Source organism: Zonotrichia leucophrys, chromosome 6, assembly GCF_028769735.1.
Source record: "Zonotrichia leucophrys gambelii isolate GWCS_2022_RI chromosome 6, RI_Zleu_2.0, whole genome shotgun sequence".
In the NCBI taxonomy this organism is placed as follows: Eukaryota; Metazoa; Chordata; class Aves; order Passeriformes; family Passerellidae; genus Zonotrichia; species Zonotrichia leucophrys.
The window spans coordinates 6,535,552-6,679,730 of NC_088176.1; the positions used below are offsets into that span (position 1 = coordinate 6,535,552).

The 144,179-nt window shown below is 41.0% G+C and overlaps 3 protein-coding genes across 4 annotated transcripts; 1 reads left to right on the forward strand and 2 right to left on the reverse strand.

Moving 5' to 3' along the window:
- Positions 1-14,534: 14,534 nt before the first annotated feature.
- On the forward strand, positions 14,535-68,513 carry PDZD8 (PDZ domain containing 8). The gene is made up of 5 exons (XM_064716788.1): positions 14,535-15,546; positions 32,497-32,619; positions 36,596-36,698; positions 62,721-62,883; positions 63,929-68,513. Exons 1-5 carry the CDS (start codon positions 14,636-14,638, stop codon positions 66,121-66,123), a joined length of 3,495 nt encoding a protein of 1,164 aa, XP_064572858.1. The 5' UTR covers positions 14,535-14,635; the 3' UTR covers positions 66,124-68,513.
- Positions 68,514-70,659: 2,146 nt separating this feature from the next.
- Positions 70,660-97,804, reverse strand: SLC18A2 (solute carrier family 18 member A2). Its single transcript, XM_064716936.1, has 15 exons — positions 97,539-97,804; positions 95,454-95,805; positions 88,384-88,442; positions 86,251-86,334; positions 83,603-83,695; positions 83,106-83,195; positions 82,957-83,000; positions 82,822-82,882; positions 79,211-79,306; positions 76,153-76,231; positions 75,852-75,903; positions 75,381-75,444; positions 74,116-74,235; positions 72,929-73,062; positions 70,660-71,115 (listed from the first exon to the last, which is right to left on the reverse strand). The coding sequence occupies exons 1-15, from the start codon at positions 97,657-97,659 to the stop codon at positions 71,005-71,007; spliced, it is 1,560 nt and encodes a 519-aa protein (XP_064573006.1). The 5' UTR covers positions 97,660-97,804; the 3' UTR covers positions 70,660-71,004.
- A 26,955-nt stretch (positions 97,805-124,759) lies between these two features.
- Positions 124,760-138,918, reverse strand: KCNK18 (potassium two pore domain channel subfamily K member 18). Of its 2 annotated transcripts, none has more exons than XM_064716693.1 (4): positions 138,783-138,918; positions 130,445-130,521; positions 129,274-129,429; positions 124,760-126,967 (listed from the first exon to the last, which is right to left on the reverse strand). In XM_064716693.1, exons 2-4 carry the CDS (start codon positions 130,467-130,469, stop codon positions 126,162-126,164), a joined length of 987 nt encoding a protein of 328 aa, XP_064572763.1. In that variant the 5' UTR covers positions 130,470-130,521; positions 138,783-138,918; the 3' UTR covers positions 124,760-126,161. The 2 variants fall into 2 exon arrangements, with proteins under 2 accessions (XP_064572763.1, XP_064572764.1); XM_064716694.1 differs by lacking the exon at positions 138,783-138,918 and adding an exon at positions 136,600-138,057.
- Between the last annotated feature and the right edge of the window lie 5,261 nt (positions 138,919-144,179).

The window sequence follows — 144,179 nt, forward strand, 5'->3', positions numbered from 1 at the left end:
AGACATAAGAGAAATACAGAGAAAGATACCAAAATCTTTATTAAATTATGCTAAAAAAATATTGTGCATGTGTCCAGAAAAGTCTCAGTATTGAGACAGCCAGGAAGTCAATCACTTCTGTGGTGGTGATGGCGCCACAAAACAGGGGATCCCCCAAGGGGAGTGGATTCAATGACTGGATTCAAGTCTGGTTTTAAGTGGACCTCCCTCAGGATCTGGATGCACATGATTGTGATGTTTGCTGGCTGTCTTTTATTTTTTCTCAACTGTTTTCTTTGAACATCTCTACTAGATTGTGGATTATCTATAGCTGAGGTACCACAACTGCATGATGAGAAATCCAGTCATGGTCTTCAAGATTTGTTAAGAAATGAGGGTTGTTCTCCCTGGTGAAGGCAGCAGTTTTATCATCAGCCAGAGATCAAAAAAAGCCATCAATGCTGCAAATTTTTATGAGTGAGTTCAGGCCTCTTTGTGCTGATTCTACCTCAATGGGGGCTTGGTCTGGGGGCAAAAAAGGGAAGAAATTGAAAATCTTCTCCATTGCAATGATTACTTGAGTATGTCTACACAACTGCAAATCTCTTCTCTTAACATCACTAAGTAGAACTGACAAGATATAATGGCACATTACTGCCTGCAGAGGAAGGCTCTGCACTTAGCTTTTCCAGGACTCCTCTGCTGCTGGATTTAGTATCCTGTTACAGGAAGCCTGACTAGACAAACCTTGGCAAGATCTAGTGGCCTCATACTCTTTGCTGCTCTGTTTTACACACTGCTCTGCAGATGCTGATCTGTTTTGGAGAAAGCATAGGCTGGCTCTGCATCTTTTGCTATTCATAAAGAACAAAGTTTCAGAGACCCCTGTCCCAGAAGATCTATGAGGATGAAGCTTTGGACCATATTTTATCTCTTCAAGCCAAGAGTATCTTCAGGAGGAAGTGTTCAAAGGATAATATATTTGTATTGTGCTGGCCAGGCTTTTAATGCCACAGGAAATCTGAGGGTGCAGCTATGAGTCTCCATGTGGTTAACTCCTGAGGTATTTAATTAATTGAAATATTATATTTCACCCTTAGTGAAAAAAAAAAACCAACTAAATTAACAAACAAACCAAAAAACTTTAAAAAGAAAATCACAAACCTCTAGTATCTGTAATATACAATAGAGGATCCCTTCCTTTCTTTCCTACATGAAAATCTACTTCATTTTATTATGACCATTCTCTATTTGCTTTTCCTTCCACACAGCTGTGCTAGTCTACAGCACCTATTTAGCAATAGCCTGTTTGGGTCTGTATGTTCAGCAAAATCTTGCAAGTTACTCCTTGGCATCTTAATTGCATTTCCAAATAACTTGTTTTTCAAGTTCTCCACCTGCTACTTCATCACAGCACACAGAAATACACACACTGTTTGCCAGACCCATGCAGGACCTGATTTCCTTGGATGAGTTAAATCAGGAAACAAGTGTAGCTAAGGCAGAATGGACCAAGGCAAACTCAGAAAAGGCACTGGGAGTTTTCTTCCCAGGTGAAAATAAGGAAAAGGAAATGCATGTGATTTACTGAGCATGAAATCTTCAGATGAAGAGGATCAGACATTGCAAATTCTCACAATTCATCATGAATAGAGAAGCACTGAGTACAGCAGGGGTATTGCTCAAACTACGAGCAGCTGGCTCTTGTGTAAGCAATGGGCTGTGGAAAGGAGGTGTGTTTGCATCAAGACAAGCACTCCTCAGAAAAGCTGTGAGCCAGAACTCTTCACAACCACCAAGAATCATTCCTATGCTGTTTACCCAAACCCAGCTCTCCTAAATGCTTCTGTGCTAGAAAAGGACACTTTGTGTTGTTGGTAGATGGCAAAATGAGGAAGTGTGAAAGATGAGTCACCAAACCACAGAGAGAAAATGCAGTGAGAGCAACCACAGCACCCTCACTGCCCCTTGTTCCTCTCACAGCACCTAAAGCAGTTTCCAGCAGCCCTGGCCTCCAACAAGAGCTAAATTAGCTAAATTAGCTCACTAGTGTAGATAATGGTGAGGGATATTTATTCCAGCTGCCCCAGATGTGTCTATGTGTCCAACTGATCTAACCAGCCTGTAATTTTAGTAAACACATTTATCCTGACCTCACACATGTGACTTCATGGCTTGAAGACCTAAGCTTCAGGTGACTAAATACCTTCTGAAGATAATGAAGCAACTTGGCTGGTGTCTGTGGTGAGAATTCAGGCAGGAATCCTGGCATTGCTGCCTCACAGGGCTGTTCTCTCCAGGTCTGGTATCCAAATCATTAAAATACCCTCCTTAAATGTTGGGATGGGGCAGATTCAAAGTAAAATCACCTTGAGAGCTGAGCACAGGCACAGGATAACACAGAAACAAAATATTGAGCCAGAATTGTGGGCAAGGAGGGAAGACAGGACTGTGCTGATGAATTGTAACTAAAACTATTTCTGTAGGTAACACTTGTGTCAAGAAAAACCCTCAAAACAACAATGAAATTAAATACAAAATGCAAAACAATCACAGATTGTTACTGCTAACTCTACTAAATGTAAAAATGTGTGGAAAGCAAAAGGGAAAAATCAATGGTGTTAGAAGGACAGAAATAACTTGCTTCTAAATCTTCACTGCATCTGTGTGACCTCCTCTTCACCTAAATTTGAACCTGTGCTGGCTCTTAATGGCACCTATCTTGTGTCAAGTGAAAAAATTCCCCCAGTAAATGCACATGAAGAGAAGACATGAAAAAGAAGTTACTGTGGGAAGATTCATGCTGATGAGAGTAACTGTAGGAATCAAATAACGACTTGGCCTTGAGGAAAAGCAATATTTTTATTGTTCTGGGAGGGTTTCACAAATAACTTGGCATACACTTTGAAAACGTCCTTGATGGTGCCCTTCTGACAGCAAGTGAGCTCACGTTACAGCATCAGATATGCAGAGCAACTGGTGTGGAGGAAGCACTGATGCCACAAATCTCCTGTGTAAAATCAAACACAGACAATTAGCTCGCTGATGAGCCATGGTGGTGTAACAGGCTTCAGCCAGCAGCCTGTCCAGCTGCTCCTTGGCACAGATCCTGAACAGACCTTGCAGTTGGTCCTGAATCTTCAGCTCCTCCCCAGCCAGGAGCTGACTGCACTAAGCATGGACAGAGCTGCTGATGGCTGCTCTTTTCTTAGAGACATGGGCAGCTCAGCCAAATTGCCATCAGCAAAGCCTCTCCCAGGCTTTCCCAGCAAAACAGCATGAGTAGAGGGGGATATGGTCCTGAAGAAGGAGAACTTCCCAGGTAATTGCCATTAGGAGCAGAGCTGAATTAGCTGAAGAAATCTGTGCTCCTGTGCTAATAGAAGAGAGAGGAACACTAAAATGAACCAGCTCTGCCCAGCCCAGGCAATTCTGTTGCACAAATGCATAACTGTGAATGCCTGTTAAAGACCTCTGGTGTCCCTTGAAGAGATTCAGAATGGGACAGAATTCAGTTTTACCTTTTACCTACCCTTCTGCACACCCTGTTCTTGACAAGAGCTGCTGTTAAACCCCCACTCATTTTTTTTCCTTCTCAACACACAATTTTTACATGTTTACCCTTCCCCTGCCTTTGACATCCTTTGTGTCCAAGCTGCTCCAGAGATGGACCAGAGCCCTGTGTACAAAATAGAGGGAATAATGGATGACTACACTCTGATGCTCCCTGGTTTGTGCTCCCTTCAAAGCAGATCATTTCTGCATGGTACAAACAGTATTGCCAGACTGTGCTTTAAGAATTTAAGCTGATGAAGCAAAGATTAGCCTCTCAAAAGTCTATTAACAAACTTAGGAGGGTTGTTTTTTTACCCAGTATGTGTATTTATATATAATTAATGAACTCTAAGGCATGCAGTACATGCCTCTATCCCTCCTGTATAAATTATTGCTATTATTGGTCCTCGCTGGTTGTCTCTTAAGAAGCTAACAGTGGAAAGGAAGATCTTTCTGTTCCTTTCAGAAATGAAGCCCCAGTATCAATCAGCACAGGGCTGAGCTCAGCCTTTTTCTACCTGCTTTACCTGCCTGAAATCTACATTTCCCTCTCGAACTGTTGGGTTGAGAAAATCAGGGGAAACCAGTAAGATTACTCTGAGATAGCAAAGAAAAATACTGGGTGCAAGGAGGTTTGAAAATCCATGCTTGCCTTAACTCAGTCTTTATGCTGGAATCAGTAGGGGGTGAATCTTTGAGGACACTGGTGCAAAGGAGCAAGAAAATGCAAGAAAAACTCACACACTGCTTCATTTCTCAGAAAAATATTAGCATTCTTCCTGCTCCTCCTCCAGAAACAGCCATTTGGGATCCCTGAGACAAACCCAACTGTTTCTGTTGTTCTTGCTCTCTTAATCAAGCTCTGCTCCCACAGCAGCTCCCCCGCTGCAGCACCTGACAGAGCTCACAGGGCTGTGAGGAGCTTTCCAGCTTCTTCTTCTTCTTCTTCTTCTTCTTCTTCTTCTTCTTCTTCTTCTTCTTCTTCTTCTTCTTCTTCTTCTTCTTCTTCTTCTTCTTCTTCTTCCTCTTCCTCTTCCTCTTCCTCCTCACCCTCCTACCTTCTAACTCTGCTTCCCCCAGCCCCACTCCCAGGCAAGATGAGCCTCCCCAAACTCTTGTTTTCTACCATTCTGGCATACTGTCTGCCATAACCTGCTCCGATTTTCCTTTTTAAATTCTTTTCTATTCACACAGTTCTTCTGACTCCTCTCAGAGGAGAGAAAGCTCTGACAGGTTGATTTTTCAGACCAGCTGCCTGTTGATAAATAATGATGCAATATTTAGTGGAAATTAACTGATTGCAGGGGAAAAGCAAGCCTGTGGTGATCTGCAGAAAAACAAGGCAGGGATCATCCTTTGAAGCCTCAGCAAAGGAGTTTTGTTGGATGATTAGCTCACAGCAACATCTGCATTGGAAGCAGTTAATAGCTGTATTTTTTAAAAACCATGAGCATAAGACTAAGAGCATTTAAAAATATCTGTTCTTGATGTTGCTACGGAGACCTTTATTGTAGCCGCTGTACGTGATGTGCATTGATTATATTCCTCAAAGGTAACATTTGTCTCTCAGACTACTAGGAACTGACAATACTCCCACTTGTAGGAGGTGGTGGGAGTGAGTACACAGGCTGTGGAACCAAACAGCACTTGAGAGCAGCTTTACTCAGCTTCTCAACCCTTAAAAATCTGCAGATGTACAATTTCAGCACTCTGTTAACAGCTTCTTGCCTTTGCAGATATCTCTTGTTTAACTCATTTTGCCTTTTTTTAAAGCAGAAGGGCTTAGGATCAGTGCTTAGGATCATTGTAATTGGGGTGATAAATGCAGCAATCCTATTATAAAAATAAGGGTTATCATTCACATGGCTGGCAGTGCATGCATTTGGAGCTCCCTCTGTAAAATGTGAGTAGTTTCAACACATGGCATTCACATAAAAACTGCATGGACTGCATTAAAGATTTTATTTGTCTTTAAGCTGAGCTGATCAGGTCAGTACCAATGGCAGAAAATGCATTGCTGGTACTCATGTAGTTACCTGGGCTGCTTTTTTCAAAAGATTTGAGAAAATGCTGCTGATCAAAAGCAGTTAAGTCAAAATCTTGGCAAAAACCTCCAAGTTTTTATTACCATATTCTAAGCTTTACTCATTCCAATAAAAATAACATTATTTGGAAATACAGCCCTCATAGAACTTCAGTTTCACTTTTTAGATGACAGTTTTCATCTTCCTATATTTTTTTAAAATTTAAAGTTGATTTGGATTAAATAACCTTGTGGGGATGACAAATTTTAGCAGAAATTATTCAGGAACCCAAGCTTCTTTAAGGCTTATTTCAGAGAAGTTTTAAATTTCATATTGAAAATATTTGCTTCACTTTTTCCATTTGTTAGATGCAGAGCTCAATAAGTAAATTCAAATAGAAGTCTATAGGCTGCATTTCAGGCAGCTGTGGTTTTAGAGACATGCTTCTTAAATTAGGGAAATAACTGAAAAGTTGTAGGCTGGTAGTGGGAGGAAATGCCAATCTGCTGTGATGCTGAGGACAACAAACAGGTTCCTCACTTGTTTGAGCCTGCAGACTGGAATTTCACCTTCTCAGCATCAACTCAGCATCCTCAGCATCACTGAGTGCCCAGGAAAAGAGAGAGGAAATCGAACAGATCCAAAACTGTGCAAACACCCATGAGCTTTGCCTTCTGGCCTAATGATGCTACAGGAGTACAATTTGTCCAAAAAAAAAGGGGAAATTGTTCTTCAGTTAAGAGGGATTTGGAATTTTTGCCTTGTCAGAAGTTTGGAAGTGTACATGAAGATCCTTGTTTTAGATTGCAATTCTGCCAGAGATTTCCATCTATTTTTACTGATAGTCCAAATTTTAGAGCAGCCTCCCCAATCTGCTGATTTTCCTTACTCTTTTTCTTACTTATTGTTGTCACTTCCTTTGTGTAGGCAGCTCACTCAGCCCATTCCTCTACAATGTCTTATGCACAAAAAAAAAATTAGTGTTAAAAAAAGTGTTAAAAACTGATGGCATAGACTCTGTGTCAAAGGATAAGGCCAGATTTCACTGTTACTACAGAGGTAATACAGTTTTCCAGCTTGCAAAATGTTTGTGGCTTTACAAATTGCTTCAGTCCTCTGAATGTATCACTTTCTGAGTGTTAAACGTGAGGTTTTGCTTCTGGGTGAATTTAAATTTGGCCAATGTTTGTCTTGCTCTGAACAGTAGCAGCACAGACTGAGTAGTATGAAACCAGACTATTAAATAAAGTCTAAAGGGAGAATGCAGGAATTGTAATGTTATGCTTTCTCAGCTGAAATGTGTTATTAATGGTATTTACAGAGATTTCAAAAATATAGCTATTTGTCTTACTTAGTTAAAAAAAGTAACTCATGTTATTACAAATATGTAGCCCAAATTGATATGTGTATGTATTAAAATACAAACATATGTACATATATTAGAATTATAGCTCAGATATGGTTGCAATGATCATAATTCGTCATTAAACATGGCCTTTGGGACAGTTTCTGAGAAAATCTACTTGAGTTTGTGCAGAAATATGCTGTGAAGGGAATGAAATTACGTGTGTATAGATTAGCCCTGGGAACCCACATGCCTATTTTCATTCTCTGAATACAGAAGCATCAATACAGGCAGGGAAAAACTGTTGTAAAATCCTGTTAGTAGGATGAAATAGAAGTAAGAATATGTAGATAAATGTTTCCATTTACCTTTCCTGAGCTTCTTACCAGTACAAAAGGTATTTTTTCCCCCCAGATTTATTTACTGATCTACTTTTGAGTGCTTGGAACAAGTTATATTCATTTTAGTTGAAATTGCTGGGTTGAGGAGAGGAAGGGAGATGCAAGGATCTGTTCAGCTCCTCACACACATTTACAGATGCTGAGATGGACAGCTTTATGTACAGCCCTGTGAAGGTGCCTCAGAAGTCCCAGGAATGCCAGGGTGACAGGATACAGTCATGCCTGCCCACTGCACTTACACCTAACACACCTTTGCCACAAAGTACATGAGCTGATCAGTAATTTCAGTAATTTCCTTTTTTTTTTAGCTTTTTTGTTTTAATACCTTGAGACTTTGTATGAAACTTAGCAGAGATGCTAAGGTGAATAAAGAAATCCCAGAATCTTCCTTTTCTGAGAAAACTTCAACATGAGCTAAAATTTCTGAGATACTCCCTCCAGCTTGAAGAGCTGGAGCAGGTTCCCCCAAATCTCCTGTTCCTCTACTTCATTTCTCTTACTGAGCCAGCATCAGGATCCATGGGGGCTGTGAGCAGCTACAGGAATCCAGGACCTGCCACAGCTTGTCACCAATCCCAGGGCTGGAGCTGCTGCAATTGGATTAACGAGCATTTGCACAATTAATCGCTCTCCCCAGGACATGAACTCGGGCTGAGATTGTGGCAGTGCCAGGTGGTTCATTCCCACTGCCCCCAGTGCAGCCCTTTGCCCTCCCTGCTGCAGGACACAGAGGCTGAAAAAGGGTCAGATACAGAGGCTGATAAAGGGATAAAGGGTCAGATATAGAGGGTGATAAAGGGTCAGATACAGAAGCTGATAAAGGGTCAGACACAGAGGCTGATAAAGGGATAAAGGGTCAGATACAGAGGTGATAAAGGGTCAGATACAGAGACTGATAAAGGTCAGACACAGAGGCTGATGAAGAGATGGACAAAGAGGCTGATGAAGGGATAAAGGGTCAGATATAGAGGCTGATGAAGAGTTGGACATAAAGGCTAATAAAGGGTCAGACACAGAGGCTGACAAAGAGATAAAGAGTCAGATATAGATATATATCATATATATATGATGAAGGGTTGAACACACAGGCTGATGAAGAGATGGACATCCAGGCTGATGAAAGATCAGACACAAGGGCTGATGAAGAGATGGACATCCAGGCTGATGAAGGGTCGGACATCCAGACAGATGAAGAGTCCCTCTCTGAGCCACAGGACTGCAGCCCAGCCACGTGTGCAGCCCTGAGCTTTCCACAGGGGTGATCACCTCCTGCAGCAGGGAGGCAAGGAGGGAGGGAAGGGGGGAGGGAAGGAGCTCCCTGCCATGGCCTGATTTGGCTGAGCTGATCTGGAGGCCAACAAGACACAGCAGATGCTCCGTGACCAGCGGCTGCCAGACATGACCAACTACCTGTGGACTGATGCAGGGAATTACACTTTTAATGAAGGGCAAGTGAGGCACAAAGCCTCCCAGGGACCCTCATCTCAAACTCCACATTCATCCCTGAAGTGTGTATTAACCCTTTAGCCAGTGAATCCCTGTGCAAACCAAAATTGCTTTTTAATGCAGTTTCCTGAAGCCTCTCCATCAGCCAGAGGCTGCTTTGGACTAATCCAGGAAATGAGCCAAGCATTAAAAAAAAATAATGTGAGGTTATGGAACATCAAAAACATATTGACCATAGTGTAATTATACTTGAAATGGATTAGGGGAAGTAGCTAAAACAATCTCCATTCTGAATAAGATAATTTGGGAGCTTGCAAGAGGGCCTTGGGGAGGGTGCCTGCAATTCTGAGTAGGGATGTGAATGTGCTTCAGAGTATGTAAGGCAAAGGTACCAGAGTGAGCACTAAATGACAAATGTGATCATCACTGTCCCAAACATATCACTTTGCAGAGCTTAAGCAAGCTGGCATTTACATGAATACCACAAGTCAGCAAAGGAAATGCAGGAAAAAGCGAAATACGTGTGACAAGTCTCACCCGCATCTGTGAATTAAGTAACAGTTTCTGGACTTAAGATGTAACAGCAGACAGGGAATAAAGGAAATCTTCAGTTTGCCTTGCATTCTGGTAATTCTAAAAACCTGAATTTGTTATATTTACAATTAAAATAGCTGGTTTAATTTTTTTTTTTTTTAATCTTGGAAAAGTTATCTGAGAGCTACAGTTCCTAAGTGGAGTATCTTCCTTCATGATATAATAAAAACCAGAGTCTGTGTAAGATAGTAACAGAATCCCTAATTAAGAACCCAGATACTTTAAGCTTGAGTATGATGAGCCTCTTGAAGTATCCAAAGCATCTTTACATCCAAAATGTTAAGCTCTTGATTAAACAAGCAGAACATACTTTAAAAGATAATTAAAGATGAGCTTCAGTGAAAATACTGGGTTTGTATTTGGGCCAAACTAAATCTTGGATGCAAACCCTCACTGTCTTTTTTTGTTTTAACATGTTCAGATCCAAAGTGGTTGGGCTCTAAGTCACTGTTGCCAAATAACTCAAGTGTTGTACTTGTTGCAGGTAAGACTGATAAATGACAGCATCCCTGTTGTGAGACAGATTATACCAGATCTGCAAATTTGGACCCAGAGTTTTTCTTTTTCAGAAGTGTCAATTTGGGGCATTCTCATCTTTACTCAGCCAATGGAGTTCTTTTGCTTTTTTCCTATGGCTGCAGGCAATATTCACAATTTCAAAGTAAATTCTGTAGTTTCTCTTTATCTCTGAAAACTGAGGGTTGGATATGTCAGGTAGGATCCACTAAAAAGCAATATCTAATATGCACTTCCATCTTGAAAAAAATAAGTCTTCCAGTGAGACATTTCTAAGATAGGAATAAAATCTTCCAAAATTCTCAGTTGCCATCCTTAAAAATAACTAGAAGTTGGGGGATGCATGTGTCATATTTTTTAGTAGGATAAATGGATGCATTAATGCAAGAGAGCCAATGATTTTTTCCAGCTGACTAAATGCTGGTGGTTCACTGCAGCATTAACACAGCCTAAATATGATTGAGTCACCCAAACTGGAATTTTTTCCCACAAAATTCTGAGTGGGGGAATTTAGATTATAATAGTGAAATGTACTTGAGAGATTTGGAAATTAATATGCAGCCCCAAGCAATGGATTCTCCTCTGGACAAGGAATGGGGTCACAGGGGACAAATTTGAACAAATCTCCCCAGGGCCCAGATAGAAACAGGGTGAGCTCTTTCTGCCAGCTCTGGAAGCAGACTCACAGTGCAACCTGCCCCTAAAAAAGCAGAATTAAAACAAAAGTGGGAATTTAGATGGCATCAAAGAAAATCTCACCTGAAGCCCCAGTGTTTTTAGAGAGGTTTATACCTATAAAACACAGAATTGCCTGATATTAAGGTAACACTGTTCTTGGCAGAGTTCAGAACCAGAATTGGAAGCAGTACCAATCACTGTGTTTCCTTTTTTTTTTTGGGTTTTAGCACATCTTCAGCATTGGAGCAGAGCAGCTGTTCCCTGTGCTGAATTTGTAGATGCCTGAGGACAGTCAAAGGGAAAAGACACCCGCCAGCTGTCTGTCACAGTGCAACTTGCAGCAATCTTTGTGTTTAATAGCCTTCAATGGATTGTTTTTTCCTCATGAATTTACCTAATCACTTTCTAAATCCTGTTTCATGCAGCACCATGAGAATGATAATCTAATTTTGGTCTCTAAGAGATGTAATACAAAAACAATAGGAGGCCTAGGAAAGAATGAAATCATTTTGCCAACAGATATTACAGAAGAAGGCAACAATTCCACTCCAGTGAAGAAGAAAATTACTAAAACCACTCATTACAAAACATCCTGCTTTGAAAAACAATCTATTTAGACTACTTTGCAGTTCTGAAAAAAATAAAACCCACCCATCTGTAACTGCCTTTCCAAGATTGCGATGTGGATGTTTCTTTCCTTGGTTCCACAACATGAACTTTAAAGTGTGCAGCTTTGCCTGCTCCTGCTGCCTGGGGTTACAGAAAATGCTCCTAAAGCCCAGTGATCCTTGGATCAGGCAGGAGGGAGATGGATTGAGACAAATGTTCCCAAGGCACCCCCACTCCTTGCTTAGAATGGGACAATTGCCTCAAACATATCCCTTCTGTGAATTTATGCTACTTGCTCTGTATTACCAATTATGGAACTCTACACATTTTGCAATCTTTGTGCACTATCATTGTTGAAATCTCCCACAAAGTGTTGAAATTAATTTTGAAGCTCCACACTTAGCGATTTGCTGCTGTCATGTACTAAATTGATTTACAAATGAAAAGAGTATTTTCCTTGTTTAAATACAGGTAAAATACCCCTTTAATAAACTATAGGCCTTTTTATTTTGCATGTCTTGAGCCCCATTTAATAATTTCCAGCTATTCAAAGAGTAAACAATTGAGTACATTCTACACAGTTTTACAAAGCTCTGTGTAACCCGGGTGAAATTGGTGAGACTACATAAACCTTTCTATTCATCTAGACTTCCAGAAAGTGCAAAAAAGACTTTCCAAATGGAAGCCAAAGTAAAATATGTTCCTAAAGGCCCTTTTTCGATAGTATTAAAATGAATCTTCATTTTCTCCTCTACCTGACAAATTTAAATATCTTTCCCTTTTATTTCAGTCCCATGTTATATAACATTTTTGCACAATGGTTTTGTATTCACGTTAACACATTTGCTATTTCCCTCCATTCTCCCACTCTCATTGAAAACTCTAAAACACGCCCGACTCTTGCTTCAGAACGTGGCTTTTAAGATAACACAGCTCCTGTTGAAAATGTTCCCGGGGAAGGAGAAAAGCCATTACTGAGCTGAACATTTCAGAGGCTCTTAAGCTGCCATCAGGTGCACAGAATGTGCCAAATTCCCTATTCTGCTTGTCTAATAGGAGAAAATACTCAATTGAGACATCTGCAACATGACTTTTTTTTTTTTTTTTCTCCTCAAGCTGTTCCTCCTGACCCAAAAGCAAGGCTGCTATTGCCTTTTTGAATAGATTAGTCCTTATCTGAAAAGCCATTTAGTTGCAAATCCCAAACCTTTCCATTATTACCACGTTTGGCTGTGTTAGCCACGGTGAAGGCCCGTAACAGAGCAGCTCAAATGTTGGACTAATGACCTCTCTGGCATTTCTAAAGGAGAGCTCTGTTAAACACCCAGGCATTTCAACTTTCAGTCACAAGACCTATAAAAAATTCATACTCTGAATCTCTAGTTTCAAACCACAGCACTACATCATTAAGAGCTTTTCAATCCTCCCACCCCACACACTTTACGAAGGGGGATGGGGAAGAGAGCTTTTATCTTCTTGGCAATAAAATTTCACATTTTCTTCTCCTCTTGTTTGCATTTTTAAGCAGTTGTGGAGGTTGGGGAAAAAAACAACCAACAATGTGAGCATGAGTTTTATTCTATTACAGTATAACATTATCAAAGGACTTTTAGCTAGGTATTTAGTGTAAAACAGTGCAAAAAAACAAGCTTAATCATTAAAGTAACTTTTGTCTCAGTTATTGCTGTCTTTCAGAAATCATAAAACTTCTATTCCAAGACTGAAAGAAAAGCCTACCCCTGACAAAGGGAAGCACCTGGAAAAACAGTGTACAGCTGTACATTCTCTAGCAGTATATACATCTTCGATCTGGCCTTTAAATGAGTTTGCTGGACTACAATAACAGGAGTGTCTTTTGGATATATGTTTATATTTTCCAGTAAAAATATGGGTATTTCCTATGACAATTCTGTCAGCCGAATTTGAACGGCTCTTCCAAGGTAACCTCTCAGAATGTTCAAAATTACTCTGAAGGGTCCCTGCATGCTGTAGCCCTGCCTTATGTCACGTTTCTTCTTTCTCTCCTTGCTCACTGGTTTTGAAGCCGTGCTGTAATGTCCATCCTCCCTGTAATGTCCAATGTCCCCAGTTGGATGGGCTGTCACTGGCTGTGCCTCCTGCACAGCCCACATCGGTCACCTCCCTGCAAGGTTCTGAGCAGCCTGGGCAGTGAGATCCCTCCTCTGCTTTCCTCTGCGAGCTCATCGAAGCCAGTTTGTCCTAAAACAAACCTCTGTCCTTGGTTGTCCTACCCACAGGACAGCAGCGGCCTCGCACACATCAGAGGATGAAATATCATGCAAAGCTCTCAGCTTTCTTTTCTTCATGCGCCTTTTCTCCACAGGCTTGGTAGGGCTTTTTTACCTCATGCACTCAATGACGACTTTTAAGCACAAGTAGATAGCTGAAGGAGACGGAAACAGATTTATATCTCATCACCAATAATAGCAGAGCTGGATAAAATGTCATCTAGGCAAGGTTTTGGGTTTTTTTAATGTGCTAAAAGTATCTCTCATCAGCAGGAAACACGGAGGTTTCTAGGAAGTCACACAACGCCCACGAAAACAGACTTTATGTCATCGCCCCTCTCCGGAGCATTTCACCGAAGCAATCCCCACCCACCCGCCGATTTTTGAAGATGCCCAATGTCCTTTTTCTGTAACCGCCTCTCGGTGCTCCTCAGGCGACCAAGTGCCACCGACACCGGTCACCTTCCCAGGGGTGGCGCGTCCCCCTGCCCGCACCGCCACAAGGGGCACGGTCACACACCGGGCACGGCCACACACCGGGAGCGCGCCCGGAGCGGGTGTAGGGACTGTGCTCGCGGAGCAAATCAGGGGAGCGCGCACCGGGGGCGGTCTCGGGAGCGCGCCCGGGCACAGGGTCTTGGGACGGTGCGCCGGGAGCGGGTACGAGGAGCGCGCCCCGGGAGAGGCTTCCCCGGGAGCGCGTCCTGAGAACGGGGCTCGGGAGAGAGTTTGGGGAGCGCGCCCTGGGAGAGGAGTCCCTGGAAGTGTTCCCAGGGAGGGCGCCCTGAGCACGGGTCTCGGGAGCGAGCTTGGGGAGCACGCCCTGAGAACGGGTCTCGGGAGCGAGCTTGGGCAGCGCGCCCCGGGCCGGCTCTCGGGAGCGCGCGCCGCCCCTCACGGCCGCGGGTGACCCCTCCGCGCGCGCCCGCCCCGCTCCGCCCACGCAGCTCCCCCTCCCCTCGCGCACGCGCCCGCCGCGCCGTGACGCCACGGCGGCGCCCGGCGACATGACGTAACCCTCTGGGCCCGCCAATCGGAGCGCGAGGAGGGCGAGGCCGGCGCCGCTGGTTGGCTGCCGCCGCCGCCCCGCCCCGCCCCGCGGCCAGCGGCGGGGGGGACCCGGATGAGGCGGCCCCTGGCGGCCGCGGCCGTTAAACGCCGGCGGGGCGCGGGCGCGACCCCCGCGATGGCGGCGGCGTGGTGAGGGCGGCGCGCCCGGGGCAGCACGGAGGCCCGAGGATGCCGCTGCTCTATGTGATCCTGCTCTCGGCGCTGGCCGGCTGCTGCCTCACGCTCCTGGTTCAGCTCCTGCTCCTCTACAGGAGGAAGCCGGAGCCCCCCGGGGGGGACGGAACCTACTGCGGCATCGTCTACGCCCGCGTGGCGGCCGAGTACGGCCTCAGGGAATACCTGCAGGGCGCGGAGCTGGCCGGCGGCCCGGCAGCCGCGGAGCCAGCCCCCAGCCCGGCCCCGGCCTCCGCGCCCGCCGCCGCCCCGGGCCCCGATCCCGGCCCCAAGCAGCAGCACCAGCACCAGCAGCCACCGCAGCAGCAGCAGCAGCCGGAGCCCCCTCCAGCCCCCTCCTCCCGAGAGGAGACGTGCCACTTCCTCAATGCCATCTTTCTCTTCCTCTTCAGGGAGCTCAGGGACACTTCCCTGGTCAGGGACTGGGTCATCAAGAAGATCAAGGTGGAGTTCGAGGAGCTGCTCCAGGCCAAGATGACAGGGAAGGTGCTGGAGGGGCTCAGCCTCAGGGAGGTCTCTCTCGGCGATGTCCTGCCTGTCTTCAAGTCCGTGAAGCTGATCCGGCCGGTGGCCTGCAATGAGGAGGGCTGTCCCGAGGAGCTGGCCTTTGAGGTAGACCTGGAATACAATGGTGGCTTCCACCTGGCCATCGATGCCGACCTGGTGTTCGGCAAGTCGGCCTACCTGTTCGTGAAGATCTCCCGGGTGATGGGGAGGCTGAAGCTGGTCTTCACACGCCTGCCCTTCACTCACTGGTCCTTCTCTTTTATGGACGACCCCGTGATTGTCTTTGAGGTGAAGTCTCAGTTTGAAGGGAGGCCCATGCCTCAGCTCACTTCCATCATAGTGAACCAGTTCAAGAAAGTGATTAAGCGCAAGCACACCTTACCCAATTATAAAATCAGGTGAGTTGGCCTGCGTCCTCAGCGTTATTTGGGTGCTGTGCAGCTGAGTTGCTGTTTTGCTCTTAATGGGTGCTTGGCACGGTACATTGCTTGTCTGCTGGCAGGAGCTTTCCTGAAAGGAAGGATTATTTTCCATTTATGACAGGTGAAGAAGCCTTGCACAGTGGAGTTGTTCCATGCCCTCATCTGGGTGTAACTAAGTGGCAGAATCAATACATATGGAAAGCTTGGGGATCTTGTCAGGTGTGTGATGATAGGACCACGATGTGCCTCTTTGGAGGATGGCTCCATGGAGAGTGTGTGCACTTGGGGTGTCCTCCCTTGGTGTGAGCCACTTGTGGCTGCTGCTCACCTCTAGAGATGAGGTGATTCTTGCTTAATACAAGAAGGGGTAGAGTTCTCTGTGTAAGGAATATTTTTGAGATCCCATGGTAAAGGCAGTCTGCTTCTTTTCTGGTCTGCTTAATTCCCTCAGTAAATTTTGGGGGAAGTCTGAAAGTTGATAAGAGAACTATCACCACTGCTGTGGTAACTAAACCTTCTGGGTTTTTGCTTTTTTATTTTTTGGTATTGTAGTAGTTTTCCTTTACAAATGCACTATATAGTGAATATAATGAAATGTGCCCTGATACTTCTGTAGCAGAAGTGGCAACAGACATGTTCACTTTGTTTCTATCCCCTGATTCTGATATTGAATGTCTTATCACTGCTCAGGTACTGTGTTTCCTTTCTGTTGTGCCTTACCACTCTTAGGGTACCACGTTTCCTTTCTCTTTTGTTCTTTTGAGCTTTTGTTATGTGTTAAGTAAGGATTTTAGGTTTGTTTACAGCATTCTTCTGCAATAAGCCTTTTCCCTGAAATTCATGAGAGATGAGTAACTGAAAATGCCTGTTTGAGTTTTGAAGTGTAATTAGCTTTGTAGTGGTGTAATTTCTGAAGACTTTTCAGCTGCTTCCCCTGCAATTGAATGTGTAAGTGCTCTCATGAAAGTGGATTTTTAAAATATCCAAGATTTGGATAGCCCTGACAGAGCAATAAGTTTTTTTGAGTAATGTAGTGGTTCTTTCAAGTTTTGAGGTGCTGAACTGTCCAGAGGAGAGCAATCCCTGGCCAGCAGGGAAGCTGTCACGGCAGGTTTGCTTCCATTCTGTTGCTGTTTTGGAAAGGGTGAAAAGTGGAGAGGAGCCCGAAGGAGAGGTTGGGACAGCACAGTCGTGGTGCAGAGTCAGCACTCCCAGCACACCCAGACAGAACAAATGAACTTTGCACTCCAGACAAGTTTTTAGGGTTCCTGTGCAACCTGTGATGGGTGATGTGCTCCCCCCCTCCAGCAGATGAGGACAGACATCTTCACTTTGCCTCAGATATGCAGAGGACATTGAGGTGTTCTCACCATTTAGTTGGAGACAGTCAGTTTTCCACGTGTTTCTCAAACTTTCTGCCACCATAAAGAGTGAATGAGGCATGTGTGATGAGGGACTGGAGGGGCAAATAAAGAAAGAAGCGGAGTGCAGAGCCTGAAACAGGAATGAGAAGCATGATGATAAAAGGTAACTGACACTCAGAATGATATATGAAGCATAAATAATTCTAAAACTAAGAAGAATTAACAGTTAACTTAAAATGTTCTTTGTGGTTGAAGGAGTTGGGAGTCTCTGAATGCTTCAGAGGAAGAAGCAATATCACAGCTGATTTTCCCACGGGGTAGTGGGCTGGTGGCCTGCTGTGCTCAGTGCAAGTGTCCAAGCCTGCTCTGGTGCTTTTCACCTTTACATTTTATGCCATGCACTGAAGGTATCCTTCCCACCCCCGTGTTGTGCAGGGGACACCAGGGCTCAATGCACGTGAATGGAATTGTCCTCAGGAGGGAGGGTTGGCTCCTTGGTGTCCCAGCTGTCCATACCATGGCATTTACAGCTTCAGGTGGGAGCCTTGAGCTGTCCACAGGGGCCCAAGGTTTTGTGGAACTCAGACTAAAACTACAAATTCTTCCCCAGCGTGTCCAGGCTGGGTTTAGGCAGGTGAATCCCCACTCTTGTAACAGCTGAGCAGTCACAGTGCACTCTTATGGGTGGCACAGCTGAGAGTTCAGGTGTCACTGAAAGCTGGCTTGGAAAATCAAACCCCTTGCTGATAAGATGCAAAAGTGGGGCTTTAAATTGTAAGATTACATTGGATTTGGGATTATGGTATGCTAATATATTGCTTAGCAAAGAATATCTAGGAGAAAGTCAGGAGTTTCACAGCTGCTTAATAACCTCTTACCTTACCTAAAGCTGAAAAGTTTCTCATCTACATGAAATGTGATTATTCTCTCCCAGTTTTTTCCCTATTGCCCACATGTTCTTAAGTACATAGTATTTGCTTCCATGTGTAGTTCAGAACCTTTTTGATGTCTCCCTGCTGTTGCTGAAGTAACTTTGTAAATAAAACTTTGGATAACAGCGATTGCAACTTTGTAAACAAAGGTGCTTGGAGTGTGAGGAGTTCTCTCTTTATGGGGCCAAAAGGGGCGCTTTGCTACTCTGTTGGCTTCCACATTGAAGACCACAAAAGAGTTTTTTTCTTGCTTCAAGGTGTTAATTAGTATATAAAAATATGCCATTTTCCTTGTCTTTTGTATTGGGCAACTTCTAGAGGTTATTACTGGGTGCTGAACGGCACACAAAGAGAACTTTTGCCAGTAGTTGATTTTGAACATGTTATAACAGTTTGTGTCACAGATCCTGGCCTCCTCTGTTATTCAGTTACAAAATACTTATATTTAAAAAATATATATTCATATGTGCACTGTCTGTTACTACAGCCAAATTACTACTCAAGTACTTTGTATTCTTTCCAGGTAGGTACAAAATTCTTGCAGCACAGCAGTGATGAGTATTTTGTATCATCCATTTCTACAGGCTTTGTGTGATCTGCATAACTGTACCTTGAAAGCAAGAAAAGGCATCTTGCATTCCTGCTGCACTCCTCAGAGTCTAGGGAGAGACAGTGAAGTCTAGTTTTAGTGCATTTAAAGTTTGTCTAGCATTTTATACACATTTTTCTCCATAAAAGCAATTGTCTACTAATTGAAAAAGAAGGGTTGTGCTTTATGTCTAAACTAATAAGTAGTAATTTGTGTTTTACTCTAATAGCATGTAATCACTTTTCTCTGTCTCTTTAATAAATGTATTTGTGTCTGGCAAAACCCCCTGTTCTGTAGCTGCTCTGCTGTTGAATGGTATTTGCTATCTTGTGTAGTAGAAGTTGAGGAAATCCCTGGATGTAAGGCTGTTGGTAAAATTCAGTGACTGTAGGCTAGGTTTGGTTTTTTTTGGGTTTTTTGTTCTTTTGGTCGTAATTGATAAAGGACTTATGCAATTCTGTTGATAATAGCAATAGTTAAATGTTTGTATTTAATGTTAATGTATTTGCTGCTTTATTATAGAAATGCAAACAGCTTTTTCTGCAAACATTTTGGTATGTCAGAGCAGTGTCTTGTTCAGATGTGGGGAAAACCTAATACAACCTTGTTTTCATGTAGATTTCTTTTGATAGACCAGGGCAGTGAATGCTATCAGCACAAAGTGGAGTTTATCTTGTAACCTGAGTCCAGCTTTTGGTTTGTCATTGTGTGCACTCCAACAGTTCTTTAATGCTGTGGACGCTGTTCATGTGGGTTTTAACTTTATCATGTCCCTTTAACAGTGCTGTTAAAGTGGTTAATGGCATTTAGAGGCACAGAGTAGGGGCTGTTTCAGGTGTCTGGCTCCTTGCTTGATGGCTGCTGCAGTACTCGTGGGTTCATCTGTGTTAGCTCTCTAATGAGCTCTACCTTGCTCATTAACCTTTTATTAAGTTGCTTATGGTGACAGCCTTGCTGTGCCCTCTCTCACCTCTGGCTTATCAGTACACTGATTATGCTGTGGCCAGCATGTTCTTAATACTTGGGTGTATTCTTGCTCTTTTGCACAGCTCTTGATCTTGCTTTTAGATTTTGGAGAGGTTTGGGTGTCAGGTTGTTTCTAGGCAATGAAAATACACTTTGCCATAACAAAGATCCAAAGCCTGTTGTGTATATGTAAATATGCCAGAATTTAACTTCCTGCTGTTTCTTAAGCAATGATGTAAAAAACCCTGTCAGGTGCCTTTTTGTTTTCTTGAATTAAACATCTCACAAGTTCATCCATTCAGATTCTAGGCAGACCAGGTGTTGGTTAAGCAATAGGTCAGTTCTGTGTATTTTAGGAATGTTAGGATCATATTCCCATATAGGAACACTTTGTTTCTTGGTTTATTACATTAAAAAACCCAACTATTTTGTATTGATACTAGTCTGCTTTGAGAAAATCTGTTTGCTTTGTTTTAATGCATGCTACTACTGAGGGGAATAACTTTCTTTTCTCATAAAGCATTGCTTCTACCATTTCTGTATGGAGTGTTTAGAGGACCTCCTCTGGCCACTGTCAACATGAATTGTCCTTTGAACTGATCATTTGCAATATATTTAGTCATGTTAAATAGTTTTATGCTTTATTTGGAGGCTGAGGCTATATTGAATTTCTCTGGGAAGAACAATTAAACAAGCCTATTTTTATTTACCATTATAGAATCCAATTTGAGAGTTACATAGTAGTTTCTTATTTTTGGCAAAACTTAAGCCTAGAAGTAATTTAAATAGATATTGATTTGAAATATGTTTTACAATAGAAATTACTTCATAATGAGGAAATTGAGGTATTGGAAAAAGCATAAAATAAAAAAAAGCATGTATTATTCATATGATGAGGCAGGAGTACCAGAAATAAATAATCAGGTTTTGGGACTGTGATCATGTATTTGCTTCAGAGACCTTTCTGTGTAGCTGCTGCAAAGGGAGGGTTTTTCTTTTTGAGTGGATTTCTACAGCAGTTAATAGGAATCTCTCACTAGTTAAATCTGTAAGACACCCCTGTTTGAAGTTCTCATTCCTACTGCTGCTGATGGCAAAGAAGGCTGGTTTGTTTGTGGTTCTATTTATTGGGGTTTTTAATGCCATGCCTGTTTTAGGTACAAAAATAATCTACTGTACAGAAGCATTAAAAACCCTGCAGGACCTGAGTCCTTTTCTGCTCTGCAAAAATTGCTGGTGAAGCAGCACTGTGATTTTCAGGTGTCCCAGAGACACTGCCCTGAATGATGGCAGCACAGACTGTTCTGCTCATGGCAAAGGGGAGATAATTTCACTCATGGATCTGTCTCTGGTCAGTAGTTCCATGCTTGGAAGATCATCTTAATAATGGACAGGCAGCTTTGCTTTGTCTTACAGGAATTGGATAAATGGGCCTGTAGGCAACCTGACACACAATGAACACAACCAAACCTCAGAACAGCAAATAATTATTTCCTTTTTTTTTTTTTTTTTCTTTTCAAGGGTGCTGCATGTAGAAGGAAGATTTTGGTAGTGCAGAGCTTTTTACTGTTTTGTTTTTTTTTTTTTGGGAGGGCTTCATCTCAGGCTTACAGAGTTTCTAGAGGGTCACAAAGTGCAAGTTTCTTCAGATTGTATGAAATTATATGGTACAATGGCTGTATGTAAATCTTATGTAGCTAGCAAGTTCAAATCCTTTGGTTCTAAGGGAACATGTTTAGTCATCTTCCCCAGCTCCAGCACTTTGTGAGTTTTCACACTGGAAAGATTGAATTCTGACAGAATGCCAGTTTGAAACTTGTTCATGGTAAAGTCAGAGGTAATGAGTGCCCAGCTACATACCAGGCATTTCCCAGCACACAGCTGGCATTCTTTGCAGCTTAAGAGTGAGCCTTTTTCTGTGGTTAGTCAACAAATGTTATATTTCCTATTCTTACCTGCAAGGGTGAGGAACTAACACATCACTGACTTGAGATGGATTAGTGAAAAAACTGCGAGACAGAGGTGTGGGGCAAAGAGAAAATCTCAGTTGGAGGGAGTGATGGATGAAGGTACAGGATAAAGGAACACATTTTGGTCATTAGCATCTGCCTTTGCTGCAGATGGAAATCCAATAAGATAATTGGTCTGACATGAAAACAGGACCTCCTTCAGCTTTTCTTCCTTATTTTCATGTACAGTATATAAACCACTGTACAATAATAATGTAAAGAAAATTACTCATTTAATCCTTGGCTGGTTTGTGTTAGAAGTCACTTGATCTTAGTCCTGCAGTGAACTTTCATGTGGATAGTGAATAAAGACTCTGAAAAATCTGCTGAGATTTATTTAGTACTTGATGGTGTTTTGCATGCACCAGCATTGAGACCACATTTCTGTTCATCTGGACTCTGCCCTTGAACTGACCATGCTGCTCAGTGAGCACAAATATGGATCTTTTTATTCAGTTGTCCTCATTTGTGTTGCTTTCAATACATTTAAATAAATATTAAATAAGCAGTAGTAGTTTATTTTTTTAAGGGTAACCTATTTCAAAATATAGATCATATAGGAGTTAATCACTTCACTGAACTGTAGGCACCTAAGAAATGTGTGGGTGCTAAGAAATGTGAGGATGGTAAGAAATGTGTGGATGCTAAAAAATGTGTGGGCAGGTTCTGAGCCTGTCTGCTGGAGCAGGGAGGGGTGTTCAGGCTCTGGAATTGGGCTGTTCTCAGCCACCTTCTACAGGCTGTATTATGATTTTTAGAGTCTGTGATATATAGTATGATTAATGTCCCCCACTTGTCACATGGAACTGAGCACTGGGTTTTCCTGAAGGAGCTCAATTCAAGGAAAAGGACACAAATTTTACCTGTGAAGATCTGTAGCTAATACAGCTCTCAGTAGTTCATTGGGTGTAAAAATGTAGGAGGCTTTTTTGTCAAACCTATTTCTATATATTAAATGCATGAAACAGTTAATCTTTTACTGGCCAATGGCCCTTGATGAGAAAGCTCTTTAAAGCAGCCTGGGTGAGGACAGTGGGTTTTAGTGGGGTAGAACAGTTCAGTGCTGGTGAAGCTCAGCCCCAAGCTGCTGGTTTCACTATTGCAGCTGATCCTTCCATGCTGTGGCTTTCTGTGGGAAACTGCTGATTCTGCATTCCTGCAGGGATGGCCTAAAGTCACCCAGTGTGCTCCTGTGTTTGCACTTCATGTTCACACTTGTTTGATTTGAAACTGTTGCAACATTTGGATATTCTTGATATTATTTTTTCTTTAGAGTATAGTAAAACACTTTAAATAGAACACTTCTAGGATTAATAAGCTTTATTTTCTAAGCTGAGTATGGAGAGAAATTAGCAACCCACATAGGTAGGTTGCATTAATAGATAATTTGTGTCACCCCAGTCTGTTAAAATCCCTGGATTGTGGAACTACAGAAAACTTTGTGTGGTGATCTCAAACCATCCTTTCACCAGAAATCAAGCAATGATCCAATGTGGTGATGAAGATTCCTACACCTGCCCAAAGCCATTCGGGTCCATCTGATTCCCAAAGCACACCCTACCCTTATGGAGCCCTGCCTGAGTTCAGTCCCCTCAGGACTTGCCTGTAGGACCCAGCTGGAGCCTGGCAGGGTTTTGGACCTGTCTGTGGCCAAACACAGCTCTGCAAACTGCCAGGAGATGCTGGGTGTAGCACAGAATAAAAGAAAGAGAGGGAAAACCTGAAGTTTTATGAGGTAAAAAACCCACAGAAATTCAACCCTGACCTGGGCTCTGGAGAGCTGCTTGGTTTGATTTTTTTTTTAATTTTTTTCCCTACTAGCTGCTCTAATTCATTTTAAACTTAAAGCTGCTGGGTACAACTTCCCTTCATAACATCTAAATTCTGCTGTTTGGTGCTGCTGGAGCTCAGCAGAACGGGCTGTGAGCAGCAGTGTCCCCTCCATTAAAGCTGTTCCATGAGGAATTCTACTACACTGTTGTAGTGTGTTGTTAAGTTTCTTGTGTTATTCCCCCAATTTATGTATTGTTCTCCCCTATTATGTGTAAAATGGTTTTGTTCCCCCAGTTTTTCCCGCCACTGCTACCCTGTCAGATAAGTTGCTATGGTAACTTTGCTATTCATAGTTGCCGATATGTAATTGCTCCTCCCCTGGTTTCCCTTATCAGTGAAAGTTGTCTCCTCCCTGGGCCCAGTCAATCACCCCCTTCTCCTCCCAGGTTTCGAGAACCTTCTCCTCTCTGGAGGTGGTGGCTGGCTGGGGTCCCAGGACACCTCCTTTACCTTTTGATTATTGGTCTCCATGGAGTGTCAGTTCTGTGAAGTTCATCCCCTCACCTTTCCCGATTGGTTCCGCCTGTACCCACCCCCCTCCTTTATAATCCTGTTTCACCCCCTATAAAAAAAACTTTTCCGGGTTGATTTGGCCGCGTTTAGATCCTGCAATACCTTCAATAAACCGACGTTTAACCCCTGGTGAAATGGTCAGCTCCGTTCCTCCCCAATACCAGCGGTGTGAGCCAGTCCGCAGCCAGCACAGCCCGAGGCCCTCAGACGCCGAAGGGAGCTGGCCAGGAATTGCAGAGGGGCGTCGGCCTTTGGCCCTCAGCTAGCCGGACTCTAAACTTCGGGCCACGTACGCCCCCCTCTGCACTACACCACTACACTTCACCCATTTTTGAAGGCTTCCCAGATGCCATAAAGCTCTGTCTGAAATAGAGTGTATTACAACGATCAGCCACTGATAATTAATCAGACTGTTACACACACTCAAAGGCAGTAATTAATTGCCAGATATGATGAGCATAAAATTAAATTAGGATAATCACTTGGGAATTAATTTTTTGGCAGTTTTTTTGTTGCTCTGACTGAAAAACTTACAGGGACACTTTGAGATGTAAATGCAAACTCATTATTTCTTACTTTCTGTCTTTTAGAAATTATCTGATGATATCTAATGGAAATCAACACTCACATACTTTGTTCCTGACTAATGCTAAGCAGGATATTTTCCTGCATCAATGTCAATGGCAACATTGCTATGAAAAATGCTCACTCAGAAGGAAATGTGTACAAATATTAAAATTCACTTTTGTAATGGCATTAAGTACAAGATTGTGGTGTTTGCCAGTGAAATGAAGAAATACTGGTAGTAACTACTACCACATATGTAAAATGCTTTAAATTATACTTAAACCTGTGAAAAATATCCTGTCACATAAGTTTTATGTGTAGTATCTTAAGGGTAACCCATTGAGTAGTAAAAATTAAAATGGACTTTTTAATGAATGTCACTTCTGTAATAAATGGTTTAAACCATTATTAAACCATTATTGTTTGCCTGAACTGAAAAAGGAGGAGTAAAAATGGAAGATCCCAGTCTGGTGGTGTTTGGATCACCTCTGAATGATCTGGCTTGGTGAATAGCTCCTAAGTAATTAACCAGAGGGAATTACTCCAAAAACTTTAACAGTTGTGTGGGTTTTGTTGGTTTGGTGTTTTTTGAAAGAATAACCATATACTTGCTAACAAAACTTGATGCAATGTGTTAGAAGAAACAAAACAAGCCTGATGTTTCCAAGCAAAGAGCCCAGTGAATTAGGAAGGGAGGTGGGGTGGGAACAGCAGTGTCAGGCAGTGTGGTATTGTTCTAAAACAATTCTGCAAAAACTCAGATGGTTTTTTCTATTCCTCTGTTCCTCTGAATGAAGGACAAATTAGAGAAAGTGTCCAAATTCATCATTTGTAATCACAAGTTGTAATGTGTCACGAGTGCTGCAGGATTTGGGAAGTGCAGGAATCCTTCCTGTTAATGAACCTCCCAAAGCCTTCAGTGGTGCCACAGGTCATGTCCAGACTGAGCTCCTGTGCTACTTGATCCTGTTTACCCTGTGGCTCTATAAATAAACTGCTGTGACTTGCCTGGGCTGTTGGCTTTGCTTGGGGCCAGCTGGCAAGTGCACGGCCATGGTGTGTCCCTGGGTCCCTTTGTGCCCTGCCAGCCCTGCAGCCCCTGAGCTCTGCCAGGCAGCTTCAGGCTGAGCTGGGAGTCAGCTCAGCTTTGGAAATGCTCAGGCTGGGAATGGGAGCATCTTCTGTCTTGTCAGATGTGACTTGGTAAATGTAGATTGAGGAGAAGCTTCTGCAGTTTGAGCATTTTTAAAACTAACTGGAGGAGTGAGGATAAACCTTGGGAAGCTCTTGCCTAGGGTTTACAGCAGATACAAATATTTTTTCACTTTGGTTTGCAGCTGTCAGGGGCTGCTTTCAGCAGTGAGACATTGTTTTCTGTTTCAGCAGCCTGAGAGATTTTATGTCACTTTATTTCACATGGGTATAGGCTAGGGTTTGGAGCAGAGGATTAAAACTCTTCAGCTCAATGAGTGAGTGATGTCCAGAGCTCAGACTTCTCAAAGAACATCCAAATCTTTTTGCTGTAACCAGGATTGCAGACAGGTGATGTTTGTAGACTCGAGACTTCCTTATGGGAGAAAACATTCTGCTGAAGTGAGCAAAAGCAAATGTTTGCCTTAGTCACTGGGACCAACCTCTAAACCAGCTGGCTGAAGGCAGACTTTTGGGGTGGCTTGGGTTTTATTTGCTTTTTTTATGTGTGTGCTTTTTATTTTTTGTTATGTTTTTTTCCTGCTGCTATTTCCCTTGAATGCCTAAAAGCTGGTTACTAAACCACACCTACTTCTCTTTCAGCTCTATGTGAACATAAGCACATTCTGTATTTTCTGTCCCATTTGGAGCAATGCCACAACAATTCAGGCTTTTTGGTTAGACAGGGAAAATTTGTCTTCACCCTGTCAGAATTACAGCAGGATTTTCATTCCTTAATTTGAATCAACAGAACCTGGAAACTTTGGGATCAAGCAGACATTGACTACATTGAGTTAATAAAGCTGTTTCAGTATTTTTTGGAATTTAGAATTTGGGAAATGTTCCTGAAATACAAAAGAATATGCACATGGTCAAGTTGATCTGGTTTGTGGTGATTAGAAAGAAATTTTGGTTAGATTTTTTACCTGTGGCTATTCTAATGCAAGCAGTAAAATCATATCATTAAGACTGTCCATGTTGTATTTGCCATTTCTGTGATATAAGCAAGAAAATAATCTGTGATCTTTTTTTAAGAAGCTACTAGGCTGTTTGCATTTCTTCTTTCTTTCTTGTGCAAGTCAAGAACAAATTGAAGCTTGGGAAGTGTCTTGTCTCAAATGTATGACTCAATATATACCTCAGAATTACTGAGAAGAAAGAAAACTATTTTAAGAATCTGGAAATGTGTGAAACTTCTTTGAAGGAAAAAAAAGACTAGTAAAATCTTTTTTTTTTTTTTTCTTTTAAGATCTTTGCTTAAAAAAAGGATTGTTCATCTATTGGGACCTTGTGTGTATGAGCCTCCTACATGTGTGTGGCAGAATATCCTGTAAGACAGTGGGTGGATTACTAGATCTGATTTGTGCTTTACCATAAAACTTCCTAGAAAATGAGCACCATCTTATTGCAGTGGTTTTCTCCAGGCTGCTTGTAAGCCAGATTTTCATGGCTGTGAGTAAAGCTGAAATCTTATTTGTTATAGAAATCTACCTTAAATTGAATTGTTCAATCCCTGAGTGTAAATACTGATAGAGTTCAGCAGCAGCATTATTTCTTGAGAAATTAATGGAAGCTGGAGAATTGCTTTTGTAAAATCTATAACAAAATCTATAGAGAAACCATTACTGCTACTATTTTTTGTTCAAAATAAAGATAAACCTCATTTTTATATCTTCAGTGTGAAGAATGATATAAGCTGTTCACATTATAATACCTGACAAGTGTAAAAGTTAGCTGATAAGCACTTTTAAAATCTTATTAAGGTGATCATGTAATTTTAGGAGTGGATTGTAATATTTTAGAATTTTTGTAGAAGTAAAACTTCATCTTAAATTACATGCAGTGTAAGAATAGAGGACTTCTTTATGTTTTAAAATATCTGCTCTCAATCCCTCTTTGAAGTTTACATGCTTTACTAGTGCCTGACTTGTGTTTCTGTGACTCAGGTGAAAAACACAATCTAAAGATGACTCAATTCTTAGAGTCATTTTTAGATTGTATTTTGTTGCATAATTCTGTTGCATAATTAGTTGAACATTTTGGTTAATCCCCAAACTGAAAATAAATCCAGCAGTTATTCTTTCCGCAGTATTTTAGATAAAAGAAGCTTCACGTACAGTAGCACTTGCAAAATTGAAATCTCCTAAACACCGTCTCTCTTTAGATTGTGATAGAAATTTGCTTAACATTCAAGATGAAAATAAAGACGTGCAATGCATTGGAAGTAGCTTTGTGCTGAAGATGCTTGCATTTTTGGTTGATTGATTCTTCTAAGGTTTAAAATCTTTTTTGCTCTTTATTAAAATTCAGATGTTCAGTTAGTGTAACTTCAGAATTCCCAAACCTGAAATGTTTTCTCTTTATGTCAATAGAGTAGTGCTGGGATTCATATAATTCAAGTGTTTAATGTGGTCTGAAACTGATAGTCAGTAATTTTAAATACTGTTTTAGATACCAAGCTTCCTTTATAAACCAGAGAATAAGTTAAAACTTTTCCTATAATTTATTCTAGAAAAATATTCTCACTTCTTAGCAAAAGCTCTACAAAATCCCACCTCCTCCTGCCCTTAGCAATGAAACCATGAGACTTTCTACTTCTCCAAGTAGGAGATGGAATACTGACAGCTTTTGAATTTTGTTTCTGGCTCTGTTTAGCTCTGAACAATTGTTGGTTTTTTTACTGTGATTCTGGATATTCTTAACTGAAGCAATGAGCAGACACAGAAGCATATGGTTATCATACCAGATAAATCAATTTTTTTTTATTTCTCAATAGATTTCCTCAAAAAATATCGTTAAATAGGTACTGAGGCGAGCAGTTCATTTGGGGATTAAGTTAATTAAACTAAGGTATAAAAGACTTCTGTCCTGTTTTCTGTTAAAAGTTGGCTAAAGGACACAAAACAACCATCACAGAATGGTGAATTTAAATTAAAGGGAATGTAGGTCAGACATCTTTATAATGAAATCCCCAGATCCAGACTTGTTCCAAGCAGATGAGTTCTGAGCTGCCAGCTGGAAGGGAGAATTCTGCCATTCCGGGGCTGAAAGCACTCGAAGGGAAGGGAAGGAGCTTGGTGTGCTTGGGGTTTTTCTGGATACACTTCTGATGCAGACTTGCAGGGAGGTGCTGCCGAGAGGGAGTGAGTCACTGAGGGGGAATGAGCCGCTGCAGTGACTCTGAGGTCTGGCATGGAGGGAGTGCAGAAGCCCTTCACGCCAAGGAGACGCTGCCTGCAGTGCCTGGAAACGTTTTTGCTGTGCTTTGTGTATGGAAGAGCTTAGTGTTGTGCTATTTTAGTGTCTACCTTTAATCCTATCTATTAATTCACTAACTTTATCGTCATTACCTTCAGTATCTGACTAATTCCTCCTGTGAAGTAGCAATTTTTGCTGTTTGTATCTTGCAATATTTGTTAAGAAACACTCACTGTGCTACAGCTTCTTTTCAATATTATTTCTGTAGAGTTGGAATTTTTTCATTTGCTTAAATGTCACATGATTGATGAATATTCCTCTTCATATTAATGCTAAGTTTTAGCTAGCTTTTTCTTAAGACTGTGCTGTCTGAATTTCAGACCTTTGGACAAATGAGTTTGTGGAGGGACTCTGATAATTTAAAAAGTTGCAAAGGCACGATAAGCATTTGAAATGAAGCACTTTTAAAGCCTTTCTGCAGAGGGAGCATCCATTGCTGGCCTGCTGCAGTCCTGCATCACCAGGAGAGGGATGATGGCTTGGTGGGAAGGTGGGGAAGTTCCCAGGCTTTTCCTGCCACGGGGAGAAGATGGGAGAGCTGTGGTGCCTGGCCTGTTGGGAGCAGGGATTTCCTGTGGGTGGTTTCACAACACCAGGGAATGGGCCCCATCTGGGTCTGTGTTAGCTCACCAACTCCCAGTGGGAAAGTCTTTCCCAATAAATAGTGTTGTTTTCTGCTTAAATATTCTGACAACTGTTCAATTCTCTAGTTTGTAATTGAAATCTACAGGAAGTAGTAATTTGTCAAATGTTTCATTTTGGAAATGCACAAACTGTCTGTAAATTAAATAGATAAGTGCTATGATATAAATTTGGAATGCTCCAGAGCAGCACTAAAACATTAAAGATGCATTTAATGTGAGATATTCAGCTCTTTGTACGTTGCTAGTGCCAATGGAAATAGGTGATGTGTTCCTTTTTTTTGTTAATGATTTTGCAAATTAGTTGTGATAAGAATGTGAACATAAGTGCTTCTTGGAAGTTAAACATGATGTTGAGACTGCCTTTTAATCCTGGATTTGTAGAAAATTTCAGTAGTACTGCACCAAGTCCCCCAAGCACTAAGTGTTTTATATATTCATGTATATAACTATATTGGTATTTTAGAATTAATTCCTCTTTAATTCATTGTTGTATAAATTTTTAAAAGGATTTTGAGAATAGAAATCAAAATTACAATAAACATTGTCTTAATCTAGCAAGGAAAATAGCTTTTTCTGGGGATTGTTTCATTATTCTGTGCTGCAGCAAAGGCTTGCAGTGAGTGTTGTACCAACCCTTTGTTCTGAAGTCACTTGAGGATGATGTTTTTAGTTTGAATGTGTAGGTGGATATGTCTGCATCCTTACTGGAATGTTTCAGTGTTATTTTGCTTTCCTGTTCTTACTTTTAGGATATAAAATAGGTTTGTCCAAGTTTGTGTTCTTGTAGATGTCCTGCAGGATGTGTGAATCCATCAGCAAAAGACCTTCAAAATGCCAACACTTTTAGGCATGGTGTTTGCAGAAATTGGGAGAGCTAATGGTAACCTAATGAATCTTCTTCCTTTGCCTTTTTTCCCTGCCAGAAATCTTGTTTCTGTAAGTCACTGAAGCTCAGAATGGTTGTTGTTAGCTTGATGCTCCCATGGAAAACTATCTTTATAATAGATTTGGGAGAAGGCAGTTGCTGGTACTAACTGAAAAGCAGTTTATTAGTGCTTAAAAATCCTCAAACCTGCAAGTACCTATTCACTCAAAACTTAGTATTGTTTTCCAGTGGGCTTGCCTAACTCATCCTTTTCTGCCTGACAAAATCTGAGCTAAGTCTGTCTTTTGAGGGGATAAAATCATTCCTAATAGGAGCAGGGCACCTCTGCTTGTACTTGAAGTGAGAAAGGTGGGGAGGTGATCAGGCCCTGAACTGGGATGGAGTTTTGCAGAATTGAAACAGTGGGGTCACCTTGGTGGTTTTTTCCCTACCATTATGATGTTTGCTATTACTTTAGTGATTCAAGACCTATAAGGGAGAATTATTCATAAACTACCAGATCAGTCAGTACTTGAACAAGGCATATTTTGAGTTAGTTATTTTTGTTATACTCATAAACCTAAACCATGGCCAGAGTGATTTAATAGCCTCATATTTTTCATGCACAAGACCTTTAAAAAAAAAAGTATTTAAAAGTGAGTATTTGTATGTGACATATTTCAAAATAGTTTTCTTTATGAAGGAGTTAATGAGGGAGAAACTTGGAACCAAATTAAAGTTAGAAGTTGAATTGGATTTCAGGAGAATAGCTGGAGTGTTGAGTTGTGTTTATTCACAAAGAGAACAAAAGAAATTACTTTCTCATGGCTCTGTACGAGGCTGTTGCTCGTACAGAACCGAAGTGTCTGGAATCAGAGCATGGAGCTCCCTCCCAAAGTGTGTGCTGACAGTTAAAGGATGCTTAATTATTTATTGGAGTTTCTGAAACTCTTCAGTTCAGCTCCGTGTGACTGTTTCCTGAACATATTGTGATCTCCGAATGTGACAAGCAGATGCCTCTGATGGTTGAGCAAACCGTGCTTGTGAAAGAGTTCTTTCTCATGGAATGGCAGAGCCGTCCTGCAGCCTCTGCTGCTCCTTTCCTGCTGTTTGTGCCTCTCCACACAAATCCTTGCTGGGGGGCTGCAGCAGTGACAGAGGATGGAAAGCAAGGCACAAGGCAGTGCTGGGAAATGAGAGCAATAAATAAAGACAGAAAGAAGGAATGCCCTCTAAGAGCTTTTTTGGGTTTTTTTTTTCAAACACTTCAGCACAGATGCTGTGATATCATTCTTTGTGCAGGGTTGTGGCCCTTGCTGTTGGGATTTTCTGTGTGTGTCAGCCATGTGATGGGGCTGCAGCTGTGCAGCCTCTCCCCCTCCTTCCCTCCCTCAGATCAGGGCTGTGTCCGACACCAGAGCACTATCACTTAAAAACCAGATTGGTATTTATAACTCAGCATTTTCTAATCAAAGAGACAGAACTATGTGGTGAGATAGCTGCTGTTTTGCACAGTTATCTTGAACATGAACTGCTTTTCCTGTGAATCACACGCTGCAGTGAGGGAAATAAAGCTCAAGGGCAAATGTTTAGAATATCTGTATCTTTATTTTTATTCAAGAGGACTGGCTAAGAAGAGCCACTTAAAGTTTTTTACAAAGTGAGAGAAGAATCAATCTGTGTAACTAAAGTGAACTGTTCATTAGGATGCACCAGCATAGGTGGTACAGTGAGCCTGTGTTCACTGTACATTAGGGTGTACTGTCATAAAAAGTTTAAGCTTTAGGGTCATAGCACATTTTCATCTTTCTATGCTGTGATGTTTATGCAGATAAACATAAAGACCTGCTAAGATATTTACTGTAGTAGGACTCTTGTGTTAAATCATGTTTGCAATTGTAAAAATACAATGTGATCTTTACAAACTTCCCACTTCTTAAAAATTATCTGTGCTGGAAAATGTTACTCAATTTATTCTTGTGAAGCATTTTCTGTTTGTGTTGTCCAGTCTGCTGCATTCAAAAAACTTCAGTAACTCCTACTCATTCATTTTGACCAATGAATACATAGGAATGGCAGTATTTCTCTTTTTAAAGAGTGTTAAAGATTCATTATTGTCCTGTTACCTTTTTTATATTTTTGTGTGTTCATGCTGTGTAATGTGAATTAAGAGAAGTTTCTTCTGTATTTTTCAGGTTCAAGCCATTTTTTCCATGTCAGCTATTGCCAACTGATGAATATGAAGATCGAGACCTCTGTATACAGGATTTTCTGTTGACAGAAGGTCGCCTGAGGGTCACATTAATTGAATGTACAAGGTATATTTTTGTATATTTTTGTGCACTTTTGCTTATTCTTGACTAGCAAGGACCTGTGTTTCCTCAGTTTGCAGTAATTATTGTTGTAGGGCAGTTCTGATTTGCAAAGTGGCAGCTTTGGTGTCCTGATTGCACTCTAACCACAAGCTGTACTTTGCTTGAAGTAAAAATGAGCAAATGAAAGTTGCAGTTACTTTCTTGAGGCACTTTGGGTTTGTGTGGGGGCAAGCCTTTGCCTTTCTGAATTTTGCCTGGTTACAAGCTAATCTGTGCCTCCTCTTATTTGCTTGGTTTGCTTTTCTGCCACACCAAATTATGGGTCTCTTTCCAGGACAATATAAATGTTGTAATTATATTACTGTGTTATGTAACCAAAGGGAAATAATGGTTTCACTCATTCTTACTTAGATAAATCCAAATCACTTTTATAAGGCATTATTTACTGTTTTGGTCTTGAGTAAACAATGGAAAGAAATAAAATCTATTTCCTCCATTCATTGAAGAGAATATTATTCTCTTCAAAGCTGGAGAAAAGGTGTGTGGGCTCTTGGTTTATGTTAGATCTTATCCAAGTAGTGCTAAGGCTTTGATCTAGTCATGTGCAGTTCTGCTCTTTATGAACTAAACTGCTCTGCAGAAAGACTCTTTTAACCTGTTCTTTTCACTGCTTGTATTCCCATATCATCTCCTCTTTGCACTTCTTTTTCTGTAGCACTGAACAACAATGTACAACATTTGAGCTGTATTTGCTGTACTAATGTGATTTATCAGTGGTCAGGATTTCCTGAAGATATTCTTCTGCTTCTAAGGGTTCTGTGGTGGCAGCAGGGGTCATGTTTTTTGTGATAAAATTCCTGCTTACCTGTCTCCCTGTCTTTGTGGTGGTTTCTGTGGATGATCCAAGGATACTGAATAACTCTGCATTCCTTGGCCACCAGGAGCACTTCCCCTTTGTACTGAGCAAGGGAACTCTGATCTCTCTTCACAGCAATTCTCCAATTTCAGCCCAGTGATGCATTTGTTTTTATCAAGAGGGCCAAAACGACCACCTTGCACTGTGTACAGTGTTCTTGGTTTGGGAAGTAATCTTTAAAAGTTGTCTTTCCTGAATCTGAAACACTGAGCAGCACCAACTCTTGAGTTTCTTTGCACTGAGAGCTCAGATTGCTCAGTCTGACATCACGGTGAGCTCTGTGATTTCAGCTGCCACAGATGCTCATCAGATGGCTGGGAGAGGATGCAGTTGCTGATTTGTCAGGTCTGACATAATCCAAGTGTTTTATGCAGCTTGGAATTTCTCAACACACACTTGGAAATTGTCTCAGCAGACACTTCTCAGGCAAGATGCCTGACTGCTGGACCCACAGTAATTCCTCAGATCTTCCAGTTTCCTATGCTTTTTTTGAGCTAAACAGCTCCAACTGCTGTCCATGGAGTCCCTCAGTGAGTAAATACTCTTGTTTCATTTACATCTGAAGATATTGATGAGGTACAAAGAGAAACAGAGAATTTTGGTAGTGAAAGAAGAAACACACACTATATACACAAAAGCAACAGTGATCAAATTTCCCTTTTTCCTCAGCCCTCTGTGGGTGGTGTGAGCTTGGCTGGGCCAATTCCCAGTGCAGCACTGGGTGCTGACATCCAGGCCTTTCCACTTATATCTGCCATAGGAACCTAAACATTTTTCATCCTCTCATTCCAGAATGAAGGATCACTTTCATTTCTGTGTGGTTTTCAGTTTTGCTCAGTGCCCCAGAAGGTTCTGTATTTTCTCAGTAGATGATCTCTGACTTCTCTACAGAATTTGGAAGTAGAGTTCTTCCATCTAGTCAAGTAACTGTGTTCTGCTGCTTCTCCCATTTAAATTTGGACATCAGTGGTGAAACCATAGCGGTAAAATGTTTAGCAAACTTTTTCTGTGTTATAAATGGCTTGTTTAATTAAATTACACTCTTCACATGACCAAATACTTGCAATTTTCACACTTCTTTTCTAATTGCAGGCTTGACCATAGCAATTTTGTGCTGTCGTGCTGTTGAAAGAAAAATTAAATTTGTTAAAAATTAATGAAAGGTTGGGAACTTTGGTGTAAAGAAATAATAAGGAATATATCATGCCAATATTTATCTGACCTGTACAAAAAACTCAAGTTTCCAAAAAGTGCAATGCCCTCAAAGAACTGAATTGTTGCAAAAATGCTGTTATCTGTCATTATCTTAAAACTTTGAAGAAAAAGGGAAAAACAAAGCAACACTGGTAAATTTTGGCTTTATTTCTTTTTAATCAGGAAACACTCTGAAAAAAGTAACAAAGGTAATAAACTCTGATTTTATTAGGCAAGAATGCACTTCCAGAAGTGTGCCATAAAATGGGCACTTCTCAATCTGTAGGATATAGATTTAATATTTAGTAATATATAATAATGTCAGTCTCTATGTGCAGCTGTCTTACAGGATAAAGCTTCTTTGTTTGCATATTAATGGAGATACTGTTCAAACAAAGATTTTCTTAGTGTAGCAGAAGTTACAATTTTGCCTTTGTCTTTCTGAAATTGGAAATTGAGCTCCAAACTCCAGCACAATTTGAGCTCCTAAGAGCTCTTTAAAATTTAACTGTATAGTTTGGCTGCCTTGTGGTGTGTTTGTTCACCTGACACCAGGTTTGCAGGTGCTGTTAACCTGCTGTAAGGTGAAATCTCAACATGCCTCTTGGTTTTGCTTGTGGCTTGGCTAAAAATTGTTCTATTCCTCTTTTGAGCTGTCTCATGTGCTTGTTTTTCTATCCAGTACAGCAAAGTGGCTCCTGGGCTGATATTTTAGAGGAGGGCAATAAGTGCCCCTGAAAAATCCCCTAAGAGTGTGTCTGTGTGAGCAAAAAGGAAGCTTGAGAGCTGCCACAGTCAGAGAGGTGTTTACCCTTGGGTTGTCTCAATTTTACCAGTTCTGATCATTGGTAAAAAGTTTTCTTCAATAACTTTACTTAATTTCCAAAGGATGTTTACTACCAATCTCCACATCTGAAAGATGAGACTTTTTGATTATAGATATTTAACCTAGAAACATTATTTAACAATGTCAAGATAAACTGAGGAAATTGATGTTTTTCTGACATGTTGTGTCTGCATCATCTAAAGAGTTGTATAACACACCACAATCACAAATAAGATACTTGGGATGAAAGCTTAGAAACTGTTCTTGTCAAATGTGTATAGAAAGTTTAGGGGGGAATTAAAATCTAACAGCTCTTTTGAATGAGTAAGGTTTGTTTGAATTTTGATATTCCAAAATATTTATCTGCTTCCAGCTACTGTGAGATAAGCTATGAACAACTTGATTGCTGTTCTATAGCCTAAAGTTTATAGTCTGGTTTGTTTTGTTTTTCTCAAGTACTAATATCTCTCTGAAAAGCTTTATTGCCTTCTGGAATAGGGTATCATGCATGAAGAACTACTCTGTTATAAATGTTACAAAAATCATAGATAAGAGGATCCCAGTTTAGTGAAATACAAATATAAGCAGTAGTAAACTGACTTTAATCTCCAGTAGAACTCTGTTAAACCAACAAGAGCTTCACATTGTGATGTTTAGGATTAAAGTGGAAGACTGGTTGCTCTTCCTAAAATAAAACAAAAGCCCTTTATGGGAAAATGCTAATTGAACACTTTCTTTAAAAACAAACCAACCACTCCCATCCCAAAAAAAAAAAAAAAGAACAACACTGTAGGAAAAAAGTCAACTCAAAAAAACCCCTTAGCAAAAAATTCTGTTACATTTTATATTTGGAGTTCTTCCACTAGAGGGTGGCAGTGTCTTTCCTTTAGTGTAAGGCTGTGCCTGTGCAATCTGTTCTCTCTGGACTTCTGTGTATACACATTGGTAATAATCATGTATAGATGAAGAATAGGGAATTTAATGTGATATCTGGCATATATGTAATGGTATTACAATTCTTACCATAGGCTTCTCTATTTCAGGTTACTGGTGTTTGGATCCTATGAAAGAGAAACAAATGTTCATTGCACAATGGAGCTGAGCAGTAATGTTTGGGAAGAAAAATCAAGAAGTTCTATTAAAACGGTAAAAAAAAGGGTGTCATGTTTCCATATTGCACTTTGTCTTCTGCACTTGATACATTGTCTAGAAAGTGTCTTTAGGTAATCAAATGGGTGACAGAACAGAAAAAACAGACCCAAACAATAGCAGACCAGTTATTTACTTTTTAGTCCACTGACAAACTACCACATATGGATAACATCGTGCTCAGTTCTCATAATTGTGCTTGAAACTGTACCTGGTTTGACTGTTCTGCCAGCTGTCCAGCTGCATTAAAACAAACAGTGGAAAATACTCATTTTATAGTCCTGTTATATTTGGGTGGGGCAGTGTTTAGAATGCAGTGAGTAAGATTCACCTGTCTTTGCCTGGCCAGTGTTGTAAAGTTGTGTTTCACTAATTATTGCACTTGATAACAGGAATTTAGCAGCACACAGCCTGCAGATTGCCTGCCTTTTTTTTTTTTTTTGTGAGGGTGAGAATGACCTTTTTCTATTTCTTCAAAGAAGAGGTGTGATGTATGAAACAGCTTTTCAGTTTTACATTAGAGGGGTATTGTGTTAGTAATCAAATTGAATTGGGCTTGTGCTGAGCATTAAGTAGTGTGCTTATTGAAGAAAACCCCCCAAAGCTTTAACAAGACTGTGTGTTAACAGTTGGTTTCATGTAAAGAAATCACTGGAACAAAAATCCTTGCCCTGAATTTTACCCTCTGCTGAGTGCCACTAACTTAATCCTTTGCCTTTGTTACATCTGACTGGAGTTGTGTTTGGAGACCAGCATCATTTTCCACTGGAGCAGCAAGAATCCAGAATTCCAACATCTCATTCAGTTTTCCGCCATTAAATTCCACTTTGCATTGGGTCTAAAATCCTTGTAACAAATGCTGTGATCTTTGTTTTCAGCTTAGTATATTATGTTTTGCCAAAAGGGGAGTATGGCTGAGCAGCAGCTGTGTCTGAAAACATGCACAGATCTGCAGGGTTGGTGCTCTGGCATTGAAGGTGGCAATGCATTGATTTACCAGTGCACTCCTCTAGACAAATAAACATGTGATTATTTTTAGAGGTTGAGTAGCAGTGTTAGAACACATTGTTTTTCACAGAGGGAAGGAAAAACGCTGTGCAGACACTGTGGCACTGATGTGTTTGTGACAGCAGATGGCAGTAGGAGTAAAGGAGTGACGGTGGAATGGCTTCTTTTAAAACTATGCAAAAGTACTCGTGGGGAGGCTCTCAAAAACTCATCTATTGTGTCAGTATCTAAAGTGAAATGGCAGGTTTTTAAATGAAATGGAAGCTTTTAAAAATGTCCTAAGTTTTTGGAAATCTGGCCCTCAATGTAGGGAGGGTTTTCTGTGGGTTCAAACACTGCCAGAGCAGAGACTCCTCAGTTTGGGTTGCTGCATCTCGAGCTCAGCTGGCACTGGAGAATTCACTGTGCCCAACCACCTTGAACTTGGGGCCTCTGGAATGGTGGCCTGGTTTAAAACTCCTGCTTTTGAAATCTCAGTATGGGACAATATGGAAACTGAAAATTAGCAACTTGCAGAACTATTTTTTATTCAACAGATGTAGCGAAATCATGGAAATCTCTTTTCCTTAAGGAATCCAGTTAAATTTGCAAGATAAGTTACAAAATGTTAGGACATCTCACTGAGTGGTAAGAGTATTTTCAAAGATCCTCAACAAAATAGGAAGTGTTGCTTACACATTTAGCACTGGAACTTAGTTATTTTCAGAAATGTTAACTGTTTGAGTAGTTAAATAGTAAGTTATAATGAAAAAATTGTGTTATTTTTCCAAACAAAAAGTTTGCTTCTAGCCTTAATTGTGATTATTAGCACTATTGCAATATTAACTATGAAGCAGCTGATGGCAATACTTTAAATCTTTTTAATATTAAATCCTTATTGTAATGATCAAATTTGCAATACTTACTCGAGATGAAGTTAGAATGAATAACAATTTCAGAAACTACAGAAGAGAAATAGCAGAAAAGTTAAAGGTACATTCTGGTTTAACAGGGTCTAATTTATACAAGCCTCACAAAGGCATGACAATACATCCCCTGATTCAGACTATGTTCTACAATATTCCTGAGGAAAATTCTCATAACTTTCTATACTTCTTGACCTTTTCATTCTTTTTATTGTGTTAGTAGTAGTGATAAAAGATTAGACAGGTTTAATAATTTGTAATGAATTTTGGCAAGACTTTAATCTGATCCCAGAATTTATGGAACGTTAGTAGATGTCACAATTGATTTTGAAAAAAGGTGCTGTGTTATTGAATATATCTGGAGCATTATTGAAGTGTCTGTTACAATACAAAGGTGTCTCAGGCTTATGTTTGTCAAATCTGAAACAGGAGTGAGACTTCAGAGAGTGATTTGGTACATTCCCATGTGAAACATGTAAACATCCTTAAATACCTTAATTAGTAGCACATGCTGCTGGAATTGAGGTTAATGAGTGCCTTGCTATGTAAAAGTGATGTATGGTGAGGATGCAGTAATTGGCATTAGCAGCATTGGACTGGCAGACAGGTGATCTGTGGTTAAATAATGAGAGATCTCTAAATAATGAAATACAGGATTGTAGATATGAAGTGGAGGCTGTGTCATAAATGTGGACGGGTGTGTCCACTGGACTGCAAGTCAGCAATACCAGGTTGATTTCTACAAACAAAAAGAATTGTTCTATTTTTCTTGGAGCACATCTGTTCAGAGTGAACCCTGTGCCCTTTCTACCCTTGGTGAGACTCTTTACAGTACCAGCACTTGCTGTGTAGTGTTGTGAAAGAACAACATGATTTTTCAGCAAAAATCAAAATTTCTTTATTTATAAAAGGAAAATAGTCTGCTTTCTGTACAACTGGTAGAAGGATGGACATGGAGATGAACTTGAAATATGAGTAGCAGAAACCAGAGTTGGCTTTGTAAGTCCCCTGTGCATTGACTGCTCTGTATTTGCTGGTGCTTTTCTCTGGATCCACCTCTGTGGAGAAGAATGACTCAAGAGTGCAGTTGTATTGAAGTGAGAATCTTGTCTCTTATGAACTGCTCTGCAAATCTTTGTAGTCATGTTTCTTTTATCTACATACTGATTTTTCTGGTAAAGGTTAAGTAGTTTTCTAGAAATTGTAGAAACTATTGCAAGGAGTTTGGTATCTTCTGATAATCTTACACATATGTAAACTGTAAATGGTTTGTGCTTTTTATTGGTTGTAAGAATCCAAAGTAATGTGGAGAGGTTCTCCACTGCACACCAAAAATATCTGTTCCAAATTTTCCCTTAAAGTCTTTTTTTTACAGAAATTCAGGAGCACAAGAGAATCATTATTGATCATGAAATTAATTACATAACCCAAGAAAAATTTGAGGGAGCACCTTTAAACTCTGGTGTCAACTATGTTGTCTGAGGTGGTACTGTAAGAATAGGCATGGGTTCATATTTCTCCACAATTTCTTATTTCTGCAGGCAGTAAGTCTTGGGGCTTCTTTATTGTTGGTAGGGTTTTTCATTAAAATTTTTTTGAAATTCCTTCTATAAATATTCACTTTAGCAATACTGAAACTGGATTTCATATTCTGCAAAGTAAAAATTTCCATCTAAAATGCCACATCTGGTAGCCCAGAGGATTCACTCTGGCAGCAGTTGTCTCAGAAGCACAAAAATATCTCCTGAAGTAATCTAATAATAGAAAGAATTAAAGAATTAAGATTGGCATCCCAGTGCTTTTTTATGAATACTGCTTGGTGTTTTCTCCAGTTCATTCTGAACATTGTGATCTGCACTGGAGTAACTCAAGGGGGGGGACCTATAACACCATCTTTCAATATTGCACTATAAAAAAAAAAAGCAGTATTTCTCAGCTTTTCATAAAACTGAATTTCCTTTATCAGGGATTAAGGGAAACTTCAAGGTATTCCGGTACCATAACATATGAATCTAAAATGAAAAATAATGTAAATCAAATCCAACACCTTCTGAAATGAGTTGCCTGAAGGTACTAAACTATAATGTCAAAATTTAAAGCAACTGTGAAATGTTAATTTGTGAATACATGGAGTTAAATGCCTCACAGTTGGCATTTCACTGTGCTTATTTAACAGCCTGCCATTTCAGTATTTAATCCTATCAAAAGAAAGAAGGAGGATTAAAGCAAGAAAAGCTTTTTGAAAATGTCACTTTTTATGAAAATTCATGATCTTGTAAAACTTGGTAATATTTGTAAATACAATGGGGAATAGTTCTGAGATTTGTGCCTTACATAATATGCTGTAATCTGTCTTTCAAATAAACTTGAAGGCCATCAGGATTTTTTCAGTCTCATCCTAAACATTTAAGTCTTTTGACTTGGAGCTTCAGAAAGCTTTACTGTGATTTAATGAACAACCTTCTGTGAAAATGCACTGTAGTTCTTTATTACTTAGTAACTGTTCAATATGAACATTTAAAAAACCCCACTGCCAGAGGGGTTTATTTCAGTGTATATTCAGATCATTCCTTAGAGCCCAATGCCATTATTTCAGTCACAGGCTGACCTGGAAGTTGTTCCCTGCTCATCAGCAGCTGTGCTGTGCTGCATCCTGGCCATGGGCACCCTTGCTGGGGCAGGCACAAAGCAGAGCTTGCTCCTCTCTGGCATTTGGCAGCAGGCAGTCCAAATGCAGCATGTGCATCCAAGGCTGGGGCTTCCCTTCCCTGCTCCTTTCTCTCCCTGTGTCCAGAGCTAATCCTGAGTAAGCCTGAAGCTTCATGCAGCTTTTGTCCATCAACAGTCATAGAGAAAGTCTCACTAAGTGTCCGGTTTATCTCGGCTGTTTGAGGGGCCTGGAAAGGCCCGGAGTGGCCTTGGGGCAGCCCGCGTATCGAAGGACGAGAAGAGGCTTCAGTTCTTCTTTCGGTTTTTATGTTTATTAATTGTTTATCTAAAAGATGTTCTTTCAGCCACCAGAGATCTGCTCAGCAGTCAGCCATGGGCACACTGTCTGCCCTCCCGGGCAGCCACGTATCTTTATACCCATTGTTACGTGTACAATATTTATCATTTTTCCCCAATACCATCTATTCTTATAACTCGGTGCACTCTCAGTAATAACCAATCCAAAGGTGCCACCGTGGCCAAAGAAGATGGAGGAGAAGAGGAAGAAGAAGAAGGACAGGACACACCCCAATTCCTCCATCTTACTCCTCTAAACCCCCCTGTACATAAATCCTAAACCTTGTGTCTCACCCTCTAATTAGCTAATCCCTTCACCATTCATCCTGTGAAGCCCTCATCCTTGTCGTCTCCTGTGTAGGGTTAAAGTCCAGCTACCAGACACTTCTGGCAACATTCCAGGACTCCCGAGCCCCCAAGGTGGTCTCGGTGGCTCAGCATCTTAGGACTGAGATCTTGAGATCCGACAACTAAGGACAATTCACCCAACATACCCAACTAAAAGGCTGGAGCCTCTTCCATGACTCTGATAAATCAGGAGGTCACTGCCACATTTTCAGAGGTCAACACCTTGAAAATATCAGCTTGGAAAACCTCAGCTGGATAGATAACATCACCAATGGCATCTGCAACACAACTTGGCTACAGAATCTAATGGAGATTTCAACTGGAATTAGGTGGCTTCAAATCAAACTTATTTCACTATACAAGATGAGTAGCTGGTTGCAGAACTCCTAAATCCAAGGAGCATGGATCAGCCTTGCTGACAACTCAGAGTAAGAGCTGGGCATGGGGAAGTGCAAGAACACAGAGAGCACTAAGCACTGCTCAGCACAGCTTCTTCTCACTCAAGTTATTTTATCCATTAATCTTTTCATCTACTATTTTCAATTTGAGACTCAACAAGTCAGATTTGTTGCAAGCAGTCAATGTCTGTTAGTGCTCTCTGTGTTCTTGCACTTCCCCATGCCCAGCTCTTACTCTGAGTTGTCAGCAAGGCTGATCCATGCTCCTTGGATTTAGGAGTTCTGCAACCAGCTACTCGTCTTGTATAGTGAAATAAGTTTGATTTGAAGCCACCTAATTCCAGTTGAAATCTCCATTAGATTCTGTAGCCAAGTTGTGTTGCAGATGCCATTGGTGATGTTATCTATCCAGCTGAGGTTTTCCAAGCTGATATTTTCAAGGTGTTGACCTCTGAAAATGTGGCAGTGACCTCCTGATTTATCAGAGTCATGGAAGAGGCTCCAGCCTTTTAGTTGGGTATGTTGGGTGAATTGTCCTTAGTGAGACTTTCTCTATGACTGTTGATGGACAAAAGCTGCATGAAGCTTCAGGCTTACTCAGGATTAGTCCTGTTCTCTTTTTTACAGAGCTGATCTGAAAAGAAACCCATTTTTGCTGTGCTTTTACTCATGGAATAGCCAACCTGTAGTACAGATTCTGAGTTACCTTTCAGTTGACTATTTTATGTATCATCCTTGATACACAGGTACCCAGTTTGACTGTCAGTTGTAAGCTTTTATTGTCATACTTTAATGTACTGGTTCATTTTTAAAGATATGTAGCTATTTACAGTAAATTATACCTTTTCCTTAGAAATGCTAGTAAAAGCGATGACTGTTTCAGAGTGTCACCAGATGTGGTGCTGGTGACTCTATTTTTTTCCCTTATTCTTGTTGCCTGTTCTGTAACAGGTCCAACTACTGAATGCAGCAGAGAGTTTTAAGTAGGTTTTACAGCAGCTGTCTTTCTCATTCGCAAAGAAATTGATTTACAGTGATAGCTGATCTTGCTAAATAAATAGATGGCTGATGCATGAAAGCTAACTTTGTTTGTATAAACAGCATGGCTTATTGTAAGAGAGATAACAGTGTTTTATTGACCAGAGTACACAAAGTGGTTCCTGGCTAATTCAGTATTTCTGGAATGGCTTTTTCAATTATTTTGTTACATCCTATTGCAAAATTGCATGGCCAGATGAGCTGGCAGCTTGGAGGCTGCCTCACATGACTGAAGTGGAAGGGGAGGGACTTAACTTAAACACAGATATCTACAGCCAGCTTTGGAAAAATAAGCTGGTTCTATTCTCATTGGTTTGTAGTTTTTTGTCTTCAGCCCTTTAGTTTGCTTTAAAAATATATATTCTCTGATAACTTTATAATAATTAGCCTTTTCCTAATGTAGATTTTCTTTTCAGATTAAGAGGCTGGGATCTGTTCTTACTAAGGAGGTAATAACTGGATTGGAGCTAATTTACTCATATGTATGGATTTTAGTGATATTGCAACATTTCCTAGCAAATCAAGACCTCTTTAAGTTGAGCAGGCTGTTTTCCTTCCATTGGTGAACAGTTGTGTCTCCAATAATGAGGAAGGGGAGTCTGTGCTTGAATGTGTAATTACTGAACAGAAACATTTTCCAGAGAGAAAGCCTGAGAGTGGGTAAAAAGTTGTGAAAAAGGGGCCCGTGGCTGTGAGTAAAAATCTTGTTGAGAAATAGCAAGGTATTGATACTTGGTGCTCACAAACCCTCCTAAAACCAGTTACCTCCCAACATCCGTGTGAGATGTGTGCAGGTCTGACATGACAGAGTTGCAGAGTTGTTCTTTCCTGACTGCAGTTGCTCAGTAAGAACCTGTCTGAGCGTTACTGCCACAAGCAGTTCATCATCTGCAAGTTCATCTTGCAGTTAAGGAAGAGAAAATGACATTGGAGTTTCTGCAGGTTGTCAAAGGATAGGCAAGGCCTTGTGGTTGTCACAGAGCAGCTGATGTTTAACTTCTGCCCTTCAGGAATCTGATATTGTCCTTGCTCTGAGTATAAATATCTCACCTGTTTATAAACTTGGAGTGCATTAGTAACTGCTGGGAAGACCATACAAGAAATCTCAGCTGCTTGGTTCTGTTCTTATTGTTTGGTTTACACTGGCTGAATTAAAAATTACATTAGCTTAAACAAAAGCATCATCAGGTTGCATACCAGGAAGAAATTCAGAATGGAGATTTTTAAAAGTATCCTTAATTAATAACTATAAAATAATTATTTATATTAATTATTTAACTAATAAACCTACCATTTTTAATGTAGGTATCTGGTGCCCCTCAATGGGATAGAAATGAATTTCCATACACCACAAATAGTTGATGTCTAGTCAATTTAAATTTTATGATTCAAGTGTCAAAATACAGGCATAAAATGTACTGAGTGACTGCAAAGAAAGCCTTTAATTTTGTGGGAGGAATTCCTTATTCTGAGTACAGTCTAATGTATTATAACTATTTTTATGAAGTCAAATGCTTTAAGTAGTTCATATTCTTGAACTCAAGGTAATACAGTGTTGTTACATGTGTCACATCTTGCCTTCCTGGAATGTAATTCTTTAACTAAACGTTATCTCAAATTAACTGTTTATCTTTTCTTCTTTCTTTCTCCTTCTTCAATCACAAGCTGAACCAGAAATTACATGCTTGTCTCAGTCTTACAAGTCTCTTCTAGGTCTGGTGGAGCTTTGGAGGCCACACAGAGTGAATGAGAGCAGTGGTATATTTATATTGTTATAATTTTCAATGGTTACTGCATTACCAGTTACTATGGCTATTCTATCTGTAGAATAGCAGGAGTGGAATCTCACTTTGTAGGCAAAAGTGAATATTAAGATAATTATCAGTGCAAGATAAGTGATTCTTATTGGTGACCAAGCATCTTAAAAGTGGTTTCCATAATTTAAAAAAAAAAAAAATTATAAGCAAAAATTTCCCCAGAGAAGTGCAGTGCATGTTCTCCCAGAGCTCTGTAATGATGGCAGAGAGCAATAAGAGAATAATGTGAGTGGGCAGTGCAGCAATTGTCCTGGAAAAGCCTTGGGGATCAAACCTGGAATTGCCAATTCCCGTCATACAAATGAAATGAATAAAAGGTCACCTGGTGTATTAAGGTTAGAGGGAGCAGAGTGAGGTTCTGCAAAGGCCACCTGCAGATCAGGAGTGATCAGGAGTAAATAATCATTAGAAAATTGAGCATTTCCCTTAATGCAATCTGGTAAAAGGCTGTCTCTGTCAGAGTTTGGGTGAGATAAACAGAATTTAGGAAATATGAGTGTCTTCACAGATACTTTAACCAAAAGTCAGTATATTCAAATCTATACTTCTGTCATCTCTTTCCATTTTTAGATGCTTAGTTTGGAACAAATATCATGTCTGTGCACCCTCAGATCCATTTGATATTAATCGAAGCTTTAGATTTTCCTTGGCTGAAGGAAAAAAGAAGCCTAATTCCTTAGAAAACTGAGGCAGATATGCAGAAATATTTTTTGTGTGTTTTGTTTGTTGGCTTTTTTTAAATTATAAAACCCATCTAAAAGCATATATATTATAAAAATGCATATGCACTTTTTAAGTATAAGTTGTCCATATAAGTACATGCACTTATAAATATGTATAATGAAAAACATCTGTTGCTCTACTTCAGTTGAATAGATATGGAAGTCTCATGGATAACAAGTTGACCATGCATTAAACAAAATGTTGATACTTGTAAATACAATAAATGACCCTTGAGAAACTGGAATTGACTCACCTGAAGTTCATCAGCAGAGTCAAGAAATAACAAAGTTGATGTTTAGAGAGCAATTGCAGAAATCAGTTTCTAGGTTCCACAGTAGGTAAATCACACATCTGTGGGAATAGATCAGGAATAGCCTGTACAGCAGCTTGTAAACTAAAAACAATCACTTTACATAATAATGTAATCTACATGTGAAGGGAGCATAGGACTACAGTGTCCAGAACTTCTAGTGCAAGCAAACATGTGGCTCATCTCCACTGTAAATCTCCCCCTTTCAAAGCAGTGAATTCCACTGGTTTCAATCAGATGCACATTTACACATTTCATTGGACTAGTTAAGTGTACAACAAGTAACTTAAGTCACAAATTGCTGTTCAGTCACATGGTATTTCTGTGAAATGTGGAGTCCAGTTCTGTTTGAGCTGTACAGTCTGTTCTTGGGGACTATGAACCACACCAATATGACAGTCTATTTCTGGATTTAAGACTTGTGTGTAGACTGTAGATCGACTTCTCTCTATGGACATGTACACAAAAATAAATGAAAGAAATTTGCAATATTTAGCTAGTGTGGAATCTTTAAAGTGCCTGATTAATGTATGTTATTTACAGGTTTGAGAAACTCCCAGGAAATATGTGGTTGTATCACCAGAAACACTCAGCAGAAAAATTGGCTTGATTCCAAGCATTTCTTTATAATTATACATAGTCCAAAAGAAGATGAAAAATGGTATCTGGACAAGGTATCTGTTTGAGTGGAGTTAGTAATTTAGAATGGAAAGGACCTCTGGAAGTAATCTGGTCCCAGCTCCAGCAAGGTCAGTGCCAAGCTGGCTCAGACCTTCTTCCTTCTCATTGATAAAAGAGTCTTTTTTCTTCAAATTATATTTTCACTTTTGGTAAATAGTACATGACAGACTATGCTGTTACACAGGGAGGGGAGGGCAGCAGAGCTATCTCGTTTCAATGAGTTAAATAAAAATAATTCAAAAAATACTAGTTTAGTCTTCAGACTAGACTAAGAATATATCTGTAGGGATGACTTCAGATGGAATAAACTTGCTTTGCATAGCAGACAGTCCAGGCTGGAGGCGGTTTTAGCCTAAAAACTCTTAATTAAATCGCGTCAAGATTACATCTGAGGTACAGACCTGCTGGAGAGAGAAAGTAATATTAAATGTCCTCATTCTGGCTACAATGGATGTAGCCAAAACATGGGAACATTTATGATGAATTTTTACTCCTTGCAAAACAATATTTGAGAAAATAATTCATTCTTTTAAACAATTTTTTTGCCAATCTCGATAAACATTTTTATTTCCGCTGGAGTTGTTGAAGCTTTCGCTATTGGAAGAGAATGTGAAATAGGGAGTATTCTAAAAATGTTTGTAATAACTCAGAACAAACTCTTGGCTGCTGTTGTGAGCAGAGGCATTCAGATTCTTGCCAACTGATTTGTAGAAGTGGATGAGGAACCAAAAGTCTTGGTTGCATATGATTGAGGTAACCAAGAGTTGTAATTAATTCCCAAGCTTTAAAAATAGCTGCTAGGAGGAACAGATTTTATGAGAGGTCATTAAAGCAATATTCCCTCATATCTAGTAATTGTAATGAAAATAAAAGAGATTTTCCAGAAAATTAAGAACCTGATTCTCACTAAGAAGAAAAAAAAATACTTCTGCAGAGATTAGTTTTGTTTCTGAATTTGTTTTAACAGATGGAAGTAGTAACTTATAAAGACACTGGAAATGTGTCCTGGACACAGCACACACTTTTCTGCACATTCAGAAATAATTTAGAGGAGCAAAGGGTCCTTTTTTGATTTTGCCAAATCCTCAACCTGGTGTATAACTCTTCAAATGCTGAGGTAGATGTTTTAAATCTGCAATAGAAAAGACTCAAGGAATGCTGCTGTGGCTGCAGGAAGAACAATGTAGGGGAAGATGCTGTGTGGGTCTTGACAGATTTTGTCCTGAGACTCCTTTTCAGCAAAGCAGTTGTAGAATGGGAGAGGTACAAGCAAATTCCTTTCTCTTTCTTCTCTTCTGTCCATATCAGAAATAAATCTCTGACATTGAATTTTGCACTCTTTCTTATTTTTTATTTTTGCATTTTACTGGGAAGTAGCTTTACCAACCAGCTTCTGAAAGAGATTCTTCTTCCTTATGAAAGCTAGATTATTTTTTTCTTGCAATGTGCTCTCCTGATGATTGGTGTCTAGCAGTTCTACAGATTTACTGGGTAAGTTTCAAGTGTTCTGTATTGACAAATGCAAACTGCAAGAGTATAAATTTCTACTGTCAATGGAACAGATTGAAATTTTTTTAAAGTGGAATTTCTCTTGAGACAGTAGCATAAACCCAGAATAGCAGAGCAGTGGTTAATTTGTCGTTACTGAAAAGTTAAAATTTTGCAAATAAGTCATGAACTTGAAGTGTACAGTCATCTCTTTATGAATCTATAGGTATCATGCATTTCTACATAGCATTTCTTAAGGAAGGAATAGCACTTGAGAGTGCTGCATGAGCAGGCAGCCAGTAACTAACCATTGGTCAGAAATACTTTAAAGCAACACCTTCTGTAAGACAGAGAGTGTGACTGATATGAAAACGTGCACTGTAGATGCAGACAAGCTTTTTTTTGAGTTTCTATCACTTCACCTCTTCCCCAGCATATCTTTAGTTCCATTTTTTGAGTATTGCTCCCATGTGTCTTGAATACTCTGTAATGTGAATGTTGGCAAGGAAATCTAGGGAATCTATACACTAGAATCTATCTAGTGTATAGATTTTTAAAAATTGTTTATCGTTAGTAGTCTAATTTTTATCTCTTTTCATGCTTTAGTGTTAGAGAGGTCTAAAATTGGTTTCTGAAGAAGACATAGTTACATTAATTGTTTTCTTGTCATTCAGCTAGCTGACTATAGGGAAAGGAAATCCTACTTTTTATTAGGCCCTTATGGTCATGTTGTTATTTGGTAATTTCCAAAAATCATTTTTTAGCCACGCTGCTTTAAGGCTGGTAAGTCAACTGAGTGTCACTGAAATCTGCAGGCATAACTTTGATATCCATTTCAAAGTGTCTCATTACTCACTGGAAAAATCTCATCTTTGTATTAATTTAGCTATGTCTCCTTTTTTGATGTTTCTGAGTGTCTGTATACCTGTAGAATTATTTTTTAAGAAGGCACAGTTATTTGTAAAATAGAGTTTGAACTTTGTTGGAAAAAAGTTGTTTACCCAGGCAGAGACTTAAACCAAGAAGGTGGCCTAGCTTGGCTCTAGTCCTTGTTAGTGTTGTTGGCCCTGTGTCCTCAGAGCTTTGCTACTTGTATGAGTTTTTTTAAATTGTATTTATTTCTCATGCATTGTATGGTGTTGACAAATTCTTTGTTCAATTTTCAATTAAATGAGTGAGTTTTGAATTCTTTGGGGAAGGTGATTGGCCGCAGTCCCAAGCCAGCTGGGTTTGTGGTGGTGGAGGAGAGAAGAGGGAAAGAGAAATAAAAAGATGTTGGGTTCTGAAACTGGGTGAGTGCTTTGCAGAGAGCTGCAGCAAGCCCAGGTGGAAAGCTCAGTGTTTCTGTGGGCTGGGTTGGCTCTCAGGTCCCCCCACTCATTGGCACCTCCCCAGCAGGGCAGCCTGGCTGCCAGGAGGGTCCTGCTGCCAGGGCATCCAGGGTGCTGCTGTGGGACCACCCTGTCCCTCTCCACTCACCTTTGGGCGTGGCTGATGCTGCCACCATTGCCACTTGTCCCCATCTGGGCAGGCATTGCCCCTGTGACCACAGCTCTGGCAGCTGCTGTGGAAGAGAGCCTGCAAAAAACCCAGATATTCTCCATGGTAGCAAGCACTTCACTGTCTGTGTAATAAAACCATAGCTCTTTCAAAAATTATTAATTCAATAATTTCAATAATTATTAACAGCTCACTGGTCGATGTTATCATTATATTCAAATTATGATCCTTGCATACCATTTTTAACCTTGGTCTGCTTTCTATGCAAAATACTTTTTTAACTTAGAAATGTGTCCTTGTATGAAAATGGCAAAGAATCAATGATGTTTCTGCTGAAAGCATCTAAACTACAGTTAATTTTGATGTTTGTCTGACTTAACAGGATAGATTTACCTGAGGCTGAATTACTTTGCAATGTTCTTGATCAAATGGTATGAAAGAATCTAAGTCACAGGCTGGATTTTTGGACCTCAGGAGTTCATGAAGAAGGGCAAGCTGTGCATGATGAATATATATTCATCATTATTTTCTTATTCATTATTATTTTCTATTCTTTTCTTTTGGTAGAACTCCTAAGTAAAAAAATAAAGCATTGATAGTTTTGCTTTCTTAGCTCCCAGGTTGTCTTTTTTTCCCCTTTTTCATGAGAAAAAGGCAATTCCCTTCTTAATATATTGTAATATATGCATGGATGTCTGTACTGAAATGTAACACTGTACACAAATAATTGAAAATTATCAATTTTAAGTTAAATCCTTTGGTTTCTTATAGTTAATGTGAATTAATTAAGTTTTAGTAATAAGAGGCCATGGGAATGGGAAAATTATAAGTGTATTGCTGTCATAGTGCAACCATGGATTTACAAACTGCAACTTAATTCCCTGTCCAGATTTGACTTTTTTTTTCCGTCTTCAATCTCCTTTCCCTTCCCATCTCTATATCACCCAATCTTTTTGCCCTTTTTTTTTCCCCCCTATACCCTGACTAAATATCATTTTCTGGTAGGTTTTTTTTAGTATGTCATAGAGGTTATAAAAAATATTGAACTCTAGTGGGAGGAAAGTGGCTGTATAACGTTGAGAGCAAGCTGATGATTAAATTTGTAATTTTGTATCCTGAAACTTTGCTATGGGGAATTTTGTAGGATTTTCTCTTCTTTTTACTGTGAAGTATTTCATCATTCATCACATTGCACATTGGTTTTTTTCTATGGAGTCGTAATGTCTTAAGCCTGTAGGTTTTAAATGAAATATTTTTACAAGTACCACTTGAAAAGAGAAACCTCAGACTTTGGAATACTTAGTGTTGAATGTGCCGCTTATGAACGATGCCTTTTTTGGGCTGTTTCCCCAGTGCCCTTACTGTGGTGATCAAACAAGTATAGTACCATGGTCTGAACCAAGTATTCAAATAACTTCACAAGTTTTCATCAACTTCTTGGATGCAATTTTCTTTTTTTTATTATACGGGTCATTGAAGTTATTAAGTAAGCTGAATTATTCCTATCTTCTTCAATATGAGGTTTTTTTTAAAGTTAGATTTATTTCTCAAGCCTTGTATGGTATTGACTAATCCTTTGTTCAATTTTCAATTTAATGAGTCAGTTCTGAATTCTGTGGAAGAGGTAATTGGTCACAGTCCCACGCAAGCTGGGTTTCTGGTGACAGAAGAGAGAAGGGGAAAAGGGAAGTAGAAAGATGTTGCTTTATGAAATCCTGTGGGTATTTTTCATATATATTTCACCAACTATCAATAAAATATGTTGCTAATTTAAAAATAATAGAGCATAAAACCAGAGTGTATGAAGTTATAGTGAGTGCTGAAGTAAAAGAAGTTTTTAAGCTTGACATAATTTCCTATTCGTTCTTTCACTTACCTTACAAAAGGGAGATGAGGAAATGGTATCTATTATTTCCCTGAGCCAGAAGATACTGAAAAAAAAAAAAAAAAGGTCAAAAGGAATGAACTTTTACTTCCACTCTGGGTAGTGTTCTGCTTCTCTTGTAACTTTTTTTGGGTTTACTCTTAAGAAGCTGTTTCTGAAAGAATATTTCTTTTTATCTCTTTTACATGCTTTAGTGTTAGAGAGGTCTAAAATTGGTTTCTGGAGAAAACACAAATTGTTTTCTTGTCACTCAGCTAGCTGACTATAGGGAAAGGAAATCCTACTTTTTATTAGGCCCTTATGGTCACGTTGGTTGTGTGGAGAGAGCACTGCAGACAAAGATCCCTTCTGTGAAAAGTTCAGATGTTTGGATTTTCGTGAAGCGTTTTTAGAAGCTCGGTTGCAAAGCTGGCTGGTATGTGCATTCCAATTTACAGCTAACTTTCTGTTTCTAAAGCATTCCTTGAGTGTATTGGGAACTGATCTTTATGTGTATTAAAAAATAATCTGGATTATTTTTCAAGTGCAGAGGCAATAGAGCTGGCTATTGATTTTGTTTTTCAAAGTGAATTGTCAGTATTTGCGTTGATGTAAAGATATTTTCAGTTTGATAGTTGTGATAATTTTTATAAGTGGTGATCGTCAGTAACAGAATGAAAATCTGGTTTCTAGGTGTGCTGTTGTCTTGGTGCTGCTAATTAGATGTGACATTGAGCTGCTGTTTCACTGCCTGCCAGGGACTTGTGCCCTATAACCATAAATAAATTGATTTGATGTGATGTGTTCAACAAAATAACCAGAAATAGATGTATGGTCGTGGAAACCTTTACTGGTTGTATATTTGTGTGTTTATACTGCAGTGTTTTGTCCAGAATTTAATTGAAAACAACTCAGTGTGGCTTGGCTGCCTTTCTAGGTACAGAAAAAATTATTATATACAAAACCTTGGCCTTCTTGCAGCAATTATTCGGAATAAGTTAAATATAAATCCTCATTTCTTCTGGCCATGGTAACATAGAATTTCAGAAAAGTGTTGGTCTGGATTTTCTGGGCAAAGGGTGGGGCTGGGGCTTGTATGCAGCAGGAACTTCATTTTGATACAGATGGGTCTTCTATTTAATCTCTGAAGAGTTGTTAAGATCACGAATCATTTTGCTACATCTGCTTTAGTTCCTTTGGGCTTAGCTCGTTCGGTGGGAATGTGGGAGTCTGAGCACTCTGTGGGTCACACAGGGTATTATTCAGGCTTGGGCTTTGCTTTAATGGCCATCTAGCCATTAATGTTGATGAGAAATGTACCAGTTGCCAAGAAAATAGTGTTTCTGCTGAAAAAACAAACTTTTCTTTTAAGTTCTATGATATTTCAAATGGTATGATTATGGAGCTTCTAGGTGCACGTGAGGTCCCTATTCCTTTGGCTGTGTTATTGATGAGAGTGTAATTTGTATTACCTGCAATCTTAATGCTTTGTTGGTGAGAGTGTAGCTTTTCTGTCAGAAAACTTCTGACAGAAAGTAACTTCTAAACTTTTAAAATGTGACTTTTAAGCCCATTATTGAAATCAAAGAGTTACTACTTTTTAGTGCATATAAATTATATTGTATATCTTATTTCCATGGAGACTAGCATCTGTAATGCATATTATTGTAATCACAGTGGATAATAACTTTTCATATTTTTAGTTCTGATGGCAATATCTATGTCAGTATTCAGATATTTAATGCTGCTGGGTCTGATAGTGAAAATTGCCCAGCAGTTTCTCTGTGTGGAGAAAACTCTTCACTGTGTCTGTTAGTTCCATTATAAAGAACTTCACCTCATAGTCCAATATTTTGAGTTTATTGCAGGAAGATTAATAGTAGCTGTCATATCACCATTAATTAGATACTTCCAAAATACATATAAATAATTACTATTTTAGAGGGTTTACTTTTAATGCATAGACTTGAATGTTTTCAGTTTTTTTGATGAGAACCTGTGAGATGGAAGCAGTCTCCTTTATCTGTAATTTGCAATGCAGTGATTGGTAAATTTTTTATTGTTTTGATGTCACACATGGTATTATTAATGAACTTAGTAACATTATTTCAGTATTTCTTATTAGACTGCCTGAGTTTTGCACACAATATTTATATGATGACCAAGTACTGCTTAACCAATATTGAAGGAAGCCTTTTTCCTTTTATAGGCTTATATGGCTGTATAACATTAGAGAAACAAAAATTGATCTTTGTCATTTCTTCAGAACCAAGGGAAATCATCAAAGTTGAATTTAATAAAGACTAAAAGGATGTCAGTGAGTAAGAGCACTTAAAGACGAGCTATGTTGGTGTTTGTGCTAAATTGCTCTGCAAAGAAGAGCTCCACCTAAGACTGAAGGCCTTTATTTTACCTGCTTTTGACACTTCAAAGTTAAATGCAGGTTTTCTGCTGCCTTGTCTTTATCTCCTCCATTCAAGTCCTGTAATTGCTGTAAGAATGCCTCAGCAATTCATGGTAATTGCTAAACAGTTTGCTTTTTACATGTCGTGTAACCTGCCTCACCATGCAATTGGAAGGTGCAATTTTTAGGAGTAGCTTAGCCAAAGAGTACCTGCAATGTGTCAGAAGTATTTGGGAAAATAAGATACAGCTCCTTGTTCTGTTCAGTAACAAGCCTGTTCTGGATTTTGCTGATGTCTAAAGTTTTCAGTGCTCATCAGGCAGACATGCAGATGTTTCATTTTCCTACGATGAATTGTCACATTTCTTTTCAGACAAGTAGTTTATGATGGTGAAGTTAGACATGTGCATAACATTTGCCATATTGTGGTGTTAATGAATTGCTATTTTAAATATGATCTTGGCCTAGTATGTAACTCATCTCAGAATGAAATGATCGTCATATTTTTAAACTTGTATTTTTTGGGTTTTAGAAGTTAAATGAGTCCCACTGGTTTGCTATTTAGTAAGAAAATATGGGCCTTTGTGCATAAGTACACTTCTTCCTAAAAGTAAAACAAACCAAACAGAAAAATGCAGTGTTCATCTGAGATCGTTGTATCTGCCCGTGCACAGACCACAGTTCAAAAAGCTGCAAAGATTAACAGCAAAAGGTAGAACATCCCATTTCCTTTTTTCACTGTTTTATAGTCATCAAAAACTTGGTTTTCCTAATATTCCACAAAACATTGGTGCCTGTTCATTCAGTAACACTCAAGGACACACCAAGGTGTAACCAGTCCTATAAAGCTGCTCCAGCTGATGGGGTATGGAATGCAAATATATGGCCAAAATGCAGAAATTACAAAATGGGCAGTGTTGAATCAAAGAAAAGAAGGTGAAGAACTTATTTCCTGATATTGCACTAGATATTTTCTGATATTTGTACTAGACAAATTGTGAATAATTAATCTCAAGATGATTTTTAGTGTTGGCCGATTCCTTTGTTTCACTGATAAAAATTGTTTTCAGGACAGAGTGTGTTGTTCAGAGGTTTTGGAGAGAAAGGTGAGCAGTGTGAAAAGTTAACTTTTTTAGGGGATTAAGCAAATGGAAGTCTGCTCAGGACAGCTGTGAGTACAGAAAAACTCTCCTGACCCACCAGGTTTCAGCACACAGAGCTGCAGTGGAGGAAAGCACAACACCAGGTTAAGCAAAAAACCAATTAATTAAAACTGTCTAAAATTTGAATATGTCTAAAATTTGGTCAGCTTGGTCCAGAAACCCACTATAGACACTCGAGTGAATGTTGGGTACAGGTAAGGAATGGTTTAGCTATCGAATAAGAGGCACAGAACAGAAAGAGAAATTACAAAAATATGGTTGAAACTTTATTTTTGTTTGGTGATATCTCCTTGTGGTAAATGTCCATTTTGGTAGCTTTTTCAAACTTATTTTGGTTTTGCATGTTAAGTTTTTAATAGTTTTATCAAATTACTTCTTCCAGGCAAAATGAGCATATGAATATCTTTATAGCAGTTGCTCAGCTATGACTGTATAAGGAACTGTGCAAAAACAATAATTAGGATTGTTGTTCAACAGGAATTTTTTTATAAGCAGTAGATAGTTTCCTTTTGATTTCTTTTTTGAAGTTCTATTCTCACACACACACATATATATGTTTAAGTGTACTAATAAATTTAGTTATTTCACCCCCCTTTCACCTACCATTCTTATATCTAGAAAAAATACATATTCATTCAACATACTTGCCTGATATGTTTTGTTAAAATATTTAAAAGATGGAGGGGAAAAATCAAATTGTTTGTTGAAATTAACTGATTAAGTGTAAACCTGAGAATGGTAGAAAAATGCATTTAAATTTCCACTTGAATGATACTAAAGATGTGTATATCTTTGGCATGGAGGAAGGATCACATAGCAAGGAAGAGGATGTTAGTTACTGTTATAGAAGTCTTGATACAAATTGTGGAACAGTAGCAATTTTAGATTTAATATTTAGATTCCATTATGGAAAAAAATTGAAGCATATTTTTATTTGAGCAGTCTTTTGTTAATTCTTTGAAAAAAAATAATTTCACAAATCATTAAATTAATTTCCAAGTTTGTAAGTGTGTTTTCTAGTATGTGTTGGTTTCTTAGAATGGTGTATTGCTTCTAGCTGTAGTTTATACTGATGTTTTAAATAACCAATGTATTATCTTTTACATTACATTACCATCAGTCTTCTTCTAATGAGTGATTTGTAATTAATGCCTCTGTCTAGTGGGGAGGAAAAGAACTTAAGTCCATTTTCTATATAGATTTAATTTGATTGTAGGGATTATTTCCTTCCTTTCACTGTTGTACTGTATGGTCTAGTTATTCGGTAAGTGTTACTACAGCTTTTTATTTTATTTAAACCTTCTGTCAGTGTGTTTCAACATTTCTGAAGCCACTAAAGGAAATTCCCAGATTAAATCTGGAGATGGAGGCACATCCACATGTGTGCATCGTTGCACCTGTGCACGTGTAAGACATAACAGTGAATACAGTGCAGAACTGATAATTAAGGGATACTTTATTGATACTGAGCTATTTAAACATCCCAAGAACAGGGGTAGCTCTTGAATGCTCAGAAAGCATTTCTCTTTCTGTATTTGGGAGTTTTCTCAGTGCCTGGGACATGAAAGTGTTTCTGTCATCGTGGATTCCTTAGTCCAGGTTTACATCGGAACACGTCTGATGTTACCGTGCCTGTGGACACAAGGGCTGGAAAAGACTTGTGCCACAGCCACAAGCTCTCCTTTTGGGCCTCAGGGCTGTGACACAAGGAGACGAAAAACACCTACTCCTGTTCTAAACCATAGATTGAAATCCTCTCAGAACATTACAAGAAAATTATTTTATTCCCTTTGTGCCCAATGTTTCTAAGGAGCAAATCATGAGTTTGGCGATACGCGTTTCCTTTCAGTGCCTCCTCTCCCCTGTAAATAATCTCACAGCCTCTTTGCTGTGCAGGTCATACATAATAACTGTATTCAGTAATAGGCTTGAAAAAAGCAATAATATTAAAGTCAATGTTTTAAGGATGTTTGCCAAAAACGTTTTTTCAATAATACAAAGAACTGAGTCTTCTGAAGAGAAGAAACTGCTTCCCAGTTTTTACTTTAATGTTTTGGGGGGTTTGACATGAAATATTCCTTCCTCTCCTGTCGGCGTGCGGGGTTGTCTGGGAGAATGTAATACTTTACAGACATTCTCACTTTTTTCCACCAAAGGCATTGGACTATACCTTGCAAGAATGCCTAAGATATCACCTTTAACCATGCCGATGGTTTGGCCAAAAAGAAATATTTTTATCCACAGTACAGCACTGACATGGGTTCAGTTTCTGCTACATGGAGTGTTACACACACCTAATGGGGAATACGAACAATTTGGAAAAACAGTATTCTTCTAGTTGATGTAAAGTCAGTAAAAAAAGATTTCTTATTTGTGATTGGGTGATCAAGCTTTTTTAGCAATTATTCAAAAGAATGTGACATGCTTACTAAATTCTAGTAAAGGTTTATGATGTTAATGCTTACAAATAGTTAAGCAAATCTAGACTATTGCACATTATTTTACAGTGTACAATTTAGCTTACAAAAACAACTATTTATTTTTTAATTCCTGAAAATAAGCAGTTAAGTTTAAAAGCAAAGGTCTGCTGCTCCAGTTATCCTATATGTTTTTGTATGCACCTAATAATTTTTAAAGTTTAGCTGAAAAGTGTTGCACTGCTGGTATGAGATTGTCGTACACGCTTTCCTAGATGTTGTAATCTCTGTATTTATTAATGGACATTATTTATTATGTCTTGTCTGAGAAATTCTGAATGGAAGTGCTGTATCTAATGTTAACTTAGATTCTACTTATGAGACTACAGTGTTACTGTTGGCATTCTTACCTCTGAATCAAATAATAATCTAACTTCATACATAGTTCTAGAGTAAATAGTAAATGAGAGGGCATCCCATCTGCCTGTTGCCTGTAAAAGGGATGTTTATTTATCATCCCATTGTATTTGTAAATTATTTCAGACTGATAATTTCATGAAGCATTTGCAGATTAAAACTGCATCGTATTTTGACATTCATGTAAATATTTGGCCATTTAAACGATACTAGCAAGCTGTAAACTTCTGATTAATCTCTGTGGAGTTCGGTACTGGTATGTTTGAAAAGGTCTGGAAAAATTTCTTTTCACTGACATTCAACTGCTGGGCTTTCAGAACAAGCAGGGCTGAGGCAAGGAAAGGCTGTGAGACTCGAGGTGATTTTTCTCCTTCATTGTGTTTCCAGAGCACACATCCAGTATTGAACTGAAAGTGGCAGTGAAATTGTGCTGTGGAATTGATGCTTGTGGACTTCGTGCTGTAAAAGCCAAGTGTTCACAGCTCTACATTAAAATGTTCTATTAATTCTAAAGTTAATTGGCATCTTGTGTTCTCTTGTTTTATTGTTGGATTTGGGGATATTTTTAATAATAAAACACTAAGGAAATTACTACCTTTTTTTTTTTCCCTCTAGGACAGTCATTCCTGTTTTGTTGCATTTTAATCTCAACAAGTATTTAATAAATAGTCTGGGGATTGCTTGCCTTTTTTTTTTTTAAGATACATTTTCTAAGCTCTGTGATACAATTTAGCTCTAACTATTTCAATATAAAATACATTGAACGTATGCCTGTCACTGACAATGAAGTACTAATGTCTGCTTTGTCTTGCTCCTTATTTAAATAACTACTAAGGTTTGCAGGAACTAGTAAAACAAAGCTATTAATTAGAGCAAATTAAAATAAACTTGCTTTAATATGGTATAGCTAATTGGTTAAAATTTCCCTTTCTCCTGGGTGCAGCTGTTAGTTTTTCTCCCTTGCAGCAAGGTTTCTTGATAATAAATGTCCTTTCATTATTAGCAATTTTCTTCCAACCTCTGTGTCATTTAGCCGATTTTCACCCTCCTTGTGTTAAGTATTCCAATAGGTCTTTGGCTGTTCACATTTATTATCAAGTCTTAATTTGAGGGGGAGACAGAAAGTAGCTGTGCTGGGTATACAAAGATGTTTGGGTTTGTGAGTGAACTTGTTGGGGTGGGGGATGTTTGAGAGCTCCAAATGGGCTTCACCTGCATTCATCTTAGCCTGAGATATAGCGTGGTGTTTCTTGCAGGTGCCAGAAAGAATAATCAAGAAAACCATTCATCTGGTTTGGGTTGATAAATAAAACCACTTTACTTCATGAGAAAGCTTGTGACTGTGCCAAAGTTAATAAAAAAGTTGAGATGAACTTTGCTTGTTATGTTCAAAGGCACTCTCCTTCCAAAAACAGCTTTCCATCAGATACTGCTGGAATATGGGAAGTCTCCTTGCCATCAGTGAGTCATACATGTTGTAATCTGCAGGCTGTGTCCCTGCATGGGAGCCAAATGTTCAGAGATACCTACATATCTTGGGTCCCAGCTGTCCCTCATTTCTTTCATGTGGTCTCTCCCTGGAGGAGGAGGGAAGGGTGGAATGCTGGGGATCACCTCAGGAGTTTCTCGTCTTTGCACTCCAGAATATTTTCACTGTTAAATCATCCACTGTGTAGTTCTGCTCAAAGGAGTTCTTGGATTCAAAGGAAACTCCAGAGTGTCAGTCTGTACTGACAAGCACTTTAAAAAAGAGCTTTTGGTAGCTTTTTTTATTCCTTTTTACTGTCTAATTATGCCCTTTCTCCATATCTGCTCATCATGCACTTTGCCATGATTGCAAGTACCAACAGTTTAGAGATCATTGCTGCCTTTCTTTAAACAGTCAGATGTTGTAACACCAGCTCTTCCTCCTGACATTCTTTGAGACAAGACTTTCTGGAGAAATCTTATCACTTTGGGCCATTTTTTGAAGAGATGAGAAAATAGCAACTGTAAAAGGAAGGAGTAGGCTGGCCTGAGGTAACTCCTGTGATGGGATTGTGATGGCCACCTCCCTTCCTGCAGTAGGTGGGTGTTTCACTCGTCTGCTCAGAGACTGAGTGGACAAGAGTTGTGTCACGTTGAGAACAAGCTCACAGCAATGTCTCTTCTGCTGCCATGCACAGCTGACAGGGCGTCCATCCTGGATGGGCCTGGGCTCTCAAACATCTTGTCTTGCTAAAGAGCTCCAGTTCTGGGCTGGGAGCTGCAGAACTAATGTAAGACTTCAGAAGAAACTATATACAGTCAAAATAAATGTCTTCCTAAAGGAGTATAATTAAATGGCCAGAATAACAGGGTGTTCAAAGGAAAACCATCTTGAGGTTTTTGTTGTTTTCTTTTTCCCCCCCTTTCACTGTTCTAAGCATCCATTTCTTTCCTGGAATTCTCTCACTAAACAGCTTTCTACTTCAGTGCACTAACAGAAATTAGGGGGAAAAGTGGTTATAATTTGTTTTTCAGCCCTTTGTAATTTTCATGTTTGTCAGCATTCCTTAAATGCGAGTTTACTTCCTGATCTTCATTATGATAGTTCCTCTTCTATTCAAACGCAATGATTTGGAAGTATTTTTTTGAGCTTAATCACTTAGAGTGAGACTTACAAAGGAACCATCATAGGAAAACTGAGATTTGAGTACTTGGACTCCGAGCAAAGCTCAGAAATAATGGTTTCCTCATTGTTTGATAAGAATGTGCAGTTATATTATTGTGATCTTTGGATGTTGTTTTTGTTGCAGCTTTGCCTGCTGCCAAAGCAAATTCGTGTCATTTGTGTTTTTGACAGTTAAAATATTCAATTAGTGTTGTTTGAAATTGCAGTAATTGTTCATGTTGTTTCCATACAGCACATTGCAACATTTGTGAAGTGCTAGCTTAAAGCTATATTGCATATAAATAAAGGGCTAAAGCAGAAGAGCAATTCTTTTTTAAAAAAAATAGTTTGTCTTCTTCCACAGACATTTCTAATACTTCTTTGTTTCTTAATGCTTAGTATTTTATTGTTTAATTTTTTTTAAATTTAATTATGTAGCAGTAGTTTTGGTGTAAATGAGGATGGCATTTAAACAAACAAATGAACAAAAATCAACCTGAAAGCTCCATCAGGGTTGTTTTTGTAGGCAACTATTTACTTGTTTCATTCTGGAATAACCTTTATGTCTTTGAACTGCAATTAAGCTTATATTGGTCTTGTTATTCTTACATATATTACTGGGGACTTACAATAGAAGTTGGAGAAAAAAGAGTAGGTGCCTGTAGGAAATGCAGAAAATAGTGACAAAGCTTTGAAAGTTAATACAAGTCTGCTTCTTCAAACTCAGTGCTGTTCTATAGCAAACTGCAGAGCAGCACAGCCTTTTTATGTCTGTAAAGACCTGAACTACCATTAAAAAAGAACCAAGATGCAGTGCTATTAAGATTATGGCAAAGGAGTGACAGCCATGCAGCCAAGGAGAGAGCCATGGACTGAGTAAAGGAGCACATCCTCCAAAGAGGAGCCTCAGCTCCAGACAGTTCCAACATCCACAATTGAACAGCAACAAAGTAAATGCAGAAGGCTGGAGGAGAAGAGTGTCTACCTGAACTCAGTAAATTGAAACCAAATATAAAATTTCCTGTGGAGGTTTCTGCACTGTCGGCCTCTCTCTTCTTGGGAATCAAAAAAACAAATTAAATTTCTATCCTTGAAGCTGAAACATATGAGTTCTCCTTTCAAATAGAATATCTGTTGATGGAATGATGGTAGACAGTCATTTGGAATAGTCTAAAAGGAATGTGCTTTAGGGGAAAAAATGATATTGTTAAATTCATTAAGGACTGCTTTTATTAGGAAAAAAGTTGCCAAAGATCTCAGACACTGAGGTCTGTAAATAATTGATCCCTACCTAGGTCTGTCATGCAAAAGCCAGCTACAGGGATTGCACCTCAGATGTCCTTTTTTTTCATTTGTTTGTTTTTAAAAAGGTATTTGAGGTTATTTGAGTTAAAATTTAAATTCTATTTATTTCGCAAAATAAGTATGAGAAAAGGGTTTGCCTCTTTGAAGAAACTTTTTAGGCTATTGTTAATTGAGATTTGTTCTAAATATACTTAAGCAATCTGTAAGTGCATAAGAGTTTTGACACCCTTTTGCACAGACTACTGGAAAGCTGCTCGTAGTATTAGGTTTTATAACACATAAATGGGCTACATTCAAAGTGATACCTAGGGTTGATGGTGCAGTGCTCCTAATAAAATGGATAATGAGGTTGTGTTTAATGGTAGTATTTTATTTAGGACTGGGACTTCCTGTGAATATCTCCAAAGGGGTAAAATTAGTTGGCAGAAAATCAGTTAAGTGAAGTCAATGGATGTCCTAATGCATTTTTAAATAATAATTTGTTTTTAATAATAAAATGGTATAATTTAATTTAATTTTTATTTAAATTATTGTTAGTAGCCTTGAATCCTTGCAGTCAGCTTTGCTGAGATACTTTTCACTTCTTTCTCTGCAGGCAGAACTTGTGAAGGGGAATCTGCAGAGCGTTGGGCTCACGCTGCGCCTTGTGCAGTCCAAGGAGGAGGATGCAGGGCACGTTGTCATTGAAACTGTGACTCCAAACTCACCTGCTGCAGCTGCTGATCTACAGAGAGGAGACAGACTGCTGGCAATTGGCAGTGAGTGATATGTCAGCTTTCACAATGAGGGTCCTCTTGTCCTGTGTGCAGTTCAGCCAGTCTCCCGTTCTTAACAGCTACAGTTGTGCTTGGCACTCAAAAGCTAACATTAATGTATTTATGGTCACTTAAGGTCTTTGTTTGCTTGATTTATTTTGTTGCATATTTATTTACTCCTTCTTAGGTAAAAGGCAAAAGAAGCTTGAATAAACATTTGGTAACAACATTAAAAACAGAACAAGCAAACAACAAAACAAAACAATAAAAAACCAAGCCAAAACATTAATGTGACTGGGCTAGCATGAAGTTTAACCTTTTACAGAGGTTTTACAGACCACAGCTTAAAATCTACAATGAGTTCTTTTGCTTAGGTACTGCCTAAATAAATCTCCATTGCAATACTCCAGTAATTTAAAAGGGTTTTCAGTTCCTTTGAATAGATTGCTGATCATTGCTTTAGAACAAAGGAGGAGTCATTTTTATGTGATCCTCTGCATGACTGTATTTGCATGGTCATTAAGATATTTTAACTTGCATGTAATTTGGAGATACATCAAATGGCTCTGAAAGTTCTGCTCAGAAAGATGGTTCAGCTCACTCCAGCCACGCTGATAATGTAGCATTATGCCCATATTTCATTAACATATTGCACATTATTTTAGCCTGCTTCTGTTATAATTATAACTGTGTTTAAAGATACCCATGTTTTTTGAGCTCTTTGTTGAATGTTGAATATCTACTGCTGAAAAGTCCAAACTTAGAGTAAGAGCAAGGTTAAAACTGTTACCATATCAAATCAACATTACTGTGTAAGATTACAGTATTATTACGAGCAGCAAACTGGAGTCTTTATGTAATTATTTTTTCAAGCTCCACATTTATAGGAATAAAAATGAGAGAATCCATCTGTTACATTTCAATTAAGCTCTTCTGTCATAATTGACTTCCTTTGTTACTGAGCAACAATGTGTTTGTTGACTATTTTTGGTCACTTAGATTATTATCATAATTAGAACTTAATAATGTTTGTCTTTTTTTTTAATAGGTGTTAAAATCACATCAACTGTCCAAGTGTTGAAGCTGATTAGACAAGCTGGGGAGAGAGTTTTAGTCTTTTATGAAAGGCCTGTTGGGTATAATCAGCATGGCTCAGCACTGCAGGATGGATTTGGACAATTGGAGGACACAGCTTTCTTGTCACAGGCAGAAGATGACCAGAATAGTTTAACAGCTGATACTGATAGCAGAGATTTTGATTCAGAGTTTGAAGACTTAGCTTGTGATGCACCTGACCAAAAAGAAGATCTGCCAACATCTCAGAGTCCCAAACGGTCAGTAGTAATTCTTGCTGCTGCTAAACCTCTTGGAACTATATCACCCATCCTGAATCGAAAACTGCATTTAGGAAATTACCAGGCAGCATCCAAAACGCAACAAAAAGATGGGGCTAAAGTGGCAGCACCTAAAACTCTTGAGGTTTCAGATGCACCACAGCCGTCAGGTAAACAGTCACAAGGATCTAGTACTAAGCCTCCTGTGCCACCTAGGCCCCAAATTAAGCCTGCTTTGTCTACTAATGATAACCAAAGTGTGTTAGAAACTGGAAATGTATGTCCTGATAAACCAGAGAGGCCACCTCCTCCTGCAAATAATGGAGAAAAATCTACAGAGAAGCTAATTAAAGTTAGTGATCAGATAGAAGATCCAGCAGTATCAAAAGTCGTAACAGCGCCAAAGCAAGATACATTAAAAGATGGACTTCCAGAAAATGCACGTGGCAGCAAAGATGGTGATGATCATCAAACGTGGGAGTCACCAGAAGTTCCTTATAAAGCCCGTCAGGGCCGATGGCCGATAGCGAGAACATCCTCCTGTCTATTTGAAGTAGACAAATACCAAAAGTACCTTAATGTTGCACTGTGGTGCAGAGACCCTTTCAAAGCAGGTGGTTTTATCTGCTTAGGATATGCAAGCATAAAACTTGAAGAAATTGCTTTAGATTGTCTAGCTACGTCCTCAATGGAATTTGTTAAAAAATTTCAGCTGCTTGCACCTACACCTAAGGCAGCAGTCACCAGAACAGCGTTGCGGAGTTTGACAACCCATAAAGGTTTCAATGAAAAGTTTTGTTACGGTGACATAACTTTACAATTCAAATATCTAAAAGAAGGTGAAATTGATGATTCAAGTGCATTTCTGGAGAAAGAGAAAGAATTTCACTTAGAAGAAGAAGCTCATGCCCTTCAGAAAGAGGATCATTTCTCGGGACAAGTTCTCACAGAGAATAGGCATAGCTTTCAAGATACTCAGTTTCAGAATCCAACTTGGTGCGATTACTGCAAAAAGAAAGTGTGGACTAAAGCAGCTTCACAGTGCATGTTCTGTGCTTACGTTTGCCATAAAAAATGTCAAGAGAAATGTTTAACTGAGACGCCCTTTTGTGTAGGAGCCGAAAGGCGGCTCGATCGAACTGGGGGCAGCGGCAGAGCCGAGGGCCAGGAGGCTCCTGCAGCCGCCTCCTCTCGGGTGGATTCGGAGGCCAAGTCCGCTACCAGAGCCACAGGCCTGACCAGGCACATCATCAACACGAGCACGCGGCTGCTGAACCTCCGGCAGGTGCCCAAAGCCCGGCTGGCCGAGCAGGGCCCCGACGCGGCCGAGCCTTCCCCCAAGCACACCCCGAACACGTCGGACAACGAGAGCAGCGACACCGAGCTGAGCGGGCCCAGCAGCCCCTCCAAGCGCGTCGTGGGCAGCATCAAGCTGGTGCGCAAGGAGGGCGGCCTCGACGACAGCGTCTTCATCGCCGTCAAGGAGATCGGCCGGGACCTCTACAGGAGTCTGCCCACAGAGGAGCGCTTTCAGAAGTTGGAGTTCATGTTGGATAAGCTGCAGAATGAAATAGACCAAGAGCTGGAAAACAATAATTCGCTGGTTAAAGAGGAAAAAGAGACGAGCGACGTGAGGAAAAAAGCCCTGATTTCTGCTGCGCTGGCCAAGTCGGGTGAGAGACTGCAGGCCCTCACGCTGCTGATGATCCACTACAGGGCAGGCATTGAGGATCTAGAGTCCCTGGAGAACATGCTCTTAGAGAAGCAATCCAAAAAACTGACTAAAGATTTTGAGGAATCCAGTATAGCAGAAGAAGTGGATAGCGAAGATGGCAGTCTGACAGAGGCTCCGACATTGAACATCATATCAGAAGAAGAACCTGTTGATCCACCTCAATCAGTAGACTGATATTTACATATTTAGTCTTTGAAGGAATGGACTAAAAGAATACTTTGCACTTAAATCCAAACACACACAAATTAAATTAAAACACTGGTATAATGTGCGTGTCCTGCTTCTCCACAATTAATTGCTAATAGTGGTCCCTCTCCAGCTACAGCACCATCATTTTGTTAAAGTAGCTGGTTAAAACTACACTTTGGGGTTTATATTGGAAATTTATTTTTAATAACTTATTTTTATTTTTTCTAATTATGTAACCTTACCATTTCACATCAATGTGTGTGGTTTCCCTAATGCGTTACTTGACCCCACTTCCCCTCTCTGTATATTTTTTTTTGTTCTGTTTTTTTAGGTAGTGTTTTCAATGGGAAACAGGCAGGGTTTTCAAGATGTTTAGTATCCATTGTATGATGAAAACATTATAAGCTTGTTGCATGCCTAAGCTGATGACTGACTCAGAAGTCACCAAGGGGCCAGGCTTTTAAGTGTTAATCACAGTTTTATTGTATGTCTTCTAGGTAGTTGTATATTTTTTGCCAAACATATCATGAAAGCAAGCAAAAAGTCTTTCATTTTGTCTGTTATTAGTACTTACTGAAGTTACCATTGCATATCATTTGTTTTCCATGTTTTTGTTAAATACAAGAACTTTTTGTAGTTTGTATTTAACACGAAATATAGTAATGCTATGCTAAAAAAATCCTCCTTAGAACTTGAGACTATTGTTAGATGTCAAAGTATAAACTGATATCTCATAATAATTTAATTGGGAATATTTTCAAGGTAAGAGGCTCGTTGCCTTCCAGAACGAAATCATATGTTTGTGATGTTGTATTATCTGATAGCCTGATAAAGGAAAGTTGTTCTTCACAAGAGTTGGAGGTTTCATTGCCTTCTGTGTAAAAGCATGTAATCATGGTGTAAGTAATATAAAGAAATTAATATTTTGCTGCAGACTATCATTTTGGAAAGCTTAAGGTGCAAAATACAAAGTAACTGATGTTCTCTCAACACTTTTGAGTAATCATAGCATGGTAAGTTGCATTCAGCTTCTCAGACAGAAGATAGAGTCTGAGCAGAAGGATCACCTTTGTCAGCAAAATGTCTTATAGTGTATATAACATGTTTTATTTGAGTCAATTTGTGAGTCCAGTAGAGATGAGGAAGAAATTCAGCCAGCTGCTTTTGAAAAGAACTGTCTGGTCTTGTGCTATGTGTAAACTGTGGATCTTAGCATCACCTGGCTAAGGCCATCATTCTTATTTATTTCCTGTAGACATTGTTTCATCTTCTGTGTACAGAAATTTTGTATAAAATATCATCTTTATTTTAGGTACTGTGCTAGGTACTTGTATCATTATCACTGGTATTGCTGGTAGTAGAAAAAAAAAAGCCTTTGTGGGAGTGGAGTTTGAGATGGTAAAAATAATTCCTTTCGTTTTTGAGGTCATCTGTAATGTACCTCTCCTTTAAATTTGCTTCTTGGTTTAGTTTGTGATGGGCAAAATGAAGAAGCAGTGGTTTTCATCATGGGACAGTGTGCTTGTGCTTCTAAGCAAAATGGTTACTGCCAGTCATGCAACTACTTGCACTTTTTAGTGAGTTCTGGGCAGTTGATACTACTTAGTTGATGTATGGAAAACTATCCATGCTAAAACAGCATGTGACACACTTCTGAAATTAAGCTTCAGCAAATAATCGCACAAAATGAGCTTCCCTTCTTGTCTGAAAGTTATTTAACCTGTACTTGCTTGAGATGCGTATTAAGACTTCCCCACTCCATTTTCTCAGCAGCTTACCATTGGTGGTGATCTGCATTCAATGCCATCAGTGTTTGCTCTTACAGACTACTACAGAGGTTTTCAAATATATCCAAGTGCTTCATTTAAGCCCTGGTGCACATGAAGGAGCTGTGAAAACAATGCAAATACTGATTTCAAAATACACATTCATGGTTTCAAATTGACTCCTGTAACACAGTGGGTAAGAAAAGCTGGGTATCGTTTTCCTCAAATAAGTGTTGCTAATGATGATGATTGTAAGAGGTAAATTAAATGTAGTGCAATATTTTTAAATATACTGAATGGGAAAAGGGCAAAATAGTTGTATTTTAGTGGTAAGAAGGAAAACATTAATTCCTATCTGGCATTATTTACAATAAGCAGTGAATCTCCAGGGGGAAATTGTAATACTACATTCCTGATGTAATCTTTGCTTCGTGCTTGACTGTAAATAGCTGAAAATAAAGAATACCACAGAAAACAAGAATATCTTGACTTAATGATATCTGAATAGGTGGCAGCTACACACATTTGCAGAAGACCTGCCTAATATGATTTTGTTGGCTATTATTTTATCATGAAAATAAGCTTTAATAAAATAGTTTTGCTAAATTATCAACTTTCTTGCATTGTGTCAATGTTTTTTAAGCACTTCTATTGCAGTAGCTTATCATCTGAAGCCACCACTTAAAGGAGGGATCTTCAGGGGAGAGGCACGTTTTGCATTATATAAAACTACTGATAACTGGATTATTTGGGGTGAGAAATTTGAAACAAAGCATCTGTGGAAGTTTACAGCTGCAGAGGAGGAATAAATAGTGGGAGTAAATGAATAAAGTATCTTTATCTATCACACCTGAATTGACACAGATCAAAATATACAAAATAGGAAAAATCCACATTTTTCCAGGACAGAAAAAAATCCTAAATAACTGCTAAGTTTTTATTTGGGAGTGGGGGGGAAGGTGGCATAGAGATTACAAAAATGAGTGTCTATGTGGATTTTAATTAATCTTCCTCTTCTGGTGGAGCAAGAGAAGGGGAGCCACTGCCTTGATCTGCTCAGCAAATCCTGGGAAGATGCTGCTCCCTCAGGCCAGCAGAAACTGGCACCAGCTGTACAAAAGGAATGTGATCCATTTCTCTCCCCTTGCTCTCCTCCTCATACTCATGTTGCACATTAATGCAAACTCCTCCTTAGTTTTGATGTGCTCAACAATTCAAAGCAAAGCCATGAAGAAAGTCTTTTTGTGCTTTTAAAAATATGTGAGTTGCTATGTTTGAATCATATTATGAATTCAAGAAATACACTGGTTGATCAGCTGGCAAAAGGATGAACACATCCTGTAATAATTCAGAATTCTTGCATTGGTATTTCAGTCTCAGATTTGATCAGATTAGGAATTTGATGTTGACCAAAAGACTTCAATGAAGACTTCAGGAAGTAGAATAACATCTCTTAGAACAAAGTTTCAGTGTTCACATCACAGTAAAATCTGAGCCTGATGTAAATAGCCACTGATCTGCACAATTATTACTTACTTGGTGTTGGTGAAGAATTCATCATGTGACAGAATCTTGGTTTCTGAAGGAGCTCTGAGAAATGCCAGCTTTCCCCACACTGGTAAAGCACACTGCATAAGGCAAATCATGAGGGGGGTTGTTCTTTTTTAATCCTTTTTTCACTTTATTACAGTAGGTCATGAACTTCTGTCAGGTAACTTTATTTTGATGCGTTCTGAATGCATAATTATTGACAGAGCAATACTTGAAGTTTGATCCACTATATTTTTCATATTTTTTGACCATAGTATATACGCTTTACAAAACTATATGTAAACATAGTATCTATGCTGTAGTACATAAAACATCTGCAATTACATGAGAGAAGGCACATCAAGATTTTCATTTTACAAATGAAATGATACACCATGGCTGAGAAGGACATGGGGATTGTTTTTAAAATGCTTTCTTTCCAAGTCTTGTTTTTTCTAACAAGACAGGACTGCCTAATACAATACTTCACCTGTATTGGGCTGTGTCCCCAAATGTTATGAGAGATTGGCAACAAACTGGCTGTTTCTTCCTTTTTTTAAGCAAAGAGTGTATTTGAACTCATTTAAAAAAATAACTGTACATTGAATTTTTAGATATATACGTAAATGCATGTAGAAGTTGTTTGAACTGCTCCAGGTAGCAGCCGACTTTCAGTACGTGCTAAGACTGAATACTGTAATACTGCAGCTGTTCCTAAACACTCACTGAAGATGCAGCTAAAATAAAGTTGAAATATGTTAAAAGATCCAAAAGATAGAAATACAAAAAGTATCCTCATGCTGTTACATTCCCTGCTAAGGGACAGGAACAGTGCATGTTCACACCCACTTGTTTGCCTGGTGCTGAGTGTTTGGAGGCTTCACATTGCACAACTGCTTGATTAAAACTTTGTTAGATACAAATAATAGCAATACACTCATCTATTTAACAACATGGTTTCCTCAACATTGGTGGGTCAGGGAGAACTCAGTATTTAAACTGACAGAGAACTTGTGCCTCTTATTTAGTTTTTTATTATATATTATTAGGACCTGAAGTTGATGGAAAAAAGTGACAGTGCTGTCCACACTCTGAATTCCAGCTCCTCTCAATGTACTTACGAGGGTGTCACTTAAAAGGATGTGAATTGGATGGGTTCTCTTTGATGATTGCTTTTTAAAATTTCCAATTAAATAAGACTCAAGTTTGACAGTAACCTATGACTTCAAATAAAATATGAAATACTGTCCATGAGGTGACTTTAAAAACCAAATTATTAAAATTCACATTTTATACAGATTTATGCTACACATTTAATAAAAAATAGAGTGTAATATTCAATAAAATTAAATACACAAAGAGTAACACTATACAAATGGTCTATAAAAGCTCTTTCCCCCCATAAGGTGGTTTGCAGTCTGCTTTATAGTCACCAATAAATAATATACCTTTGGTTTTTCTGACCATTTCACTATTAAATGTACAGTACAGCTAAAACCTATTTCTGGATGAGATGTTTCACATGAACCACAGCATTTTGTACACCTAAATATGTTATATGGCTTTTCTGTTATTCATCACTTTCATATTCCTCCTCTTCTTCACCTATGGGGTAGGACTGGATGTTGTTCTGGGTGTACATTTTTGTTTTCACAGGACAGTTGTGATCCATGAGTATTGCCTGGAAGAGAACAGAGTGTGAGTATTTCTGCTTAGCATCCAGCTGAGGCTGGGGCTGCATGCACCACTCAGGGATTCACCTCTCCTCCCTTGAGGCAGAGCCCAAACTGATTGCAATGAGGGTAAATTGAGTCCTCAGGTCTGTGTGAGGGGGGATCTTGGTGCTAAAGATCTGGAAAATTTCTATTTCCAGTTTTTCAGCCCAGGTATTACTGAAATGCATCTACCTGCTCTGCAGAGACAGTAGTTTACCCCTCCCAGAATTAATTTCCATCTATTAAAAGCTGGATGAATGGTCAAGAGCAGTCCTACTGCTTCAAGCCAATTCTCTTTTGCTGCTTTTGTCCCCTCTTTCCATGGAGATCCCGAATACCAAAACTGAGGATGATGTCAGGAGTGGTGGTCCCAATACTGTGCTTTAACACCCACAGCAACCTAAAAATTGTAATCATGGTAAGGGCCAGATAAAATACTAAATTCTCTGGGCTGAAATTTCCCAAGGAGTTTTGGAGCAGCTGTGTAGTGTTCTTTCTGCTGAGTGTAATTAAGCTTGGGGGTTAATAATTATGCAAAGACCACAATTCTGGGACCCTCCTTTTGACTCTCCTCCAACCTGAAAGAACTGGTACATCATTTTACAGCCATGAGCCACTTGGGAACAGGAGCTGTTTTGCATTTAAAGGTATATTAGAGGTGACAGATGCTGGAAGGTGTTGGAGCTACGGAGAGAGATCCTGTCCCTTCAGGGTTATGATGTTACAAATCAAACAGTCAGGGACCATGGAAGTACCTGATAAATTTTATATTGCCAAGAAACAGCAGCTGATTTTTTGTTCCTCTCTGTTCCTCAGCCTTATTTAATGTACAAAAACCAAAACAAACGAAACCAGTGCATTCAGCAAAGGTCATGACAAGGGATTAACTGGGATTCTGCAGTCCAAACATGAGCTCTCTGGCCTCACACACACCATTACTGCAGCAAGATTCAATTTTCCACCTTCTGCCAGCACAAAGTGAGCAGCACCAGCATCAGGCGCTGTCCTTACCTTGCAGAGAGGTGCCAATGCAGAATAAAACCATGACCATGCAAAATGAGTTTATTTTCACCCAAATAAACAACCAGCAACTACATTTTGGGCCCAGATCAGCCTTTTTCAGGAAGAGTAAGGATGGAGTGCTGAGTGGGCTCAACCTACAGATGGTGACTCTGTTCTTACACACCCTACAGTGTCTGGGGAGCACTGAGTGCTCCAGATCATAAAGTCTTTGGCAATTTATATTAAAAAACAGAAAAGAGAGAAGCCCTGTGGTACATACTGGACAAGAGAAACCACTGGTTTGTAGGGATCCATGAACTGTATGAAGGGAGGAGAAGGAGGAAAAAAGATGATTCAAAATACACTGTGGTATATTTTTCTATTTTTTTTCCCAGAGGACTGTGGGAAAAAAACAGTTTGAGGCACACCATGGAATAATTTGGTCAACTGGCCAAATAGAGTTCTGGCTCCTCAAGGAAAAGAGAAATGAATTCTCTACTGACTCTACCCCAGCATATGCTGGTGCAGAGGAATGTCTGTAGGACCCTGTTTCATAGAAATCAAATTTGTGACTTTGTAACATCTAATTAACAAAGGGTTTGCCTTTATACATCTTGGACATAGAAGGAAGGGGGAGTTCATTCCAAAGTTAATGCCTGAGAGTGAAATACGCTGAGCTGGTCCTGTTTTCAGGAACTTAGAGATGCAAATGTAAGTTATCATTTGTTTCACTGAAAAACCCCAACATTTATAAAAAAGAAACCAAGTTATACTTACCATTTTCTCCTCTTTGGCAGGTGGACTTCGAAGGAAAAAGCACAGGGGAGCAAAGATGATATCCACAATTCCTATAATTGTCATGAGCCATGGGAATCCAATGGCCTTGGCAATGGCACCACCAGCAGAGGGACCTTGCACAGATAAAAACCCTTTCCTGCAGATTGCTCTGACTCAAAACTTGCAGCAGCATATTTTGCAGACAAGTAATTCTGTATACTAACCCCCTATCTCACAAACAGATCTGAGGAATGTAAAGACGTGTTTGTAATTATAAATATAAATATAATTATGATTAAACATAATTATATGCAATTATATAATATATATAAATATATAAAATTAAATAAATTTTATATATTATAAAATGTATATAATTTTATAGATTTATATATAAATGTTATATATTATTATATAAATAATATATAATTATAAATAATATATATTATATACATCTTATATATTATTATATAATAATATAATATAATATAATATAATATAGTTATAATATATAAATATATATTATAAAATTATATAATATATAATATATAAATATTATATATTATTCTATAAATATAAATATATTTCTATAATATTACTATATAAATATAATATTAAAATTTATATAATATATTATAATATAATGTATATTATATATGTAAAATAGATATTCTATTAATATATATTATATAAAATATATATATTTATATATAAAATATATAAATTTATACATAAAATTATATAAAATATAAATTAAAATATAATATGATTAAACATAATCATAAAACTTTCCTGGCTGCATAGCTCACATTCCCTGGGGAGATTAGAGATGTTCCTGAGGGCATCTGTGTCATGTTCTCAAGGGGGTCAGGGGGGAGTGATTCCCCCACAGACCCTTGGAGCACAGCTGTGGTATTAAAGTGTCCCAAGGCCTCTTTCCTCAGCATATCCCATTTGTGCTCTGTGCCCTCAGACACTTTCTGGCCTCTCACAGCTCATGAAGTGAGCACAAATTGCAGCAGGGGAGGGGAATGATGCCAAACACAATCCCCCCACTCTGATTTCTTGCAGAAAATAAGAACCTCCCCTCTTAATATCTGCAGGTACCACTGGGATTCACAGCTGGCACTGTAACAGACTCCTCTTTTCTTAGCTGTGCTTTCCAGGCAGGGGAAGGCTGGACTTACCAATGGCAAAACCCATGCAGAAGGCAACGTCAGCTATGGCATACACACTGCCATAGACTGACACGTGGCGCAGATCCACCAGGTAGCCCATGATTGGCATCATGGAGGAGTCCACCATCCCTGCAAAACACATCCCAGGAAAATGCTGCCTTTTGTTCCCCTCCTTTTAACCCTTTTTTGGTGAATGATGTGCCAAGAAGGGGTGCAAAAGCAGCTAAAAGGATGTTTGTTCATAACAAAGTGAGATTAGTGTAAAAATAAGTCTGTGTTACCTTTGCTTTTTATGGTCTTTGCTGTGCCCAGAGTCATGTGTGGACATTATACAGGTGTACATTGCAAGATTTGTGCAAAAATAGTCTGTGTTAGCTTTGCTTTTTATGGTGTTTGCTGTGTCTGAGGTCATGTGTGGACATGTATAGAGGTGGCACCTGCTAAAGGACAGGAGAGATGTGAGTTTAGGATGTATCCACACTTCCCACCAAGTGTCAGAGCAAAGCTCCCACCTCACATTCCCTGCCAAGGAATTAGGGGAAAGTTATCTGGTGTGAACTTGCCCTGACTGAAGGCCTAAAAGACAACATTAGCCCCCAGTCAACCAAAATGATTGACAGCGTTTTTATCATGTCTTTTGGTACACACCCTCATTTCTGGCAAGAAACAGCACAGACAGTTCACAAAACTGCTGAGATAATTTGTTCCTGTAGCTTCTTTCCTCACTGCACATCCCTGGTGTGGAGATGCCCCAGGACATTTGCTGAGCACCAAGCACTGAAAACAAGGCAGGGTCCCCCCTGCACAGCCCAGGGTAAGGAAAGTCACACGTGTCTCTTGAAGAATACATGTGTGTCAGCCTGGGAATTCCTCTTAATGTACAGTTTAAGCCTCTTTTTTTTTCCAGTGGAAATGTCTATATAAATCCTTTTCCTCTGCAGGAAAGGCTGCGGGTTTGGGGCAGAGCACAGCTGCATTTCTAAAAACAACATTTACATTCATGGATGGGTTGAAAGTTCTGTTTAGGTGGATGGAGCAGTTCTGGACAGGCCTGGGGCTCCAGCTGGTCTAAAGCAGCCTGGTTCAAACTCCCCAAGCACTGTCCCTTAATTCCTTCTTGCTCTGCCTGCCAGTTTGGGCCACAGGTGCACCACTGTTAGATCAGAATGGCAACAAAACTGATTTTCTGTGTAACTTCATATCAAATCATTTTTACAGAAATAACAGAAATCATGTAAAGAACTCATGTAAGAACTCATTGCAAATGTTCTTACCTATGGCAAATCCAACTCCAAAAGTTGGTGCTATGAGCCCATAAATGTTTTTAGCAAATGGTACCTACAAAGGAAATTTCAGGCAGTTAATTACACCATACTGCACATGGTGGTTAGCATCTTTTTCTGAGATAAATTCTCCAAGTAGTTATGCTCCGCTTTGTACAGATCTGAGTCTGATCCTTGTTCTGAGCTGTCATTTCAGACAACTGTGCCATTAAACCACTGACACACTTACTATTATAAACGGCTGAGTGACAGCTCAACAGAGCAGCATGCTCCTCTCAGAGTCATCATTTCTAAAAATAATTGAAGCACTGAAATTGGAAAGCAGTCAAAACTCTGATCTGGAACCTATTAACCACACATTGTTTAATAACATGTCATAGAACTCTCATGGGAAAAGCACATATTTGAAGATGAGCACCCCAACATTCACATGATTTAAAAGATGTGTGATTGTCTACTTACACATAAAATACTTATTCCCACGATTAGCATCCCGAGTAAAGCACAAAGCCACCTACCAAAGAAGAAACATCACTCAGAGATGGTGATAATGAGATGTTAGAGCTGATCCTGAATGTTTCAAAGCCACGTCTGAAGCGTTGAGTTAAACAGCAAAAGTAGCAATGTGTTCAAAAGAAAAACCAATTTTGCTCCTATAGAACAAGCTTTAATAATTTCCACTATCAATAAACTGCTCAGGGAAACACTGGAAATGGTACATGAAGAGACTGGGAGGTGATTAGTATTTTTAAATTAAGCATACCTTCCAATTTTGTGTGCAAGTATCCCAAAAAGATTGGTCCCAATGAGATAAGAGATGCTGGCTGGAAGAAAAGCGACGCCTGAAAAATATGAATGAGAGGTTTTATCAGCAAGGCTTTCAGGGAAGTGTTAGAAGAAACTAATAAATGCCAGACACTGCAATTTTCATCTGGACACCTCTAATGGAGCCCAAAGAATCAAATATCCGGTTTGTTGCAGCCTCCCCGTGAAATCTAAGGACATCATCTGTGAAATGCAGCAGCAACCTGATGCCTTGGAAAAAAAAAAGCTTTTCAGCATTAGATACAAGAACTGCTCTGGGAGAGGGGACAGAACAACAAAGAGCAGAAAGTTTATGTCTGACTGCAACAAGCTTTGGGATGGGCCAAGGAGAGCAGCCCAGGGTTGTGGAGCAGTGGTCAGGGTGGGTGAATCCCCTGCAGGAGGGGACAGCAGGGCTCTGCAAGTGACAGTGCCCCTCTGAGCCTGGCAATGCCACCGAGCTCCCTGTCACGGGCAGGTCTGTAGTGCTGTGATACTGCCATTGGTCAAGAATGTATCAATAATGTAAGGATAAAAAACCTTTAAAAATAGTATTAAAATCATTTAGCCAACATCTTCTTAATTTTTTAAAAAATTACTTAAAAAATAAGTAGTAAAACTTCAAAATATAAGTAATAAAACATTAAAAATTTTAAAGTAAAATAAAACTTTATAAACGTCAAAAAATAAGTAATAAAACTTTAAAAAAATAAGTAATAAAACTTTTAAAAATAAGTAATACAACTTTAAAAATTATTTTTAAAATATTGCTTTAAGTAAAATAACATATTTTGAAACTGTAATAGCTTGCAGATGAGGACACCTGAGTAAATTCTGTCTCTCTCATTTCCCACCTCCACTTGGAAAAACACATTGTTGGCACCAGCAATGCTTTTTCATCCCTGAGGTTGCCACAGCAGTGGCTGTATCTAGAGCAGATGCTGTTTTCTGGTGACACCTCTGGTTTAAAATCCAGTTATTACAGTCTGTACTGGAGGATTCCTCCTCTCCTTGCACAGAACCCCAGGGCAGGACCCAGCCAGAGATGCAGAAATCAGCTGTGGTGTCAGGGTGCACAATCCCAGCCCTGCCTCTCGTGTGTGTGCTCCTCATCTTCCACCAGGGCAACAGAGCTTTTCTCATTTCCTGCCTATCCATCTTCCTTCCCATCTCTCTGATATATTCATAAGAAAAAAAAAAAACAATAAGAGGTAATTTTTAGCACAGCAATATCCTGTGATTAAAAACCTTGTGGGTTTTACAGTGGTGGTGCTGGGGAAATATTTAATTTCAGCCTGTGTAACCACAGCTACTTCAGTACTGCTTGGAGCTGTCTGGTTATACCAAATGGTCACAGAGAGCAGACCTTGAGCTGTAAAAGAGAAATTGTACTGCAAAGGCTTGTTAAATAAGACTTGCACAGGTTGGTCTGTAAGCTGTGGTGTACTGAGGCAGAACTATAATTTTCTAAATGGGCCTTGTGCACAGTAATCTTCATTGGTCAAATCAAGGTTCTTTATACCTTCTTCAGATCATGCCTCACACAGCTGGCTTCCAACTGCATAAGATAATAATTTGCTTAAAACCCTGCAGTTCAATTTACAATTTAAGAGGCTTAAAAATTTTAATTAATGCTGTCAAATCAGACAAAGTGAAATGGAGTCAATTATTTGTATCATTAAGGGGTTAAATTAGTCTTAATTTAAAATAGATATTTTCCTTCTAGTGACCTCTGTTCAATGAAGATATTTGTAAATCTCATTTCTATTGCAGCAGTAATATGAAACTGGTGAGGGAGGTAGGCAATATTTATTTTTCCTTTTTGAGGTTCAAAATACCCAAGTTTGCATGTTCATTCTGCTGTATTGCAGGCTAGAAGTTATGGCAAGGTTCAGCATTAAGAACTCATAAGAGGTTCACTCATTAAGAACTGCATCTGTGGCCACTCTAAATCTCAATTGCAGTAATTAGAAGATTTGTGCTTTCTATAGGGTGTAATGTGTACATTAACACAGCAGGGATATCAGCTGAACATCATTTTCATGAAGGATTTTTCTTCTTCTTTCAAACTATATGCTGATACCAAAAAGTACCCTCATGACCGCACCATTAAATTAATCAGAGATAGGTGAAGGCTGAGCATTGCCCACTTAAGAAGATTCACATAAACTTCTCACACGTAGTTCATCACTCACTAGAATTTAATCCACTTTCTGGTGGGTTTTTCTTACTCACCTCAAAGAGAAAGTAACTGTCTCACTTTCTTCTGGAAGGCAAATGGAGCACATTCCATGTTTGCCCAGGGATTTGGTTTCCCAAGGCTGTGTCCCTGCTAAAACTCATTACAAGGTCCAAGGTGGGGTTCCCCACTGCTTTCTGTTGAAAGGGATGATTAAGCAACCACTAAAGAAGCCAAATATGTAAATCCCAAGGGAAAGTGCTCCTCATGTCCACGTTTTGGGCAGCAGTCCATCTTTCCCCCACGTGTGTGTAGGGAGGAGGCTGTGCTGCCATGACCCTGCTGTGCACCGAGCACAGAGCGCCTGCTGCACATCCCTGTGCCTGCCTGCCTGTGCAATTCCAACTAGGGACTGAGGAGGGGTTTCCTGCAGGGAAAAACCAAAGGGTTTTGCTGTGCAAGGCTCCTCTGCAGCTCAACAGGCACACTGCAGCTTTCCTGGCCAACATCCACAGCCAGAGCAGTGCTGGGATTCCCAATGGAGAGGGATCAACCCCACTACTGACGCTGCCTGCAACTGTTTTTCCTTGAAAAATAGTTCAAATAGTTCAGTATTTGATGTAGCCCATTCCAGGAACCTCTATTTCAACAACATCACCCCACTGTGTAATATTTTTCTTACCTACCCGTGTTTGTAATTGTGCAGGTCTAGCACAGACACTTTACATATCGTAAAAAAAAAATAATTAAAAATTACCCCCCTGAAGCAAATAATCCTTAACAGGACCAGAACTCAATAGACAAAATATAGAGATGCAAACAATATACTGTACTTTACCAAGCTGCCATTTTTTTGAGCACATGGTCTCCATCATCCAGATGGGTAAAGCTGGTTCAAGCATAGCAATAGCCATGTTTGCAAAACAGATGGAGCCTTAAAGAAAGAAGGGGGAGAGGAAAAAAATAGTATTAATTATTTCTTTTGGCTATAAACAAAACACCATGCAAGGAACGGATGGTTTTACATAAAATATTTCACTTTTTACTGGTTTTAGGTAAAATCTTTTACGTAAAATATTTTCACTTTTTACTGGTTTTACGTAAAATCTTTTACGTAAAATATTTTCACTTTTTACTGGTTTTAGGTAAAATCTTTTACGTAAAATATTTTCACTTTTTACTGGTTTTACATAAAATATTTCACTTTTAGGGCTTATTTCACAGCCCTCTTTGTCATGTGTCAGATGGTGATTAACATTAAATAGCACACACTGTAAAACCACTGAAGGCTAACTTTTTATATGTTTCTATTCTCCTAGAAATTCTACAATAAAGGTTAAGCTGTTTCATAATGTGAAAGTTTGCAGTGAGCTTGATGACATTTGGAAAGTTCACGAGGTCTGTTGTACAAATGATTAGCTAAAACCACAATCACTTGGTCTTTACCTGCTCTCCTGGGGCAATAGCAAGAGGCTCAGGCTCTGACCCTGTGCCTCTGCCACCTGAGAGCTCATCCTGCCCCACATGGCAGCATGGGGAGGGCTTGATCCTGGAAATACCAAGGTGCAAACACAGGGATGGCTGCTCCCAAAAATGGGGATTTTATCTGGAGATCCTACAGGCAGCAGTGGGGCAGCAAACGTGGCTTTGAGCTTGCACAGCCCTGTGAATTTCAAATCTCTTTTAAGATTTGCATAGCCCTGTGAATTTCAAATCTCTTTTGAATCCCTGGACCTTCAATAACCCAGCACAAAGGATAACAAGGGTGGAAGTGCTGATTCAGCCTGGCTGCCAGCTCAGCTCTGCCCTACCCCAGTGCCTGCAGAGCCAGAATCCAGTTTGGGTTTGGGTTGTGCTCATCTCTCTCAGTGCTGCACTTCAGCTCCAGTGCAGGGATTAAGAAATCCCACGGTATTTCTTGGGATTCAAGATGCCTTTCACACTTACTCAAAAGACCCTCAGGCACTCAAGGCTTAATGCAGGGCAACAGGACATGTCCCCTCTGCTAATCCCTTTAAAATGGCTCTTGGGAATCACTGCAGGAAGTGACAACCTCACACTTGTGTTCCCTTTCTTCCTAATATTTACAATCTCTGAATTTCAGGAAAATATTCTAGACTCTTCCAGTCATTTACTATACAAATTCTACCTTTAAAAAAAAAAATCTATATTTTTCAGAGGTCAGAGAGGCATTATTTCTCTCGGAGGGAGTTCCTCATCACAAGGTTCAAAACCAAATGAGCACTGATGTCATTCTTTGCTCAAAGCTGTCAGAATACATTAGACTATTCCTAAAACGACCTTGCTGGCTAGCTGGCTCTCTCCCTTCCCCAGGCAAGGAGCAACAGCTCAGCACTGCTTTGCCCTAAGGACAAAAGCCAACCTTTCCACTTGGGTGCAAGCTCCCAGAGTGGGTCTGCAAGGAGCCCCAGTTAAACGCCTTGGGGCTCTCCCAAGCCACAACCAGCCAGGCTCAAACAGCTTCCCTGATGCTGGAAAAAGCATTTCAGGCTGCACAAAATGCAGGCAGAGGCAGCAGGACCGTTCTAACTGAGACAGCTTAAATAGCAAAGGATTTGCTATTTAATTAAATAGAATATTTAATTGAATATTCTATTAATTAAATTTTCTATTCTATTCAGTTTACTCTATGCTGAACAAAGCTCACAAAGGAAGGAGAAACAGGTGTGCCTGCACTTGGTTGTGGCACCTGCTTCTCTTTAGGCCAAGAAGCAGCACCAGAGTTTGCCAAAGCACTCAGGGATATGTGATAAAGGTGCTTCAGACCTAGAATGTGCCCCAAGAGAAAAGTGAGAGCCTGAGCTGTGCTCTGCAATCTCAGGGCAAGAGCCTGCTACCTCAGCAAAGCTTCCCCAAAAGAAAATAAATTATTTCTTTCCCTCAGTCTTGCCTGGAGCTGATCTTACTTTTAAGTGCCATGAGTCAAGGGCATGAATCCTACATCTTTTCCTCCTTGAAAGGGATTAAATGTCCTGTGCTGGCCAGAAGGTGGGAAATTGCAGCCTTCCAGCTGAATCCCATCTCCAGAGCCCAGAATCCCCCAGATTTTGGCAGAGTGCCACAGACACCAGTGGCATTTCCCTGTGGAAGGGCAGGACCCAGTGCAGAGCTGTCCCACACCTTCCCAAGGTGTGCTCATGGTGATGTCTGTCTCAGCTCTGCTTTTTAAATCATTTAAACCAACTTGTCTGTCCATGCAGCTCTGTCAGGCAGCAGCACTGATTTTCCTGTAATCCCTGTCAGTGAGGTTGGGCTTCAGGAATGACACTGATTTCACTCCCACCAGCAGGGACAAAACATGTCAGGGACATTTCTTCTGCCTGGTCAGGCTACTGATGGCACAGGCTGTGAAGCATCACCTCTGACACAAACCTGGGCATTTGACAGAACCAAATTTGGTCTGCAAGGGAAATAAAGCAAGGAGAAGAGTCTGAGGTCAGAGATCACCTGTACTGTCACAGCACTGGGCAGCCTCTGTCCTGAGAGACAGAGATCCCAAGTGCTCTCCTTAATCCCACTGAAAATCCACGGGGATTTCTCATATTTTATATACTTTGCTGTAGGAGAAGTTACTGAATCAGCTGAATGACAAATCTGATCTCTTATCACAAGAACTGTCTTTGCTATACTTTTATTCAGTGTTTTTTTTTCAAGCTGCAAGAATTTCTCAAGCAAAAGGGTTTGTATAACTAAAGTCACAGCTCAACCAAGTCACAGAGTTAAGGTTATGATAATTTCTTAAGATCAGCAATAAACAGAAAACTTCCAGAAATGTCTGGAAGAATTGCACTGTTAGACAAGCAAGTTAGGATGATGAAACAGAACTGTGAAAATAATTATCTGTTTCCTGCTGTTTTGTCAACATTAGAAAGGGCCAGGCTTAATTACAGACTTCAGAATAAACATTCAACAATGTGCAATGCAAAAAGGCAAATTTCTCTTGAGACAGAAAGGCTCATCACAAAAAATATACATATAATACCAAACAGCATTCACCACTCCAGCAGACCTTTTCTGAAATACAACAATTCACACTCAAGAGACCAAACTCGCTCCCTCTTCAAACAGGAACAAAGTTCAGTGCTATTCCCTGTGCCTGCCTGTGCTGTGCTGGCAATCCCTCACTCTGAAAGCCTTGCCCCAAGTCACTTTCCCCACAGGAACTTTCCTGGCCACATCTCATTGCCCCAGCAGGCACCTGGAGGTCATCAGTGGCCTCTCAGTTGGAAAGACACATTTATTTCAAATTTTCTGCCTACTGTGCTTCTGCTGGTTCGTTCATCCTGTATTACCAACACATTCTTAGATCTTTGCATAAAGTAAACCAGCAAATGACAATGTTGTTAAAGCAGCTCAGCCCAAGGCATGCCAAGAGGGTAGGAATGACACCCATGGCTGGTTTAAAGAAGGAAAAAAGAGGTCTGATACCTGCTGCAATAATGATGTAGGGGTCCTTCAGAAGTGTCAGCAAAGGTGTCCCCTTCTGACTCTGTGAAACAAAAGCTTGGGATTAGGAAAGGCAAAGTGACACCCATTGCTGCAGTGTTTTACCTTAATACTCACTTCTGCCTGTGTTCTGGAGGGCTGCAGGACAAGTAACTGAACAGCTGTGGAAAGAAAGGCGAGCTGTGACTCTCCTGCAGGAGGGGACGGATGGCAGGAGCAGGAACGGGCTGTGCCTCAGGGGGACACTGACGCAGGGACCTACTGACCTCCATCAAACAGAGCCAGGGCTGCCAGCACCAGGAAGGGAGAGCTCTTCCCCACAAACTCATACATGACACTCCCAAAAGGGGGGCCCACTGCCAAGGAAAGGAAAGGACACACTTGTGAAAACTCTGACACAACAAAACCCCTGCGAGCATTCGGGCATCCTGCTACGGGCACACAGCGACCAAAAATCCACTTTGAAAATCCCCACAAATATCATTGATCATGGCAATAACCATGTTCTCCATTCCCCACAACACTGTGCAGTGTAAACAAAACCCAAACATCTCAGAGATTGCTGCTTGGCATGTGAATCCACACAGGGAGTGCCTGCTGTGGGAAAAGCTGTTCCTCACATGCACCATGAACCCAGTCTGGAGACTGCCCAATGCCACAACACCCAGGGAGACCTTTCTGCTGCTTCCAGAGCTCCCAAGAACAAGCTTTGGGATGGCTGGGGGATGGTTTCTTCTGCCAGCAGAGCCTCCAGCTCACTGACCTAATACTCCCATAGCCAGGCCTCCAAGGGCAATTCCCATCGCGTTGCCTCTCTCTTCATCATCCGTGTAAACAGTGGCAAGCAATCCCATCCCTACAATTAAAAATAAATAAATAAATATTTTTCATTATTTTTAATAAATAAATAAATTAATAGACATTAGAAAATAAATAAATAAAAATAAATAAAGAGACATAAGAAAAAAGCACAGCACAAAATTAGGCATCTGTGTGCTACATTTTATGGTCATAATTTGCCACACCTACTAAACATTATAGAGGAATTACCAAGTGTTTGGGGGTTTTTTTGTTTGTAAATATATATACACATATACTCCCTTCCCATAGAATCAACTTCCAAACAAAAATGGTTCTGGCAGCACTCATGGTCCCCAAGACCACATTCTATTGTGCAGTATTAGTCAGGTAATTTAGTGAAGCCCTTATTTGTTAGATTCTTTATTCTTCTCTTTGTCACAGAGCTTTTGATGATGCTTTCCAATGAGCAGAATCAAAGCTTCAGACAAGTATTCACCATCATTTATTCATACTCAGAGTGCACAAAGGTCTGGTGACCACTTAGCTCCAATTGTGGACAGTGCTCTGGGCATGAGGTATTATACAGAGCTGATTGCTTTGTAAATGAGTGTTTCAAGTTCAGCACAAAAAAATTAAAGGATCCTTTTGACCTTTATCTTCACATGCCTTATTTCTGCACTTGATGATGAGCCTTCATTTCACAAAAGGAAACATGAAGCCTAATTTGCTTGTCTTTTTGTGGAGCACTCAGACACTGCAGACGTAAATGCTGCAGGAGAGTCCTTATAGAAATTAATAATTCTGTTTTCAAATCAAGATTTACATAGAACTCAGTAAATAAGTTCTGCAGCTACACAGAGGAGGAAAACAATACATTGCATGGTTGATCACTCAGTAAATACCATCCATCACCAAAAGAGCAGAGGTCCTGAGTGGATTACCACGTTTATTGAAAAGAGTGGATGACATCAAATTGTTTGCATGAACAGCTGGAGAGCTGCATTAGAATTCACAATGAATGTGGGATTTGGGGAAATATTCTGGAAGAAAAGAGGGAGGGGGAAATGCAAAGACAATAACACAAAGTTCTAGGACATAGATGTATACCTGTGTGTTCTGTCACACGTGGATAGGAATGACTGCACAGACAAATGCAGGGGAGTCAATGACTGCCAGCAATGGCTCACAAAATTTCCTTTGCTGTGAGATGCAGGGTCAGACTCTCACTGCTGAGGGCCCTGCAAGGAGCCAGAGCTTCTCTCAGAGCTGGGTCTGGCTCTGGTGCAGCACAGGGAGAAACCTGGGGCTGTTGGGGACCATGCAGAGAATGGCAATAGCTCAGAATAACATCTGTGAGGGACAACACAGGACTCTCAATTTAAAACCAGAGAGGATAAAACCGATGTGAGAGGTGATAACAGCCTTGCAATATGAAAGAGAGCCAGGAAGATAAAGAAAGGAAACTGATCTTCGTGTTCTCTGCAGGATGGCAAGCAGAAATCAGCTCACATGGCAGCAAAGAGCCTTTAGATGAGACATCAGGAACAAAAAACCTTCCTGGCCATAAAGGTGCTTAGGCACTGAGCTGGATGCTGAGGGCAGCTCTGGAGGCTTCTGAGGTCAGGCCTGTCAAGTGTGCATGAGGAATGACAGATATTAAGCTGATCCTGCCTTCAGGAAGGGGAGGACTGGATGGTCCCTTGGCCTTTTCTGCTCTTTTGTGTTCATTGGCTGAGAAAAAAGAAAATCTTGTGCTCACCTAAGAGCCCATAGCTGAAGGTGCCCCCTTGCACAGGGGCTGAGTTGCAGCTGAACAATAATTTTGATTCTGGCATGTCTTCCCTTGGGAAAGCTTCACTTGCAGCCCTAACTGATGTCAGTTCCTGCCACTGCAGGAAATTTTTCCAAGATTGGAATATTCAGCATGAACAAAACCTATTTTCTCCAGCCTCAGCCTCAAGAATGCTCAAATAATTTGGGCTGAAAACCCATACTCCATTCTACCTACTCATTTAAAAATGAGACACTTTTTTTGGAACTCTGGTACCTAAACTGGCAGCCAGCATGGTAAGCCCTTGAAAACAACATTTTATAACAGAAATTTCCATAACAGACAGAGCTGCTATTCTAACTGTAACAAGTACCAACATAAGTTCTCAGTGACCTTTAAAATGGCTAAAAATGAATTTAAAATGTTGAAGACACAGGTGCAGAAATCCCAGGGAGAGTGCAGTTCATTTAGTGCTCTACCTTACTGCAACCCAAATACCAAGGAAGTCTTAAAAGACATTTGCTTTTCAGCTACTTCATATGAAAGAGACAGAAAAACAAAAAAAGAAATTGATTCAGTTGAATATTTTGTATTAATTATATGTATTTTGTATATATATAGTATATTAATTATAAATATCATCATTTCAATTAATTATTGAATGTGTCACCACATTCAATAATTAATACAAAATATTGTATAATCAATATACAAAACATATTTATTATATATTTTGTATATTGATTATATAATATTTTGTATTAATTATTGAATGTGCTGACAAAATTCAATTAAAAAAAGACTGAAAGCGAGCTGCATTTTCCTCTTTCATCTCTTACCTGCCACAGAAGAACAAGAGGAACCCACTCCTTGCAGGGACCTGGCAATAAATAGCAGTGCATAGCTTCCAGAGAAGGCAAACACTGCAGGAAAAAAGAAATAAAAAAAACAGAGGTAATTTTTAAAATTAGGTTAACTATAACTAGGTTAAAAAGTTAGATTTCTTGAAACTATCACAAAAACTTCCTACAATTCAGTCAAGTGTTTACAGTGACTTGTGCCACTTTCAATGCTAACTGCATTATTTTCCCTTATTGCATTTGGATGTGTCAGTGTTGAATTGCTCCCAGGTGTCTAAGCCTCCAGGTGACACAGAATGCAGGAGCCCAAGCAGTTTTAACTAATTACTCAGGATTTGATTACCTCTGCTCTGCTTCAGCTGCACACAGGAGGAGTAATGAGAGTTTTCTTTGCAGCCTCACCTCTCCGTGCTGCTGCAAGCACCAATGCTGCCTCCAATGAGGGGGTGGAGAGAGGTTTTCCCCTGGTGCTGCCAGATGTGTGGAGCACAGCTGGCTGGAGGTGCAGGGAAAATTCAAAAACCTTCATTCAAAACCTCCAGCCATTCATTCAACCCATTCAAAACCTTCAGCAAGTTCCCTCTCCTGCCTCTAGCAGAGAATCTGCACCAGAGGATGAGCCACTCTTTATTTCCCCAGGAGATTCAGCCCCAGGTTCACCCTCAGCCACTCCCTGTCCTTTGGCACAGAGCCCCTGGGTGCTGCACTCAGCCTGGCTAAATTCTCCACCCACAGCACTGGAAAACAGGAGTTTCTCAGAAACCCAACCACATCCCTGCTTGTAGAGCCCACACCATTGTCATTGACTCTACAGTGAGTTTACAAAGCTTTTTTTTCAGCTCCCATCTCTTGGCCACCTAAGGGATTTTGCTGGGCAGGTTATAGCTGCAGGGAAGGTGTCATGCACTAACCAAACATGGGATTCATGTGCACTCCTCCCACCTGCCCTGTGGTTGTGCCTATTGGGGCTTTTCACCACATTTTACAAAAATCCCTACTGTGTGGACACATAAAAATAAAAATAAAGGGAAAAAGGACTTCAGCAGATCAGCAGTTCTCTCCTCTGCCATGAGTTAGGCTCCCTACTCTTATCTACATCCCAACCAGAATTTATCTAACATGTTCCTGAAACACAGAGTTGTCAGTGGCTCTAAGACCAGGTCACCTTCTCTAGTACTTCTGTCCCCTTGATGATACAGCTGTAAGATCATAGACTCACAGAATGTTTTGGGTTAGAGGAGACCTGAAAGATCACCTGGCTCAGTCCCCTGCCATGGCCAGGGACACTGTCCCCTATCCCAGGCTGCTCCAGCCCTGTCCAACCTGGCCTTGAGCACTTCCAGGGATGTCCCATCCCATCCACATCCCCTCTGGGAATCCTCTCATTATTCTTTCTTTTATGTACAGTGGACCTGGAAAACTGTTTGTCCCCTTCTTTTCTTTTTGTCACAGGCTGTAATACATCTTACATCTGCCTTTTGAGTCAAAAACAGCTCTTTCACTGATCCTCACAGGCTTCTAATGAACCTTGATGTTCTCTGTACTCTTTCTGTCTGGGCCCCAGGTTTAAATGTCAGGCCAAAGCCAAACATAAACCAGCAGCTGAAGCCTTATCAATGCCATTAGAGCAGGGAAATTATCTCAGCTGACTGGCAGGCTGTGCTGCTGTTTGCACATCCCACAGAGATGTTTAGCAACACTGTGATCCTGTTGACTCATACCCTACTCATGAGCCACTGCAGCCTCACAATCTTCCTGATAAACCCCCATGGTATCTGCCTGTCCAGGGCCTCGCAAGGCAGCTCTCCCATGGCTATTTAACAATGTCTGAGCACTGCTCCAGATCAGAAATACCTGAAAGGCTCAGCTAAGGAAGGGTCTGCTGAGGTGGGATGAAGGGTTGTGATCCCTCAGATCAGGTTCCCTTGTTCAATCTTATCAGCACCACTATCAATATGGAGCTGACTCAAATTTTCCCTCAAATTTCCCCTAAAATTTTCCTTGGGAATCAGTCCCCAGACACCAACAAGAAGAATTCCTAGTGATAATTATTATGGAGCATTCATTTAAAAGTTGTGCCTGGGCCAGACCAAGTGAGACATGGACACTTACTGATTGTTGACACAAACATGATGCAGAAGCCAGCAAACAGTGGGATCTGGTAGCCTATTCTGGAAAACAAAATGAATATTCACATTGCTGAGGTTTTGAGTTAGTCTTACACAAGTTCACACACCACACAAACCCAACCTGTAGCTCCTTGGCAGGCTTTGAACTATTTACTGTGGACCACATGGCCATATATTTCCACATCACAAACCTCTTTTTATCTGACACAGCAGACTTTTTATCTGAAATCCCTGGAAAAAATCCTTCTCATGATTGCCCTGTTCTCATTCTGCCTTAATTGTTCCCAATAAAACCCCTCTGGGGCTCCATGAGGCTGCCAAAGATATGCCAAGGGAAGATTTCCATGAGTGTGCTGAATTTTGAAATACCCCAGTCGTGTTTCAGCGCTCATCTGTTTCCATCCTTGTGAGACAATGATTATAATGAGACATAGTCAAGCCAATGGCTTTTTTACTGGAAAAATTTGTCATCAGCTTTTCTGGGAGTTTTGCCTCAGGAGCACTGGAAGAGTCCCAAAGAGCCTGAGAATAATGCTTCTGCTTTCCGTGGGTTTAGGAGCAGAAATGGAGCTGATCAAAGCTTTCTTCATCAGCCCATTTCTTCATTAGGACTCCAAACAGCCTGTAGAAATGCCTGGTTGCTCCAAGTATTTTCAAGTTTCCAGGAAATAAAGAACTTCCTGGCTGGGAAGCAATTATATTTTTTGAGCAGATAAAACTTAAACATTTAGCCACAAAAAAAAAAAAAATCACAACATATTATTTTCCATACCAATAAAAATCTACCCTGGAGTCCCGACCTAGGTAGCTCTGAAGACAGAGTGCACATTCTATCCAACATACTTTGTTCACAGCTTCATTTTTTGTAGGATTGTGCATCTCAAATGTATTTGCCAGGACATTATTTAATGGCCAAATTCAGGAGTATTTTCAAAGGATTTCAGTTTCCGATGATTTGACAGTGTTGCACATTTAAATGGGCAGCATTGGCTAAAGCAGGCCAATCAAATAATTGAGGGGTTAATAATGGCTCTTTTAATAACAGTAGTCATGACACAGACAAACCAAAATAATTATTCTGAGCTTTGTTTTTGCATTAATATTTTTATACAGTCAAGGACCTTTGATAATGGAAAACTCCCTCGAGTGCAGAGCTCAATGTTCACTGTTTGCCTCATTCTTGTGAATGAAATAAATTGAGATTTCATGTGGTATTTTGCCTTAAATCACCACTGCATTAAAATATTATAAAAACATATTATAAAACATTTTAACATAGATTCTGCCAGTTGAAATCTGTAAGTGGGTGTTGTAAATATCCAGCAGAGCCTGGTCACTCATGTGCTGCTCACCTGAACTGGTGTCCCCAAAGCAAATTAAATCCCTACCACAAACTTCCCCTGTGGCCTTAGGATAATAACTTTAATCTCCCAGCACCTTCACACATGGTATATAAAAGAGAAATTTTTTTTTTGTCTGCTTTATTTTAAGAGAATTATTTTTTTCTAAGGAAGCCTTTCCATTGCTGTGTGTGTAATAGGGATTACACAATGGGCTGCTGGTCTCCACTGGTGTTTCTGTGTACATGAGGAAATAAAAAATTACCTCTTGCCAAATTCTTACCTGCCTCAGAGCTGAAGTGAGCACTTCCCAGTGGGCCCAGGCCACTGAGAGTTTGATCACAATTGCTCTGATTTTGAGTTTTTCAATTAAATAAAGCACTGGCAGGAGTACAGACAAAAAAAACTAAATAAACCCTGCAGGTATGGCTACTGCTAGTGGTGGGCATTATCAGATTTTTCTGGAGTGTTAAAACAGGAGGTGAATGTCCTCATGCTTTTCCCCACTGCAAAGTAAAGTAGGGCTGGGTCTGTCATTGCCATCCCAGAGGTGTCTAGGATGGATAATTGAGGGATAATTCTGATTTCAGTACAGGAATCAAGGAATTCATAGACCTGACACAGGGCCTGTGAGATAGCAGTTTGCTACAAGTACATTGAAATAATATTCAGTTATTGCATGAAGAGAAATGCCATCCAAATTTGCTCCCACATTCACATTTCCATCATTACATCAGAGGCAATGTAATGTCACATGAGCTGTGAGATCTTCCACAAACATTCACAAATTAAACACAGAGCAGTGCTGTCATATTCAATAAAGGAGATTTCAATTCTTCCAATGGGCTTCCTGTACCTGGGAACTTTCTGGTGGTTGAAGGCATGAAGAAAACAAACATTTTGGAAGCCACTTCTAATGCTCAGTGTAATACTGTTCAAGCATTGTTCTTAATTTTTGCAGTTGAAGATCTTGTTCCTCCTTTTCCTTGGACAAACAGGGCCACAGCAAGGTGGAAAGTGACACATAGGAGAGAATGGGAGTTGAACAAGTCCTTACAATACTCTGGAAGGTTAATATTGCCCAGAGCATCCCCCAAAATGTGGAGATGCACAGTCCTGGAGTGCATGGAATTGCTGAGCCCCTAGAAGCCATGGCTGGGCATTCTCAGCGGTCAGTCCTGCCCACATCCAGCTGACATTTCCTTAGACATGCAGATTGTCCTTTCCTGGGCAATCCCAACACACCCTGCCTCTTAGCAAACCCTGAAATAGCAGCAATAATTAACTGGCAGTTGTGCTGCCACCAGTGTCCAACCTGCAGCTGCATTCCCTGGTCTGTTCCACAGGTGTGGAGAGCACAGACTGGGAGGTTTTGCTGAACAAGTGCACTATAAATAATCATAAAAAGGAGAGGCACCACCTGCAGCAGCCAATTCAGTGATTCTGCCCCTTGGTGCTGGGCCATTCATGTGAAAAGTGAATTTGCAGTTTGTACTCAGCCATGACACAGCACCCTCCATCACAATCACCTCTGCATTTTGTTCCTCTGCATGTATGCAGCACCAGAGAATATTACAGCCTGTCCTCTCTCTTATCTTTTCTTGTTACTATGGCTAAACATATAATTTTCCTGGGCACTCCTTTCAAAACCCTCCAAGCAATTCTGAAGCAGAGTCCAGCACGTCTCACCAAGGCTACTTGCAGCTAAAAGTGCTTTTTACAAGTGTTTGTGATCTCTGGAAAAGTCTGAGTCACTGTTTGAAGGAGGGAAAGGAGAGGCTGCCACGGCAGGAGAATGATGCCCAGATGAACTCCATTTCAGCCCCTGTGGCTCCAGATTGTAGGGCTCTCAGGAAATGATTTATGCCCACTAACAAGATTACTCCAGACTAAGACAACAGATTGTTGGTCCTGTGCAACAGCACAATAAAGGTTACATTGACCAGGTGAGCAGCTGTGGATTATTAGAGCCTAATTACCAATTAGAGTGCTGCAAATCCACTGGTTCCAACCTTGCTGTCACACAGCTCCATGTGGGCACCCCTTGCTGGCTCTGTCCTGGCTGGAACTCTGGCTCTCTTCTTCACTGCCAGGGAAGACTGGGGAGGATTTATGGCAAGAATATGTTCCTTGAGGTTCTGAACCAATGAACCTCTGAATATGTGTGGAGTTCATAAAGAACATGTAGGGTCAGCAGGGACAGAGTGACCTGAACAGAACAGGTCACTTCAGCCTCTGCCAAAACATGAAAGGAAAGCTCACATGGGAACTGAACTGTAAATATGTAGTTAAAAATGTTATTTATTCCTCTGCTTCCTTCTCTGTGTGTGACTTGGGCATGAACACATTGTGGCCCTAGCTACTCTCTCTCTCTCATGCTAAGGAGTTCAAAGCTGTAGCCAGGATGGTGATGATGAAAATAGCTAATAATTTTTAATTGTTTTTGAGGCTGATATGGATAAAAACAAGGTTAAAACTACAAATTTTCTTTCAGAGTAATGAAAAAAAGAAGGGGACACACATGGCAGAGGCATTGACTGGCTCTGGTGGGTGAGGGGCTGGCACAGCTGGGCTCACAGAGAGAGATTGATAAAAGCACTGGAGTCAATCACAGAACCACAGAATGGTTTGGGTTGGAGGGGAACTTAGAGCCCATCTCCTTCCAGCCCCCTGCCATGGGCAGGGACACATTGCACTGGACCAGGGTGCTCAGAGCCCCATCCAACCTGGCCTTGGGTATTCCAGGGATCCAGGGGCAGCCACAGCTGCTCTGGGCACCTGTGCCAGGATAAGGCAGGTGGTTACAAAGGGCACCTTTTGCCCACCCTTCACTCTGCCCCTGCCAGAGCATCCTCCTTACAGAGCCCTGTGTCAGATGCTGTGCTTTGTGGATAGTTCCTTACAAATTTCACCATCAGGAAAAATAATATGCTTCTGACCCACAAAAGCTTATCAGCTCTGTCCTGAAGGCGTGCCAGGGTGGGAAGGGAACTGTTCACTTCCTATGGCAAAGCCATCACTGGTGTTTGCTCTGCCAGGACTTTGTTAGGGCAGAGGGAACTTGTATTGTTTCAGGAGCTGCAAACCTGTTCCCTGAGCCAGGTGTGTCTGGTGTTCCATGAAAAGAGCTGGGCTTTAAATAAGAAATTGAATATATACTCCTTGAATGAAACCAATTCCAAAATTTGTTTTTGAAAATCTACATTTTCAGTAATTATAAAATAAAGGAAAACAAGCTCCAAAACTTTCAGGAAACCTAAAAAATAGTGATTATTTGCACAGACTCATATGAGTAGAACATCCTGTTGCTGGCTGTACAAACTCAAAGCCAGTACCTGGTGAAAACCAGCACTTGACCAAAACTCTAAACCCCTCTTGAACAGCTATATTTGATTGAAAAATAAAAATCCCTGTACAGAGTGTGCTACTCATTTGAAAAAGAAACTTACTGGGCATCTTAACCAACTGTGAACACAGATCTTGAAACAAGCAATCATTTCTCCCTAAGCTTTGATATATTGCTGGAATTTTGTAGAAGTAATAAAGGCAAAAAACTTAACAGTAACCAAAGAGCTCATCAGTGGTAAGGAAGAGTCTTTCTATTGATAACCCAGATATTTTCTGCTTGATTTATACAATCACACATTTTAGCTGATCATATACATTGACCTGCAGAGGAGCTGTGGCATCCTCACTAAACAATGCAGGTAAGAAAAATCCTTCTCAACTTGCAGCAATATTTGTGCAAAAGTAATTTTATGGTGATGTACTTATATTTGTGGAGGTGATATGTATTGGTGATAAGGGGAAATAAGAGAGAAATGAAACTGTCTCCCTCATTTAAAGCTTTTGTGTTTAGATCAGTTCCACAGATCAAGCACAGGTTTTGAATACATAACACTGTGAGTCCAAAAATGCTGCTTAGCCCTCAGCTGGATACTTTTAATTAGATTAAAAGGAAACACTCAGACTATATATATATAGAGAGAGAGTATACATTAGGTTTAATAGCATATATATATATATACTATATATATAGTGTATATATATGCACACACCACATATATATATATACTATAAATATATAGTGTGTATATATTTATATATACTATATATATATATATACACACACACACTATAAAACCTAAAGAAGGTTGTTTTGTCTTCAAAACCTGAAATACTTGTCATTGGAGTGTGTTGGTTGTTTTAAACATTGCCACCTATGATGGACATTGCTTAAACAAAAGTGTTCTACGAGTCCAAATTTCTTCTGCATGTTATTTTCTGAAAGGAATAATTCTCTATGAAAACAGCTTATATATGAAATATGCAGATCATATGTACACTAAATACAATTTGGAGTTTATTTCCTGCAGAGATTGATCTCAGAGTCTGTTTGAAAGGACTGAAGCTGCTTCTGTGGGGAGTGGTTACACGAAATGCTGACAGTGAAATCAGATTTATTATTAACATCAAAAATTTGAACCATATTATATATACTTTTTAATCTTCATGTTAACATCATCAGTACTTGGGTTTGGAGAGGGGCTTTAAGTCACTGATATTGGTGTTTATAAGCTTGATCCTGGCCCAAATAAATTTTCTGTAAAGTCCCATTTAAACATATTGTTTCAAGACATCATGTATTTGGAAGAGTTTAGAGGGAGCAATTAGGAGGCTGGGCAGAGTCAGTGATGGGAATGTGGGACCCCGTGAACCTGGTGATGAGCATGGATCAGCAAAGTTGGATATTCGTTCACTTTTCCACCCAAATTTCCCACTGATTCTCTCCTCAGAGAACTCCAAACCACCACACAGCAAGAGCTGCTCATCTCAGTGACAGCAGGGAAGGGATCTGAGCCTGGCCTACACTTTCAATATCACCTTTGCCTAATGTGGGTGCCACAGGATTATTGACAATTCACAATCTTCGTGAATTGCAGTGTCTTTTGGCCTCCTATAACTATATGGGAGATATTTCAACAGAATCACAGAATAATGAGGTTGGAAGAGACCTCTGAGATCATCGAGTCCAACCTGTGCCCTAGCACCTCACCTGGACTACAGCACCAAGTGCCATGTCCAGTCTTTTTTTAAACACATCCAGAGATGGTGATTCCACCACCTCCCTGGGAAGAGCATTCCAGTGCTTTATTATTCTTTTGGTAAAAAATTTTTTCCTAATATCCAACCTGTGCCTTCCCTGATGCAGCTTGAGGCTGTGTCCTCTGGTTCTGTCAGTGCTGCCCGGTGGAAGAGACCAACCCCACCTGTCTGCAGCCTCCCTTCAGGAAGGTGTAGAGAGTGATAAGGTCACCTCTGAGCCTCCTCTTCTCCAGGCTGAACAGCCCCAGCTCCTTCAAACCTTCCTCACAGGGTTTGTGTTCCAAGCCCCTCACCCCTTGTTGCCTCCTCTGGATGCCCTCAAGCATCTCAACATCCTTCCTAAACTGCAAACACCATCTCTGCAAAGGCTTGTATAAAAACCCAAGGTCTCAGGAGCTGGGGGAAAAGTGTGAGATACTAATGGCTGATGTGCAGCTACTTTGGAAAGGGTGTAAGTGTTTAGAAGTGTTCACCAAACTTATTTCACTAAAACATTCCTCCAGAAGGCAGCAACCCAGGGAGAATTGAGAGAATTAAGAAGAATCCGTTTGAAACGCTAATCTGGGCTAAAAGAGCAGTGTGGGATGGGGCAGCAGCAATGCCATACCTGTTAGTCAGGGGCCCTATGAAGGGGTTGGTCATCAGCTGCACTGTTGCTTTTGAAGCAAACAAGAGGCCAACACGGACGTTCTCGTTCAGCAGCTCCTTGTCGTCCTTGGGGCAGTCGGAGGGGGCCGGAGTCACCCTGACAGCCATGGGCTCTGTCTGGCTCTGAGGCAGCTCCGCAGGCTGTGTCCTGTCAGACTCGTTTCCAGTGAGCATGGTGGAGTTGTCGTAGTAGGAGAAGATGCTCTGGAAATTGTCCACGGTTGCTGAGGGGAGGTTGGGTTTAGCAGTCTGGATTTCTGTGGCGTTTTTCTGGTGTTCGATGCTGTAAAGGTAACTGGGAATTATTGGCACTGGAAAAACAAATAGAATACATTGGCATCTTACTGTCAGGTTATTTGGAAGTGAAATCACCAAGCTGCTTGCTGTGCCATCGGTCAGGAAATACAAGGCTTTGTATTTCAGAATTGAAAGAGGAATTTGCTCATGGGAAAAAACATACCCGTAACTCAGAAGTGCAGTTTAAAACAAAAAGCTCATTTACACTGATCTTTATTTTTTGCCAGTTTTCATAAGATTCCCATGAGGTTTTCTATGAACACATCATTAAGCAAAATATCAAAAGTATCAAAACCCATGTCTGAAGCCTCTTTGTTGCACGTGGCTGCACAAGTCCTTTTATTAGGCTGTGAAAGCATGAATAATGAGAAGAGCATTGGAATGACTATTAAACCAAAATATAAAAAAATACTATATAAAACATTTCTAAAATAAACCACCAAAGTATTGATAGGTACCAGCCATAAGAAGGAAAAATGGTAACAAACCTATATCAAGGAATCAGAAATAATATGCCTATATTTGCATTGGCAATAATTGTCTCATTATTTTGAAATATACATTGCAAAGATCATCCAGAAGGAACCATGTTTACATGTTTTAGGATCTTGGCTGCAATTTAATTGCATTAATATGTATCTCAGACGTTAGGATTTTAGAGTTTGTAAAAACAGATGTCAGGTTCATTCATTTTAACACAAGTGAGAGAATCACCCCTTCCCTTCTTGCATTTCATCCTGAAAAGTTCAGTCTCCCAAATCTGCAAGCTATAATAATTTCTAAGGCCTCTAGCATACATATTACTAAACAAGCAATTAAATATTACTAATGTTATAAGGAAATATATTAATGTAAAAAAATTCCAAAATCAACTGCTAAAAATAGATGTTTTATTAACCAAGGTCTACCTTGTGCCATCAACTTTTAAGATGAGACCCCTTCAAGAAATTCAGGAGTCAGATTCAGAAGCTGAGTCTGAAGCATCACCTGAGAGCTGAGCCCTGCACAGACCAAGTTACTTCCAGGAGAACCATGAGCATTCAGGTGTGTTTGTGTGCACTTCCATGAGCCACTGGTTTTCTGGACTATATTATTTTATTTCACATAAACATTTGAATATGAGGAGTTCTAAGTCTACCAGTAAAAAATATTCAATTGTTTTATTTGAGTAGATTTCTGAATCTTGACACTGTGCCACTGAAGCCATTAAAAGTTGGATCTTAGACTTTGATCAAAACTTTTATTATTTTATTAAACTAACTCATGGAAGTGCTTTTCTTAAAAGTGACCTAGATAGGTTTCTTATTAACCTATCATTTTAAGACCAATGTGGGGGAAACAGAACTATCACAAGGAAACAGGCATCTCCAATGTTATCTAGCCTGTTGTTTCAGTTGCACGACCACAGGAGAAAAAACGATGATGAGCTAAAAATACTGTTATCTGTCGTTCTACAAAGTATTAGTGGCGTTTAGCAGGAAAAAGAAAAAAATAGAAAATAAAAAGAGGAAAAAAGGAGTTATTAAGACCTTTTTATACCATTCCTTATCTCGCAATTAACATGGAAATAAAGCAAGACTTTGATGTCCACGGCGGCGCGTTTGCAATGCCTGCAATATAATTCACGGTTAAAAACAAAATTAATCAGCGTTTGAAAACGTTGGGTTTGAAAGCATCAATCGGGCATTCGGGCAGCACATCTGCAGCAGCCGGGGCAGGGACAGCAGCCCGAGCCCGCTTCACCTACCGACCACGGTGAGCAGCATGTTGTCCAGCAGCAGCGCGATGAAGACGATGAGCAGGATGAGCTTGCGGGACTGGCGGCTCTCCCGCAGCCAGCGGAGCAGCCCGAGCTCGCCCCAAGCCATGCTCCGGCCCGCTGCGGACCCGCGGGGCCCGGGGGGACCAAGGGGACGCGCGGGGATCGGGGGGACACGGGCAGGACACGGGTGGGGACCGGCGGCAGCCGCGCTCCTGCAGCCCCGCTCCGCTCCGCGCTGCGCTCCCGGCGCGACCCCGGCGCTGCTCGGCGGGAGCGGGAGAGGAGGAGCGGCGGGAGGAGGAGGAGGAGAGGAGAGGGGCGGCTCCTCTGATCCCTGTGAGAGCCCGGGGAGCGCTGGCCAGCGGTGCGGGGCACGGGGGGAATCCTCCGCTCTGCTCTCCTCTCTGTGCGCCCCCAGCACAGGCAGGGATGCTCCGGACAGCCGGGGCGGGGCCGCGGCAGAGCCTCTGTGTGCCCAGCGGGATGTGCCAGAGCCTCTGTGTGCCCAGTGAAACCTCTGTGTGCCCAGGGGGATGTGCCAGAGCCTCTGTGTGCCCAGGGGGATGTGCCAGAGCCTCTGTGTGCCCAGTGAAACCTCTGTGTGCCCAGCGGGATGTGCCAGAGCCTCTGTGTGCCCAGTGAGATGTGCCAGAACCTCTGGATGCCGTGGGGAACCTCTGCGTGCCCAGGGAACTTCTACGTGCCCAGTGGGATGCGCCAGAACTTCTGCATGCCCAGGATATCTCTGTGTGCCCAGCGGGATGTGCCAGAGCCTCTGGGTGCCATAGGGAACCTCTGTGTGCCCAGATGTGCCAGAACTCTGTGTCCAGACTCTGTGTGCCCAGCAAGATGTGCCAGAACCTCTGTGTGCCCAGTGGGATGTGCCAGAACATCTGTGTGCCCAGCAAAGTCACTCAGATTTTGTGCTCACACACCAGAGCGCATCAGGGCCGCCTTTGGCCAGCCACAAGGAACAACTGCCTAAAATTAGGAATGTCACACAATCATAGAACATTGGAATGGACCCACCAGGATTATCGAGTCCAGCCCTGTGCAGGACACCCCAAGAATCCCACCTTGTGCCCAAGAGCTTTGTCCAAACCTTCCTGAGCTCAGGCAGGCTCGGTGCTGTGCCCACTGTCCTGGGGAGCCTCAGTGCCCAACTCTTGCAGCAAGGTAGAAAAATCATAAATAAAGGCTTCATAAAATCAAAGCTGCTCTCCTGGAAGCAGTGGCTGGCAGTGTCAAAGCCAGCATTTTACAAGTTCCCATGTGAAAGCAATCCTGTTGTGAGCAATTTGTTAACATAACAAGCTATTCCTGGGGAAAAAAATAACTTGCACCTGCATAAACTGTTTTACTCAATTAGATAGAAAAATGAAAATTATCTTCCACAAACAACTATCCCTACACATAGACACCAAGGGTTTGAGTGACCAATCAATGCAGAATAACAACTTGTTACTAACCAGTAAAGGAAATTGGCCAGAAAGCTACCAACCAATTGGGGTCACACACAAAGTCTGCAAAACTGTATAAAAAGGAGTTATGTGAATAAAGAATGGCCTTTTTCTACCATGAAGAACATGGACCCCCATACCCAACCACTGGTCAAAAACTTCCTCTTAATACCCAACCTAAACTTCCCCTAACTCAACTTCATGCCTTTCCTTGAGTCCTGTGACTGATAATGAGAGGGAAGAGATCCATACTTGCCCCTCATAAAGTTATTAAAGACCACAATGAAGTCTCCTTTCAATTTTTTTTGTCTTCTCTTCATGGCATTCCAAGTGTTTGACTCAGCCTTATCAATTTCTTCCCAATTTATATTAAAAAAGAGGTTAACCACATTGAACTGGCCAAGAACACATTCTAACAAAGGTTTCCTCTTCTGTAAAACTCTTGTCTTTCATATCACACAGCACACTACTTTGATTTAGTCACCAAATACTGAACTTTGAGGACTGTTCTTTGCTTCACTTTTGGAAAAACCAAAAGGAGAAGTCTCTTGAGGAGCCCAATAACCCCAGATCCAAATGTCATGCTGAAGATATTGACATCATCACTGCACAGGTCATTTATTTCTGTAGCTGCATTGCCTGCAGTGCATTTTAATCTATTTAGTGTTTCCATCTACCACTTTAGTGTTGTGATTTCACTGCTGATGCAGGTTTCTTAGGAAAGTGCTCAAACTTCTGCTGGTGCCTCTGTGGCAGCAGCCTTTTCCTGCTGTGAACACCCAGATTGGGAACAAAAGACATGTACACTGGAATTTTGCCAGTGTCAGTTATAGCAGGAGATAAATGTTTATGGTCTAAATTGCTCTCTTGGGTCTTAACCCATCTCTGGATGAAGTTTAAAAGTCTTGGAAATTGAATAAATTTTCAGGGCAGTGGGTTATTTGCTATGCACAGATTTTTTTTTAAAGAGTTAAAAATGGGAGAGGATCTTCTGACAGCTCAGAACTCTTTGGCTTGCACGCAGGTAGCTTTGGTTTTATTTAAAATGTCCACCACATATTATTTCTAAACAGAACCTATTATGCCAGCTCATGGCAAGTATCACCCAAAGCTATTAATGGGTTATTGATTCTTGAATGATGGCTTATAATTGTTTTGGGGTTGTTAAACTTTTTTAACCAGCAGCTTCAGCAGCTGGACACATTCACATTTGGGGCTGAATTTCCAAAAAAGGAAATTCAGTTCTGTATTCAGAGGAAATAGAAAAATACAATCAACTGGACTGAAGTGAGAAGAAATGTTCCATCTTTCAGGTGTCAGATACTGAAGGCACTTGGTCAAAAAGTGACATTATTTAGTTGACAGCCTGCATGGATAGCAGTAGGAGGAGGGCAGCAGCAGCTCTGGTCAGCAGCAGGAGCAGCATTAATATGGAATACATGTCACTGGAATGTCAATAGCAATATTCTTCGAGGAAAATGTGGGCCTGGCTATTTTTTGTTCTCAACAGTTCACAGGAGAGAGAATCAACAGCAATGCTTTTGCTTTGTCACCCGTCAAAAAGCAGATGTGGAAAGAAATAAGATGTTTTTCTGATCATTCCTAAAGAGGGGCATGACTGTAGAAGCAATTTATTTCTATCTCTTGGCATCAATGACATGACAGGGGGGAAATGACAATGACATTTTCCTTCCTGTGCCTCCTCTCTCAGTCCTTTCTTGTGGCATTTTTCTCCTCCTCATCCCTGTCTTGCTGTGGTGCTACAACACCACAATATCTGCCAATATCTGCTCACTTTGCTGGAGTTTTGTATCACTCCCTTTGTCCTGGTTTCTCTTGCCTTCAGCTATTGATTGTTTGATAAAATATGCTGAAATATTAAATGCAGAATCATGCCTGTTCTATTAGCATGGATAGACAGAAGAGCACTCAAAACCACCCATCTGCATGTGAAGATGCCTGTTGGTACCTGGATATTTTGCTTTCCCCATCCAGCTGATGGAATAGTGGTTCCCCAGGCAGGGGCTGCTCTGCAGCTGTGAACTGCATTCAGGCAAAAAATTATTCCCTCACTAATACCCATTTCTCTTTATTCTGCCATCTCTGTGTCTACTGGAGAACAAGCAGAAAAGGAATAGCCACAGCCAAATCAACTGTTGATGATTATAAGGTTTTTCTATTCTGTAATTTCTAATTAAGATTGCTCAAAAAAGAGTGAAGAAAAGCTAAGGAGTTGTTTCTTCCTGTTGTTATTTTTGCTTTCAACAGGACAGTGGAGCACAAATGCTTTCATGCTTTGAAAAATGCTGGTCAGCTACATTTTATTTGCTTTGACTTCTTTAATCATACACATGCTTATTAGACCCATATTTATTAATGTGATCACTTTATTAATTTTAATAAGAAATTAATATGAAATAAACTTCTAATAAGAACATTTTAAAATAAATAAACTCTGAAATTAGTTCCAAAAGCATATATTTATTTAGAAATAAAAATTTTCAGGACTTATAAATGCTTCCCATCCCTGGGAGTGTCCAAGGCCAGGTTGGATGGGGCCTGGAGCAATCTGGTCAAGTGGAATGAGATGATCTTTAAGACCCTTTCCAACCAAAATCATTCTGTGATTCCATTGCAAGCACCAGGGAGAAGTGGAATTTTTCTCATTTGCCTACAGGTTCCTTAAATGTTGAAATTTAGGAAAAAGCCCTCGTGGTTCTCACAGTCCAGTCTGAGAAGTGCATTACCTTGCTGACTTCTTTGGGAAAATAATCCCTTTTGAAGCTGTCTCTTTTTAAGATTTACATTTATTTTTAGTGCTTGGAGTTTTAATTTGCAATACTTCATAATTAACTTAGCTTTCTGTATGAATTAATCATTGGCAGCTATTGCTGCTGGGGAAAAATTCCTGCTATAAATAATTCTTACCATTTAAGTTGGAAGCCATACCTGGCAGCTTATATTTTACTAATAGCAAGTAACACACTGAGCCAGCTTTTCTCATCCTTTGCAGCCCTTTCCAGACTTTTTTTCCCCCCTCTGTGCCCGACAGTGATGCTGCTAATTAGTCTGCAGTGAGACTGGGTGGGAGTTAGTTCCACTGAATAATGCATCTCCTCTTCTCCAGGCACTCAGGGTGTGCATTGTGTTTTAATCTGCAGAAATTATAACCTACAGAAAGTGTACGTGTGGATGTGGATTTCTATATTTGCAAAAGTGGATGTGTATTTCTATATACACAGCTGCTCACTATGGCATGGAATGTTCAGAGGAGAGGGGGAAAAAAAAGCAGAAATTTTGCGTGTAAGAGAATCACTGACCAATTCATCAATAATGCTAAACATTTATTTGGCTGAACAGCTGTGTGTGATAACCAGGTCTGACATGCTCTGAGGGGGCAATTTTTAAAGCTGGAAAGGCTCAGGGTGGAGAAAGGGGGTGTAGAAGGAGATTGAACAGCTCCTGTGTTTCTGCTAAAAAGGAGTAAAATATCACTTGTTCCCTTTGAATAGAAACAACAACATTAATGTTAATGTCAGAATACAGGGCAGACACTTCCACATCCACCAAGAAACTGTGCAGGAGGTTTTTACAAATGTAGGAAAGCTGTAGTAGAAGAGTAGATGAAAATATGAACATAAATAGGTGATTCTTTGTTGTAATGCTTTTGGAGGACCATACATGCATGTATGAACATGTGTCATGGACAAAATCCTGGACTTCTACACATAATGGCATATCTATATGCACTAAATAATTTAACCTCTTCAAAAGTAAAGATTTTCAAGTTAGAGCACTTATTCTAAAATATTGTTCACACGTAGTCTTGATCCAAAATAGTAGTAGCAGTCTGAGATGGTGTTCCTTCAGGTTTGCTTTGTAAAATTCACACTGAAAACAAATCAAAAAACACAGTATTGTGAGGTTTTCAATGAAGGTCTGAAATTTTCATTGCGTTTCAAATTTTAAAAATTTGATTCTACGGTAAAATATCTTGAAAATTTATTTTTCAAAGTGTTTTGATATCTACATAAGAAAAAAGCATTTGACAATTCTGTACTTGGGAAACTGCTTGAGTAGAAAAGCATCACTTAATCCTGCTCCCTGTCTTAATCCTGCTCCCTGTCTAAACCCCTGAAGAAAACACATCACTTGGGACACTTAAATGAGTTACAGCATGAAAAGAATGTTTAGGTATAGATGGGAAAATATTTGTCTGCATGTATACATGGTAGCTAAAGTAATGACAGAATAAACACCATGAATGCTTCATCAGTGGCAATGGTTTTATATATATATATAAAATAACCATTGGTTTTATATATATTTATATATATAGGATATGAGGATATACCTGGAGGTATTCCAGGTATATCCTCATCTTTTGGACTTGCCTGAGAATTTAACCTCAAGAACAGGAGACAGGAGAGGAAGGAGAGGCAGTGCCCCTCCATCCCACACCCCACAGCATCATCATTTCTCTGCTGGCTTCTTGCACACAGAATATTTTCATTCCTGAGAGCAAACATTGCCAAGAGCTGCATGGGGCAGAGGATTTAATGTTTCTGTGCTCATGAGCTGTCCAGGAGAACCATCACCCTACAAGATGCCCAGGGAAGCTATTTTCAGCATTTCCATGGCATTTCCATTTTGTCTGAGCACTCTGGTGTTACTGACCACAGGTTAGTGATGGAGAGATCTGCCTCTGACATGCTTCATCTGACAAGAAAAAGAGGCTCTGCCAAGCACATTAAAAGCTGGAAAATAACTGAGCCAAATAACACCTTGTTGTATCTGTTCTTTCCAAGCTGGTTTTCCCTTTGGAGTGAACGCAGCCCTGAGGCCACTCTTAGCTCTGTGATCAATGGGGAGAAATGCTGCTCTCAGTTTTACAAATCTAATTATTTTCTTCAGAAATCTGTCTGAAGCTAAAAAGCCTCTGACAAAAAAAGGTCCTTCTTATCCCTGGAGCTCAGAGGAATTCAGTCATTGCACGTGAATTGTGTTTATATTGACTGCCTACATGTCTTTGAAACTGGTGTCTTCCAGGTGGCTCTGCAGGAAAACACAGCTCCCTCCAGGCACCAACTGTGAGCTCCTTTTATAAGGAAAAATGTTCAGCACTGAGAATGCAGGATGAGTTTGTGGTCACAGACGCAGGTACATAAAGGGATTTGTGTGCCTAAGATCAGTAATTCAGGATAATGGTGCACAACCCACTCACCCTGGGAATTCTTGTGGAGAACAACATTCCTTGTTCTTTAACACATTTTAAATGCAGTTGGCTTTAAGAATGCTAAATCAAGCTGTAGCTTTGTTTTTTTAAAGGGCAAGTTAAGTGTGAATTTAAAAAATAAGGTTCATCTGCCATTTTTAAGAATTATGATGTCACAGTAGACTCCCTCAAATACACAATCATCAGTGAAAGAGGCTTCAAAAAAGTTGCCTTACTTAATTAAGATTTAATTGCAAATCCTATCCATCGTGAAAAGGGAATCCACTCTAAAATCGTTGAATTGCCTGCCAGACCTACCTCTAAATGTATTATCCTGGAATAAACCCTGTGGAAAATTCATAATGCAAAACCAGCCCACCACCCTGAGCAGGTGTGACCTGCAGGCTGCTGAATGCTGTGATTGCTTCCCACAGATTATCATTTTAGCTACACCTGGGCTGAATGGGCTCTGCTGATGCAGCAGCCTCATGGGTCCTAATGAAATAATTATGGGATAAGAGCACAAAGAAACAGTCAGAGCTTGCAAGAAAACAAACAACTCTAATGCAGGAACAAAGATACTAGATCAGCTTGGGGACAAAAAGCTTTTGTATGGCCTTATTTATATTGCTGGCATAAATGAAATCTCTTCAGAGCTTTATGCAATATGTTAGATGTAAGTGCAGTCAATGAGAAATGTTGACTGCCTGTTCTGGAGAAAATCACATTAGTTTTACAGGACAAGGCTTTACATGAAATCTCCTGGTCTTACAGGAAACAGGGGAAGGCAGAAGAAGAGGTTTCTGCCACCCATCTACATCCGCAAGTAGGAGCAAACCTAAGAAGTCAATGGGCTTTTCTTTTGGTAGGTGATAGAGGTCAAGTTGATTGGTGAAATCTACCAAGAAATAAATATATTCAAAATAAAAATGCACGAGAGCCTCTAAAATATTTGAAGGTTAAAAATTGACATTGAACAGTTCTGAATCCTTGCAAAATTCAGTTCTGAGCCTGCTCTGAACAGTGCAGTAGAACATCAGTGAAATGTGGGGTGCGTGAGCTGCACCTCTCAGCCAGTGACTCACTCAGGATCTCCCACTGCCAATGGGTGAAATTCAAAGATTTCTACTCTAGCACTCTGACAGACCTAAAAGTTACCCACATGTTTAATCCCTGACTTCAAGATGTGACTTTGCAGGACTCGATCTAAAATGTCTTAGCAATAATTATAAATATATAAGTATTTTTTAAAAGCATTTCCTATTGTGTAATTTTTAATTAGAAATTGTATTTCTCTGAAATATCTGTTCTAGAGTCAATGAAGATGAAAAATACTAAGTTTATATCCTACATGAGTTTGTTGAATTCTTAACACAGAAAACCATTATTTACAATCTAAAATGACTGAGACCCTTTGCTTCAACAAACCAGTCACAATCTCTTAGATACCAGCATACACAACTGGAAATGCTGCAGTAAATTTCTTGAGCCAAGTTCCTTTCTAAAGATCTTAATTGATTTTCTTCCACCAATACAGCTTGTGGTTTTACTCTGGTTTCCAACAGGAGATTTTTTTTTTTGTCCCTTGGACTGTATAATTTTCATATGAGTTTAAACACACTTGGAAAAATAGGAAGCCCTGCCTGGGAGTACAAATTGCACTGCTGTGCTTAGTCACAAATGGCTGAGCACAATGAGATTTTACAATAAACCAGAAATGTCTGTGTTTTGTTGTGTCAATAAATGTTCCAGTGATGCTCTTAAAGACAATAAATTACTGGTAATGGAACACTATCCCCAGCATGTAGAAGTCATTTTCCACTTCCAGGCATTCTCAGATTAGGTTTAAATTGCTATTAGAAAATCCTAAATGTGTTTGGTTGAAGAAAATCTTTTTAAAGCCTAGAAATAATCTGGCAGTGGCTGGTTAGAGCAGAGTTAGCAGGAGTATTCCTGGGGAGAGCAGTTTACACATATGGAAGGGAACTTGGCTCCAGCACATCCCTACCACTCACAGAGGGAACAATACACAGAGATTTCAGAGCCTGTAATTTTTTACAGCTGCTCAAATGAAAGGGAGCCATGTCAGTGCTAAGGAAATCATTGTGAGTTTGCAACAGGGCTGGAACTCCTGGTCTGGGCTGCCCTTGGCAGAAATGTCTCCATAATGGTTGTTCTCCAAAAGCCTTTGAGGTGGCAGAATTAATGATGGGCATGGGAAGCAGGGCAGGATAGAAGGAGAACAGGGGAAGGGAAGTGAAGGAAACAGCAGAAAACTGGGGTACAATAATTTGCTTTTTTGTGAGTAGAGCTGTTGGTTTCCCTGGGGATCCACTGAAATCCACGGTGTATTTATCAGCAGTGCTCATGTGCTGGTGGATGTTCATGTGCCCAGGCCTGAAGGTGCAAATCCTGGGGTTCTTACACACCCTCTTTCCTTCAGCAGTGGCTTTAGCAATAGAAAATCCAAGCAGGACAACCCTCCCCATTTTTTTCCTTATTAATGGCTGCAATTATAGAGCCCAGAAAAGGGTGTGTATTTATCAGTGAGCAACCTTCAAGACTGCCACACTCATCCTGGTCCTACACTGAAAAATAAAGAGTTAACTAGAAGTGCATAGCATCAAGAGGGACTTCTGTATTGACTTTCTGAGGTTTTCCAGAAAGAAATCCACAAGGGATTGAGGGGGAATTTTCTTAGGGACTAATTAGCTTCATGCTCTATGAGAAATATCACTGCTAAACTTAGACTTTGCTGGACTGCACTGCACTGCTCTATCTCCCACACTAATGACCCCAAAACACGGGGCAAATTATTCATTCCTGATCAATGCATTCAAATTAAAAAATTCATTTCCCTCAGCATAAATCCTGCTTTATTTCATATTTTATTTAGCTGTGTAGAAGCCTGGAATGAAAGGGGAATAAATTGGTGTTGTTAATGGATATATTTCCATTGGCTATAGCAGTGTTTGCCCATGGATGTAATGTGTGGCCTGTGCTATGTAAATTAAAAATAAAGCTTACTATTTATTGTCAGAAGCCATTAAAACTAGCTGTGTTCCCTTCTGTTTTCTGTCAGTTTTTCAAGCTTTTGTGAGTCTTGTCTAGTCTTAATGTGATAGATAATTTTGTTGTATGTGCAGAGGTCCATGAGCTCAGACATGTAATGTCACACTGATGTATAAACACATGTATTTATATGCAGGTGTGGATACAATATATTCATAAACTGAGCTCTGCAGTTTTGTTTTCAATCCTACTAAAAAAACTATATAATGTATGCACTGCAAATGGACATCTATATTGATTGAGCTTTTCCTGGTGTCTTTATGGACATTTTCCAGCGGAACACAACGAGTAAAAGCATGAAGCTGTGTTGAATGCATTCAGAAAAAGAGGAAGCAAATATGAGCCAGAGGGCTCCAAGCAGTGAAGAAAGTTCTGGCTGTCAGTGAACTTGGTGCATATTTTCATGTGAAGTTCCACTTTTAAGGCTCAAAACTTCCCTGGTGTGTTAGTGACAGCATTTTAGAGCCACAGGAGCCCTAGATGAGCCCTCATGGGTAAATGGGCTGGAGGATTTCCATGGATCTTCCAGGGGAAAGCAGTTCAATAGAATATCTCTTTATACCTGTACTTTCTCAGATGCCTTCATTTTTGCCATTTTATCCAAGTAACTCAACAGAGGAGCAAAGCTGGCCTGGTGTGAGATGGTTAAAACCAGGAATTAACGGGTACAATGGCAAGGAACCTCCATGGTGGTGTCTGGCAGGTGGAAAAGGAGGAGTGCAGGAGCAACAATGCCATCGGCCTTCCCACAGGGGAGAAAAGAGATCAGCAAGGTCCCCCTAGAGAGGGGAGTTTGGAGCAGCTCTCGGGCGAGATTTCACTCAGTCACCAAGAGCCCTGGTCAGCACCAATCCTCCTCTCAGGGTCCTGGGGTGTTGAAAAGTTCACTAAATATAAAGGGAGAGATTCAGGCCTTGGGTATTGAAAAGTTCACTGCAAATAACAGAGCCAGTGCTGAATGTAAAGATGCATTTGAAGCCATGAACTGTGAAAAGTAACCTGAAGCCTGAACTTTTCCTGACAGCCTTAAAAAGGCTTAGTTTGGCAACAAGAGATTTTTTTTTTCTTTAATATAGCAGAATGCAACACAATGGATAAGACCACAGAAGCCATGAAATGGAGAAACGTGATTTGCTGAACACTTCAAAAATCTTCAGTACATCCATCTTTATCCAGGGAGCAGCCCATGAGCAGGAGAGTATTTCTGCAAAGGGAGTGAAGGGATTCCTCTGTGCATGACATCAAAGGTATTAAATTTTCACTCCATACCATTTTTGCCTTTCTGGAAAGGAAAGAGAACTTATGTAAAATCAGGATTCTGTGACATGGAGTGTCTTCTTTGTCATGCAATCCTGGCTTTATATAATAAACATATAATAAACATATATTTATATAATTAACACATATTTATATAATACATAATTGAAAAATTAATATATGTCGTCTATAATATATAATCAGATAATTAAGAAATGTTTATTTATATTATAAACGTGTATTATTTATATAATAAACATAATGCTGGCTTTTTCTAAAAGTTATGTAAAGTTTATATAGTTTATAGTATATAAGTTATATAGTTACATACTATAGTTAATAGCATATTGTTTATATATAGTTTAAAGTTTTATAAAGTTTACACAGTTTTATATCATTTTTCCTTCCACTTGCCTGTGTAAACAAAGCCAATCACACAGCAAATATTTAGGAACAGCTTTTCCAAAGTCATAAATCCTTCTAGCTCTACAGGGCAGCTCACCACAACCGGTGTTTGGACCCAGGGCAGGTCAGTAAATCCTTGTGAAGTTTAAACATTCTAGGGGAGGGAGGTTGCACAGTTAGATATTCAGATCTGACAAATGTTCAGCATCCCAAATGGGAATTTGGGTGGAGGTTTCCATCCTGCAGGTGTGGGGTGGAGGGGCCCCACCTGCACCCCCTGTGACGCTGCCTGGGCTCCCTATCACATTAAACATCTCCAGGCACCAGATTTTCCCTGCAGGAAGAGTCACTGTCAATATTTATAGAGCCCGGTGAGACCTCCTCGCTGATGAAAAGTGTTTCACCATTATGAGTTTCCAGCTCTTCAGTGTGACATTTGATGAAATCATATTAAAGGTAATTATATTTGAGGGGCGCACGTCTAAGTTTTAATGAGCCTTTATTGTTATTCGTTATCTGATTTCTTCATTTTCATTTTCCAAATGTTTGTTTGCTTCATTCAGCTAAATTAAGGGAGAACCACGTTCAAAGCCTCTTCCCTCCAACTTTCAGGCCCTTCACTGTGTTTTATGACTCTGTGCTGGTGAATATTTGAACATGATTTTCTGATTTTTAGCTTCTAGGGACTCCCATCATATGTGAGAAGTTATGGACAAGAATAGCTTTATGAATAATAAACAGCCCCAGGTTTACAGGCTAGGATTTTTTGGTTTTTATTAAAGGAAATTCTTACATAAAGAAAGCTGCTTTTGCCTTTTCAGAAATGTCTGAAGTTAGTGGGACAAAATCCAGGCATTACAGATGCTTCACACAAGAATTATATGCAGATTTAAAGCAGAAACCCCATTTTGACCACATATTCCGGATTGAAAGGGAAATGGACTGAGCATCACACTGACTTGTACTAAAGATGAATATCTGCTTTGGCTTAATTCATTATTTAAAGCCCTGACATGGGAAAAAGGCTCTGGATTTTAACAGGAGAGCATTTCTTCATTCAGTTTTTCCTTCTCTTTCTGTGCCTTTTCCATGAGGAATCCAGGTAAGATATATCCACTGAAAGGTGCAAATTTTATCTATAACCATAATTATAATTATAATTAACTATCTAGATTGCTTGCAATAAAGAAGGTGAAGAAGTGATGCCAGTTGACTTCTGTGTAATGATGTTCTTCCCAATAACTTTTCCTGATTTCTGATTTAAAATCCTTTTCCAGAGGAAATTAAGCATGCTTTTGAAATTCTACACTGTGATCAATCACCATAAGGAAAAGCTTCTGATAAGAAATATGAAGCACCAAAAATCAATGACCTTTTTACACCTCCTGGGCAGTTTTTCAACATTGCATATATGTAACTGATTATTTTTTTTAAATAAATATTTTTTATTTCCTAAATTAAATAATGATTTTTAAAATGTAAAACCTTTTTCCTGTTTTTGCTTAGATTTTCATGTAAGTATATAGTAGCAGATCCCTCATAACTTAAAGACACAGGCAAACCAAGGATCTGAGGATCAAGCTCTTGCAATCTTCAAGTGTTCTGGAAATTCAAAATTCAAATCTTGATATTTCTAAATAGCCTTTTTTTTTTTTTTATAAGCTGGGCATCTGAATTCTGGGCTGTTTGCAGTCTCAGTTTGGATCAAATTGTATCTTGAAACACTTCTAGAATTTCACTTGCAATTAAATACTATGTTTTTCTTTCCATATGATTTCTCTTTGTCAAAAATAATCAGGTGCTCCCACTTCTTTGCAAAAAAAAAAAACCAACCAAAAAACTCTGATTTAGCTCTGCTTTGAGCCTGCATCTACATGAAAGGAGATTTCAATAGGCTGTCTCCATTGCCTCTATTTTCAAATCACAATATTTGCACAGACTGTCTCTTCACAAGAATAAATAAAAGAGAGAAAGCAAAGCAATAAAAGGAAAATTCGAGGATAAAAGAAATAATTTGCAATCCTAGTGAAGGCGTAGCATCGTGCCACATCTTTGTTTTTCAGATAACCCAAACCAACTTCAAAGTTAGACTCCAAAGGCAGGATCAATATCCATAGCAACTAATTGCATTTCCTGCACCTGCTGGAAAGTGCAGGGCTGTGTCCAGTGACAGCAGAGTAACCAGGCTGCTGCAAAGAGCAGAGCCTGGCTCAGGGTGGGCCTGGGGCTCCTCTCTGCCAGCTTCAGGATGCTCCCCTGCTGATCTCACACTTGTTGTGTTGGTAATAAATGTACTGCCCTTCCTCTTCTGCTGCTCTTGACACCGAAAATATTCTCTAAAGAAGAATTAAATAAACTCTGTCGTCCTCCCCCAGCCCAAAGAGTACAAAGATCCTGGCGCACAGAAATCGCTGCCTGTTGACCCCAGGCAGTGCCGCTCCCCCTTGCACTCCTGCATGCAGCCCTCCCTGTGCTGTTTGGAGTAATCAGGTGTTGCTCAGGGCAGGAATTGCCTTTCCATTATTTAGTTATGCAGTGCATAACTAAATAATAAATAAAAAAATAAAGCACTCCCAGTGCCTGGCTGGGGCTGCAGGCTCCCTCCGCATCAGAGCCAGCCCCAACAGGGGCTCATCGGTGCCCTTTGCAGCACCTCCATCAGGCACCCCGAGCTGAGCAGGCTGTTACACTGCACCTGAGCACAAACAGCACTGCCACCAACCATTCAGCAGGGCTGCCTCGGAAATGTTTACAAAAGCAGAACAATATCCTGGAGCTGGAACTGCTCCTCATGGGTATTGCACAAGGAGAGCACTCCCCTTCTTGCTGTTTATCAAATGTTGTAATCCAGCTGAATTTCTTTGTGAGACAATAATCCATTCAGTGTAAAAGGCTGATAATATTAGAAACCCTTTTGTGTGTGGTTAGTCCAATTTGATTGCACAGATAACATGTTTCTGTTTCTATTTGTCAGTTTTATATACACAACTTGTAGAGCCAGAAAGAGAGTAGGGTCTGAAATATATAGCAAGGATCGCTAAACAGCAACAAAGACCTCTTTTAAATGTTAACATTTCCTTTCTGGGTCCTGTAAGCTTTGCCAAGAATTGCCTATGGATATATGATCTTATTAAAGCACACTGCTTTTGTGATAGGTATTTCAAAGGTAACTCTATGAAACAGATCTTGCTCTTTTTAAAATTTGTTTCTCCCAAAAAAATAATTGATAAATGTTACTTAATACTCACCAAAACAGTTTGCTTGCTCTGATATAACCCTTGAGCCTTTTGATACAGCTTTCCAGCCAGTCTTTTCTAACAAGAGAAGCAACATTCACTGGGCAGGCAGCAAAATGAATGTTTGGGCTTGTTATGAATATGAACCCCATTCTTAACATAATGCAATTAATAGAACATAATTAATACAATATAATTGAACTATTTACCCTAATTTAACATAACTTAACTTTTACCTATAACAGGCTCATTTTCTGTCCATGTCCATGCTCTCCCTCCATGTGTGAGCAGCCCTTGTGGTGTGTATTGCTCTTATCTGCCAACAACCCCAGCCTGGAAAAGCAGAGGCTGCTGCAGCCCCAGGTCACAGCCAAACGTGAGTGAGAGCTCTGAGGAAGCCCAGAGTAACAAATCTGTGTGGGGAAGATGGATTTAGGGTGGGTTTCACCCCTGTGTGCAGCCCTGAATCTGCAGAGCATCCCCAGGGGCTCAGCGCTAGTGCTGCCCTGTCCCTCTCAGGACAGCCAGGGCTGTAAATCCATGCTGCTCCCTGCTACCCTGATTTCTGCTCAAATCTGTGTTGGTAAGGTGGGTTTGGGTCGGGTTTCAGCCCTGGATCTGCAGAGCAGCCCCAGGGGCTCTGCGTTGATGCTGCCCTGTCCTGTCCCTCTCAGGCTGTAAAGCCGTGCTGCTCCCTGCCACACTGATTTCTGCCCGGGTTTCTGTCTGAAAGGATGTGGGAATTGCCCTGGAGGAGGTGAGGGCAGCGGGAAGAGGGCAGACAGGGAGGACAGGGGAAGGGCACGGTGGTTGCTGTATCTGCTCTGCATCCTCAGCCCCTGCTCTGTGCTCTCCTCCTGAAGCAAACGCAGAGAAACCCCTGCCAGGTGCAGCACTGGGGACAGCAAAAGGGACAGCAAAAGGGACCTGCACCCATTCTCCTCCCTCCTCCTGTCAGGAAGTACCCCAAGGTCACACAGTCCCCTCCATGGCCTGGGAATGACACTTAAAAGCACGTCACCACTGCTCAGCGTCCCCTTTCCTTCACAGCCCCATCAGCCATGCCCGATGTGCTGGTTGCCATTGCTGGCAGCCACTCTCCTTCCCTGAGCACTGCATTTCCTCCTCCTGCACTCAGGGCAGGCAAAGTTCAGCATCCAGGCAGCATTTGGAGGGGTGGTGAGGTCGGTGCTATTCTGGGATGGGGCTGTGGTGCAGGAGATGACATTTGGTGTGTTTGCATCAGACCTGCCTGCTGCAGTTATAATCAGCCATGCCAGCAGGACCAGGGGCTGGAATGATTCAAGTCCCGTGGCCTCCACCACTGGAACTTAAATTCCACTAAAAATAACAATAGGAGAAGCTGGAGACATTTAAGCAGAAGTCTGGGCCGAGTATAAGCAAGGATGGAAGAGAACAAATAAAAGATTATCTGTCCTTTGAAACACCCCATCTTCCTGCCAATTCAAATATTGACTGGCTGCAGAATAGGAAAAATCACTGCCTGCAGTGGGATGGAAATGGCAGAGTTTGCTTCAGTGATAACTCAGGAAGCAAAAATGATGTTTGGAGGCTTCCATCAACGACCAGGGCTCCAAACAGGAGAAAAGGCACAGTGTGCCTTGAGGGGGATATCTCAGGGATGGTTTTCAGTCTGAAATCTGAGTGGAGACATAAATTTCACATCCAGGATGTATTGTGGCATTCAGTATTCATAGATTAGAATATCCTCAGTTGGAAAGGACTCACAAGGGTCACCAAGTGCAGCTCCTGGCACTGCTGAGTTGTGACACCAGCTTTAAGGAGTGGTTGTGAAAATCTTCTCACTGGCTGTCTCCATGGACATGGTGGGAAATGCAGGGGGAACCGATCTGCCTGAAGAGAAAACCTGTGCATTCAGGGTATCCTTCAACCAGATCTGCTTTATTTCTCTGTTCCTGACCCTGAAATTGTAACAAACACCTTCCCACTGAGTTCCTGAAGTGGTTACCCATCTCACACCACCAACTGTGCATGGGCTGTGCTTGGTGATGTGACTTTAAAGAGCTCCCCTGTCTTCCAACACACCCTGAATTCAGCATTGTTCTGGCTTTGTTAGGGTTTGGTTTGACCATTATTTTAATTGCAGTGTGATGGATGATGGTTTGGTTTGACTTTTTAAAATGTTGTGTGTGTATCCAGTGATTTTTTGTCAGTGAAAGACAATAAGCTTCAAAATAAATCTTTCTGTCTGAGATGTTCATTTTTCTAATGCTAGAAAGGCCTGTAGAGATCAATTATGGGAACAAAGAATTGGAATCTAGCTCCTCCTCTGGTATTAATTAAATCTTTTATCCTATGGTGAGCAAACAGCATATTAGGCTTTGCCACAGCCCTCAAAGGTATTATTACCACACTTCAATGGATGAGGGCAAATAAAGCCAAGGGAGGCTGTCATTTCCTTTAGGTCATTTTTCCAAATCAATGCAAAATAAAAACCAGAGCACAAAATGCCCTGTTCTGCATCAGTCTCTCTTGCCATCAGAATTGCATGCAGAGCAATGTGGGCAGTGCTTTTGCCCTTCCTGAATGAACAAGGATTGCACAGGTCTCAGTTTTTCCTGCCTGCCTCCCGTGTGGGTTTGGGTGGGCCTGGCTTAGGAACTGACACTTTGTCACCTCCTCTGTCCCTGCTTTGGGCAGCGATTTCCACTGCAGGAAACTCTTTCCACCTCCTGAGGAACAGGAGAGGAACTGCAGAGAGGCAGAGGGAGCAGCAGCACTGCAGATCCACTGCTGGTTCTGGCTCTGGCCCTGAGCTCCTATGGGCTCCAAGTCTTCTGTGCCTCTGTTTGCCCATTCATTTGGCCATGATCAACAAATTTGAGATTTTTCAATACTTCCTATAATTTTTTTGTTTAAAAGGAATGTTAAAATAAGAACTGATCAAAAAGCATCTTAAAATCTGTGCTCTCTCTGTGACAATAAATGTAGGGCACCACATCAAATGATCTTTGTGGCCCCTTTTTGCTTTAAAGCCAATAATAGATTGACTATTCCGTGTGAAGTATTTTGTTATTCTTTCCTTCCTAAACTTCATTCATATCCTCGTGCTTTTAAAGCCCCCAGCTAACAATCTCACTGTTCTGATGTTGCACAGAATTTTCCAAGGCGTTCTCAGGTTACGGAGGCAAAGGAAGGCTGAAGAGCAAACGGGAGGATTTGAGTCCATCTCAGCCGTGCCATCTGCTGGCGCTGGGCTTCCCGCAGCAACGAGGTCTGCTTGCACCATCTAGTGGCTTCGGGTAAGGGATTTTCTATCCCCAGCAAGCCTGAGGAATAAAAACACAGATGAGGTGTTTTGCATCTTCAGGTAACTTTAAGTGAACACAGAGAATGCAAAAAGCACATTTACCTCCAGGAATAAAATGAGAATTTTCTCTTAATCAGTTCTTTCCCCCCCCCCCCAACACGAATTTTATTTACCATTATCACCATTCAAACACAGAAAAGCAGAATCCTTAAGAAATAAAATAAGGAAGAAAGCTCTTCCACAGCAATACCAAAGAAGGCATCTGTGCAATCTCACAGCCAGGATCGATATTGTGGAGGTCAGACTGGGATCATTATCACACATTATCCTTCCTTTTGCAGCTGCTTAGGGACAGATTTGCTTCACTCCAGAGAGAAGCAGAGCTGTGAAAGCAAAGCTACAGAGAGTTTTTCATCACTCTTATTGAGTGAATGGAAAGAAAAGCATCTGCAAAGACTTCAGAAGTACAACTGGAATGGTAGGAGCTGCATCATTCAGGGATGGAGTCACATTACAGTTTTCCATTGAAGAAAATGAGAGTTTTGTTGTCAGTCACTCTGAGTGTGGGAATTTACCTGAGCTAAGCAAACAGCACCTTGTTCTCTCACCATGGAGATCCAGGGTCATGTCAGAGGAGGAAAAGCCTCCAGGAAGAGAGAGGCACTTGGCTGTGAAGCTCCAGGTTATGTTTAATGAATACCTGAGGACTTATTCAAATTCAAATGATTCATTCCTCAAGACAGCATAACATACACAGAGAGTAGAACACATCCACCATGAAACACATGACCTGCTGATCCACCTGCTCAGAATTCTCTGTAAATCATATTCTTCACTCAGAGTAGCCTTTGAGTCATGGCTGTGCAGAAGTACACCATTACTTGGAAAGCTTTTCTAGGAATTTAAGCACTTGCTGCTTGCCATAAAGTCATAAAGTGTTTGTTTTTAGGGTGCTCCTTGCAGAAGAGCCTGTTTGCTTTAACAGGCTCTGAGGCTTTAAGAGCATGTGAGTTCAAGTGGACATTTTTTTGTGCATATTGCTTTCCTCTTGTAAATACAAATTTAACATCCCTTCACTCACTGTGTTCTCTGGGACTAAAAGTTAAATTTGCAAAGGCAAATAATCCAGAGAGGTTATCCCCATGTTAATCTTGCAGGAAGGAGCAGAGGTGTATTCCCCAGACTGCAGGGACCCAGAGACCTCCCTGTAGAGCTAAAGGGATGAAAGGATGCTCCTTGCTTTGCAGTCTGCAGAGAGCCATGCAGACCTGCAGAAGTGAAGGGAGGGCCTTGCAGGAGTTCATGTCCCTCCCAGGTTTGACAGCTATAACTCAGCTCTCTCTCAGACATTATAATCTGCTTTGCTTTGATCTTCTTTCTTTTTCATTAAATAATGTTGTTTCAAGCCCTTCTTGCTATGAAGTTCTCTTGCAGCTGAGCATCTTTCTGTACAGTTTTGACAAATATTTCAGGGAGTGAGGCAGGAGGGCTCTGAATTGAAACATCTCCTGTAAGGGTCAATTAGTGTCTCAGTGTCTTCTCAACAATAACAGGCATTCAAGTGTGGTTGCTTTTCTGACTCATCTCTTTTCTGCACCTGTTTCATTTTAGTCCTAAGGCAACTCTTGCCTGTGAGGAAGTGATGCTCATGGACCCCTGAGTGCAGATTCTTTTACTATAAATCACTTAATCTGAGCAATATAATAATATGACTATAAACACTCCTAGGCATGTACTTCTCTGACACACGTGCCTTCTAGTCCAGCCTCATAAAATGTGATGATGATTTGAAATTTTGCAAGTTTATCACATTTTTTTTCCCCACTCTGGAGAGAAGAAAAGTGATTTCCTCAATCTGTGCTTGTCAGATTATTGCTGTGCTGGGTTACACCACTTTTCCAGCTTTCCAGGCAGCTTCAAGCACCTTGAACGAGAGCTATCCATCATCAGGAAAGATAAATTAATGTCTGAAGGCTGACAGACTCCTGTTTCCTCAGTGTTCAGAGTTATCCAAGAGATTAATGTACAGAGATATTTATAAAGATATGTCACTGACATATTTTATGAAAATCCTTTCGCTAGGATTTTTCTCCTGAGAAGCTGAGAAGCTTCAGAAAAGAAATGTAAACAATAACTATCTGATGTCTCTGGAGTGTGGTCTGGAGATGGTTTACCAACAGGTGAATCTTTGATTGGTCTCGTGTGAATTGTTTCTACTTGATGACCAGGTCCAGCTGTATCGGGACTCTGGTCAGTCACAGGATTTTATTATCATTCCTTTGCAGGCCTTCTGATGTCTCCTTTCTCTTCCTTTAGTATAGTTTTAGTATATAATGCAATGCAATGCAATGCAATATAATATAATATAATATAATATAATATAATATAATATAATATAATATAATATAATATAATATAATATATCAGCCTTCTGATACATGGAGTCAAGATTCTCATCTCTTCCCTCATCCTGGGGACCCACAAACACGGCCACAAAGATATTTATAATATTTAAGATATTTATAGCACCCAAAGCCAGTGCATTGGTCAGGCATTCACTCACTGATGGGTTGCCCATGCCAAGTGTCCCTGAGCTGACCACAGCTGGAGGGGTGAAGTGGCACAGCTGGAGCAGGGCAGATGGGCAGTGCAGACACTTCCTGTGTCATGGAACTCCATGGTGTTGCAGGAGGCTTCTGCATTCACAGCTCCTATTTCACTGAGTTTCCCCTTTTTTGAAACGCGCCGCAGCTGCTCCGCAGATCCCCTCCATCACCCAGTGACACATATTTGTGCACGTGCCATAAGGAGTTTCTCTTTCTTGCTCAGCCAGGACAGGCAGGAAGTGATAAGGGCTGCTTTAGCTACAGAGATGCACTCTGCAGCAGGCATGCAGCTCGAAACTCTCAGATAAATGGGGGTTTAAAGTCCTTATCTAAGATGCTCCAAGGAACCGCCATAATAAGGATAATAAACTCCAGAAATAATAATTATTAGCAGAATTCAAGGAGCCTGACCTCAATCCCACGTTGGGTTTATAATTTCATTATTTTTTCTGACTTTGATAGAGCTGCTTCCCTCTGAAACTGGAAGTGTAATCAGAGTCAGGGACCAAACCTTTTGGTCTCCTTATTTATAACTGAGCTGCTCTGAAAGGTTGTATAGCCCCATGGTGATGCTATTCAAACTAAAAAGCAGGTGAGATTTTAGATCAAAGAAGCGTTTGCCAAAGTCAGACACTTCAAATGTGTGGAGTGGCAGGCTGGAGAATTTTACAGGAACACACTCCCTAATGGTTTTTTATGACACCTTTTTCCAAAGACTGAAATGCTGAGAACAGTTTCTAGCATGGTTTCCCGCTCCCATCAGTAAAAGCTATAATTGAACAAATAAAATACCTGACTCTGAAAACACCGGACTTCAATTAAGCTCAAGTCAAAGTGTTTATTGGAACATCATCCCTAAAATCTATTTTAAAGTCACCTGGAGACTGAGTTTAATGACCATCTTAGCTGTTGTGTTTGTAGTGTTGTTATTATTGATGCTGCTGCTTCCCTTTAATGGAAAACAAGGCCAGGAGAGGGAATATATCCATGCTTCTCCAAGGAAGAATTAAATCTCTGACCCATGGCAGGGTGAGCCCTGTCCCAGAGAACATGTCACACTCAGGCTCTTCCTGAGGATGCAGGGACATGCTGAAAACTCTGAGACAGGGAGTTCTGTTCAAAATAAATGGCAAACATAGCCACAAAAACAAATTAATAACCACATGACTGCTTAATGTATGTATAAAACACATCTCAATGTTTGTCTGGCTTTGGTCAAGAAGAACTTGGATTTATTAAGAAATTTCCTTTTCTCCAGAGTCTGTAATCATTTTCCGAGTCAGTGCTGCTGACCTGGAAAAATATGTAGTCCTTTCAAGAGAAAAAAAGACAAATAATCAGTAATTTAGGCAGTTTTTGGTAGGAAAAAAACCTTCCCATGCCAGGGAAGTTTAGGAATGAAATGACTCTTCTAAAACCAAGATCAAAGTGATTAATGGCAAAACATATTCTATTTGTCACTTCTCTCCAAACTGATTTTTCTAAAGCACTGTGAGCTTTGCCATGGATATCAGGAAGATCAGAATTCAGCCCTCTCCTTCTTAAACAGCGTTTATAAGTGGCTTTTTTAGAAGGCAAACACATGTACCCATGCCAGTCCTTAATCTCTTTGAGCACAAAATGTGTTCATTTCCTTGGCAGAGAAAATTGCTGTAAAAACCATTTCTTACAGGGAAGACAGAACAGAGGTTCTGTTATCTGTCAAATGTTAGTCCAAGCATTCACTATTTATAGACCCATTCAGAAAATCAGACTTCTTAGTGCAGCAAATTATGTCCTGCTCTTGAACTCCAAGGAAAATTCATGAGCCTCCATTTGCTCTCTTATTTCTTATTCCCAGGAAGTACAAGGCCGTCTTGTCACAAGGTTATTTAAACGGTTTGAAAAACATTTTTTTATAAAAAATTACATATATTGCTTTGTCTGAAGTAGATCATACCACTGTTTGGTGCTCTCCTGGGGGTATGGAAGAGCTTGGAATGAGCCTTGGAGAAAGCCAGCCCTCCTTCACCAGCAGTGTGACCTGGCATGTCTCATGTCAGAAGTGACAGTGACAGCATGGGAGGATCAAAAAGAGCTTTATCCTTCAGCTCCTTCCCTTCTTACTGACATGAATGGCTCAATTCACAGGGTTATTCAAAGGTGGAAATGCTAAAGCCTTTCCAAAAGCCTTCTCTTCATCATCAGCATTTTGTGCTTCAGCCAAAAATACCACCCTACACTGAGATTTGCTTTGAAAACACTTGCAGCTTTTGGCTGGCAAGTGTATTTGGACCATCCATTAAGCTTCAGTGAAATCCAGGCAGTCAGGGCTCTCCTGAGAGTTTGGATGCTTGTGTGAGACACAAACAGCCTAAAACCATGTGCATTATCAAGCTGGTGAGCAGGAGGATTCATACATAGCCGAATTCCACAAACTCCCAAATTCCTTTGGCAGCAACAGCTGCTATTACTTTCCACAAGAAAAGTGTAAAGAGGGGAAAATATTAGAAAGTGAGTGTCTGGTACCCACAGTGAGGACCCCAGCCTGCAGCTCTGGTTCTGTTTCTCAGATCTTTTTGCCACGTGTGACAGAAGGCAGCGAGCGGGTGGCAGTCCCCCACAGGGCACAGATCAGAGCACGATGACAGTCTGCAGAGCACAGCAGATCAAGGAGCTCTCTTCCAGCAGCACATCAAGAACACTGGCAATTTTATCTGCTGGTTTTGTGGTGTTCTCTCGCTCCGTTTTCCTGTTCACGCAGGGGTTTGTGGAAGCAGATAATGTAATGAATCAATGTTGGTAGCATCATTACCCTGATTTCTCATCAGTGGATGCTTAACATGGAAATTCATTTTTCACTGTCGAATTTCTACTCTTTTCTTCTTGCTTCCCTTTCCCTTCTTGCCCATTGCTTTCCTTTTCCTCTGGAGTTTTGTGCATCCTGAAAATGCACAGACATAAAGTTTTATGCACAAGATCGGTGTTGGAAGGATTCTGCCCCCAGCCAGACACTGAGAACTTCATCAGTTTGAAAAAGCCTGAACTAACCTCAAAAGAACTACATTTTATCTACTCAGAGACTGATTTTTTAACTCAAAGAAAAAAAAAAAAAGAGAATAAAAAAGCTCAGATTCACATGCAAACCCATAAGCACACAAGCCAAGTAACATTTGTTCAAGCACTTCCTAAAACTCTCTAATGAAAACCACGTGCAGACAATCAGTTATTGGCACGTACAAGCAATGCATTCATGGACTCCATTGCTCATGAAGGTTTGCACTTCGACCTCAGACTGCTATCCTAAAAATATTGGCTTCATATATGAGAGATCTTCTGTCTTCACATAGCTATGATTTGCTGTATGAGTGATGGAGAAAATTCCTCATATTTCCACTGCTATCTGTGCCTGTGTACTTTAAGAAACAATTGAAATTTATCCTGAGCAACTTCATCTCCCTTGCTCTGTGTGTAAATGCAGGCTGCCATGTCAGATGGCTTGAAAAATATTTTTTCTACATATAAGTGGTGCATAAGGTGAGGAAGAAATACAGCCCAGCTAAATACTTAAAGTTGGACTTAGAATATAGCATGTCCTGGCAGAACATGCTGAATGCAGCCTGTGGAGTTGCTTATTAATAGTAATAACAACAACAACAACAAAATATTGTTGTTACTAATATATAAGAATAATAAATTTTCAAAGAGTGTTTCATTTAAGAGAGCCAGGTTAAATGATAAGACCCATCCTTCTGGGTTCACAAAACACTCACATCGCATGCAGCAGCCACACATGCTCCATTTGATGCTCCCTGTGGTCTGGAAATTCGGATCACAAGGTATGCTGGGAACCTGGAAGCAAAGGGGACTGCAGGGACTGCTCCCAGCTGGAGTCCCAGCCTTGGCCTGTGCTGGGCCTGCCACCACACACGCAATTAGCATTCATTATTTGGCAGTGTTTTTGTGATGTGGGTGCATCTCCACCTGGAACAAGTTGAAAAAGCATAAAAGCCATCAAAGTGTTATCAGATGTTATCAAAATGGAGCCCACTAAAATCTGGACTACATCTGAATTACTGGCACACAGATGACAAGTCCTACATCCCATTAAGAATTTCCTGAGTCCTCAGACTTACTGCTCGTGCAAAAAGATGCTTGTGAACAAAATGTCGTTCTTTGAATGACAAAGCAGAAGATGAGAGGAGTGTTTCTGATGATTTCATTAATGGTTTTTCAATCCAGACCCTGTATCTTCTTTCTGACACTGTTTTATCTCTCTTAATCAAGGAGGATTCCTTGCACAGACTTTCTGCCCTGCTGTGGCTGCTCGTGGTGAGACCTGTGCTGGAGCCCATCACCCATGACCACTGTGCTGGTTTAAGAAGGGCTCTCCAACCAAGCTGGCTGCACAAACCTTCCCAAGCCACAGGAACCAGCCCCCACTGTATTTTCAGTCTCAAGCATCTCTTCACCATATTTATGTCTAAACAGAAAATGGCTTTTTCCTCCACTGCTGCTGTAATTTCCTAACCCTCCTGCCCAAAGATTATTTTCCACCCCTTGCACTCATTCTCATGGTTGTTTCCCTGTGATTCCCAGAGCAGGGATACCCTGCCCTCTGCTCCTAAGTGCTCGTGACAGCTGCCATCTTGGCCCAATCAAGGGTGATTGATCCAGCATCCTTCAGCATCAAGTGCATTTGATCTGTAAAGCTCTCCAGCTGGGGCTGTAATAACTCATATCCGCTGTGGGTTACACATCAAGCAGCTCCTTCCCCATCAGTCACGTCTTTCCTGATAGAAGAGTTCTTCAATGAAGGCCCTCACATCTAATCCACCATCTCATGCAGATCCTGATGGGGAAAATTTATGAAAAGCAATATTTTGTACTGCTTTGAAGCAAACAAAGCTGGTCTCCACATCAATTTTGTTGAATAAAAACTTCTGTGGGCAGAGACTGTAAATTCTTCCAGGACTTAGTCCATGATAAGAACAGTCAAATCATAAATATTTATGCACTAAATGAGCCATTAGTCACTACTTTGTTTCATTTTCATTAGCTGTGACTATATTTACTGTATTTACATTCAGATCCTGCTCTGCAGTGTCACTGTCAGCCCAAAGCTGCTGCTCAGCCATCTGGAAACTGGTTCCCAACTCTGAGTAAGAGAACCAGGCCTGGATATTCCTGTTTGTGTGGGATCCCTGTTTCAGTGCACCTGAACAGAAGACATAAATACATTTTTATACCTGACAATACAATGTGTGTCCAAGTCTGCACCCTCCTTTAGGTTCATGACACAAGCCAAATGACCACATTACTTTTACTGCACACTGGTTGTGTTGTGTTGCCTAAATCACAGGTTTTGGTGATATGTTTTGCACAATGAGACTGGATTGGTTTGTCTATCTGGCACACAAATATGAAACTAAATATCTATTTAGGCATTAGGTTTGCTGAGTGGCTTTTTAGCTCTGTAGCAATGTGTTTCAATGCATTCCAGGCATGGAAATCAGGCCAGAACAGGATGGACAGAATACTTCCTGTCTCTGAGGGATAGCAGGTTGCAAAGGAAGAAAACAAGAACAGCAAAATCTGTAGAGAGGGTTCTCCTCATCTCCCAGTTTAGAACTCAGTGATCGTCAAGCCAGAATTGTTATCTTTAGATTTAATTGGTTTTAATGTTTTTCTTTCATGGTTTTGTCCCATCTCTCATTGATCTAATGGGAACTTTTAATTGCCACATCCTCCCATGACAAGGAATAGCTATGGCTTAATTATATCTTGTGTGAAGCACCATTTTATCTTCTTTCTGTTTCTTTTCTTAAGCCTGTCACATGTGGGATTCATTTGTCAGCCCCAGCTCTCATAATGAGAGATGTTTGAAAATCATTCCATCATTCCTTGTTCCCCTTCTCTGAGCCCTTGTAATGTTACACATCTCTCCATCAGACTCACCTCTTTCCAGACTACAGAGCTCCTGTACATGTCTTGTATGGAACTTGTTCTCTATCTTTGTTCATCCTTTACCCTTACCCTATAAATTTTTTCCAAATTTACATATCCTTTGGGAGGTGAAGGACCAGAGCTGTGCACAATATTCAACAGTCAGGTGCATTATTGTTTTATGGAGGGTAATGGTTATGTGATTTGTTCCCTCTCCTAAGAAATCAATTTTTATCCCCCTTAACTGACAGGTTCTATAGGAAAGAAAGCTGTTTACTGCCATCCCTTGGCCATAACTAGAATGATTTGGTGCAGAATCTCTATTGTAAATCCAGCCAAAATTCCCTAAATCCATAAAGTAAATGGGAAGGTATTAAGGTACTGTGCCAATGAGAAATATACAGGGCATAAATTCAGGATTAACTGCTCTCCCTAAATGAGATTCCACTGATATGACAGAAACAAATTAAATTACATACAGACCAGTTATTAAAAATGTTGACAGGTTTAGAATACCACAAGGAAAACCTTGAGGGGCAGGAAGTGCAGTTATCTGATCCATGCAAATCTTTTCATTGATTTCTGAGAACTCTGACATGGTACCAAAGCTCTACAATGATTTTAATCTGAAGACACAAAATTAAGTTATATGGGAATACTGATATGAATAGAGAGACTTTCTATGTAAGGCCAAAATCACAGCAAACATGACAGAGTTAACTGAAGTTTCTTCCAGCTTCTGCATTTTTTATTTTTATTCTTATAAAACACTTCTCTATTTACTATCAGTCATTATATACCTTGCTTATCATCAATGATTAATTGCATCTAATTATTAATAAGGATTGAATACATATTGCCACATACATGGAGTGCAACAGACAGAAGATGGCATGTACATATTCTGAAAATCTCAGCTCCAACTGGTAAATTTGCTAATGGAGAATATTCTGTACATTCTGTAAATAATCGAGCATTTTTTATTATCTAGAGATGTTTACACTTAATGGGCATACATATCATCATAAATTAAACGTGGTTAATTAAAGTTAGTGATTTCTTTTATATGAATTATATATTTTATTCTAAATTATTGGTTTTAATGAGAAGCTATTATTGACAATTCAAACTATTAATAATATAAGCAACATCTTGAAGAAACAATGATATTCTCATCTTAATGTGCTCCAAAATTCTACAATTAGAGGATCCTGCCCACATCCCAGTGAGACAGGTGGGTCAGGGAGCTCCCAGAGGTGGAGCTGGGAGCAGAGTGAAATGGTGGAGCAGTCTGTGCAGAGTGAAATGGGGGTGAGGAGTGGGGCTCTCTGGGGTCGGTGTTCAGCACAGGCTCCTGTGACAGCAGTGACACGGAGCGTCACTCCAGGGCTGCTGTGTGCCTTCCCCAGACACCACCAGGCAGCAGAAGCTGCCCTGAGCACCTCGGGAGCTGGGCCCTGTGGGACACACATTGACTCCGGGCTGAGCACAGACACCCTGAGCCGTGATGGAGCAGGAGTGCTTCCAGCTCTGAACAGATGAGCAATTCTCTGACTGGTTTCTGAACAGGTGGCAGAGATGGGGAAATGTGGTGTCCTTCCTTTCCATGGAACACTTCCCTGAGCTGTGCCAGGTGTGATGTTTGCCACACACAGCAGCTGGGTCCACACCTCTCCCCCCAGCTCTCTCTGATGACGAGCAGAGTGTCACAGCTCAGGACAGACACACACAGCCCGGCTGCAGAGAAGGTGGCAGGACAGGACCTTCCAGGAGATCTGGGTCTTGCTTGGACAAGTACTGAAAACAAAATTCCTGAATTTTCTTGCAGTGGGAGAAGGGACAGAAAGGCTGCAGAAAGTCAGAGCTTTGCACAATATGTCAGGGAGAACTGTCAAGGAGAGCCTTCACCTTCTTCATCAGGCAGCATTGTGATTATTTAGGAGAAGAGACCCCTTTGCAAAGTCTTCCCTGGAGATGCCTTCACCAGGTGCCTCCAGAAGTGTTCAGCCATTTCACAGTCATTTCTCAGAGGAAATCAGATTAAAATATGGCACCTGCCAGCCCAAGGCAGAAATGTACAGAAACAATTCCATCTCTTTGCAGTGGCCAGTGCTGACAAGTGAAGGAGAAATGACTGCTCTTATTTTGGATATACTTTCTTTGATGGCATATTTTTCTCTGCACAAAATGAAATCATCTTTTTATACAGGACAATCAAGCGGTCTTGGCCCAGCTTAAAAGCAATGAAGACAATTTCCATGCCAATTATAATGTAGAGGGAAAAAAACAAGAAAAACTTGGGATGTTCTAACTTTGTATCTCCAAATCCAATAGTGGTCAAAGTGATAAAGCAGAAATAAAAGGCTTCCTGAAAATTCATTTTTTTTTCCCATTTTGGAAGAATAGCAGCAGCACAGGAGATGTACACAAAGATAACGAGCACCATCAACACAATGGGCACATCTAATTTTTCTAACTCTTTTCCTATTTTGTCAAAATTCTTGATTACTCTGGACACCGTCTTTTCCCTGGCTAGTTCAGGACATGAACTCCATCTCTCCATGCTTTTATTTCTTGCTGGTTGTGTGTTTTCATTCTCCCTGGCAATTAACATTTCAAAAAGTTCCACGTTGCGATATTTGACCTGTTTCACACCTGACTGACTTCTCAGTACTTCCATAATGGTCAGGGGCTCGTTGATGACTATTTTAGACTGTTCCCTGGATCTCAGTTCATTCCTTTTGATACATGTGGATCCAGAACAGAGTTTAGAGGCAAGAATTTTTGACTGCAGTTTCCTGAACTCGTTGTAGGACTTGGATAAGACAGTTGCAAGGATGTCTCCCATGTCTGTCAGGACCAAGAACATCAGGGGGATCCCAAATAAAGCATACAACATACAGAGATACTTTCCAGTCCATGTCACAGGATAGGTATTGCCATAACCTTGAACAAGAACAAGAAGGGAATGAGAAGAGAAAGAGAGAGATGTGATACATAAAATTGGTAGCAGAAGATATGCCTTTTCCCTAAATCCAATTTGTGTATTTATATTTCCTTCCTTTAACATACTGGATATGAAACTCAAGCTGTAAATCAGTGCTTTTCCATTATAGTGGAAGAAAATTTGGTATTATAGGAACTGTATTACATTTTATCAACCATTTTTCTCTTCATCCTTCAGAAGACATTGAATATTCCTTCTCTCCTTTCAAAGACCATTTTTTCCTAGGGGAACTTCTAGGCCAAGTACTTAGCCTGTCAGATTATCGGCTCATATGCTGAGATATGGTTTCCCTCATTTTCTTCATCCATGCATGTTTTCACTTGTAGCTGCCTCAGCCTTTGGTCTGAACCCAGCCTCAGTCTCTGCTTTGCTGTGAGGCACTGAAATATCATTTATTCTTGGTCACTCTCTTCCCCACAGGCTAACTGGGAATGCTAATCTTTACTCTCAAAGCACTTGGGAAAGATTATTGTTGTTATTGCACAGAGTAATCCTATTTACTCTTTTTAAAATTGTTTTCTGAGTGTTAAAAATACCTTGTGCATTTTTCAGGCTTAAAACTCATCCTGAGCTTAAATTTAGCTATCCAGAAATCTTTCCTAGCTGAGCCACTTGGCAGCCTCCCCAGGCAGCAAAGAGATGGCAGTTCAGACCATCAAACTCCAGACTAGATGCCTCAATTCTCCCAGAAAATTCAAGGTAGATAATTTGATTCTATCCCAAGGTGATTTATCAGTTCCTGATACTGCAAATAACAAACCCACTGCAATGGAAGCAGCCACCTATTCCATCTATTAGCAGCAAATATTCCAGGCTTTCTACTGATCCCAAAATTCAGGTCAAAACTGAGGAAGCTGCATTAATACTCAGTGCTATGAGGGCAAAAAGTACTGGCAGCTTAGAAATAAATATGTTGGGTCGGTGTGTATGGGGACATTTATCAAGTCCCATGTTAATGGAGGTGGGTAAATATGCCCAGGGAAGACATTTCCCACAATATGCCTTTTCATCAGCTTGCTGAAGTCAAAGCTTTCTGATAAAACACCCCCTTTCAAAAGTTCTTGGCTGCTGTGTTTGTTCCAGGAAATATTCACAGGGCTGAGGATTTTAGTCTCATCCCCAGTGCGTCTCTGGCCACCCAGCCTTGTGTCTTTAACTGCAAGAAGCTGAATTTGAACAGTCACCTAAGAGATGAGAGTGTGAGGTTTGAGCTGTGACACAGCACACAAGGGCTCTGGGTGAGCACATCAGCTCTCACACTGTTCCTTGTGTAGGAAAAGCTCTTTTTAAGGTTCAGTTTTTCTCTTACAGTAGGATGCATCCCCATGCTGGGATCTTGAGCACATCCTCCTGCAGTGGAGAAATGTCAATTGCAATTTGCAATTCCCACAACGCTGTGGGAATATTTCCCATCCAGCTTTGATTATGACAAATTTGGATAGACAGTGCCTGTACTTGCCAGCATTTGAGAAAGATTAACAAAGGGATAAAAGTAGCTTTGGGAATGAGCATGAGGAGTTGTATTTAGCAATGCAGAGGGAGCCAAAATCAGAGCAGATGTTTCTATTTGATCTAGGTCCTCCTTTGAAATATGAAGTCAGACTGAAAGATTTCAAAGGTGTCACTTAAACACTATCATGTGCTGTTAACCCAGAGAAATGTGAACATGGTGGTTAATTACAGAACCACAGATTAACAAAGCTGAATTAGACATAAGTAACTGAGAAGCAATTGAAAAACAATATATGTATTATGAATTACCTTTTCCAGAGAAGAAAACATTACCCAAGAGGACACACAACAGTGAGAAGGATAAGGTTTGAGAATGAAAAATGGAGATTTCTTTTTAGTTCAATAGCTCTGTGAACATCATATAAGAATACATGTTATAGTATGTGTGTAGAAATGTGTAGATGCAGTTAATTAGTGTGTACCACCACTAATTACTAAATTGTGACTTATTTCTGTGACTCAGCTATGTCTCTGCAGTCTGTGTTTGCAGAGCCACTTGCAGACTCATCAGCAATACTCAGGGGAAAAATTCAAGAGGATTTGGGCTTTGGGTTTAGAAGGGGTTTGTTTCTGGGAGAAACGCCTTTTGGGGTTTGTTTGTTTGTTTCTTTGTTTCTTTGTTTGCTCATTTGTTTGTTTGTTTTGGGTGGTTTTAATTCTCTGGAAGAAATGCATTAGAGAAAGCTGCAACAGGAATTTATTCTGAAGGGTGTTACTTTACCTCTGTACTTACCCACAGTTGTGAATACTGTGCAGCAAAAAAAGAGAGACCCAAAGAAATTCCATCTTTCTTTTGGGTTGATGTACCAGACTGGGTCAGCTGTGTTCAAAAGCTGATGGATGTCGTGGTTAAACGTCTCATTTTCTGTCAGGTTGTCTGTCCAGTTATCTGTCACAGTCACAGCAGGAGGCACAGTGAGTGCAGACCACCACCCAGGGAGCAGCCTGCCTGCTACCCCAGTGAAATACACTGCAGCTGAGGATTTGCTCATATTCTCTTAAAAGATAAAAATATTCACCTTCTCGCCCTCCCCTTTCAAGCCCCTCACCCCCACCTCTGAAAAAATCAGGTGCGTTCAGTGGCTTTGGTGAATAAAAGTACAGGGAAAAAAATAAAGAAGCAGGACAAGGTGACTGAGTAAGCAGCTTCCAGCCTGAATGTCCTGTTTCATTTTAGTCTTCTTTTGACCCAGAGACACCAAGAAATGTGGGCTCAACGGCAGGGAACCAATATGAACCACTTGGATGTCACTGCCCAGTGCCCTGCTGTGAATCCTGCAACCCTTCATCGTCCTCCCCGTGGCTGGGCTTTGCTGGAAATGACATTATTTACATTATTTAATTGCCCAGAATTGATCATTGTGTCAGCACAGCTACCTGAGTGAAACTCCAAGCCCATGTACAAGCCCCATCACAAATCCAGGAGGATTTCTAACCCTTCTTTCCTCCTCTATCCCCTCCAATCAGCTTCACTGGGTCTGGGGTGCAGAACTGCACCTGTGTCCCTCTGAGCATCCCATCACCAGAGGGCTGGCAGGGAAGCTCAGAGCAGGGAGGAGGCAGCTGGAAAAACTTTCTGAGAGAGAGGATTCAGCCCCAGCAAACTGCAGGAAATACCACAGGAATGTCAGCTGCTCGTTAAGAACCTGGCAAAAAGGGAGAACACAGGCATCTCAGGAAAATTCTTTCCAGGCAGGAACACAAGGACTGGGAAGCTTGCAGTCAAAAATCACAGCTAAAGAAGAAACCAGCAGTCATTAGCTAAACAGAGTGAAAATCCTGTTTGCAGGGTCAGCTGCTAGTATTTTGAAGAATGTCTTAAAAAGCAAAAAAACCTCATTCAAAAAGCAGAGTAATTAATAGCTCCCTGTGCAGGTAAGTCATTTTGAAATTCCAGTACATACCTGGTAACTTTCTGGCGAGGCACATCAGCTTCCGCAGAAATGCTCTGTATTCTTCACTTACTGTGACCTCCCGGGTACTTTCAATGTGGGAAAACATGAGAGCCCCAAGAAAAGCATAGATGACAAGAGACACAATGAAGCAGGCATGAGGAAACACTGCCCAAAATATTTTTTTACATGTTGTTTTACCTTGCAGAGGCTGTGATGTTGTTGCCATCCTAAGCTCGTCTTTTTTTTTTTTTTAATATATAATTTTGTGGAGAAGACACAGCTTTTAGAAAGGAAGATGAGGATGTAAAAGCTTTTGCAGCCAAGAAAAGCTTCTCCTGTGAAAACAAGGATTGTTCTGCCTCAGGCTTTCAGATCACATGTCTTTATAAGTGAAGATTGCACTACAGTCCCCACGGAAAAGCAGCACAAACCCTGAAATACTTCTCAGTGGATGCCACGCCACTCTATCCCTGAATTATTATTGATCAGCCAGCACTGTAATGCACAGGGATCACCAGCTCCTATCAGCTTCCACTGGAGCCAACTCGTGCTTAAAGTTCCTTCTCCTGAACAGCAGCTTCCCACTGATAGAGCAGAAACACTTCCAGCTCCCAGGAGGGAAAGTGTGCACTGTAAGGAATACAGTTCTTTAAAGATTTCTCCCAGAAACAATCAGGAGCATCTAAAATTAATCAAAAGAAGGGGATGGCTCTAATTGTAACCCCTAGGCAGACAATAGAACAATGAATTTCCCTTTCAGAGAGCTTACAGAATCTATACCACTCAATCTTTGTAGAGAGGGTCTTTTGAATTTTAAATTCTTTTTCTCCTGAGACAAAAGTAAAATAAAAATAGTCAAGAAGGTTTCTCCTAGCTCTCACTGGAATAAAATCTTCCTATATAAATAGAAGTTTCAATTGTGAAATTCCCACTGACCTTAGTAAGTCAGGACTGCAAGATTCAGTTCAGAGTTAGTGATCTTTGCAAACTATTTCCAACTTTAAAAATAAAGCCTTTCTTTTCATCCTTTACTCTAAAACACAAAGGAGCAGCAACATCCTTTGCTCTAAAACACTTGTTGGAGCAACAAGTAGCATCACTGCCCTTTGCAATTTTTGTAGTGGTAGTAAGAAGAGTTGGACTTTACAGAAAGACGTATTAAATATTTTATCTCCAGGCATCTTTCATTAAAAATTGAAACAATCTTGTGCAGCCAAGACCTACTATGTGAGCTGTGTGTATGGAGCAAGTCCACACATCCACACAGAAATCCTACATGCTTACAGTGACTTATTCTAGGTCAACTCTCAGTAAATTGGATCAGAAAATAGTTAATGTTCGCCAGTATGCAAGTCTCCACTTAAAAGAAAAGAGACTTTTAGGGCTAAGACAAAAATAAAGCTGTGTGCTTGCTATTTTTCTTGTTATCTTCCTTGCTGGCTCAGTCTTGCTTTTTGACAACAGATTTTTAAATCCTCTTATTGCAGTCAACCTCTGGGGTTTTTTTCCCCACTGACCTGAAACACAGGGTTAAAAACTGCTAATGTTCATAATTAATCCAAAGCAACAGAACTTCCTGAGAGGTTGTGCTTGGAGATAATGTACATAGGTCTGGAGCCCTTTATGCTGGGAATTGTTACAATAGAGACTGAAACATTGGAAATCTGTTTATTACTGTCCAAATGCACGGGCTGCACACACCTGCAGGAGTGTGGTTCTGCTACCCTCCTCTCAAGCAGCACAGTTAAAAATCGGGAAAATTTCAAAAGAAACACAGATGGCTGAAGGTGTGGACAGCTTTCAGACAAAGAATGACTGAGCAGCCACTGGCCAGGGGGGAAAATATTGAGGAACTCTCTTCAGTCTGCCAGGTGTTCTGGAGGGAGCAGGTGAGGGATCAGCTCTCTGCAGCCTCTTTGGGGACCACCAAAAGGAGCAAGTAGAAATCTGCACCAAAACAAAACAGGACTGTTTCTCACATGGCTAGGAAGGTCTTTGCCAAAGGTTGTTGGGTTTCCATACATGAAAGAGAATGGAGAGATGTTTAGAAGAACAGTCACTAGTGCTGACTACAAACCACACAGGGCTCAATAACCCCCCTGAACTGCAAATAGCTTGCAGCTGTAAAAATAAGATGGGGTACTGGGCAATGAGCCCCTGCCTGAGGCAACATATTCACACTGGTGTTCTAAAAAAGGTTTTCACTGGCCAGTATGGTAATTCTGATACAGTTTGTCCTGCACAGTTTTTCATCTGCAACTCAGATATAAACCTATTTTCCACAAAGTGCTTTAAAATCTTCTCAGCCTCCTCCTACACATGGTGCTGCAAAGTATTTAGCAATTCCCAGGAGCTTCTCAGCCATTTGCAGCATCAACTCTGAGCTTGTGACAACAAGAAAATTTAATAAAAATAAAACCAGAAATGATTTTTACATTATTTGCTTAATCTAAACCATTTCCCACTATTGCTGTATTACATATTTGAACTTAGTTGCTTAAAAGCAAATCCCACTAACCACAAGTTATTCCAAATTGAGTTACTGGTACTTGTATTGAGAGAGATTTTTGCAATAGACATTTCCTATCCACATTAATGGACACCAAACCTGCATTTGTCCCAACTTCCATTTCTTTGATTAGGGCAAATGTGAGTGCTCTGTAAGGTGCTGCTTGAAAGGGAAGTTTTTGACCACAGCTGCAAGGTTAAATAAATCCAGCAAAAATATATACTTACAATGAAATTGCTATTTTATCTAATATTTCTGAATTACATAGGTTAAACCTAGAAGGTCCTTGTTTGGGCAGAGAGAAACATTTTTCAATAATCAGTAAAACTCTCCCTGCATTAAGTCATCTGCTATGTTGCCAAAGACCTGCTGTGTTACCTGCTCTGTGAAACACCATTCTGTACTGACAAAGAGTGCAATGTCATCCTTTTTAAGAGAAAATCAAAGTGACCTGAAGGATGACAGTGCTTTTTAAAAATAAATGGCAATGGATTAAATGGTTTGCTTTTATTTACACCTGGCATTGATTCTGATGGGAATATGGTTTAATAGAGGAACTGAGACCTCATCCTGGCAGAAATTCACGACAAGGAGAATTAAAAACCTTCCATTCCAGGTTGAATGTTAACAAGGATCATGGAAGATTTGATCCATTGCCTCAATATAGGTCCCTGGAAAGTATTTCCAGAATGCATTCAGTTTAGCTCCCCCCAGAAAATGAATGTTTTGGTATAGTGGTAATATCAACTCCAAGCACCCCAAAACAGCAAAAAATGAGTGGCAGCAGTAGCTGCATTAATAAAGCAATCTCAGGGCTGTGTGAGCATTAGATTTGACATAAGGACACACCACTCGAGGTCAGCTGGGTGGGTGGTGTCAGTGAAGTTTCACTTTTAGCGCCCTCAGCACGTTCAAATTACTCCTCCCACCTCCCACCCACAATGGTTATCCCACTCCCTCCCAGCCCTGGGGCTCCTTGAGGCCTCTTCCCATGGGATTTCAGCCCAGGAGCAGAGCTGGCCCAAACCCAGCCCCAGCACAGACCAAGACACTTGTGCAGAGCAAATGCACCCAGCCAGATGAGCCACACCAGCTTTTAAGGCACTCTGCAAATATTTATCTCCTCACAACCCCACATTCCATATTGCCCTGGAATATGAATTCCCCTGACACCTCCCATTCTTAGCCCTTACACCTCACACTGCTGGGATGGAGAGAGAAATGCACAAACTGGCAGTAGGGTGTGTTGGATACCCCAGGGAAGGTTTGGTTTTCTTTGTATCCATCTTTAAAAGTCTCAGCTTTTGCTTGAGTCGAGTGCTTGAGCTTGTAACCTCTGGGAATATTTGAGAGCACTCAGGACTAACATCCTGACACTACACAGAATGCTAAGTGGATTCAAAGATGTCCAGGACTCTCACCCTGAATAGGAGATTTTCCTATTTCATTCTTTGTTCACACCAAAGCCAAGCAAATGGTCCCATAATTTAATTTACAAGAGAAAAACACTCTCAATATGCCCCAGGACCAAGCAAAGCTTGGGTATTAGTTTCTGTTCCTCCTCTTTCTTTCTAAGAGGGATGAAGTCACATAGTCAGGAAACACCTTTAATGGGAGGTGTAATTAAACACAGGACCAGTCTTTGGTCACTCACAAGCTAACCAGCCCCTAAATCCCCAAATCCTTGCCTGGGCAGAAACACTTCACCTTGCCTTCCTCTTCCCCAAACCTGAGCAGCCACAACAGCCTGGAAGAAGCCAAGCTGCCCCCAGAATGAGGAAATATTAGCTTTTTTTCCCTTTGGAAGTGGTAACATCTTCTCTCTCCCAGAGCTTGACCCAGTAGCCAGGGGTGCAGCTCATCCGGAGGGTTTGGCTGCTGCAAGGCTGAGGTTTCCAACAGAGCAGAGCTCTGTGTCAGCCACTTTGCTCCTGCTGCTCTCTGAAACGTGTGGCAACTCAGAATACACTTGGGGCTGGGAGGGGAAGCTGCTCTAGACAGACAACACTCTCCCAGGCCCTTTCTAAAGGGCCACCAGCAAAACCAGTGGATAGAGGGCAACAATTCTCAGTCAGGGTGGGGATGGCTTTGCAAACAAAGCCACGTCCCTGCTCATTGCTTTGCATGACTCCTCTGAGTGCTGTGGCACCATTTCAGGGTGCTGGAACAAGGAGAGAGGTTGGTGTCGCCTCGAGTCACCAGCACCAGACCCCACAGAGCAGGAGCCCTGGGTTTCCAGATAAGCAAAGGGGATTACTGAGGTTCAGCCACAAGTCTTATGCCAAGTCTTTACTGAGTTAATGTAGTGAACGTAATGCTGGTATAGTGGAGACTATCTCAGCACAGTAGTTCATTTCAAGGCAAACAAGCTCCCTGTAGAGAGATCAGAAAGCTGCTTCTGAGGAATTTAATTAACATTAGAGTATGTGAGATTATATGCTGCATGAGAGCTAAGCATCATGGTTCATGTCAACACTGCATTTATTTGCAATTCTGCACTTTGAACTGGCATAAAACCCACATAGATTCAGGATGACAAGTCCACTTTGCTCTCAAAAATGCTAATTTTTTGTAGTAATGCCACATTACTATTAATGTGGCATTATATGTACATAAGCAGGTGGAAAGAGGGGAATCTTAAACCCCAAATACAAGAACAAACTTTTAGCCATAAATATCCACCAGCATTCATGTGAGACAGTCCTTGTGACAAGCACAGATCCTCTCAACTCTCAGCATGCAAAATACTAACAAAAAAAAAATTCTTAAAATTATCTTATTTCCAATGTCACATACAAGTTCAGTCAGAGAGAACACAGATAAAAAGTCTTCCTTTGCAGGCTGCAGCATTGGCCAAGTATTACAGATAACATTGAGGTCAAATGTGTATCTGGAAGAGCTCTGAGGTCATTAAGGACTGTAAATCCCCAGAGTATCCTGCTTACAGCATTTTCTACCCTCAGTCATCCATGGCACTTTATAAACCACAGGCAGGAGTCTGTGAGATGCCCACAATCAGACACCTCTTTCTGTCTCCTCTCCCTGGCAATCAGGCTGGGCACAGTTTTGTGTCAGTGGCTCAGAGTTTCTTGAGTGTCAGGCTACATTTTCCATCACTTGTTTTCATCCCAATTTTCCTAATGACACTAAGCAATTTTTCTTCCCCTTTTGTGTAAAGTAATCTTTGAAGAGTTTTTACTCCATTATCTTACCACTCATTAGTCATTGTGGATTTGGGGGGGGGAAGACACTTTCACAGATGGGTGTGCCTTGGGACAACATTGAGTGGACACTTGTCTTCAAATTTCTTTCAATTCTGCTGGTTTCCTTTAGCTCTGAGCAGGAATACATGAACTTTTCAAATCCTGTCCCACCCATTAATAAACCATTAATTGCTCACCCTTTAAATGTTTTAGCTCTCATGGGAATAGCACTTAGATGCTTTTTAGTGAATCAGAAAACAACATTTTGCCACCTTAGCGGGGGGACACTCTTTCAGGTTCTGGGCCCTTGTAGCTTCATCTATGTAATTAGTTTAGGATGTAATTCCTCAATGATGTGATCCTGCCTGCATTGATGAGTAAGGCCACACTGTGAAAGTTCCTCCTGCAAAATATTTTGGGTTGGGGAAAAAAATGCATGCAAAACTGCCCACCTCTTCTGAGGAACATCTTACAAAAACTGCATGTGGAATGAAGCCTCTTCTTATATCTTTGTCGACAAGGAAAAATCCTTTAACACTTCTAAACGAGCCATCTGGGCCCCAAGTGCAATGAACCCTGTGGATTTGCCCAGGGCTCTTCCCGAGACTGCCTGGCACCCAGACTGCTACTGCTGCTCAGGCTGCTGGGAAATCCTTCTAAATGGCATTGGCCTTCACTTGGGAATTTGAGATGTGAGGGTGGGGCAGCTCAGCTGCAGGATGAATGCATGCTCAGCGAGGGTTAATGTTGGAATCCTGCCAGGCAGCCAAAGACAGCTGGCTGCATCTTATTCAGAGAGATGGGGCTGTAGGTTATGGCTTTCAGGGATTTGTCATTTGTCTAAACAAAAGGACATCAGAAACACATCAGAAATGAAATGTTGAGCAGCTGAGAGATACAGGAGATTTCAGATGAGCCCTGAAGGTGGTTCACACAGAGGAGGAAGCAGGCAGGGCTGGAGGTGGCTGCATGCCCCCATGGAGGAATGAGGGCTCACAGCTGGTCCTGAGGAGAAGCACAGCCTCCTGAGTCCTACAGCACCAAGAACCTTGGCTCCACCAACAACAGGAGGGAAGGGGGATGGAGCACAGCAGCCAGATCTCAACCAAAGGGTGTGTCCACATCCAGGGGTGTGGCTGGAAAACAAGGGCCCCCAAACATTGGAGCTGCCAGCAGTCCTCAGCATGGAGCAAGATGGAATCTCTTGACAAGATGCTTTATGGACAATGCTGCATTTCCTCCTTCTTCCAGCCTAACTGCTGATGGAAGGAGAGCTGCAGTGGTAGCCACTCTCTGCTGTCCTCTTGCACATTCTTCAGGAGTTGTTGCTCAGCTCTTATCTCTAACCAACAGTCCCATGGCATCAGCTCACTTCAGCTGTTGGGTGTCACACCAAACCTGCCAGGAGTTCTCAGCCTCTGTGCCATGACTTCCTTTTTCTTTATTTCCAGAGGAAATATCCAATCACCATGCTGAATAATTTGCCAGAAGGCCATCCTTAGCAGCTGTGTGAAATGCTTGCCCCTAAACTGACCCACATCACATTTGCAGCTTAGCTTCTCTGGCTGAGAAGGCACAGCACAGAGCAAGGGCACAAACCCCATCATCTCCCTTCCACATGTTGTGGGTCTCAGCTGGAAACACACAGTAACTGCTTCAGTAACTGAAATTTTGTTCCAACAGTACATAGAACCCTTCTTCTTCCCTGCAGTCAGATGTTTACATAAGCAAAAGTATCTTGGGAAGTGCCTTTATAGATTTGAATCTTTCTCTCCCTTCTGAAATGACCAGAATTTTTGTTCATTAGTTTGAAACTGAGGCTGTCTGCAGTCCAACACTAATAGCAGAAATGTGCCATTTACACCAATTAAGCATTCAACTTAATGCCTTTATATAGCTGAATTGCAGCAGAATTTGGTCAGATTCTGTTTCCTTTTAAACTCATGCAACACAGTTTAATGGATATGAAAGCAGAATTAGCTTTTCTTCTTTTTTTTTTTTTTTTTAATAAGCCATTGTAGAGATTCTAGCTTTCTTGAGTTATAGGAGATTTCTGCACACAGTTTTTTTGGATCTCAAAAGGGGGTGAATTGAGGCATAGCCAGAGGGATGTATAAGCAGCCCAAAAACCCCTGTGGGAAGATAGGATAAAGGATAAAGGAGAATGACTTTAAGCTGAAGAAGGGTGGGTTTAGGTCATATATTAGGGTGAATTTTTTTACTCCGAGGGTAGTTAGGCACTGAAACAGGCTGTGGGTGCTCCATCCATGGAAGTGTTCAATACCAGGCTGGATGTGGCATTGAGCAACCTGATCTAGTGGAAGGTGTCCCTCCCTATGGCAGGGAAGTCACAAGCAGACCATCTGTAAGGTCCTTTCCAACCCAAACCGTTCTATGATTGCACCTTGGCAAAAAAAAACCATCTCTTTTTGCAGAACCCTGTTGTTGCAAAGTGACTCCCAAAGACCCAAATGTGTGCCAGTGCCCTCTGCCCTGGCACAGGGACATGGAAAACCACACCAGGGAGGAGCAGGACCCACTCCTGCTCCCCACCGCCGCCTGCAGCAGCAGCTGCCCGGGAAAGGGCGGCAGTGCAGGGCAAGCCGCAGTGGCATTTCCCAGAATAGCCTCTTACCCTCAAGCGATTCGCAGTTCATGGACTTCCCGAGCCGGTATTTCTGTGACAAGGAGATCATTCCCAAGCCCTTGAAAGAAACGGGAGTTCATCGAGGGGCGGCAAACATGTGCGGGGTGCCCGTTATCCACCTCCAGCAGTGTTTCCCAGGAGAAAGGCTGGAATTGGCCAGGGGAGCAGGAGGAGGAGGGAGGAGGGATGGCGGGGCTCGGGCCCGGCCGCCTGTTCCGAGTGCTGCCGCCAGAGAGAGCTCGAAGCCCGCGGGCCGAGCAGAGCCGGGAGCCGGGCAGCTCTGAAGGGTCTGCGAGCTCCAGGAGGGCCCGGGGACACCCGGCAGCTCCGGAGCTCCAAAGGGTCTGGGATAGGGACACCCAGCATCTCCGGCAGCTCCAAAGGGTCTGCGAGATGCAGGAGGGCCCAGGGATACCCAGCACCTCCGGCAGCTCCAAAGGAGGGCCCAGGGACACCCAGGAGGGCACTGGGACAGTGGCCAGGGGGACCCAGGGACACCCAGCACCTCTGGCAGCTCCAAAGAGTCTGGGACGGCCTCCAGGAGGGCCCAGGGACACCCAGCACCTCCGGCAGCTCCAAAGGGTCTGGGACAGCCTCCAGGAGGGCCCAGGGACACCCAGCATCTCCAAAGGCTCTGGGACAGGAGGGCCCAGGGACACCCAGCACCGCCAGCAGCTCCGAAGGGTCTGCGAGATCCAGGAGGGCTCAGGGATACCCAGAAGCTCTAAAGGGTCTGTGACAGCGACCAGGAGCACCCAGGGACACCCAGCACCTCCGGCAGCTCCGAACTGTGACAGGAGGGCTCAGGGACACCCAGCACCGCTGGCAGCCTGCTCAGCCTCTGCAGCGTGCCATCACCGTGGTCCAAACTCCTTTGGAAAGCGAGTCAGGGAATGCAAGAGGGATGGAGAGGGATTTTCTGCAAGAGCATGGAGTGAAAGGATGAGGCAGAATGGCGCTGAACTGAAAGAGAGTAGTTTAGATTAAATATTTGTAAATTGCTACTCACCAAATTGCTGTGGTGATGCACAGCAACGGATTTCCCAAGAAAGTTGTGGATGCCCCATCCCGGGAAGAGTTCAAGGATGGAGCTCTGAGCAGCCTGGTGTAGTGAAGGATGTCCCTGTCCGTGGCAGGGTTTTGGGACTTGCTGGTCTTCAAGGTCCCTTCCAACGCCCAAAATCAAAATTTTATGATTTTAAGATTCTGTGCTGTCAGTGCACTCTTACAAATATGCTGGTGAATTCTTGACACCAAATACACACAAACACTAACGTAATCACTTGTGACCTCCCTTACACACTGTTTTATGGATTACCACTGGAATATCTGTCAGTGCTGGGTCAGTTGACCAGATGGATGTTCTTCAGTCCATTTCCAGCTGCTGCAATCTGAAACAAGAGGACAGGCAGCTGCCTGGATATTGTGAGGTACACTGGAGACACTGTGCCACTTGTGTGCTCACCATTGCTCTCCTGGGCACCCTGGCTCCTTTTCTTAGAACTCTTGTTTGCAGCACACCAAAGAGCAGCCCCTGGTTTTGCTGGCAATGGGAGGAGAGTGAGAAAGGAAATCTCCAGAGTTTTGCAAGTCTAGTTATGGTGAATAGCCTGCTGCTATCCAGCTAGTTTGAGGAATGCCATTTTAACCATAAAAACCTGGAGTTTGTTGTAACATTAACCCTCCCCTGAACCTCACCTGGATCTCACTCACTCCTGCCTGATCTCTAAATTAGTATGAGATGAAAGGGGAGCAGAGACATCATGAGAGCCTCCAAGCTCTGCCTCCCTTGCCATCTCCTTTCTCATCCTTCTCTCCAGATCTCCCCACTGTCACACAGAGTGTTCCCCCAGGCTGCCTCCCTGTCACACAGAGCCCTGCACTGGTGCCAGGGATAGAGAACCTCTCCTCTCATGCTGCTGTTCCAGTCTTGCCTGAGCACACAAGAGTGGAACCCTGGCCATCTGTGAAGGAAAAGTTTCAGCTCTGCACATGCAATGATGATGAGCTCCAAGGAATCTGCATTGCAAGGTCCCTAAATTGGAGCATGGCTGTCCCAAAAGATGCAGGAGAACTGGTGCAGTCCTTGCTGCCCCAGGAGGCAGCAGCTAAACATACTCAGCTGGTTCCTTTAGCTCCCACAGCCCCAGCCAAAATGACAGCTGCTGGGCCTTTTTCAAAACTATCAATGTCCCAGGCAAGACCTGATTTCCTTCAGAAACACCCTCAGCAGGGAGCCATGGCTCTTCCCATCAGCTGATTTTTGCACATCTTCAAGCCAGCCCAGCAGAGTGGATGCTCATACCAGCACCCAGGGATAATTTGGGTGTTCCTGGCACACCTGAAGGGCTCAGAGCCCAACATTCATCCTCATGCTATGCCTGGTTTAGTCACCTCTAGCTCACTGGATATGCATAATCTTTCACCTTGAAGTCTCTTTAAACACTCCACAATGTCATTACTTTCTTGGCAAACGTGAAGCCCTTACAAGCAGACAAATTATTAGTCAGGGCATGTAAAGAAATCAAGTAACAATTTTAAAATAGACTAGAGAATATATATCCTTTCTGACAAGGGTCTCAGTAGAGATTATCTGACCTCATCCTCTCAACTGAATTTTTGACTTGGGGTATCCTTCCAATCACCTTCTGAGCCAAATCCCTTTTCTGATTATTCCTGCCCTATGGAAATGAAACCATGTAAAATAAAAGTTAATAACGCATGGTTTGTTTTCACATGGATGTAATATTTCATGAACTACTGTTGGATTTTGTCATGAGTTTTAAAACAGGATTCTCAACCTAATGGGAAAATATATCTGTTATGGTGGTAAAAACTGTGGAGGACAAAAACTTTTTCTAAGTAACACTTTCCTTTCTGCAGTCCCCTCTCTTTGCCCAGGGATCAGAGCTGCTTGGACTCCCTTTCCCTTGAGCCACTGTTTCATTCACATTTCATTCAGCAGAGATCCCAGATGCACTCAGGAAATCACGGATGCCACAGATGGCAGCACCACAGCATCTCCCTTTGGAAGCAGTTCTGCCTTATGCCAGCTTGGTCAGTGACTGGAAAGAAGTCCTACCTCAAGCCAGGTGGGTGATCACTTCAGATGCCTTCTTAGCAAGCAAAATAAGAGGGGAGGTCTCCTTTTAATATCTGGGACTGAACACTGGCCTGAGCTGCAGCACTGAGCAGTCAGTCCCAGCCAGGAGCTTGGGCAGGGCTCTGCTTTGTGCCTGAGTCCTGCCAGAGGCTGTTGTGACACCAACACAGCCTGGGGACTGTCTCTGTTTTGTCACACATGTGTTGAGTTTCTTGGATTAACCTTTGCTTAATTACACACCTCAGGCTAAATACTTTGAGTGTGATGTGAGGGGAATCTGGCTGACACAGGTCTATTTTTTCCCCATTCATCAATTGTGCTGTGTCACCCCTGGCCCACATAGGCTTTAGAAGTAAATGCAAAGACTGAATCTAAAAGTCATCAATGCACCTGATGGGATTGCCTGAAACATATTTTCCAGCCTTAAAGCCTTTCCAAAAGTCCATATAATATAGCATTTCTTGTGTGGTTTTTTCTAATAACCATGCTAATTTGCCATCCCAGTTGTGCAGATTGCGCTGGGGCAAGAGGTGTTCTGATTATTTCTTTTGTTTATGGTATTAGACTTAAACTATTGTTGATCTTATTGTTCTTATTTGTAACGTGTTCACCTCACTAGGACAGTAATTGTGTCAAGCAAGTTGGAGTCCAATCTGCAGAGCTGAATATTCAGAACTGCAGAAGAAAGGCTCCAATTTTTCAAGCAGCGGGCATATTACTCCTCCATTTGGATTATTAAATTCTAATTATAGCCTGTTGATCCAGTTACAATGTTGTTTGTAAATCTAAATACAGTTCTCTAAAGCCTGCATTTTATTTCTTAACCTGTTGATGCTTAGCAAAAAACACTGGTGTGCCTAATAGAGCAGGTGGAGCTTAGCTTGCTTGTGATCAAGCTGTATTTTCCTCACTCCTTTGGATAAGTTTAGGAATGAATGCTTAACATCAGGAAGAGCCATAACCAAAGCACATAATGCCTTGGTACCTGTGGACTCAGCAGGGCTGGAGTCAGGATAAAATCTTCTGTTAAGTAACATTGGTGAGGATTCCTGGGTGTTTTGGGAGGAAAGGCAGTTGGGTTTGGTTTCTCTGCTCTTTGGGAAGTTACCCAAGGTCTTCTGGCAATGGCGCCTTAATCATTCCCTCTTACACAGACAATTCTAGTTCCTTCTCTTCTTTTCAAGCAATGTTTTCTGCCCTTTCAAGCCCTTTTCTTTCCTCTTCAAGGAAAGAAGAGAAGCCCAAGCCCAAACCAGCAATGTTTCCCAGGAACTGCTGCATTTTGTGCGGCTGAGAAGTCTCCAAAGCTCTGAGCTGTGAGTGTACCTGCAACACCCTCCCTCATGTGTAAGAGAAGAGAAGTTTTGAGTAAGAAACTACCATCATGGGTGATTGCCTGAGTCCATAAACCATACTTCCATCACAACCTTATTTTTTCTTCCAAGTCTTCTTTTAAGCTCCAGCCCCCTTGTGTGCTCACAAGCACCCAGCACAGGCTTCTATCCAGGCTTGTCCCTGACCTGCTGAGGTGGCCAGCTCTGCCTTGACTGCTGGGCATGGAAATCACCAGGTGCACACCCAGGATTGCCACTGAATCTTGGAGAGCTGCTCCCTGGGCCAGACACAGCTCCAGGCAGTGAAGCATCATCATTTCACAGCAGTGGGAAGGGCTAGGAAGAGGTTGTGGATGTTTTGACAGGTGGTGTTGGGGAATTAACCCAATTTCTCCTTTCATCCTTGTCACTCAGAATCCCCTGGGGGAGGAAGGGAGGGAGCTGCCCTTCCTGAAGGGAAGGTCTCCTGCAGATTTTCTGCTGAGGTCTCTGCCCATGAGCACTTTGACAGGAATTTGGGATACAGACATCCAAACAATGGACAGCTCCAGCAGGTACCAACCACTCTTCCCATTGATCCTTTCCATGGGTCCCACAGGGAAAGTCACTGGGTGACTGGGGATGGAAGGTAAAGCCTGTTTGCTCTCCTTGGAACAGCATCTGAGCTTACAGTCTTGGCCTGGGCAAGTGAGGAGCAAGGAGTAAAAGGTTTGAAAGACATTTCAGCATTCCAGCAGCTGGGATAGGGATGGAATGGGGGCTGGTGTCACACACACACAGATTTCCATGTTGAAATGGGCAAGGCAGGGTGGTGCTCCCAGCTGGGAGGAAAATTGCTGTTTGCTTGCAAAGCCCAGATGGGTCAGCTAAGAGGGCACAGTCTTCAAGGCATGGGAAAGGCCTGCCTGTGGCTCTGCTTGCATCTCTGTGTCCTCCTGGGTGGGGACA

What these genes read in the sequence shown, in the direction of transcription:
- PDZD8 (XM_064716788.1), top strand. Translation starts at nt 14,636, where the DNA reads ATGCCGCTGCTCTATGTGATCCTGCTCTCGGCGCTGGCCGGCTGCTGC. An exon ending in TTACCCAATTATAAAATCAG is followed by an intron (nt 15,547 to 32,496) that starts GTGAGTTGGCCT and finishes TGTATTTTTCAG; the next exon opens with GTTCAAGCCATTTTTTCCAT. An exon ending in ACATTAATTGAATGTACAAG is followed by an intron (nt 32,620 to 36,595) that starts GTATATTTTTGT and finishes TCTCTATTTCAG; the next exon opens with GTTACTGGTGTTTGGATCCT.
- SLC18A2 (XM_064716936.1), bottom strand. Translation starts at nt 97,659, where the DNA reads ATGGCTTGGGGCGAGCTCGGGCTGCTCCGCTGGCTGCGGGAGAGCCGC. An exon ending in ATAGGGCCCCTGACTAACAG is followed by an intron (nt 88,443 to 95,453) that starts GTATGGCATTGC and finishes TTTGTTTTCCAG; the next exon opens with AATAGGCTACCAGATCCCAC. An exon ending in CTTGCACACAAAATTGGAAG is followed by an intron (nt 75,904 to 76,152) that starts GTATGCTTAATT and finishes CTTCTTTGGTAG; the next exon opens with GTGGCTTTGTGCTTTACTCG.
- KCNK18 (XM_064716693.1), bottom strand. Translation starts at nt 130,469, where the DNA reads ATGTGCCTCGCCAGAAAGTTACCAG. An exon ending in CCTCGCCAGAAAGTTACCAG is followed by an intron (nt 129,430 to 130,444) that starts GTATGTACTGGA and finishes TGACTGTGACAG; the next exon opens with ATAACTGGACAGACAACCTG. An exon ending in CACAGTATTCACAACTGTGG is followed by an intron (nt 126,968 to 129,273) that starts GTAAGTACAGAG and finishes TTCTTGTTCAAG; the next exon opens with GTTATGGCAATACCTATCCT.